The sequence below is a fragment of the Strongylocentrotus purpuratus genome, unplaced genomic scaffold, assembly GCF_000002235.5.
Source record: "Strongylocentrotus purpuratus isolate Spur 01 unplaced genomic scaffold, Spur_5.0 spur5_scaffold_11, whole genome shotgun sequence".
Classification (NCBI taxonomy): Eukaryota; Metazoa; Echinodermata; class Echinoidea; order Camarodonta; family Strongylocentrotidae; genus Strongylocentrotus; species Strongylocentrotus purpuratus.
This window is the reverse complement of record NW_022145596.1, coordinates 20,423,943-20,555,693: the sequence shown is the minus strand read 5'-3', so window position 1 is coordinate 20,555,693 and position 131,751 is coordinate 20,423,943. Positions and strand designations below refer to the sequence as shown.

General features: G+C 39.0%; 6 protein-coding genes across 7 annotated transcripts in view; 3 read left to right on the top strand and 3 right to left on the bottom strand.

Annotated features, from left to right (window-relative positions):
• LOC115922107 (neuropeptide FF receptor 2-like) overlaps window positions 1-4,499 on the bottom strand; it is a 10,526-nt gene extending 6,027 nt beyond the window's left edge. The window contains exon 1 of the mRNA XM_030980182.1: window positions 4,259-4,499. Coding sequence (XP_030836042.1) covers window positions 4,259-4,499 — 241 coding nt within the window. The remainder of the gene's footprint in view (window positions 1-4,258) is intronic.
• Window positions 4,500-13,435: 8,936 nt separating this feature from the next.
• LOC115922271 (UDP-glucuronosyltransferase 2C1-like) lies at window positions 13,436-35,685 on the top strand. Its single transcript, XM_030980877.1, has 4 exons — window positions 13,436-13,549; window positions 21,006-21,239; window positions 29,376-29,595; window positions 33,548-35,685. Exons 2-4 carry the CDS (start codon window positions 21,008-21,010, stop codon window positions 33,930-33,932), a joined length of 837 nt encoding a protein of 278 aa, XP_030836737.1. The 5' UTR covers window positions 13,436-13,549; window positions 21,006-21,007; the 3' UTR covers window positions 33,933-35,685.
• Window positions 35,686-39,986: 4,301 nt separating this feature from the next.
• On the top strand, window positions 39,987-79,308 carry LOC576511 (centrosomal protein of 135 kDa). Of its 2 annotated transcripts, XM_030980874.1 has the most exons (26): window positions 39,987-40,106; window positions 40,506-40,753; window positions 43,273-43,425; window positions 43,884-44,043; window positions 45,071-45,300; window positions 54,326-54,454; window positions 55,464-55,745; window positions 56,634-56,784; window positions 57,432-57,739; window positions 58,212-58,358; window positions 58,807-58,899; window positions 59,666-59,728; window positions 60,163-60,336; window positions 60,843-60,920; window positions 61,635-61,786; window positions 62,625-62,740; window positions 63,508-63,718; window positions 64,229-64,397; window positions 65,158-65,268; window positions 66,415-66,600; window positions 67,850-68,059; window positions 69,187-69,389; window positions 72,135-72,239; window positions 72,846-73,132; window positions 75,232-75,274; window positions 75,980-79,308. In XM_030980874.1, exons 2-25 carry the CDS (start codon window positions 40,595-40,597, stop codon window positions 75,234-75,236), a joined length of 3,882 nt encoding a protein of 1,293 aa, XP_030836734.1. In that variant the 5' UTR covers window positions 39,987-40,106; window positions 40,506-40,594; the 3' UTR covers window positions 75,237-75,274; window positions 75,980-79,308. The 2 variants fall into 2 exon arrangements, with proteins under 2 accessions (XP_030836734.1, XP_030836735.1); XM_030980875.1 differs by lacking the exons at window positions 39,987-40,106; window positions 40,506-40,753; window positions 43,273-43,425; window positions 43,884-44,043; window positions 45,071-45,300 and adding an exon at window positions 52,848-53,107.
• Window positions 47,840-51,105, bottom strand: LOC100891213. The gene is made up of 4 exons (XM_030980876.1): window positions 51,004-51,105; window positions 49,801-50,440; window positions 49,454-49,552; window positions 47,840-48,776 (listed from the first exon to the last, which is right to left on the bottom strand). The coding sequence occupies exons 2-4, from the start codon at window positions 50,425-50,427 to the stop codon at window positions 48,384-48,386; spliced, it is 1,119 nt and encodes a 372-aa protein (XP_030836736.1). The 5' UTR covers window positions 50,428-50,440; window positions 51,004-51,105; the 3' UTR covers window positions 47,840-48,383.
• Window positions 79,309-83,573: 4,265 nt separating the features above from the next.
• LOC105438988 lies at window positions 83,574-91,037 on the top strand. The gene is made up of 6 exons (XM_030980181.1): window positions 83,574-83,798; window positions 84,621-84,908; window positions 85,746-85,923; window positions 88,225-88,409; window positions 89,290-89,536; window positions 90,480-91,037. Exons 1-6 carry the CDS (start codon window positions 83,574-83,576, stop codon window positions 90,779-90,781), a joined length of 1,425 nt encoding a protein of 474 aa, XP_030836041.1. The 3' UTR covers window positions 90,782-91,037.
• Window positions 91,038-93,099: 2,062 nt separating this feature from the next.
• LOC100891919 (gamma-aminobutyric acid receptor subunit alpha-2) lies at window positions 93,100-126,805 on the bottom strand. The gene is made up of 9 exons (XM_030980180.1): window positions 126,759-126,805; window positions 126,233-126,441; window positions 109,708-109,775; window positions 106,462-106,685; window positions 104,982-105,064; window positions 101,519-101,671; window positions 99,650-99,802; window positions 94,219-94,442; window positions 93,100-93,637 (listed from the first exon to the last, which is right to left on the bottom strand). Exons 1-9 carry the CDS (start codon window positions 126,803-126,805, stop codon window positions 93,308-93,310), a joined length of 1,491 nt encoding a protein of 496 aa, XP_030836040.1. The 3' UTR covers window positions 93,100-93,307.
• Between the last annotated feature and the right edge of the window lie 4,946 nt (window positions 126,806-131,751).

The window sequence follows — 131,751 nt, the reverse complement described above, 5'->3', positions numbered from 1 at the left end:
GAAACAAATTAAGGATTTAGAAAGCGAAGTGGCAGTAAGACCAACTAAATATATAGCTGGTTGAATTGAGGAGAAAAGGGATAAATTAAATAAAGTGTATGATTCTTCTCGACAAGGCATTTAGATGAGATCTAGAGCTGCTTGGTTTGAAGATGGAGTAGAAAAAAAACGCAATGTTTTGAACAGTTGTTAAAATCGAATAAAAATGGGAAAGCTGGAATTACATTTTTTTTAAGTGGAAGTTGCTTAGTGTTAAATAAGATTTGTTTCCTCTCCACCGTGAGTTTGTTAAAGTGTAACTCCATTTTGCAGCCTGGTTAAATAACTTACTTATTTTGTATATTTTGCTTGAGTTGAGAATGTTAGCAGACATCCACTGAGTGAGTAGTGTGGGTGTGTGTCTGTGTGAGGAGGGGGGGGGGGGGGGGGCAGGGAGAATCACGATTTTGTACAAGTAACATAACCTCCATTTTTTTGTTTATATAAGTGAATAACTTGTACAATTGACTTATAAATTATGTTTATGTACTTTATTTTTACTTTGTTGCTCAGTTATGTATACTGCAGATGATTTTTTGTTTGATATGTTTATGTATAAGAAATTAATATTGAAGACGTTTATTCATTTTATTCAATTGTATATGTTGTTTTTGTTTGTATTACATTTGGAGGAATAAAACAAAATTACTATAAAACATTAAAAAGTGTGTGTGTGTGTGTGTGTGTGTTTGTTTGTGTTTCTTGCCTCTATCTCGACATCTATACAATGTCTTTGTGTGTGTGTGTGTGTGTAAGCTTGATGTGCCAAATATCATGTACATCCTCTATTTTTGTCTGTGATTTCTTGTTAATTCATATACAAAGCCATCAGATTAAAACAAAACTTTCACCTTTTTATGATGTGTACAATGACAGTATGATTGTCTATTCTTTGCTTGATTTCATCAGTGTTCTTAAAAGAATAACATTCTAGAGGGTTAGTTTTAAACCAATGTGTGACATTTTTCGCATGTTTTCGTATTTTTATGTCTATTACTGACATGTAAAAGGTACATGTTTGTTTTCTTTCTGATCGTCTTAACATCCTTTATCCAGTGGCGTACCTGGGGTACTCCGTCAGGGGGGGGGGGGCAAGCGATCGAAACAAAACAAAAAAGGCGATGCTAATTTTCACTTCTGGCGAGCGAGCGGGCAAAAAAATATATTTAAGTTACGTTTGGAATAGAAACCGGTATCGTTGCAAGTCTGGGGTGGGCACATTCATTTGTTAGCCACGTTAATTTTCATTTTTGCAAGCGAGCCTAGCGAGGAAGGAAAAAAATCCCTTCTTTTTTAATAGTTGCCACTTAAACTTGGTCCAATTGTCCCATGCCGGGTGCGGGAACAATATTGTGTTTAGGGTGATTTTATACCCATTTTAGCTAGCGAGCGAAAATACACCTTTCTCTTAATGAATTGCTATATAAAACTTGTTTCATTGTTGCAATTCGGGGCGGGCACAATCGTGTTTAAGGCAATTTCAATCCCATTTTGGTGGGCAGGCAACCCCCCCCCCCTACATTCCTCTTTTTAATGATATTGTATAGCAGGTCAGTGGTGGGCACATAATTCCAGGAGCTAACGAAAAAATCACTTCTCTATGGTGAGAACATGGTACATAAACTTGATTTCATTGATCCATGTCAGGGACGTAATTATTCAAAGCGATGTTATTTCTATTTAGGCGAGCGAGCGTAGCGAGCGAGCAAAATTTTTGTAATGATAGTTGGTTCATAAATTTCAGGTTTTTTTTGTTGCAGGACAGGGCTTACACAATCATGTCTAAGGTGATAATAATTACGCTTTGGCGAGCGAGCACACCAAAACTTCTTTGAATAATGTTTGGTACATAATATATTACCTAGTTGTTACAGGTTAGGGCGGGCACGTTAGCGATGTTAATTTCATTTTGGCGAGCAAGCGTAGCGAGCAAGAAAAAAAATCGCTTCTTTTTTTAATAATTACCAATTAATTTGGTTCGATTGTCCTCAATGAATTGGTACATAAACTTTATTTCATTGTTGCAGGTAGGGGGTGGGTACAATCGTGATTAAGCCAATGTCAATCCCATTTTGGTGGGCAGGCAAAACAAAATTAATTATGATTGGTGCATAATTTTCAGGTTTTTTGTTGCAGGTCGGGGCTTACACAATCATGTTTAAGGTGATGTTTATTCCATATTGGCGAGGGAGCGTAGCTAGCGAGCAAACCAAATTTTCCTTGATTAACGTCTGATACATAATTATCAACTGGTAATTTGTTGTAGGTTGGGGTGAGCATGTTATTTGTAAAGACAGCGTAGCAAGAGAGGGTAAAACAAAAAACAAATCAACTCATATATCAATCACTAAAATCATTCAATTCATCAATTCTGGCGAGCGAGGAAACAATATCTCTCAAAATAACGTTCGGTACTTATTTACTGGAATTTTTGTTGCAGGCAAGGGGGCGCACATATTTTATGGTGAGCGAGCATAGCGATGCAAAAAAAATCAATTCTCTTTTAATAGAAATTAATACATAAACTTGTTTTTATTGGTCCAGGTCGGGATGGGCGCAATCGCGTTTAACACGATATCAATTCCTTTCTGGCGAGAGGGCGAAATAACACTTTCATTTTTAATGATATTGTTGCAGGTCAAGGGTGGGCACAATTGTTTTCAAAGCGATGTCTATTTCATTTATTTGCGAACGAGCGTAGCGAGCGAGAAAAAATGAATTAGTCTCTTTTAGTAACATTTGGTACATAAATTGGGTGTTATGGTTGCCATGGTTGCAGGTTGGGGCCAGTCGGGGCAGACACAATTGTATTCTAGGCGATGCTAATCCTTTCCTTTTTTCAGGGGGACGAGCAAGTGAAAACAATTAATACAAAACAGGCTAGCAAGCAGCTAGCGCCAGCGAAGAGTGTCGAATTTGTTAAAATTATCACTTATATTTTCCTATTTTCATTTGTCTTTCACTTTGCCGTATGCTGAATATTTTTCTAATGGGGGAGGGGGAAAGATGCATGAAAAGTTTTTGAAGAAACTAAAAAGCAAAAGGAATGAAGGGAGTTCGAGCGACCGAACTGGTCATGAGGGTACTTTTGCATTTTCAAAAGTAGAATTGAAGGATGTGGTATAAGCCTTCACTACTTGCGAGCTTTGTTAAACATTTTCGGGAAAAAAATGGACGTTTTCAAAATATCTGGGGTCAACTGCCTTCCCCCCCCCCCCCCGGTGCGTACGGCCATGGTCTTTTAAAAAAATCCCCTTTTTTTTTTCTTTTATTTTCTTTTCCCTCTTTCTTCCTTTTCTCTTCTTCTTCCTTTTTTTCCCTTTTCCTTTTTTCTTTTTCTTTCCTTTCCCCTTCCCCCTTTTCCTTTTTTTCCCCTGGAGCCCGTAAGGGTGGGGCACTCTGCCCCCTTGCCCCCCCCCTCAGGTACGCCAGTGCCTTTATCTAATTTATATTGGACCTTTGGGAGCAATTAGTATGAAGTGATCATTACGTAATTTGATGGAAAATGAGCGTGAAAGGCCTGTATTTATGCTTATAATAGTTGGTCTTGTACGATGCATCTTAAATATAATGAAATTATTTACAGCATGCCTACCTTCTCATGAATATGAATGACTGAGGAAATGCCGAGGCCATTGGCATATGATTTTGATTGCCCATTTCTTAAACGGTATACTCCCAGTTTAAATGTAAAAGATTCGTTAAAAAAAATATTGCATGGATCATGAAGTCGAACGATGGAAAATTATTTCCATCGCCTTCTCATGCTTTTCATATAAATTCAATTGACTCACTAGAAGGTTATTTTCGGCACCGATACCAAATTCGAACAAGAGAAAATTAAATTGAATGACTATTCGGTAAATTGTATGATCCTTATTTAAATTTAAATGACTCAATTAAAGAGTTGGTTGCATGAATAACGAATTTGAACGAACGAAAATGCAATCGAATTAAAATTTGCCGAGGCGTTCAAAACATAAATGAACGAACAGACTGCTAAAATTGAGCGGGAAAACGTAAATTGTAACGTCCTTAGGAAGAACAGCTTTTATGCTTTTATGCTGATGAGGCTTCCATGGGTAAAAATAAATACTAATAATGATTATCATTATGGTAATGGTTATGATGATAATAATGATAATATCATTATCATAATTAATATTATTGTTATTATCATTATTATCATCATATCGTTATTATAAACAAATAAACTTACCCAAATCCCAGTTGCCCTGTGTGAAGGCACTCGCGATTATAAGCGGAACAGCTAATCCAACGTACAGGGAATCTGATATGGCCATGTTGCAAACGAGAGCGAAAGTGTAGTTGTGGCCCTTCAGGTAACGATCCTGGATGATAACGAGAATGACGATGATGTTGCCAACCAAAGCGAAGAAACTCATAATGGATACGAGCACAACCCATGGCAAGGCGATAGCGGTCGTCGTGGAAGTCATTGCCCAGTCGATCAGGCTGTGTTAACGATAAAATATGCGCTTTTAATTTACTCCACCGCCAGCCTCCGTTACACGTGTCGAGCTAGAATCGGGTAATGCATGATGTGATGAATCCGTAAAGCTTTTAAATTAGATAGACATAAGTACGAACAAACAGAGGCGGCGCTCAACGGGGGGAGGGGGGGGGGGGAACACTTTTTCAGCAACCACGAAAGTGTCGTTTTTCTTTGTAAGAACTCCCCCTTCCCTTTTTAATAAGTGCCTCTTTTTCTTTTGATAAGTGACCCCCCCCCCCCTCCCCCTTCATAAGACCCCCTTCACTTTCTCATAAATGTCCCTTTCCCTCTTTTCACCTCTGATAAATGCGCCTATTAAAATTTGATAAGTGCCACTTTTCTTTTGTGATAAGTGTCCCGTTTCCAATCCCATAAGTGTCCTTTTCATCTCGTGTAAGTGCCCCTTTTTAGGTACAAGAAGCAGCCTTTACCACCTCTGAGAAGTGCCTCCTTCACCTTTGATAATTATTGCCCCCATCCAAATCTGAAAGGTACACGTTTTACTTTGACAAGTGCCCCTTTTCGTTTGTGATAATTGCCCCCTTACTCTTCTGATAAGTGCGCCTTTTCTTCTGTGATGAGTGCCCCTGTTCACCTCTGATAAGTGCCCAGTTTATTTTGATACGTGCCCCTTTTCCTTTCTTAAAAATGCCCATTTTCCTTCTCATAAATGTCCCTTTTCCCTCTCATAAATGCCCCCTTTTCACCCCACTAATTACCACTATCAACATCTGATAGATGCCCCTTTTACTTTATAATAAGTGCCCCTTTTCCATTCTCATATTAAAGTGCCCATTTTCATATCTGATGAGTGCCTCTTCTCGGGTGCCCTGCAAGAAATTCCCCTTTTCACCTCTTAAGTTTTTGCCTTTTTTAAACTTTGATACGTGCCCCTTTTCCCTATTTATGAAGTGCACTTTTTCCTTCTGATAAGTGCCCTTTTTCCTTTGTAATATAGAACCCCTTCACTTTCTCTTAAATGCCACTTTTCACCCAGTTTAGCGCGCGCTGACCCAGTTAACCATGTCCATTCGTTTACGTGCAGTTGTCTAAAAGAAAACGTAGATGGCGTCAACCAGTATTTGCCATGATACACTCCCTTTAAGCAACATCTTGTACCGCGTAAAGGTAGAAACAAATATTGATGTTATCCATGTTATTAAAATCGCAATCCTGACGATGAAGGGTTATTTACCAATAGTGTATGTTCACTTTGAGGTTTCCCTTTGTAGGTGCTCCCCTACTTTGAAAGACGCTCCGCCGCCCACTCTAGCATACACGCCGATGTTATGAACACTCTTATACGGCTTCGAGGGTTAACAAGATAAAAAAAATAGATAAATCTCTAAATCTACAGGCAATCTTTTTTTTTTCTAAAGAGAAGAGAGAGGGAGAGAGAGAGAGAGAGACGAAATAAGATCCAATATGACCCAGTTAACCATGTCCATTCGTTTACGTGCAGTTGTCTAAAAGAAAACGTAGATGGCGTTAACCAGTATTTGCCATGATACACTCCCTTTAAGCAACATCTTGTACCGCGTAAAGGTAGAAACAAATATTGATGTTATCCATGTTATTAAAATCGCAATCCTGACGAAGTAGGGTTATTTACCAATAGTGTATGTTCACTTTGAGGTTTCCCTTTGTAGGTGCTCCCCTACTTTGAAAGACGCTCCGCCGCCCACTCTAGCATACACGCCGATGTTATGAACACTCTTATACGGCTTCGAGGGTTAACAAGATAAAAAAAAAAAATAGATAAATCTCTAAATCTACAGGCAATCTTTTTTTTTCTAAAGAGAAGAGAGAAAGATAGAGAGAGGGAGAGAGATAGAGAGAGAGATAGAGAGACGAAATAAGAGAGCAAAGAAAGAGAGAGAGAGAGAGAGAGAGAGAGAGCAAGAAAGAGAGAAACAAAAGAAGAGAATGATAGAAAGAGAGAGATGATAGAACATTAATGCAAACGAGAGAAGTGAGTGAGAACATGTGTTATTCGTATATAGAAATAGTCAATATCAAATGGTTTCGTATTTGTTATTAGTATTATTATTAATCATCATAAGCGTAAGGCACATGTTTGATGCTTCTTAGCAGATGAGAAAATTATCGACAAGGCAGCGCATATACATATATATTTCCTTTACTTTCGCCCATGAGTAGGCCTATGTCACGACAGATAGTGGCGCCACAATAGTACACCTCAATTAACTATATTACGTCACATTATCCGAGCTAGCGTCATCAACAGCCTCAAAACAAAGGAACTCCTAAAAAAAATATGGAAATGACTGCAAAAATATATATATCGCAGTCATTGATATCATTGATTATTATAACACTGATTATTATATGAAGAAAGAAGAGAGAAAGGGAAAAGAGATAAAATGGGATGGAACTGGAAAGGGGGGAAGGGGAGACGAGCATAATCAAATCTCCTTTTTACTCCAACGCCCCCCCCCCCCCCACCCGTGATCGGTAATTTTACTCCCACACACTTAATCAACTCCGTGAGGTCCGTCATTCCCAAGAACCCTTATCCCACTCTGACTGAGCCTACGCTACTCCGATGACAAAAAGAACAATGTCATAATCAAACAAGAACAGCATTAGCGCCTTAGATTTCTATTGAGAAAGATTGACAATTGTCTGCACAAGGCTACCTTCATTAGTTGGAGGTAGAAACATGCCTTATCAATGGATTATATATCATTCACAGGTTTTTTTTTTCATGCATTGATTCGTACGTAGTCCCGAATTACCGACAAAGAATGCTGTCCGTAGTTTTAACAATGAAATATTATTCGTAATTTCACAGATTACAAAGGGCTTATAATTCCCGACATGTAAGGTAAAACAACTTTTAGAACAGAAATTGCCTGCAGGGGCGTCGCCAAAGGGGGGGGGGGGTGCGACACCCCCCATCTATCAGGATATTGTCGGTAAAATTGCGCTGCCGTCGGGAAAAAGAGAAAAGGGGGAGGGAAAAAAAGAGAGGGAAAAAGAGAAAAGGGGAGGGACAAAAGAGAGGGAAAAAAGAGAGGGAAAAAAGGGAGGGAAAGGGAAAGAAAAGAAAAAAAGAAAAGGAAAAGAAAAGAAAGAAAGGAAAAGAAAGGAAAGAAAGGAAAAGAAAGGAAAGAAAGGAAAAGAAAGGAAAGAAAAGAGAAGAAAGAAAGAGAAAAAAGAAAAGAGGGAGGAGAGGAAAGAAATGAAAAGAACGAAAAGGAAAAAAGAAGAAAAAAGAGTGAAAGGGAAACAAAAGAAACGGGAGATGAAAAAGAGGAGAGAGAGGGGGTTGTTGGGTGGAGTCGTCTCGTCGAGGGAGCAAGAAGGACACGGGTAAATATGTTGCTGTGTCGGGTCAGCTGTGTAGGTATTCTTGCTCGATCCTCGTGTACTATATCAATGCAGAAGTTTGAAGTCGGTGAGATGTATTGTATATTGTCGGTCGGCCGACAAGTTTTTTTTCCCTACGAACTGTGACTTCTTATCCGCTGTGATGACTTCGAGAGTGACTACAACTACAATACTTGTATTTTCTCGAAGTTTCCTATAACATCAGCTACAGAAATCAGAGGTTTAAAACTTTCGGGGAAACTAAATTCAAACAAGGTTTAAGAGTCAACAACGGTACGACGAATCGTCTTCCTTTCTTTATATTGTGATGAAACGCCGAAAATTCCGCGATTCGCGCGAAAGGGGAAACTTCATTTAGACGAGTCGAGAACGGTAAAATGAATCGTCTTCTTTCTCTAATAATTTAAGGAAACGTCAAGGCTCCCGCGCTTTGCGCGAGAGGCGGAAAATGAGTTCAGACAAAATTAATAGGGCTTATTTAGAGTCGAAAACGGTACAACGAATCGTGTTCTTTCTCTAAAAATTTGAGGAAACGTCAAAGCTTTCGCGCTTCGCGCGAGAGGGGGAAACTGAATTCAGATGAATAGGGCTTTAATAAGATTCGAAAACGGTACGAGGAATCGTCTTCCTTTCTCTATATTGTGATAAAACACCCAAAATTCCGCGTTCTGCGCGGAAGGGGAAAACTTCATTTAGACGAGTCGAGAACAGTACAACAAATCGTCTTCTTTCTCTAATAATTTAAGGAAACGTCAAAGATTCCGCGCTTCGCGCGAGAGGGGGAAACTGAATTATGACAAAATTAATAGGGCTTATTGAGAATCGAAAACGATACGACGAATCGTCTTCTTTCTCTAACAATCTAATGAAACGTCAAAACTTCCGGGGGAAGCTTCATTTAGATAAGGATTAAGAGTCGAGAACAGTACACCGAATCGTCTGCTTTTTCTCATAATTTAATGAAACGTCAAAGCTTTCGCGCTTTGCGCGGGAGGGGGGGGGAACTTCATTCAGCCAATTACCAGTCGAAAACGGTACAATTAATCGTCTTATTTTCCTAATAATTTAAGGAAACGTCTAAGCTTCCGCGCTTCGCGCGGGAGGCCATTCACCCACACCCCCCTTATGAGCGCGCTTTTAAGTGATTCTCTTGCTCACTACCGCCCCTCCCTAAAATAAGATCCTAGCTCCGCCTCTGCATTAAGATATATAGCTATGATGCTGACTAAATTGAAGAAAGAATTCGTATATTTATGTCGTCGAGGAAAATGACTATTTTGCCCATATGCAAGTACATGTACTATAGATAGTCCATAGGAAAAACAATTTAGCCTTCGGCCCCAGGTTAATAGGGTTGAAATTGTAGATATTGGACATTTAATTTTGTTGGTAATTGGTGGCTAGTTTTGTCGGTAATCGTTGGCCTCTACACCCCCCCCCCCCCCCCCCCCACTGAAAAAGGTCTGGCGACGCCCCTGATTGCCTGTAATGTTTACCTTGGAGCTTTTACAAGGTGGTCAAATGTTTTGTTAATAATTGTAAGCGCCTTGTTTCCATCTTTGGTAATGGATGTATTCTTGGAATTCAAACTTTTACCGATTCTCCTGTTTCATGTCTACGGTTGTTTTCATATGGCCGTCTTAACCATTTTAACTATAAGGAAATAAAACGTGCTTTTTAGTCCATATCATCTTCCATTTAACAGACTTCAAAATACATGCTTTGAAAAAATGTCACCTCTTGAAAAACAACTGAAGGACAAGAACATGCATGCTATGAATATTTTACCTTAACATATTTTATTTTGCAATTTATTGTCATGGTAACGAAAAAGACAAGAAAACATGCGCTCTTAGTCGATATCATCTTGAACATAATGTAGTATATAACGGTGTTTCTTCAAATGTCCTATCGATCAAATGTGGTGTTCCACAAGGGTCACTGTTCGGTTTTTTCCTTTTTCTATTACACATTTTAAAGGTAATACAAAATTTTGGTATGGGGTCATGAAATTGGTTCAAATGAACATATTGGAAGCATATGCGATCCTACAATATTCAGTAATCGTTGACGCGGTTGAAATCGAGTCTTAAGTTATGAAATTGTAAATAATAAACTCTTTATGTTGTATAGCTCCCTCTCAAGGTCAAGATATTAATTAAGCCATAAAACATTTTTTCTTGACTAAAATCGACCGATTGGCTATTCCCGTTTGGAAATTTATACCACATCTACATATTCTGAAATGTTCATGGACACAGCTACTATTGTATGGCTGTAAGCGCTACTTGGAATTTATCAACATTTACCGGGAGCACCGGTAAATTTTTATATTCAATTTTCAAAATTCAAATCTTCTAGTGGTCATAGCACATCCACAGGGTCATCCAAATACATCAAAATTGTAAGGATTCCCTATCCAGCCATCTTTCAAATTTTCCCGAAACTTTGAATTACCTTTAAATGGAAAGTAAACCCTGATATTAATCTGGTTTTAATAGAAACAGAAAAACAAGAGGACATGACATAGAAAGTTCGATTAAAAATAAGAATGTTATAAATCTTTGTAGTTGCGAGCAATCAATCACAAATTGGCAACACTGTGAGGTTTCTTGCGAGTTCCTCTTCAATTGTCCTGCACAAAACAACAAAAAAAAAAAAAATATGCCCATGGCTGACCTAAAAAAGGTGACTTTACCCCCCCCCCCCCCAACGAAAACAAATGTCAAATTTCAAAATTTCGAGACCAAAAAAAAAGAGAAAAAAGTATCCTCTTACCCCCCCCCCCCCCCCCCCCATCCCCTCCCAAAAAACCCTCCCCAAATTAAAACACAACACAAAGACGAGGCCTAAACAAAACAAATTTTCAAAAATGTAGATCAATAAATGGGCGATATCATGTCGACCGATAGCAAGATCTACACTGATATTTTTACAATCTATGAGAAAAACTTTCAAAATATAACCTTGAGGAAAACATAAAATTAGTGTAATCTTTATAGAGTTTTACCAGCTTAGTTTCAGTTGGTCACAATTTTAACGTAATTTGTTTTTATGTCCTACTGAGCTGAGCAAAGCAATATTCGTCATATTGGGCCCAACTCGATTGAACCGGGATAGCCAAATCTCCCGGGCCCTCTTGCATACACAAGTTACGTTTCAAAAAGTTTAACACAACTTGATATTTAATCCAATCCAATCCAATCCAAAAGATATTTGATATAGCGCCTTTTCCTTGCAGTTACCAATCAGGATCGCGTATTTGGGACTTGCGTTTGATTTTTTTGAGTTGCGATTAAACTCAACTTTGTATGCAAGAAGGCCCTGATCAATGGCACTGTATGATAAGTTCACTCCAGCCCCCTCAACGGTGAGAAAAATATATATCCCGTTTCCTCTCATCTACGCGCGCTTTGCTAGAAGTTACAACGTTGTTTTAGCTAGGGATAATCATCATGCACGTCCTATTCAATAGGGTCTATAGCGCCATAACCGATAGGACCTCTGTTTTATTTTGTGTATTATAATAATCTTCTTTTTTTTTCTTCTCGATCTGGCGATTCATTTTGAAATGCAAGACGCTGTATGTGTGTTTGGGAATCTAGTGTTGGAGAACACATGCTTCGCTGATAATTAATCCATGGCCAATAAATCGAGTACAAAGAGTATTATAGAAGCTTTTTATATCTCTTATATGCTTTTTAGAGTACTTTTTAGGGGGTAACTTGATGCAGAAACGGTAAATCATTTTAAATGCTTACAAAAATGTATGTTATGATCCATATTTTTTTCTTCCCAAAACGTTTCCTTTTGTACGATATACTAAATAATCACATTGATCTATATATATATATAGTGTATGCATCAAAGGGATGTACAATCCCTGGGATATATGAGGGCGCGCAAGCATCGACTCTGTCAAAAGCGTTCGTAGCCGTCTCTTGGATTTATGGTGGCATTTATTGGGGAGAAATAAAAAACCGTTTCGCGGCCCTTCTACCCGGGCCTTGCTCTCGACAGTGGCGGATCCAAAGGGGGGGGGGGCCGGGCCACCCCTCCCCCCTTGAGAAAAAATCATGCAAAATCACGCGATTTTTACCTTTTTGGGGGGTTGGGCCCCCCCCCCCCCTGGCGCTCAAGGGGGGGGGGGGTGCAAATTTTAAAATGTCCGAGGACCCCCCAAAAAAAATGTGCTCACTACCCCTCCCCCCACTGAGCGACTTTTCGGCTGGCTCAGTCGTTGCGATTTTTTTTTGGACTCCAAAAAAAAAAAAAAAAGTGTCCGCTTACCCCCCCCCCCCCCCCCCTCCCCCCCCTCCCCCCTCCCCCCCCCCCCCCCCCCCCCCTCCCCCCCCCCCCCCCCCCCCCCCCCCCCCACTGAGCGACTTTTCGGCCGGCGCGATTTTCAAATTTTCGGGAGCAAAAAAAAAAAAGTTGGGCCCCCTCCCCTAAGAAATCCTGGATCCGCGCCTGGCTCTCGATCGTGCAAAAAATCAGACTTTGAAAAGATAAAAATAACATGATATATAAATACTCCAATAAAAATACACCCAATGAGATGCAAGTAAATTGCCCTTTGTTCACTTTCAGTATCAATATCACCCCGAATATAAAATATGGGAAATACAAAATTAGGCCCCGTATCCTATACAGACGATACTGTTGTCTCGTAAGACCCGCATGCAGTAAAGAACGCACTGAGTACACTAATTCAAATTTCCTCTGTCATCACGTTCGCCTTCTCTCATAGATCTTATATCCTCAGTAGCCAGACGAGAATTCGTCCTACAAACGAACATGCCTACCCGTTCTCTCGGCTTTTTTCTCCTCGCTTGTCTTTTACAATGTAGATTATCGTACGAAGCTCGTATCTTACTGACGACGGGAACAAACTTCGGCAGCCATTTCTCAGTTTTTTCGACTGTCGGGCATGCCCTGGTCGACCGAGGTCATACAGTCACAGCGTTCATTAGCGATGCCTATGCCGAGAAGGCAAACGACCCGCGCCTTGAACACCTCCAAATCGAAGCCTTTCACGATAGCAATGGAGAAGCCACTAGGAAATATTCGGACGCATTTACCAAGCATCTTATGGATAAAAAGTCATCTGGATTTACCCGATTTTTTAAATGGATGCCACCGAATCTCTATTCCTCCATCGAAAGTTGCAAGGACATGATCAATCATTTTGAAAACAAAGAGCACCACTTTGATCTGGTCTTGTTGGATGGACACAGTTCCTGTTCAGTCTTTCTTGCAAGTCGACTAGCAATTCCCTACGTTCTTCTCATTCCAAGTGGCATTAAACCTAGCCTAGCTCGACGTCATGGGATCCCGGACACCACCTCTTACTATCCCGAAATGTCGACGGGGTTGTCGTACCGCATGACTTTCTCGCAGCGTGTCTCCAACACCGTCAGCGGCCTCGTAGCCGACATCGCGATCTTCTTCGAGTACGACGCTCTTTCTTTTCTACTGAGCATGCGTTATAACATCACGAAGTCAGTTCGTAACCTCGTGTCAAATGCTCAACTCATTCTTATAAACTCTGATTTCTCGGTGGATTATCCATTTCCCTTATATCCCAATGTGGTTACAGTAGGGGGGCTTACTACTCGTCCAAAACAACCATTAAGCGAGGTAAGTGGTATGATCTTACACCGAATCTCATTTTCACGTGTCGTCTCTGAATGTCGGAATTGTCTATTGTCATTGTTTTTCTAAAAATTAGTTGTCCATTTGCTTTCCGTTAACTAAAAGCATTATCATTAATGTCAATATTATATTATCGCAATGATCTTTCGAGCAAATTAAATTTGATATTTTCAATCATCTCATCCATCACTTTTTGGAAATCATTGTGCGAAATGTACAATGAGTCAATGACATATTACGTAATGCTGACCTATAGGCAATAAAAGAGGGTATTGAATTTGGCCTGAAGTTGATTTCGTGACAGTTTTTATGATCATATATATTTCTTTCACATGGTGTGTATCAATCATCAATCCACAAAGATTTTTACCATCAACAAAGGCTGGACAAATGTTAATATTTCACAAACTCATAAAGAAGTTGCCATTCGTCTTTAGCACAATTTAAAAAGAAATGTCACAAAAATGCTCTTTTGGATTCGAATCGATCTCTTTTCGTGTTAAATATAAACAAAAACATTTTACGTATCAATTCAATTATTACATGTTAATGTTACATAATGTAGAATAAGTTCATAAATTTGTACATCAAACAAATATAAAAGTAATGAAAATGGATCAATTATTGACTAAAACGTATTCATAGTATTTACATTGAAATTATTCTGCACCGAATCGCCCCTCAAAAGTACCTCAAAAGGCAAGTGAAAATGACAACTTATCAACGATTACACTTACATGTACACTGTCGCTCATAACGTTGGAATATTTTTTCTTTTACCCCAATTTATGGAATTATTTTGATTATAGTAGCATACACATGCTTTAGCAGTCGCGCTAAACAAACACTGGCAAATTATCATTCAGTAAAATCTGAGAATGTATATTATTATCTAGATCTATTAGGAATAAATCATTATCAAAATAAATCTATAAATTTCCAACGTTATGAGTGACAGTGTATAATAAAGCTGATTGCGTAAAATCCGGTCGCAAAGATTTTCGAAAAATCAATCTAAGACAAATTCAATACCCTTGGCCACTTTTTATCTAAATGTGTGAACATTACAATTAACCAAAACAACATTTACCTTTCTTACAAAAACAACGCTTTCGGTTGTTTTATTCGAAAATGAGCTTACTTCAAACAATTTCGTTAAGAATAAATAAACATATTGATTTTATTGAAATTTGGGCTGCATCATCTACATCGAAAAACATAGTTTAAGGTGACTCGGTAACACTGTCGAAGGTTGATTTAAAAAAGATTGTATGAAATATTACTTATTATATTCCTTCTACTGTATTAACCCTCTAACATTCTAAAAAATCCTGAAAAAAATTTATCAAACTTCAAAGATATTTATGGTTTTCTTTGAAGGCGTCACAGTGCCACACCCTCTATTGACAGTAAATTCTCCCAGCCGTTTTTTAATGAAAATAAGACATATATAAGCTTTTAAAAATCTTCTACATTTAAATGTCTAGAATGATATAGAGCCAATTCATTGTTTCGTGACCATTTACATTCACCTAAAATGTAATTAAATTGTAATAATATATATATATATATATATATATAGTTGAGAGGATTAAGGAATCGATCAGATCAGTGTTCCCCAATTTTTATCATTGATAATGGTTTGTTTTCACTCAAACTATCAGATTATCTTTAATTGTACATCCAGCATTGAAGTCACTACCTTAGCACCCTTTTCTCTCATCTGAAAAATGTTACAAAATCCCTTTAAAGGAAACCTCCCATCTCCCTGCTCAGACCCGGAAATAAATGGAGCTATTTTGAGAGATTAAAAGTATTCTTGCCAAGTAATATAAACAATTCCCACCTAAACCGTATGTTAGAGGTTTTGAGCAAGAATAATGTACAGTTTCTCAGCACGACATGGCCATCGCCGTTTCTTGATAGCGTGATGGTTTTTAAAAGATAATTTATGATAGGCTAAGATCCCATTTACTGTTGATTTACTGGTCAGTAGTAGTGAAGACAGCTTTTGCGACCTTAGCAGTGATTTCCACAAACAGGATGGCAGTGAGAAGAAAGAATGAAAATGAAACTAAATACAGATTAAATTTATCTCATCCAGTTGATTTAATAAAATTACATTACTTTTTACACATATTATTTAGGGCTTAAACATTTTTATGGACTCTGAAGGCTTATTGCCAGTAACACGATTCTCGGCACCCATATATCTCTATTTTTTAATACAGATTATATTTTCCTCATCCAGTTGATTTAATCAAATTACATTACTTTTTACACCTATTATTTAGGGCTTAGACATTTTATGGACTCTGAAGACCTATTGTCCGTAATACGATTCTCGGCAGTCATGATATCTTTTTTTCTTCTTCGCCGGACGCCTGCAACTGATGGGGAGGGGTGCACGCCGGCTTGAATTTTGTACACTCCTGAAGATAGACAGGTTACCTAGACTGAGTGATATATTTCTTTTGAAAAAGAAAAAGATTTTAAATTGAATGTAGGCCCTCTGTGTATATTCATCAAACAAACGTGCGAACTAGAGAACAATTAAAAAGGAGCCAACTTCATCAAAATAAACTAATGCTTCCTTCCCAAATGTCCATGTCCGGTATACGGTTTTTTTTTTTTTTTTGCATAGCGACAGGAAATTTGAATCAAGAGCAGCCAACTTCTGATAAAAGTTAAACGAACTAATAATTTGTGACGTTTTTCACCCTTTTTATTCTTACATGGATCCAGGGTACCAATATCACATGGAGATAATTTCTCCTTTAATGTCCCCATATGTGTATATCAAAAGAATACAACTGGAATAGTTTTGCACTCAATTTTAAGACGTGGTCCCATATAAAATGTATTTACAACACCTGCCAATGTATACGTGTATCAACAAGACTGAGTAAATATGCCACCATTTTGATGATTCCCAAAATCATATAGTGAGTCGAAAATTATTTTAGTCCAAGCGCATGCGAATGTGAATTCGGCGTAGCTCCTTAAGTCGCAAATTCATGTGATAATGGACATAGTTTCTAAATATCATTTCAAAATTGAAAAATGCAGGTGACCGCCATTTTAAGCTACAGCTTCAACTTAATGGCCACAAGAAAGGAACCTGTTTGGGCGACCAAACTTATAATACATATAATCAGAAAGATATTAATCATAACAGCCACAAAGTATAGAAAATTATTTTGGTTTAAAGGCATGAAATGAAAAGCGTTAAGTTTAAATGTATATAGTTTAAGTGTAAGTCTTTGGGAGTATAATTGGCTTTCGTGAACACCACTGTTCTTGAACTTTGACGTGTATAATGTACATCAGCGGAATAGAATGCATCGGAAAACCGGAAATTGGTCCAATATAGGAAAAGAAAGTTCAAAGGTCAAAAGTATTATTCGTATATGGACCATAATGAAAGACCACATTCTTTGGAATAGCGCATATTACATTTTCCTGTATAGGCCTACATTTCGCTTTAAATTTGGACGTAAGTTCCTTGGCTTGACTTTTATTTTGCAGGTAATATAGAATGAAACTTTTATTGACATAATAACAATTGCAAAGTCCATGGTTTTAACTCAACTCCTGACATGATGCGTGTTCAGCACAAAAACATAGTCATAAAAAATATAGCCCATAATGAATCATGTCATTTTGAACTCAACGGAGAATGTCAACGAACTTTTGAACAGTAATGCGTACGTGCTTCTTCCTCTCTCTCTTAGTCATAACTCCCAGCGCTCTGCGTGCGCATTTAAGTACTGATGAATCGCTTCCGGTGTTACGATGGGTACTTATACTTCCATACAAAGAAACGGGTACCGTTATAATTTCCCTCCGAATATCGCATTATTACGATAGGTAAGAGCAGTTCGTTTGGTCTGCGCTCAACCCTCACAGATATCGTACTCACGTATACAAACGTGTATATTATGCAATATAGCCTCAACCTACGAAACAGTAAACTTTAATAGGCCTATATCGAAGATAATTATGAAAATAGAAATAATGCAACAGACTGACACAAGACAGTGTCATTATGTGTGAGCTTTCTGAAGAATTGTTACCTTTAAAATGATGGCTCTTTATTAAAATGCCCCCATGTTCGAAATGATAAGATGTAGCATGCGCATAGTCCCAAATTCCCTCATTTCGTATTTTGAATAGCGGTCCTTCACGTAAAGGGAGTTGCACGTTTTGAAAAGCGGTCCTTATGAATAGCGGCCCTTATGGCTAGAAAAGTTACCCCACAGCTACAGTCGGTGTAATACTATGATACTCGATCGCAGTAGAGTATATTCATATATAGTTGCTGTGCTATATAAATTGACCTCTCATTATTAGTATTCACAAACCTCATGGTAGGCCTATACACCAGTTGTTGATTATATTACATAATCAACCCTTTCCAATTACTTTCCGGCAGTTTCTTTAGGAATGTAATCGGATTACCTGGGCCCCGTCTTATATAAAGAGTTGATATCAATCGCAACTAATTCATAAGAGATAGGGGACTACAAACTTGCGATTGATTTGGATTAATCACAACTCACTATAAGACGGGGCCAGAACTCAACATAGAGTATCAGACGATCGGTCAAGATTTGTAAGGTCAAGTGGTAAGGCGAGATGCGTCAGGACTTAGGACCATTTTTGAAGTATTTTTTCTTACACTTACGGTTTATAATTAAGGTCGATAGTCTATGACATGGGTGCTGGTCAATTACCAAATGGTTGATGTATGATTAAAAAGTCTTCATTTTCTATAACTTCTCGAAAGAGTTACATAAATAAAACAGAATTACATGGTATGGCTTAAAGGACTCCATGAAAATAACCGAAATGCAATTAAGTCAAGTAAAGTCGTGGAATATTACGGCGTATCCAGACGTTGGCCTCAGAAGGGGCGAACCCTTAGCGCAGTAAGACATCACTTTTTCTTGAGAGCCATGGGCCCCGTCTCATGAAGAGCTACGATGGAAACTTGATATTGATAACAATTTCAAGATTTATACGACGAGGCCATGGATTGAGTTAGAGGATCGAGGAGGGTTTTTTTTTTTTGGGGGGGGGGGAGGGGGGTGGGGGTTGGAAATCTTTCATGAGGGGCTCCCCCCCCCCCTCCTGACCTCCTACAAATACGTCCTTAGCTCGCTGTATAACAGTGTACAGTTATAATTTAAATATAATCCCCCATTTATTGTCATATTTGATTGTCTTGTCAGAAAACTTAAATAAAATCATTCCCCGAGAAAACAGGTATTCATCCTTGTCTCGATTACGGTGTTTCTTAATACAGAATTTGTCCCGAAAAATGAAAAAATGGCCTCTTTTGAAACTTTGTTTGGTCCATGCAGTCTTGAATGTAGGAAATGTCCACGGAACAATAGTCTCCGGAGTATCTCATCCCGACCTCGTCACGTAGGAGAAAAAAGAAGATTTTTTTTAATTTTTTTTTATATAATTTGTGATTTGTATCATTATTTGTATGTCAGTTTTGATTTTTAAAAAGCTTTAGAAATGTCTCATGAAAGGGATCATTGTCAAACTTCGACAACAAATAGCAGAAATGTTTGAACCAAACATTTGTTTACGGTGTAGTCCTGTATAAACGATGTGTGTGTGCAGAGCATGTGGTCTTCAGCATGAGTGAAAATCGTTTCATTTTTAGAATTCCAAAACTTAACAGTGCATGTCAGTAATCATGTACTAGAATCAACCTTCCCTATCACGCCTAGATCCCTATATAATTCAATAATTCCTGCTACTTAATTTCAATTTAATTTACCTGCTTTACATAATAGCGTCTCTTTACATGTAGATAGAATCCACTTTGCACACATTAATTGGTGCTATGTCTGGCAAAACTCTGCCAAAACGTTTAGATGTTAGAAGAAACCTATCTTCAAGAAGTATGATCCAGACAGTTTCATTCACAATGCAATGTTATATGAGCGGCATGCAGTATACTGGATTTTGTCTTTGATTGTGTATATGTCATTAGATCTCATATTATAGAACTCGATCTCGCTTCAACTGATACTAAACACCCTAAATAATTATCCTGATGTTGCCTTGTTCTTGCAAAGATCATATAATTGTTATGGGCAGAGGAAAAGAAACTTCTCTCATATACACAGTTAACAGCTGAATTACCAGGTTTTGTAATTTTTAAGTGTGTGAAAATTGATGTTTCCTGAGAACAAAGGCCCTAATTCAACTCGTCCCTCCCTTATTCTTCAGTTACGAAAAAAACACACACACACACAAAAACAAAAACAAAGTTACAAGGGGTATGAATAACTTAGTTGTTAACTGAAGGAAGGAGGCGAGTTGGCTCAGTCGGTAAAGCGTCTGCCTGTCGAACCAAAGATCCCGGGTTCCGGACTCCCATCCAGGCGGATGACTGAAGTCTGCGCTGTGTGTTAACGTGCCCCTTCCCTTGTTCATAGACGCAGGTTATGTCAAGTGGAAAACACTCCGTCCCCGTGTACAGGAGAGTCACCACCCTTGCACGTTAAGAACCCATTGCACTATTCGTATAAGAGAAGGGGGAAACCCCGGTGTAATGGTCCACCTGCACACCCCAATCAGGCCGAGTATACGGCATCTGCAAGAATCTTCAGTATTGAATGAGGCAGATTATCTTGAAGAAGAAAAACTGCATTTACATGTGCCTGAGTAACTTCACATGTACAAATTGTGTGCTTAAAATGTACTAAGTAAGCCACTACACAAATCTATCACAAAATTGGTTTTGTCTGCCAAACTTATTTATTTATTTCTTGGCGATAATCCAAGGATCACTCATCACTCAGGTGAGATATTTCCTGGATTGTCAAATTGGCAATCGGCAAACGGTTAAATAATTAGTCTACAGGTGGATGGGGGATCAGGTTCGAGCCCCCCTTCCATCACCCCTTTAATACTACTGGCATCATTTGATTACATTTTGATTACATTTTGATCACACGTTTCTTGTTGGAAACGGACACAAAGTAGCTTAAAGCTAAGTGAATGAGCAGCAATATGAAGAAACTTGAAGAAACAAAACTGGTTCGAACGATTCAGAGCTGTATGAAAGGACTAGTGTAGGCCTATGTAGAAATATTTTTGAAGGATAGTAAATTTTAATTTGATGAATTATTTTGTATTAAAAATGATTGGTTTGATTGAGTCCTCAATTTTTCTTAAAATGTCAAATCAACATTATACAAGGGCTGAGGATTACCATCTTTTTCATAATGAGAGATGAACACTTATAAAAGACTGGATTCACCTTTCCACTGTTACATCCAGAATGTTAATTTACCACATTGATAATGTCGTTATTCTTCGGCTCTGTTAAGTGTTGACATAACGGTAAGTTGTTTTTTATCATCTAGAATGAAACTCTATTTCGTTGTGTTTTATCTTTTTTGTTTATGTACAGACATGGGAGGAATTTATGGCTTCCTCTGGACAACATGGTGTGGTCCTATTTACACTGGGGACCTATGCTGGTTCTGCTGCAACGCTACCATTGTGCGAGATGGAGAAATTGTCTCGGGCATTCAGTCTCGTACCCCAGCGCGTGGTCTGGCAAATGAAGGGAGAGCCACCCCGTCCTTACAGGTCGGCGAGAACACGCGAATCGTTCCATGGATGCCCCAAAATGACCTGCTAGGTAAGTGGGCTTTGTTGGCACTGCATGCATCCTAGGCTTCCGCTCCCCGACAGCCCTGCGACAAAGAAGCTGGCTAGGTTGAATGAGCCATATCCCTTCATGCTCAAGAAAGGAGTGTACTACTTGTTGCCCGGCGAGATCGGGCTGTAATGTTGCCTCCTACACTTTTACTGGCAGGGGAGATTCTATGACTAGGGCCCCGTTTTATAAAGAGTTGATATTAATCGCAACTATGTACAAACGCGATGCAAACTTGCGATTGATTGGAGGACCTACGATTGATTTTGATCGATTGCAACTTTTTGTAAGACAGGGCCCAGGCATAAAAAAAAATATTCCAAAATGAATGCTCAACCTATCTGCATCAGCAGGTGAAAGGAACACTGTAATGATTTGCTGCTCAAGTCTACCCTCATATTAATTTGTTTTTTATAGAAAATGAGAGAAACAGGTGAGTGAAAGTTTGAGCAAATTTTGATTAAAAATATTTAAGTTATTGATGACGGGATGGATTTCTTTCATACAGGGGTTTTATATAAAACAACATATTTGCAACGATTTTATTTCGGGTTATTGTATGACTGAAAATTTTCTTTATGGCAAAAATATATTTGTTCTGAATTTGTAGTACCTAGCAAGTAGGAGGGGAGCTCGAAAGATAATAACTTTCTTATTTGTAATTAAATTTTGCTCAAACTTTCACTTACCTATTCCTCTCATTTTCTACTTTTATTTATAAAAAAAAATCCTATTAGGGTGAACTTTCCCTTTAATACTTCTAAATCATCTCGGTCACCTTTTCACTATCTTCACCTGATTGACAAAACAAGAGAAGGGGTCATATCTTTCATAGGTGAAACGGGATAACTATTTCGACAAAAGTGATCATGTCCAAAATAACGTACAGTGTATTATATACTTTATTCACAACTATGCCAAAGCCTTTCATTTCGTCGATAATTTCTTGCATGAGACAGGAACAGCTCTTTCAAACAGGTCACTATTGATATCAGGGGCGTAAATCCGTACCGAGGGGTGGGGGGATGATCGGCGATAGCCATCACATACTAGCACGAGCACACGCGCGCCCACACTAATTTACGCAAGCGCGCGCAATCGCGCACGCACAAACACACAACACACACACACACACAAACGAACTCAGTTTCTCGCGCGAAGCGCGGAAGCCTTGACGTTTCCTTTAGTTATTAGAGAAAGCAGACGATTAGGTGTACTGTTCTCGACTCTTGATTCTCGTCTGAATTGAGTTTCCCATTCCCGCGCGAAGCGCGAAAAGCTTAGACGTTTGATTTAATTATTATAGAAAGAAGACGATTCGTTGCACCGTTTTCGACTCTTAATAAGCCCTATTTATCTGAATTCAGTTTCCCCCTCTCGCGCTAAGCGCGGAAGTCTTGACGTTTCCTTAAATTATTAGGAAAAGCAGACGATTAGGTGTACTGTTCTCGACTCTTAATTTTAGTCTGAATTCAGTTTCCCCTCCCCGCGCGAAGCGCGGAAGTTTTGACGTTTCATTAAATTATTAGAGAAAGCAGACGATTCGCTGTTCCGTTCTCGACTCTTAATAAGCCCTATTTATCTGAAATCAGTTTCCCCCTCTCGCGCGAAGCGCGGAAGCCTTGACGTTTCCTTAATATATTAGAGAAAGCAGACGATTGGGTGTACTGTTCTCGACTCTTAATTTTAGTTTGAATTTAGTTTCCCCTTCCCGCGCGAAGCGCGAAAAGCTCAGACGATTGATTTAATTATTATATATAGAAAGAAGACGATTCGTTGCACCGTTTTCGACTCTTAATAAGCCCTATTTATCTGAATTCAGTTTCCCCCTCGATCGAAGCGCGGAAGCCTTAACATTTCCTTAAATTATTAGAGAAAGCAGACGATTGGGTGTACTGTTCTCGACTCTTAATTCTCGTCTGAATTCAGTTTCCCCTTCCCGCGCGAAAAGCTTAGACGTTTGATTTAATTATTATAGAAAGAAGACGATTCGTTGCACCGTTTTCGACTCTTAATCCCTATTTATCTGAATTCAGTTTCCCCCTCTCGCGCGAAGCGCGGAAGCCTTGACGTTTCCTTAAATTATTAGAGAAAGCAGACGATTGGGTGTACTGTTCTCGACTCTTAATTCTCGTCTGAATTCAGTTTCCCCTTCCCGCGCGAAAAGCTTAGACGTTTGATTTAACTATTATAGAAAGAAGACGATTCGTTGCACCGTTTTCGACTCTTATTAAGCCCTTTTTATCTGAATTTAATTCAATTCATTCAATATAAACAACAAATTAATTCATTCATAGACCTACACAAACATCACATGCATTGCAGCCCTTAAATATCATCCCCTTGTCCCTTAAGTTTTAGGTGCGAACAAATGACAACCACCGAGTAGGACTTGGGCAATGAAACAGTTACCGTATTATTTATCACTCTCAATCAGATGCGTTCACAGTTTTCACACCTCTTAAAAAATGTTTCTGGAATTCATATAATGATACATGTACTGTGTTTATTATTTAAATCTAATGAATTCTTTAATTTCCTCAGCTAAATCCTGTTTCAAATATAAAAATAATAAGAATGTGTACAGGCTTACCTTGAAATAACCGAAGAGACAAGCGGCCACTGTAAGTCTTGAACACGCCAGGTCTGGAACTTCAGTCTTCATCTACCCCCACCCCCCCCCCACACACTCCGGGGTCGGAGGGACCGCATGCGTGTTCCTAAAATCTCCAGGAAAGGGATATTTTTTCGCGCGACATAATCCGGCCCGAGAATTGTAAAAAACAAGGGGGTGTATTTGACTTTTCACCCGGAGATGTCTTTAAAAAAAGGGGGTGGGTTTTTCTCTCTCTCTCTCTTTGGACTCCTGAGAAATGTAAAAAGGGTGTTATAAAATATCTTGAATATCATAGAAAAATTGATCGAATCCCGGGATCAAATTCATGAAACTCCTGCTAGCTTTGAAAGCTCATTCAGGATTATTTCATTTTGAAAAGTAAAAACATTGGCCCCCAGCCCCCCAGTCCCCCTCGATCGACTAGAGCTTACCTGAAATGGGGGGGGGGGGGTGGTACACTTAGCAGTGTTCCGGATTTGGGGGGGGGGGGTCTCCAAGGCAGGAAAAGCCAGCGAAAAGCCGGCGAAAGGGGGATTCAGAAATGTTGGCAGTCCTGGGGGGGGGGATAGATAGGGGGTGCTTTCAAAGCAGGGAACGATGCAGCCCCCCCCCCCATCCCCCCCGGGATTTACGCCCCTGATAGACAGTGGTACGGACACACACTACAGTTTGAGTCAAACAAAAGTTTACACCTAGAAAATTGCTAATTATTAAAAATATCAGCACTCTTACATAAGATGTATAACAATTTACTGTTCATAGATGATTTTTGAAATAATTTTCTAGATGTAAACTTTTTTTGACTCACACGGTATAACCCCATTGATCTCCATGGGCTTTGCTGGCTTGAACAAATTATTGTTGTTCTTTAATATTGGGAATTATATAAGTCTATAGATCTGTGTCGGAGTCAAGCCTATACACAAGTGCATGTGTAATGGTAAATCAGACCTAGACAAAAAATGAGAGAACCAACGTTGCTGGATGAAAGGAGTTGCGGCGGGAAAAGATTCTCCAAAACCTTAATTTGGGGGAACTTTTTTCGGTGTAGATTTTAAACTTGGCGGTTGAAATGAACCACGATAATTTCGATCGCTCACTTGCTCAAACAAAAAATTAAGTTTGGTCAGTCTACTTTTATTATAAACTAACCTTTTGGTATATCTGGGTGACATAGCTTTATATTTATTTGATCTACAATACAGGCACGTAGCCACGGGGGGGGGGGGAGGGGCACGTGCCCCCCTAACTTTTCAAGATCGGTTGAACTTTTTAGACCCCTTTTTTTTACCGCGATCGATTACATTTGTGGTGCCCCCCCCCCCCCCCAAACATCAAACTCTGGCTACGTGCCTGCTACAATATCACCACTGCAACAGAAAAGGGGAGGGGGAGTGGACGGAGGAAGGAGTATTTTGAGAGATGGATCACTGCAATATGTGGCCAGCAATGTAAATGCATAAAAGAGACTGTATATGCTAATGTTTGAGGTAAAGAATTAACGAAGAACTCCTGTCGTATACAATCTGCATGTAAATTCATTTTGTCGGGTGTGTTTTGGAGGGAGGGGTGGGAAAAACTGCAATAGCAATGACAAAAAACATCAACATTTGAATCAATAATTACTTTAAGGTTCTGTATCCAGGCGCGTACGCAGGATTTTTTGAAGGGGGGGGGGGGGGGGTTAACATTTTTAATTCGGGCCGAAAATTTCGCACTTTTTTGTGTGAAAAATTTGACATTTTGCTCCGTTAGGGGGGGGGGGTAAGGTCAACTTTTTAGGTCAGCCATTGGTATAATTGTTTTGTTATAATTAAACAAAAATTAAACAATTAAAAAAATCAAGGGGGGGTTTCATCCAATATACACACATTAAAAATACCAAGGGGGGGGGGGTTCAACCCCCCCCCCCTGCGTACGCGCCTGTCTGTATCATTCACCATTATTTTGATTATTGCATACCGATTTCGCCCGTCAAAGTTAGCGCATTCAACTTCATTTTACTTCCACAACATTAACCGTTACATGAACCCTTACAGGTCTCATGTTTTTATGGGTTTATTTTCATAATAAAAAAAAAAAGGATTTCTTCTTTAAAATAGCAGAAATTTATGCAGTTAAATCTGGAGTACGTGTCATTAATCGTTCTTCAAATACGACCACATGATAATAATTGATAAATTCAAGGCCCTGGTCAAGGTTATTACAATCCACTTCAGACTATGCCCTTTTGGTATCTATATTTTAACAATAATAGTTACATGAACCCTTACACATCAAATGTTTTTTATGGGTTTATTTTCATAAATTTATTATTTTTCGTTTTAGTATAGCAGGAATTTATACCATAAAATCTGGAGTAGGCCTACGTGTCATTAATCGTTATTAAAATGCGACCACATGATACTCAATAGCTAATCAAGTATTTTGAGAAAGAAAAAACACAGGAGGAATTAACGTAGAAAAGTATCTTGCGAAAGGAACTTTTAAGAGAAATCGGAAGGGAGAAATGAAGAGAAGAGGAAAACAGATAATGATATATATATAGAGAAGGAAACATCTCTATGTATTCAAGAAAGAAATGAAGACGGGAGGGGAGGAAGAAGTTAGCCACAGTATAATAGTAGAAGTAGTAGTAGTATTAGTAGTAGTAGTAGTAGCAGCAGTAGTAGTAGTAGTAGTAGTAGTAGTAGCAGCAGCAGTATAGTAGTAGTAGTAGTAGAAGTAGTAGTAGTAGTAGTAGTAGTAGTAATCAGGCGCGTACGCAGGGGGGGGGGTGGGGGTTGAACCCCCCCTTCAACTTTGTTTATGTGTGTGTTTTGGAGGACCCCCCCCCCCTTCAACTTTTTTTTTTAATCACAAAAACAAAAATATCGATCGGCCAATTTTTCAAATTTTGGGACACACACACACACACACACTCGTAACCCCCCCCCCCCACTTATTCAGCGGTTGGCTGAGTCGTTGCGAAATTTTTGGGACCAACAAAATATAAATATATGATTTGGGGGGGGGGGGGTCTCCAAGGCAGGAAAAGCCAGCGAAAAGCCGGCGAAAGGGGGATTCAGAAATGTTGGCAGTCCTGGGGGGGGGGGGGGATAGATAGGGGGTGCTTTCAAAGGGAGGGAACGAGCATACTCGTACCCTAAATAACACTGAGTGGGGGGGGGGGGGGAGCCGGGCATATACTGTACATGATTGCACTTTTTAAGCGCTCGCGCGCTAGCGCACTTTACGTCTAGGCTATAATAATACCTTGCAAAATAACGAAAAATTATTCTGAAGTTTATGAAGTGCTTGTTCGCGCACGTCGCGTTACTACTCTTAATGATCGTGACATACTGTATATGTGTAGGCTATACAGTTATACATACATTTTAAAAAAAAATTGTACAGGCCATCCCCCCTACTTCAAGCCAGGGGGGGGGGGGGAATGCAGCCCCCATCCCCCGGGATTTACGCCCCTGATTGATATCCTCTTTTGAAAAGACAAACTTTCCAACCACCGACATTTCGTTTGGCGTGATAACTGCTAGATCATGTGAGGAGCTTAAAGGCCTGGCTTGGTGCCCTATACGGTTATACGTGTATCTCTAAACGCATGTGTGTTACGTCACTAATATAGGATTTCCCGGCCAAATTCGCGAGTTTGTCATTCGAATTAATTGTCTTGCGTTCAAATTCGACGGTTTTAGTGCAGTCAGGTATATCTCGGGCTTATATTCCCTTTTCTAGTTTTCAAATCTATGGAATTTTCGTTAGAATCTACGTATGTTTCATTCAAATTAACGAACATCGCTATTTGGTCATTCAATTTGGCGCAACACGATTTTCTGACAACGCGACGATGTACTTCTAGCATTCTAATTCATTTGTAGCATTCAAATTAGCACTTTGTGCACTTAAATTGATGGTCATTATACATTTCTCGTTTATTACACACTTTTTATAGCTCATTCTTTTTCTTTCAAGATTGTTTTTTCATGTGTATTTCATCATATTTCATTTTCTTGCATCTATACACTTATACTTATTAGATCTATCTGATATTCATCAGCATTTAAGTTTGATTATTAAGAAGAAAAAAACGACTTGTATCTACGGACCTGATGGTCTCGGTATATTTGTAAACGTTTATGTAAGGAAGTTGTTTGTCTTATGTTTCATCATAAATTGATCATAATTTCATCATAATTTCATTATGGAAGAAGGGTACAATATTGTGACTGGTGTGGGGACTAGAGTCAACAATTTGAAAATGATTCATTATTTAGCCATGTCTTTAGCCATCGATCTGCTGGTGGGCAAGTAAACTATGAAACTCTTTAAGAAAAACAGAGGGGTGTGCTGGGTATAAGAGACGATGTGAATTACTTTTGTAAAATTCCGAGTCTTTAGTAAAAGGGGGCGATTGAGGGTACCCCCACCTTTCCCGGGTATATGAACATGTCCGTGCAGAAATGCCATATCCCTTAATTTCGCCCCTTCTTTACTTTATGTCTGATTACATCCATCTGCATTGTCCTGAAAATAAATAAATGGATTAAGAGCTTAGAACCCAATGACAAATCATGCATTTTAACTGCATTATTTAAAAACTGTAAAAGTTTTTTGCAATTCTTCCCCCTAACATTCCTAACTTGAATAAAAAATATTACGACTACGAATGACAGGTGTTAATTTGAATGATAAAAATTACGCTTCGACAAGTGAATATTAATTTGAATGCTTGTTAAGCAGTTTCTAAATTGAATGACAAATCTATGAAACCCTTCGGCCAAAATCCTAAATTAAATACAAAAGCTGGAAAATTGAGTGATAATTGGCATGGCAAAGCCAATCTGCGCTAACTTAAATGCAAAGTAAATGAATTCGAATGACAAACACGCGAATTTGGCCGGGAAATCCTATACATAGTTTCACTTTAAATATTAAATGTAGCTTGCAACACAGTATATAGAGATACGACTGCCATGAGAGGCCTGGCTGTTTTATAGGCTCAAGGGGACGTGCACATCTTCAAGAGCCAACAGCCAGGCCTCGAATATGAAAGCAGTCGATGTTTTATTTATATACCGAATGGACACAAAAACGTACCAAGAATTCTTACCTTATCCTTTTCTTTAGTAAAGATTGGTTAAAACATCACGGAAAATCTGAGACACTGTCTGTCAATCTTCGCTAGAAAGATGACTGAATATTACCGAATCATTTCGGAATCGCAGACAAAAAGCACTGTAAGGCATCCGCGCTAGCACAGATAATTTTAACACGTAAACCAATAGGGATCGCAGCAAAATTTAACTATTTTCCCGGTACCCGGAATCTTGCGGGAATCTCATTCATGAACTATTGACCATTACTGGCATTGTTCTTTTCTTTACGAGAATGGCTAAAATCACTGTAGACCAATCAGATGGCTAGATTTCTAAAGAGAGGTAAGCCTATATAACATATTTATTTTGTGTTTGAATCTCTCCGTGACCGCCTCACAACCACAGGTGACCCCAGACTAAAGGCACTGGTCTTCCACGGCGGTAACAACGGCATGTACGAGGCCCTCTACCACGGGGTACCTATGGTGGTCTTGCCGCTCATCTTCGACCATCCCGACGTCGCCGTCCGGATCGTCGACCGCGGGATGGGCATCGCAGTCAACTTCTTCTCGTTCACCAGCGAAGAGTTAACGAAAGCCATCAACGATGTCATCAATAATTCGAGGTTAGAGAGGAGAGACTTATACGATGATAGTGATAATAATTATAGTAAAATAATAGTATTAATGATAGTAATAGTAATAATGATAGTAATAATATTAACGACATGAATATATTAAAATGATGATAATAACCATAATAATAATAATACTATCACAAGAATAGTTATAATATTAATAGTAATAATGATAATAACGATAGATAATGTTCAAGCTTGTTTTTAATTTTTTCCATATATTTTTTTCTTCTTTCAATTAATTATAGTATCCAACTATTTCTTTTCTTATACATCATTCGTTCATTAACTAAAACAATAATAATAATTTGTCCAGATAATAACACCATGATAATAATTAAGCATACAAGTCGATTACAACAAGGGACATATTAATTTATTTCATAATTCTTTGTATGAAGTATACTGGAACATGTACACCTAAGTGAAAAGTGGCATTTGTCGAATCATGTCTTGCCAAAAGGCCGTGAGTCACGAGCTGGGAAGTTAAGCGAATAACACATTATACCACAACCCCTCTAAAAAGCTAGCCGGATTCAATGCAGAATCTGAGTTGTTACTTTATTACCGCTATCATTCACCACAGTCATGACATTGGCAGAGCGTGGCTCAAGCCGCATAGAGGGTGAGGGGGCACTTGGCACCATGGGGATGGGGGTTGCGGCCTTACTTGGTGGATGAACTATGCATTTACAAGTCACCGATCACAGTAGGATGACCTACACACCTTTTCTCTACGTTCCTTTGTCCCCCCCCCTTTTTTTTAAAATATAAATTAAAACACAACCAATCATTGAATATGGAATAAGAAATCATGCCATTTCATATAAAATAATACATAGTTACAACTTGAAAGAGATTGTTCAGGTTTGGTTCTGGATGAGCTCCAATAAATATAAATGGAAATTGTCCACATTTGTTAACAAAAGAAAGCGTTTAGTCGAGAGAGCTTCCCAAGTATTTATTTTGTCGTGTTTGTTTCGCTATTTATTTCTCTATTTGTTTCGCTATTTGATCTGAAGAGGGGGCATACCCTTGTACCCCTGTAGCTAGTAGCTACGTCAATGATTCACCTCTCTCAACCATTAGCTGATTTATTGAAGTTGTTTCTCGTAACTCCCACTACTTATGCCTATACGTATCTTCACGAGCGAAGTACAGTAAATCAACCCGCAACATAGGACAAATAGAAAAAACAGCTCTAGTAGATCATTTACATTTACCTTCGTTCTCCTCTTCCCCTGAGGAAATAAACATGGGAAGAGGCCTCTCCCCCATCTTCTTTTATAACCCGTTTGTATACTCTCGCAAAAGATATTTCTTCAAGTACATCTCCGAAATGGTGTCGTTAAAGCCTGGCCAGAGAATGTGGAAGTGTACGCGAGGAAAGGCTCGATTACAAGTTTCGTGTGACTACGATATCGAATATAATGCTGTTCCAGCAATTGTTTATTTTACACATGAGTTACAATCCTTTTATATTTTCGTTATTATTTTCAGATCTATTCTTTTTAAAATAATTTTGAATGTTATCATTACTATTCAGGGGGCACAGGGGGCACGTGCCCCCCCCCCCCCCGTAACAAGGGGGAAGGGGGAAGGGGGAAGAGGAAAAGGAGAAAAAGGAGAAAAGGGGGGGGGGGAGTAAGAAAAGAAAAGAGAGAAAGAAGCAGAAAAGAGGGAAGAGAGAAAAGGGGAGAGGAGAAAAGGGATGAAGAAAGGGGAAGAGAGAGGAGAGAAAAGGGGGAAAAGGAAGAAAGGGGGAAAGACGTAGGAGAGAAAAGGAGGAAAAGGAGAATAATGAAAAAGGAAAAGAAAGAAAGGGGGATGATATTATAAGAAGGTGTTTTTTAACCGGGAAAGGGGCGGGGGCACGCAATTTTGTAGTGTGCATAATATGGGGTCCCTCTTGCCAGGCGTGTAGCCCTCCCCCCCCCCAAAAAAAGGCACAATAAGAACAACAAAAACAGAGATGGAAAAAGGGGGAGGGAAGAGAGAATTTTTGTAAGTTAAAGGAGAAAGGAAAACAAATGAAAAATAAATTAAACAACGATAGAAGAGAAGTGCGAGAGCAAGAGGAATTGCATTTCTTTATAAAATAATAATGAGATAACAACCAGGGGTGTCCCTAAAAGGGGGTTGTGGGGTGCGACACCCCCCCCCCACCTGTCAGGATATTGGTTGTAAAATTGCGCTGCTGTCGAGGAAAATGAGAAAAGGGGGAGGAGAAAATTAAGAGGAAAAGGAAAATAAAATTTTAAAAAGAAAAGGAAAAGAAAGGAAAGAAAGGAAATAGAAGAGAAGAAATAAAAGGAGAAAAGGAAAACAAAAAAGAGAAAGGGGAAACAAAAGAAACGGAGGATGGAAGAGAGGAGAGAGAGAAGGGGATAAGAGCCTGAGAGAAGAGGGAAAATATTTTTCCTACGAACTGTGACTTTTTATCGGACAAAAAGACATTTCTGATAATTCAGACATGATTAAGAATCCGAACAACGAATCGTCTTCTTTCTCTAATAATTTAATAAAAAGTCAAAGCTTCCGCGCTTCGCGTGGGAGAGGGAAACTGAATTCAGACAAGGATTAAGAGTCGAAAACAGTAAAACAAGTCGTCTTCTTTCTCTAATAATTAAATGAAACGTCGAAACTGAATTCAGACAAGAATTATTAAAGAGTAGAAAACAGTATGACGAGTCGTCTTCTTTATCCAATAATTGAATGAAACGTCAAAGATTAAAAAGACAACAGAACCGGTCACCAATGGAAGTACACGCCGTGAAACAGAATAACTAGAGAGAGAGAGAGTGTGTGTGTGTGTGTGTGTGTCAGACCCGTAGCCACGGGGGGGGGGTTGCAGGGGGGTTGCCCCCCAAATAATTCCAAGATCGGTTGAAATTTTGTAGACCCCTCGATCAATTACATTTCATTTTCGTTTCATTTCGTTTATTTCCATTTCCAACATGCATGAGCCCCCAAACAGCAAACTCTGGCTACGGCCCTGGTGTGTGTAGCAACATAACCCCCCCCCCCCCTGAATCTGGTCTGCAAGCACAGACACTAATTTGACACTTTATCAACAAATCATTGTGCCTTGAGAGAAGCCTAGCCCAGCTAAGTACATGGCCTATGGTAGTCGTATAGTGCAGACTCACATTTACGACTGACCAGGGTTTGTGCTTGCAGACTACCCTGAATCCGCCACTGATAACGTGGTATAACTTTGAAAGTAAATGTTAAGGTGACGCCCCTTGCCCAGACCTACCCCCGCTCCCCCGCCGCTGACGCCTTGCTCCATCGTTTTTCATATATTTCACCCCATGCGATTTTGTGCCCCCCCCCCCCCCCCCCCGGAGAAATTCCTGGATCTGCCACTGATTAGTAACAGCAATTTTCCGGGAGGGGGGAGGGATCAATTCGTCCCTTTTTTTCACGAAGTGACGGTAATGAGGAAAATTGCATATAATTTCAGTTTTTTTGTTGTTGGACATCATTCACTAACATCTTAAACCTCACAACATTTCGAATCACAATAATTTCTTATTATGTCACTATGACGATGACGTAAACAAGAAAATACCTAGTAAAAGGATTTCCTGTTTTCACGAAGTGACGGCTAAGTACGGCTAACTTTCTTTTAATTGCGCGCTCATCCGGCACTTCGTGAAAATAGGGACGAATTATCGTTTTGTTGACAAGAACAAAGAATTCTGTAGGATTTATCCTTTCACCACTTTGTAGGTGACTAAACTATTTTATCTGTAGTTACAACGAACAACACAAATGGTAATTTATATCGACGTGTAATATTCAAACCATCAGTTCATGTATCAAATGAAAAGCATCGGACAGGGATGACTACCCGGGCAAGGATGCATCCTTTATAAGGCTTGACGAATCAAGATTTAATCACTATGTTTTTGATCTATCTAATATTGTTCTACAGCTACAAGGAGAACGTACTTCGATGGTCGTCCATCTTCAAGGCCAATCCGCAGCTTCCCATGGAGAGAGCTGTATTCTGGATCGAGCACGTCCTCAAGTACGGCGGCGACTACCTCCGCACATCTCGGACTGAGCTCTACTTCTGGCAGGTCTGGTCCCTCGACGTCTACGCCTTTCTCCTCCTCATAGTCTATCTATGCTACCGGGTTCTCAAGTTCATGTATATCCGGCAGTATCATCGCATTCTATCGAGCGGTTGCTGTCTCATCGTCGGTTATCCGCTCCGGAAGCTTTGTCCCGGTCTCAGATTCCGACTCAACATGAGCGGTAATGTGGGGATGCGTTTCTGGGGAACACGCGGGCCTCGGAACAACGGAAAAGTTTGATATTTAAATAGCTTCTCTTTCTCTTTCTCCCCTCTCTCTTTCTCTCTCTCTCTCTCTCTCTCTCTCTCTCCCTCTCTCTCTCCCTCCCCCCCCCCATCTCTTTCTCTTTGGGCGTCTTTCGAAAATCAAAGAAACACCAAAGTTATGCTCTTATGGATTATTACCGTGCTTGATGTATTTTTTCTAAGGTAGTTGTACACCAATACTTAATATGACTTCCAAGCGTTACTAGTTCAATGATGACGAGTCTACTACACCTGTTTTGGGGTGGACGTTATTGTTCAAGAACATCACGCAGTGATGAAACATTGCCTACTTGATCCTCATATAAATAACCTAAAGTCATGAAAATAAAGCTTTTTAACCGCTGTCTATGACGTTTGCACAAAATTGAGACCTCCAGTATAGAATGATGTTAATATATGCACAGAAATATCGATGAATGTATAATAAAAATGATAAATATAAACAGGGGCGGACTGGTCGTGTGAAGTATAAAGAGCTGCTCAGTATCACACTTAAAATTGGACCCCAATTTTTAGGGGCATCTCAATTTGAATATTGGTATGGTAATACAAAATTGTTAACAAAATTTGGTTCATAGGTTAGATGGGGGTAGAATCGACTTAACTTGTTTCTGTTTCGGGGGGGGGGGGGGCTCTAGGGGCTATATCCGACGGCTATGCTTTGGCTGATAACTCGGGTCACATCCTGTGTGCTCGGATGGCTTGTTTGACTATTTCGATACAGGCTCTCAAGACTATTTGAAGACTACCCCCCCCCCCCCTCCCCCTCTCCCCAGCGCTCCCAGGCTTAGCATATTATATATGGGCATGTGAATAATTTCGAAACGCTGGTATTTTAGGTCGATTCGACCGGCCTCTCGGACATTCCGGGGTCGAACTTTAGTTCCAGTCCGCCCCTGATTATGTATGCAAGTCTCGTATTGATGTTCAACATGTAAAAACAAACTGCACTAGATTCGGTGCATGATTGATTTTGAGTTGTATTCTTAGCTCATGGGCCGGATGTTCTAAATGTCATTACCAGAGTATGTGATGTCATCTCTCTTCCAGAACGAACACTTAAACTGAAATAAAATGTTTGTTTTTTAATTTAAGGAAATAACACGTACTTATGACATATGCCAATGAATTCGATTGATACAAAATATCGTTGAAGGTGTGTTGAAGTACAGGAATAACAGAATTACGGTTGTATGTGGATGTTGGAGTAAGTGAAGGTGTTATTACATTTACTTATTTTAATATTATGTATTTGTTATTGTTTGATTTTGTGTTGTATCTGTTTATTCATAATGCATTCCATCTTGTATTAGGATATTTCATGTTACTAGCTAAAAATTAAAATTATCATTTTATGTCGAGCAGACCTCGGCAAGGTAAGAACGAACGTGATTTCTGTATGTTAATTTGCTTTTGCTTGGTTGTTTTTTCGCCTATTCAAACGTGCGCCACATTTTGTGTACTAGTAATATATAATTATGTTACACTGTCACGCATTATGACATTGACTTTGTTTTTAATAATGCACCAATACTGAATTGTTTCCAAGACATGCTCTGAGTTAAGAAAGGGATGAAGTGCTATTCAATGAGCAACATTAAACTTAAAGCACAGGATTTTATCGAATCCTGTGAACATAGTGCTTTTTTTATTGATTGATGCCTTCAAAAGAGCAGATACACAGAATGTTAAGACTGTTATTAAAGCCGAGTCTTTTCAAACAGAAATACGGAAAGCTGTCGTTCTTTTCTTAATTGTCGTTTAAATATGTGAAATGAGTTTGACAAAACGGATAAAGGAATAAGAACCTGTTCTCCGATTCTGCTTACCGAAACGATTAAGCTCTTTTCTTTGTAATGCAATATAACGTATAATTAATTTCCCCGTTTCTGCGTGGCTGGTTGGAATGAGTCGTGGCAAAGTGTGGTTAGCCGTGGTAAATTGTAGTGAGCTGTGGCGAGTTGTGGTGAGTTGTGGTAAAGTATGGTAAGTCATGGTGAATTCTGGTGAGTTGTGGTATATTTTGTAGAAACGAGGTGAATTGTTGTGGGTTGTTATGAATTATGATGAGTTGTTAGTATAGTGGTGAGTCAGGCGCGGATCCAGGATTTCTCAGGGGAGGGGGCCCATTTTTTTTATTTTTTTTTTTGCTCCCGAAAATTTGAAAATCGCGCCGGCCGAAAAGTCGCTCAGTGGGGGGGGGGGGGGGGGGGGGGGGGGGGTAGTGAGCACTATTTTTGTTTTGGCCCTCGAAAATTTGCACCCCCCCCCCCATCCCCCAAAAGCTAAAAATCACGTTTTTTCCCAGGGGGAGGGGGCGGGGGGGGGCGGATCCGCCACTGTGGTGAGTCGTGGTGGCCTGTGGTCGGTTCTGACCAATTTAGAGCTGTGGTGGGTCGTGGTAAGTTGTGAATTAGATGTTTCTGATGACTTGTGATGACTTGTGTTTAATTGTGGTGAGTTGTGTTGGAATCGTGGTAAATTGTGATTTATGTTCAATGGTTGGCTGTGGTTGGTCGTGATGAGTTGTGGTGAAGTATGTTGATTTGCAGTGGTGAGTGACTTGTGGTGCATCATGGTGAGTACCGTAATTAAAACGAGATGATTTTGCATTTTCGAAGATGACATCGTTCCGCTAAAGGAAGCGTATAGAAGCAAAACTCAACCTAAATCAATAATCTTGGTGTCATTTTCTTCAGTATGAAATACATTTCCCGATAGTACCTTCTTTTTAGGGGAAGGTTTATAATTCCTACATGAAGCATGAGGTAATGCATTTGTTTTAAGGGACTGAATAGGGGGAATGGCCCCTTTGCCACCCCTCCTGGCTACGCCAGTGCAAGCGGGATCAAACCGTCTCTTGCCCGTCGCTATGGTACGTTCGACACCATCGCCTACATGTATATCCAAGAGATGACTTCCGGTTTGCCTTACGAGATGGGATTCCTCCAGCGTTTCTCAAATGCGGTAGCAGCCATCTCGGAGGACTTGTCCATTTTCTTTACCTACGATGTCTGCTACTTCATGTTTTCCTTCCAATTCTCATTCTCGGCTGGGATATCGCATATGTTCTCTACGATGCGCAGTTGATTTCGATCAACTTTGACTTCGCAGTGGATATTCCTTTCCCTCTCCAACCTAATGTCATTTCTGTAGGAGGATTGACTTCCCAACTAGTAAAATACCTAAACAAGGTATGACATTTTATTTGTACAATCAAATACTTTACTGCCATCATTATTCTTGTATACCTTTGTTATTTGCAGGCAAAGTCCATTTAGCACTGATCACCAATTATTATTCAAAAAGGATTTGTTGCCCTCATTTATAAGCAGACTACTTTAATAAAGAAGAGAGGTCTTGAAGCTGTGTCTGTCATAATCCTTTCAGTGCCAGCAAGATTTTGAAAAATGGTCACGAAAGGCCTTGCATTAAAATTTTACTTAAAATACACGTTTTAATGTTGGATTGGGCATATAAAATATCCCGTGCGAGTAAACTGTAACATGAACCTATAATTTTTCTCTTTTCAGGAAGAAAAGCGTAGCCATTCTTTGCCAAAACACGTGGTCAAACACTTTTATTAGTGGGCGGGATTTTCCGCCAACGGCAAATAAATGATTGAAAGAATAACCACACTTCATGGGGTTAGGTGTTTAGAATAGAACTAATAGATCTTATTTAACATCAATCCTAACTTGTCTTGTCATAATTGCTTCATATATGTCAAGTCAAGTGAATTAAACCCGGGAATTAAAGTGGATATGATGTCCCTTGTTAAATGTGCTTGATTTCATGCAAGGAAGGTCTCCCTAAATTCTGATGTCGGATATTGACGTTGTTTATGTTGTGTGGAAAAGCATGTAATAATAATAATAGCTCGTTCTTATATAGCGCTTTACAGATAAGTATATTATTACCCCGGTCATTGGATTCAGGCTTACCCGCACACAATGTATGCACATTCTCCACTCCCTGGGGAGCATTCCAACCAGGCGTCATTTTTACATGCGCACACTAACCTTGCTAATCCAACCACATTAGCTTTCGCATCCTACCGGGTACCCATTTAACACCTGGGTGGAGAGTGGCAAATGTAGATCAATGTCTTGCCAAAGGACATTAGTGCTGCGGCGGGACTTGAACCACGGACCTTGTGATCCACAGTCCGGCGATTTATCCACTCGTCCACAACACCTCTACATGTATATACACATCGCCACTTCTTGTCCTGTGTGGTAAAACTATTTTTAGATGTTATTCATAAATGAAACCTGGTGCAGATCTCAACAAGTAATGTGAAGTGTACTATCAACAAATAGAAATACCGTTTTGGAATTAACTAATTGAGGATATGAAATTCAAGCCTTGAATTAAGTAGTATGAGGATATAAAATTCAAGCCAGCAAATTGATTGATTCTTGAGAGAGAAACAAAATATGGCCTTGAATGTATCTGTTATAGTCGGAATGTGATTCCGGTTTAAAGGTAATACAAAGTTTTGGTACATTTTGAAAATTGGGTGGATAGTGATTCTTTACAATTTTGATATATTTGGATTCCCCTGTGGATGTATTATAAGCACACAAATTTTTAGCCACTAAAACACTTCTGCTTTCGAGAAAAATGGAATATAAAAATTTACCGGTGCTTCCGGTAAATTTTAATAAATTTCAAATAGCGCCTATACGGCCGTACAACGGTAGCTGCGACCATGCACATCTCAGAATATGTAGTTGTGATATATAATTTCCAAACGGGAATAGCTAATCGGTCGATTTCAGTCAAGAAATATTGCTTTATAGCTTAATTAATATACTGACATTGAGAGGGAGCTTTTCAACATAAAGAGTTTATTATTGACATTTTCATAACTTTAGACTCGATTTCAACCGCGACAACAATCATTGAATATTTACGGATCGCATATGCTTCCAATATGTTCTTTTGAACCAAATTCATGACCCCATACCAAAACTTTGTATTACCTTTAAGTGCACGTGCCTACCTGCAAAATTAATACAAACAATTAAGTCAATTATGCTGGCACGAATCATCTCCTGATGACCATGGTATTTCCTGATCACTCTCCCGAAGACGATCAGATCATATTTATTCCTGATCAAAAAGTCGAGAACCATCTTAGCGGAACTCACAAGCTGCAGGGCTCTTATTTCTTTGAGAAAATAATTACATGGTGTTTTCCCGAAAACCTACAATTTTTAATGATAGATTTTGTCAATATTTATCTTATCATGTTTTTTCGTCTCCATAATAAACTTTTTTTCTCCATATAGCCCCGAGTCTGGAATGTGAGAGCGAGCAAAACAGCTTTAAAAAATTCGTTATACGTGATAATATAAAGTTATGACTCACAATATTGCTTACAGCCTTTCTGCACTAGTTTGGCCAGGATGGATTGGACCTCCCTACATGGTCACTGACAGGTGGTTATCTCATCAAATCAGCTCTCAACATTAAAAAAAGGGGATCATTGGGGACCAACGAGTACCGTTTAGGAATTGTTTGATATATAGAGGGCGCCAGACGCGTACGCGGGGGGGGGGGGGGGGAGGGGGGGGGGGGGGGGGGGGGGGGGGGGGGGGGGGGGGGGGGGGGGGGGTTAGGGTTACCCCCCCCCCCCCCCCAATTGAGGTTTTTTTTATGTGTATGTTTTGTGTATGTTTTTTTGGAACCCCCCCCCCCTTTTTTTATTTTTTTTTATTTAATTTAAAAAAAATTTTATGCCATAGCTAACCTAATAAAGGTGACCTTACCCCCCCCCCCCCCTAACGGAACAACGGAACAAAATGTCAAATTTTCAAATTTCGAGACCAAAAAAAAAAGTGTTTGAACAACCCCCTCCTGATCGATGATGATGGTGGTGGTGGTGGTGATGATTTTGATTATAGTTGATTTTTCTTCTTCTCTTTTCATTTTTGTTGCATACATGTAATTATTTCCCATGAGATTTGTGTTGGTTTTTGCAGATCATTGGGGCCGTCGACAGCTAGTTCCCTAGCCTGCTTTTAGTCTTACCGATAGATGGCGCTTATATTCTATTTTTTTGTGCTAATCCTTCCGGCGGACAATTTGAAGCTCATTATTTTGTCGAGGAAATTGCGGGAGATTTTAGTCAATTTGATAGGTGAGTTTATCTATAATCCAAGTTGCTTATTACGCTTGATGATGTTGATACTATAATGTGTGAAAATGTTTCAATCTTTGTCAGTAACACTTGTTTATTCGGCAGTTTGTTTATGGTCGAAGTCACGCAGCTTAGCGGGCTTTCAATGTTCGGGCTCCCCGGAACTCCCGGCCTGGAACGTTGTAGATTGTATGTAGCATAGCGTTGGAGGGATCGGGAAGAGGGAATAAATTAAAACTGCAAAAGTTACGCACTAACTTAGAGTCTACTTTGCTTTGAAAGATAACAAGGCCTTGTCCTTGTTTTACCTTGGGCAGAGTTATTAATTTAAATTAGTTCTGTATAATCTGAAATAATATCATCCTCATTTAATTTAATTGACAATTCATTCGTTTTCAGGAATTTTTCTTGACCAGCGATGTGGCTGATCTGATAGCTGGTCTATGCCTTTTGAAATTTGAGAGCTGACCAAGACAATTATCTACACAATGACGACTGCGCCAGAGAGAAAGTACACAGCGCTACGTAAGAGGCTTGATCAACTTGGGTACCGACAGGCTCTGGGTATAGAGTCTGTGCCGCTTGTTGAGAAACTATTCAGTGATCTCATTCATACCACAGAAAGTCTGAAGAATGCCAAATTACAGGTGAACATTCTAGTTTTATATGCGAATTGGAGCCTTTTAGTAAGGATGAGAGATTAGCAGTGTAGATCTACATTCCAAAATCTAGATAATTTTATTTGTTCATTTTAGAAATGAAATTCAACTAGAGTCTAGAATCATTTACAACCATAGGCGCCGGAAGTGGGGGGGCAGGGGGGCAGTTGCCCCCCCAGTCAAAAAAGTGGGGGGGCAAAACGCATTTTTGCCCCCCCAAAACGCCCCCCCCCCCCTCCAAAAAAAAAAAAAAAGCAGTAAAGGAACAAACATGGATTGTATTTTAACCCAAAAGAACATAACAATAATAAAAACCTGAATTAAATCACATATACCATTCCATTCAAAGAAAAGAAAAGTTCACAGGGATTAAATTTCATAAACATTGTGCATGCTACCTATACGGTTTATGATAGCGATACGCGCATATCGTGGACATATTGTGCGAGAATGGGAAAGCGTGTCTGTTTTTTGTTTTGTTATAGGGGTGAGAAGACATGAGCCCCTGAACGCTGGCGTACTGATGGGGGGGGGGGGGGGGGGGTATCTATACGATACCAGTGATTTACAAATGTTGCTGTTATGACATGATTTTCCGGTATTTTTTCTCCATTTTTTTTGTAAGTCATACCTTTTTATGCGTTTGTTGGAAAATAGCAAATTCCCAAATTACAGTCGGGCGAAAAATACGCTGATTTAGAAGCCTTTATGTAAAGGTCTGCAAAGTGGCTGGGCTCGAGCCCCCCCCCCCCCCCCCCCCCACTTTTTGAAAAAGTATGTTAAAGACAAAAAAAAAAGAAAGACGGAGAGAAAAAATAAGTGACCTGCCAATGTCACAAATAAGGTATAAAAAATGCTCATCTGACCGTAATTAAATGCCTAAAACCCCAGAGCTTACGGGTGCTGCGCACCCGGTCCCCAACAAGGGCCCTAAGGCGGTCCCCTGGATGCTCATCTGACCGTAATTAAATACCTAAAAGCCCTGAGCTTCCGGGGGCTCTGCCCCCTGGACCCCACTAAGGGCCTTATAAGGCTGGCCCCTGGATGCTCATTTGACCATCATTAAATACCTAAAACCCCTGAGCTTCCGGGGGCTCTGCCCCCTGGATACTCATCTGACCGTTATTAAATACCTAAAACCCCTGAGCTTCCGGGGGCCGTGCCCCCTGGACCCCACTAAGGGCCCTAGGGCGGCCCCTGGATGCTCATCGGACCGTAATTAAATACCTAAAACCCCTGGATGCTCATCTGACCGTAATTAAATACCTAAAAACCCCGAGCTTCCGAGGGTTATGCCCCCTGGACCCCACCAAGGGCCCTAAGGCGGGCCCCTGGATAATCATCTGACCGTAATTAAATACCTAAAACCCCTGAGCTTCCGGGGCTCTGCCCCCTGGACCCCACCAAGGGCTAGAAGGCGGGACCCTGGATGCTCATCTGAGTGTAATTAAATACCTAAAACCCCTGAACTTGCGGGTGCTCTGCCCCCCTGGACCCCACCAAGGGCTCTAAGGCGGGCCCCTGGATGCTCATCTGACCATAAGTAAATACCAAAAACCTCTGAGCTTCCGGGGGCTCTGCCCCCTGGATGCTCATCTGACCGTTATTAAATACCTAAAACCCCTGAGCTTCGAGGGGGCCCTGCCCCCTGGACCCCACCAAGGGCCCTAGGGCGGCCCCTGGATGCTCATCTAACCGTAATTAAATACCTCAAATCCCTGAGCTTCCGGGGGCTCAGCCCGTTGACCCCCTGCCGAGGCTGGACCCCACGCCAATTTACACTCTACCTGATCGTTAATACTCCATTTTGAAAAACGTTCCGCGGGACCTGCATGTAACGTGTAAGACTGGTGGTGATGCAGATTTTTTTTCGTCTGCCCCCCCCCCTTCCGAACGTTTTTTCTCATTACGTCACTGCCCCTGGAAGGTGAGCCCCCTAGAATGTTTGCCCCCCCAATCCCAAACTGCTTTCGGCGCGCCTGTTTACAACACTCAGCAGTAAATAAAGGAAACTCTAGCCTTAATGTTAATGGTAAACTAGGGAGTAGGGTCTAGAGGTCTGCATGTAAATGTTCTCTTATTTCTCTAAATAAAACCAAACAAATCAGAGAAGCAAACTGGTGAAAGTTTGTACAAAATCAGATTTTTTTTAAATATAAAGTTTTGATGTTTTTCTTCTTCTTCTTCCAGTTAAATACAAATTGCCGTTGACGTATGATCGTACTTGATAATGTTATATTTTTATAATCTCTATATATGAGTACTCCAATTGGAGTAGAAATGAAACTTACAATTACACTTACAACAAGATTCACTTTGATGCTAATGTACTTTTTTTCCCCATCAGTATCTAGTAGAAGCCATTACAGGTATTTTTAAACACATGCGAAGGGTTGAAAATTTGAAATAAATATTAGGAAGAATATTTTATGATTTTCTAATAGACCCATCTGATCTCCATGAAAGCTATCAGCAATGTCTTTCATATTATTATTCATCAATTTCAGGCAAATAAGACCGTAAGAGAAAAGGGCAACTGGGAGGACCAGCTTGAACCCTATCGCAGTGAGAACACAAAGCTAATCAGGGAAAACAACGAGCTTCACACACAGCATATCCGTCTCAAAGATGAGCTTGACGCTACATCCAAAGACCTCAAGGTAAGCATTATCAGTCAAGATGCTGTACAGAATCAAAATGGAAAAAATATGCCTCCTGTTTTACCTTCCATGTATTTTTAGTTCCTGTAATATTTTATGTTTTGGGAAACTTTGGGCATTTTAACTAATTTTTGATGAATCAAGAAATAAAAGGTAATTAAATTGCACAAGACTCGATGTCAGGCAAAGTTCTAGGATAATAAGTTATGGGGGCTGTGCATGGCTTGAGGGAAGAGGGCTTGGAGTACTTGCTTCTTTTCTTTATATGTACATGTTTCTCAGTTAAATATATTTATAATCAAGAACAACTGGGGGAGAAGGCTTGAAGAAAAAAGGGCCCGAGTCCCCAAGCCCCCCCCCCCCCTCTTTATATTTGTATCAAATGGTATTTTATAGTGTGTAGCCCTAATCTGAATTTCAGGTTTGAACAAGTGTTATCTTATTCCTTCAATTTTCAGAGTACGATAAGGAAGCTTGAGCATGAGAATGCGGACCTGCGCTTCCTGAACTCGCAATACGTCCACAAAGTCCGAGCCCTGGAGAAGGAATGCAAGTCCAGGAATGATCGTATCAGTGACCTCCAGGAAAAGAACTTTCACGCCGTAGTCCAAACTCCAGGTATGGTCATTTTGCTTTTTAAAGACTCCAAACTCTGTTTAGTTTGCAGGCACAAACCCATGTCAGTCGTTGCGCAACAGTGTCTGCGCTATGAGATTACAATAGGCTCTGTACTTAAAGTGCTCCTGACATGGCCAGAGACTGATATATCTAGGCTCTGCTCAAGGCTTTAGGAATTATGGTAAAGTGTCAATTTAGAGTGCCGTATGTGCTCGCAGACATAACGCTGTAAACCACATATCTGTCTTAACAAGATAGGTAAAACAAAAATCATGCTGCTTATAAGTATCGGCTTGCATGGTGATGTAGATATACAGTAGGCTTGCACTATGTGAGAGAGAGGAAGTATTGGCTCCTGACGACGGATAGTCAACCTGTTTGAAACGTCGAGCCACTCCGGCCACCTAGTTCTGCTTAAAACTATAAGCTAAGAATAACCAAGTCTTTTTCAGGACTACACCACCAGTCCTTTTCAGGACTACACACACTCAAGAAAGAAAGATTATCGAGAGTTCTTTTCAGGACTTCCGAATCCTACCTCTCTCTCACATGGTGCAACCGCAAGCCTACTGTATAAAAAATAATTTAGTAAAATAGTTAGTATTCATATATATACTAGTGCATGAATTAGATTTAAATGATATTTGTATGATAAATATTTATCACGATTACAGCTGACCATGATCAAGTGGAGGAAAATAGGATGCTGTGTAGTCCTAGCAAGGAGTATAAAGTTTGGTTCAGTATTGCTGAAGCCTCAAGTTGTTGCACATAAATGTATAAAGGTTAACATTACTTGGCAAAACTGAATAAGAGCAGCATTGATATTTACTGGTATTCAGTTGTAATTTTATATTTGCAGAGACCACAAAGTGCTTTTTCTAAGTACTTTCCTGGGTAAGCAAAAGCATACTATTGACTTGTAGAGGTACTGTACTTGAAAAAAAAGAAAGAAAGAGCTCACAAGGGTTTTCAAAGACCTCATAAGAACATTGATTAAAGATATCCTTACATTTTATTGATACAGGTGGACGCAAGAAGAACATTCCTTTCAGACGTCAGCGTATGGATATTGATTGCTCTGTCCCTCCGCCCAAGTTTTACTCCACCACCCCTCCACCCGGAGTGGACGACCCCTACGTTGCAGACCTGATTCACGTTGCCGATGAGAAACTTGATAACATGCAGAGGGAAGTGGATGATGTGAGGGACCAACATGAAGCAGACCAGAGGGCCATCAAGAGCCTTCGGAAACAGGTAAGCAACGTTCCCTCTTACTGACTTACTGTAAAACCAAAAGTGTTTCAATTTAACTTTCAGATTTGTAAAGGAGACGATTTTGACGACAAGAAACTTTCATCCATAGCAAAAAGTAATTGTTGATTCAGTTAAGTCAGTGGCATGAAATTTTTGTGAACCTGAACTACAAGTGTGAGAAATTTTGCAAATATTCCATTCACACAAAAGTTTACTTTTTCAGTAGATTGTATCATAATTTGTATGAGTGTATGATACCCAACATAACTCCTGTCAACAACCGTTGAATTGTCTTTGGGTCACCTTGTCTTATGCTCGAGTCACACCTTTGCGTATTTGGCTTGCATATTGCTGTGTATTTATGGCAAGCCATTTTAACATTTAATCCTATTTCTTGATATCAAGAAATAAGAATAAATGTTAAAGGTAAAGACCAGTTTTGGAACCCCCCCCCCCTCTCAAAATATGAAATGGAAGCTCTTATTACCAACCATGTGAAAGAATATGTTTTGACTAATACGTGATACAAATTTTGCCGAGAAACTGCTGATCAACCTTTTCTGATCGATTCCACAACGTTTCTTTCACAATGCAATTGCTTGAGCATAACTGTTCTTTATCTTTAAAACGGCTTGCCATAAATTCGCAGCAATACGCAAACCAAATATGCAAAGGTGTGACTCGGGCATTAGGGTCTATTGCCATGTAATTATTTGTCCAAGGAAAGTGCTTTGACATAAAACTTCTTTGTCCTGTTTAGTGTTTACCCTCCTCCTATAATATTATCTGTACATCCTTTGGTTTGAGAAGTGTTCCAAATCCAGCAAATAGATAACTAATTAAGAAAAATATTGGCGTTTATGACAGCTTATCACTTTAAAGGTAAAGACCAGTTTTGGAACCCCCCCCCCCCCCTCTAAAAAAATGAAATGGAAGCTCTTATTACCAATCATGTGAAAGAATATGGTTTTACTAAATACGTGATGATACAAATTTTGCCGGGAAACCGCCTACTAATTGATATATTTGGTAAATTATCATATCGATCCGGCCTGGATAGATATCGCGAATGCACTTCGACATTGAACATTTAGGCATTTATTTCTGCCTATTTGCAATTTAGGTTGAAGAATTGCCATCTTAACCGCTGAAGGCAATATTTGAACAATATTGAATGGATATTTTGCACCCAAAACCCTTGAACGGCAATTTTACCACTACCGGTCTATATGTATATCTTGAATCAATCTCCCTTTATTGTAACTATCTTGTTTTTATCTTTGTCTCTCAACTGGGGTTTTCGGGATGTGAGCTACTGTCATAAAGGACTTTATTTTAAACTCTAGATGTTTCAAGTTAAAAAAAGGAGAGAAAATACACTTTTTTAAAGCATGTTTTTGGGGTGAGAGGCCGTGATCCATTTCATGTATGGACTGTTTTGTATAGAGTAATGTCCTTGTTAAAGACAACAAAACCAAGGTATTGGCTTTTTATCAGAATTGTTATTGCTGCTATTCATGGGAAATAGTGAGTGGATTGGAATTACTGTACGGATGACTAACCAATAATTGCTAAATGCATTTAAAGTATGTGTGGATGACAGATAGATAGATAGAGAGAGAGAGAGAGAGAAAGAGGGGGGAAGGAGGAGGCAGATAGAGAGAAAAAGGCATGAACAATAAACAACATGCACAATTTTGTGTACAAAAATTCACCTTAGAATTCTAATTATTCTTAATGTTATCAAACATTGACTTCCCCACTTAAAGTAGTCACCCCCCAAAAAAACTAATGACAACTGATAATTATGGACAAGTTATATAGATGGAAACATTTTCTCTTGAAATTGAAAAACACTAAGAAATAGCTGAAAATCATGTACATGTAGATATCATGGAAAGGCGTAAAATGCAATTTTGTGACTTCATGTAGCTGTGTCTCACGTGTGACATAACGAATCTTGACACTCTACGGAAGACCGCTGTAGGCAGAAAATCGGATCTCAAAATTAACATTTTTGTGAGATGATTACTGCGGGCCCCAAACATATAAATATGCAAAAAGTGAGAGTAGGGAAACTACCTGTAGGTCAAACTGTTTCATGCAATCCTGAAATAAAATTGGATAGACTTGGTATTATTGTTGTACATTAAGTTCCATGTTTATTCTTTCCAAAAACAATTCAAGTTAACAATATCAATAAACAACCAATGTAAAAATGGTCAAGCATAAAACTGGCAAAACATTGGCAAGTAATAAATTAGTACAATAATTCAGTGTATAAACCAGAAGTAATAGAGTACTTGTTACATAAGCCCCATAACCCGACAAATTGCTCACACATGCAGCAAGCTCATTACAAACTTACAAACACATTGGCATTAATCTGTCAGATTAATACCTGTACTGTGTGAGTCGAAAAAAGTTAACAACTTGATTATTATTTTGATAATCATCTATTAACAGTAAATTATTATACATCTTATGAAAAAGTGTTTTATCCCAAATCATTTGGTATCATTTTTGTGTGGTACCATGCTTGGATAAACAGGAGACATTGTTTAAGAGAGTGCAAAAATCAACTTGCGCCAAAGTAATACATGTGATGTTTGAATAAAACAATTGGGATTTGGGTATTGATTCGGTCTTTGCATATCCAAATAACATCTCTAACAAAATTAATCATCAGCCACAAATATCAAATATCAAAGAACATTTGCGTGCACGTGTTTGTGACTTTATTTCTGCAAAAAGCAAATGCAATGCATCTCATTTGATTTTGATACATTCAATTCATTCTCTCACTCTGATACTTTTGTGCAAGTCGATTTTTGCACTCTCGGAAACAATGCCTCATGTTCATCCAAGTGTGAACACATACATGTACATGTACCACAAAAAAGGATGCCAAACGATTCAGGATATAACACTCTTTCAAAACATGTATGATAACCTTTTGTTCATAGCTGACTTTTAAAATAAATGACAATTATCTGAGAGAAAACTTTTTTTTGACCCACACAGTATTTCCAGCCAGGTTCAAGGATCTATTTCTTTGTGTTCTGTGAGTTTTGAGATGCTGATCAAGTTACATCTTTGCGCCTTGACTTGACAAATCTCTTCGTTGTTCCTGCTGGCACATCATATGTCTTTTCCAACATTTCCAGCCCCTGTTCTGTCAAATAATTCTTCTTCTTCAGTGTCTTCAGTACTTCCTGCAGAGAATCAACCTTTTTCTTCAGTCTCTGTGCTTTAGCCTGAGATGTCTCGAGTTGTCTTCTCACGGAGAACAGCTGATCATTTGCCTTTTCTAGTTTCCGCTTCATGCTCCTTGGACTTTCTTGGATGGAGTTTGTATGATCATGATTTGCACAACAATCTGCTCCCTCCCAACATGAACACTCTTCAGAGCAAAAGTCAGAGTCATCTTCGTGTTCAGGCTCAGGTGGTAATGGAGGCTTGCACTGTTTGACAGTCTAAAATGAGGAGAAAGAAAAGAGAGAGATGGAATTTTATCCTCAAATGTTAAATAATAGCAGCTTTAAATGTGAACTGTATTTAGGGAAATTCTTGTCAATTTTCAGATGGCGTATGTTGTAATCTCAATGCAAATTACGGTAAAACGGGGAAAAGGAGATTGAAAAGACATACAAAACTGCAAGACCATTGCCACAAAAATACAGTCAGTTTTATATTTAAAGATGATCAAGCTTGGGTATATAGTGGGCAGCATACAGACGTGCGATACCTATACCATCTTGCACATGGGAGAGTACATGTAATACCTGTTGGCTCAGTGTTATGTAGTAATCGCCAACTTGCCTACTTCACAAACGACCGAGATTATTCGTGCCGCGCCTGATTTATCACAAATTTCGATTGACAGTTTGTAATTTTCTTTTAAAATATCAATGTGATTAATTGAAAACATCTAAAAATGCACATTAGTTTTTTACATGATATTTCACTTTGTATGCACTAGGGCTGCGACGAGTAGTCGAAAAAACTAACATGTAAGTGATGTAACATACATGTAGTAAAGTGGAATAAATACAGGTGGACAGGGACAAGTCACAGTATCCATTCTTGTTATAAATATACATTCATTTGAACTTTACAAAAAAATGATATGAATTGATACACCTGTACTTACTCTAACCGCACACTGCACTCCTTTTGAGCATTCAAGAATGTCTTGGGCTCGCTCTTCATCCGCATGTCTGACATAGTCAATATATAGTGCATCGACATCCTGCAGAAGGAAAGAGATCAAATTGATTATGTATAATTTGGATTCTTAGGACGGGAAAAAAGGGGGAGGAAAAATAATCGTCCCCTTTGGTCATAGCTTATTTAAAATGTTGATACAATCAAGTTTAGCTGGGATGTTCACCAACATTTCATAAATGCTCAATGCCAACTTCACATCATGATCACTAGAATCTACTGGTACAATACACTAACACTAAGTAACAGTCTCATTAAAAATCAAATTCTTACTCTTTTTCTGATGTATATGGATTCCTTGCGGCTTCGCTTTGGTATGTCAGGCTCATGCGATGTATAAAGAGGACTGGGGGAATCACTTGAAGGAGGTAGATGTTCGTGTAAGGCAGGTGTAGGTACTGTACAGCTGGTACTGGTTGTGGTAGAGCATGTACCTGTAGGTGATGATGATGATGATGATGGAGATGACAAAGAGAATAGAGAAGTTGGGGAAGTCAAGAACCAGTCTGATGGGAACGGCTGTTCGGCAGTGTTCAAAGAAGGCAAGGAACACTTCTTCAGGGAAGGGGGCCGGGTCCTGAGTCCTCTTCTGTACATCTCGACTTGACTTTGCTCATAGTCCTCACGCACAAAGTGGCCACTGCAGACAAATATCTTGGAATAAGTGTTTGCATCCTTCGCTTCAAATTTTCGTTTTTTGCCGATGAAAGTTATCCACTGCTTTTGAACGTTGTCGAAATGTTCCTGCCCAACTGGCATCTTTCCTGGCATTAGGTGCATGATGAAACCCTTATACAAGGTATTGTCACAGCCATATGCAATGCAGCGGGAACCAGTTTTCCTCTTCTTCCTAATGAATTCCTTTGGCTTGTCTTGGTCTCCATCTTCTGTCAAATCCATCTCCAATGCTTGACTGTGAAGACAAAGAAAAGGAAAAAAATAAAAACAAAAGAGAGTCAATAGGGCTACTATGGAAAAAATTCATTGGTTGATTTAAAGTACTGTGTCAGTATTGGTGTTGAGTATAGAAAGACAATTTAGATCATGTTATCGATAGCACAGTGAGTGACATAACGTCTAATCAATCATCTTAAAATTCCACGCAAAGGCTTGTTGATGAGAAATGGTATTTAAATTTCATCATGTTGACAAATGAAAATCAATCGGCATTGAAAAAATATCATCACTCCTTAAAACTATATACTTTGACTGCATGATTCCCGACGATTTGCAGTCATCTTAACTGAAAGTAATTTGTCAGTATTACTCTAGTCTGTAGTGTTATTGTCATGAATTTTAGCTAGCCCGTCCGACCAGGCCAGGCGAATCGCTCGCGACAGGTCTGAGTTAGTTACTAGTTAGTTAGTGCTATATTTCGATCTATTCATATATATTTTTAAAAGTTACATGAGTATGACATGTTAAACATTTTGAACATTATTTCATCATAACAGTTGCAATTTGTAACATGTTTACCTTGATTCTAATGTTGACTGGCTGAGGCGATGCGCTGGCCGCCGCTGCACCTTGGAGTGTAGTCAACGAAACGTGCAACATCAGCTCCCCGGAGCGACTCCGGAACTGGAACCGGAACTGAGCTACAGTCACAGGCCCCGCTATAACTGGAGTCGTCAAACACGCAAATCTATTCTACTAGTCTGAACCACGTTTATAGCCTATAATTCCGTCATAAAGAGTAAGATAATACCACAAATGTTTTCTATAACGTTTCAAGATGACACACTCCTGAATAAATTGTAAACTAATGCGAAAGAACGACAAAATTAGTAACGAGCAAATTGCCGTAGATATATATATAGGTGAACAATCTAGCTGGCCATCGTGTCCAGTATGTGACGTCACAATTCCGAGCTCGCCAGCTCGTGTGTTAGGCTTATGTTCCGGGGTTTAGGGGTCCGAGATTTAGGGGTCCGAGAAGAGTCTTGGCAAAACTGCATTTTACGCCTTTCCATGATATCTATATGATTTCTCAGCAAGTTATTCGTGTTTTTCATGAGATAATCTTTCCATCCATATGTTATTTGTTCTAATAATCAGTTGTAATGGATTTTTCTTGGTGTGATTCCTTTAAGAGCTATAGAGTCAGTAAGTATAATAGTCTGATTTTCAGACCATTGTACCGAATAGTACGTTTTATGCTGCGCAAAGATTCATTCAGTTTAATTTTGGCCATCACAAGAAGTGGGTTATTGATGTAGACAAATACCCATGAACCCTTTACAGCTCAGTCACTCAATAGTGTCTGACAATGAAGTCTAGCAAGTAAACGGGTTTCCTTGCATAATTTGAAGATAAGGACACTGCTAACGTTTCAATTTTACAGATAGGACATACATAATTATAATTCCTGCAAAGTTCTACAGAATTTGATGTTGGCTGCAAAAGGGACATATATATCTTTCATAAAAAAGATACATGTAATAGTGATCTGACAAATATTTCTTGAGACGATCTATTCTAGAATCGTATAATCATATGCAGCATTAATTCCCAGTCACACGACATCAAATCGATTCGCAGATTATATCACCCTGGATAAAATGAGTCGGTCAGTTTGAAATCGTCGCGGAGTTGGGTTGGCGGTGAGACTAGTAGTAGTAGTAATACAATATAATTTACAAGGATATTAAGGGGCCGTACTCGCCTCAAAATTGTGTGTGGGTATAACCAGGGATTTGTAATATAACCATGGACCTAGTAGGTCCATGTGGTCGTACGTAGAGCGACTATGTGCCATTGTAATACATGTACTAGTATTTCGTGACCCACCCCCTCCCCTTTGCGCAAATGTTGTACTTAGCCGCAAATAGGGACTTTTAGATTTGCACGAAGACAATGTGGATTGCTACGGTCGACGTCCTTTTAATGCACTGCCTTGAATGGACGTCACACGTATCAGGCTACGCAAATCTAAAAGTCCCTAATATTTACAGTTACAGTACATGTATTTACTTAGCGTCACGTAATCCCCCTATAGATTAATGGATCAACCCACTGATAAAGTTGCTAGGCAGGAGTATACATTTTATGTACTGCATGGCGAAGTGTTGCCGCGCTGTGTTTCATTGATGGGAAATATTACTATTAGCCATTTTTTTTCAACGTCCACCTCTTTTACTTTGCTCATTTACATAATATATGACAATATGGCTAGGGTAATAAATCATTCTTTTCTTGTTGGGGATCGTTGAAGCGCGCGGTGTCCTTGGCAAGCATTGGTCATCAGCTGGGAATGAATGAAGAGAACGAGAGAGAGAGAAAAAAAAATCGATGGATCTCTGTTTACATTTTACAATAGGGAGGGGTCAAAAGGTACACCGCGATCGTTGAATGCGGTGAAAAATTCAGTTAGGATTTGAATGCAAATACAAATACTACTAGTACTACTACAAGAACAGCTGGTGCTTGTGACTGTGTGTGGACTGTACAGCCGAGTGCACTGTCGGCTGCTAGTACAGCTCTATTTTATACTACAATTTCCTTTGCATGGATTTAATTTTGAGCTCTCAAAATGTCAGAACGACAGAGGAGCGGAAGAAAATCAAAATCGAGGACTAGGGTGAGATAAAATGTTGTTTTTATAAGCTAATTTGTAGGATGGTAGTCTAAGAGAAATTGATTTCATGTGTGCTGCAGTACCGCGGAGCGGAGACCGTTGATGTGCGCTGTACTCGGTACGTTCACAGTTTGATGGCAGGTGTTTTTCTGCTTGGCTATAGCTATTCAATTCAATTTGAGGCACGGCGTCTACTGCACTGTATACATTTATCTTGGTATTGTAGAGTAATATGTTAAACCAAAATGATGAACGAAAATTCCAAGTTTCTTGGCAGGGCCTTTTTCCAGTTCCCCTTTATTAGTTCTAGTTCAAGTTGAGGCAAAAATTTATACTTTATAGGCATGTGAAGTAGGGTTATTTCTATTTTATACTTGATATTTCCACCAACATTATAAATAATGCTTGTATGGTTATAGTATAATCAATAGGTCCATACGGTGTCAATGAAGAAAAAACTCCAAATAATTATTCTTCCCCCCCCCCCATTTTTTTTTTTGGGGGGGGGGGGTAGATCTATTTTAGATGGTCTTTTACATTGGGAATTTAATGTGGAGTGTTTTTGACAATGGATATAACAATTACTAATACAGTCTGTAGTCATAAGACGATTCTCTAGACATGGCATATGAATGGTACAGTGGAACCTCAGTATAAAGAGCTCTGACATAATAATGAGGTATCTGTTGTGACAAGGTGATTTTGTTGTTGGTCCCAGCTGTTTATATATATATATTTTTTAAAACCTGATATAACAAGGTAATTTCCTCGTTCCCAAGGACCTCGTTATAATGAGTTTCCACTTTATAGGTGGCTTTCTTATCGAATCTGATACGGTTTTAACAATACTATAGTGATATCAGTATGATATAACCGACTTATAAAAAAAAGTTATATAGCTTGATATCAACTACAAAATTATATAGTCAAATTAAAGAGCTTTTTTCTCTCCTCTTTGAGATAATGATACTTATAATTATGATAATGGTAAATTGGCATAATTGTATTCTGCTGAAGTACTTTTTTGTTCGTTTGCAAAGTCAACCTCTTCACAAGAGTCTTGTGTTTATGCACAGAAAAAATTGAGACATTATTTTCTCTTTGATTTTTAGCTTTTCTGGAGCGTAATCATTCTTTATTTCAGTTCATTTTTACACTTTCTGTCTGTTAAATTTTGAGTTGATCACTGCCTCTTTCTTTTGCTCATCCATCCGTTTCTAGGTTGACAACCGGGATCAAGAGATATCCCGGCTGAGCCGTCAGCTAGAGGGCGGTAGACCTCTTGATGTGATGTCAACGGAAGCCAAGTACCGCAGCAATGAAAGGCTTGTTTCCCATCTCAATATCCAGGTACATTTAAATCCTTTCAAAGTAGTTACTTATTTTTTATTCATTATTATTCATTTGACAAATCTTCTTCTTCTTGAATCACAAAGTAACAATGTTCACTCTTGATTATATTTTCCTAATCCAGTGTTGAATGCATTGCATTGCTCAGGGGGTCGATGCTTTAGGGCCCTGTTTCATAAAACTTGATATCAATAACTAGTTACAAGCTACTGTTATAAGCTACTGAAATCATGGCATCTGATTGTTGAGAGCAAATTTGACATAGAAATTTAGCAGTTGTTATAGATAGCAAGTTTTATGAAACAGGCCCCAGATCTTCTAGGGTGCAAGGGTCTGGTAGATGTGGGCAGGCTAGGAGATGTTGTATACAATGTGGCATACAGGATAAAACAATACATTCATAAACAAATTAGAAAATGAGTGATTGAAAACACTGAGTGTAAACTATCTTGGTTGCCTGGGTATTGAAAGAGCTTCGTTCATAACCATGACTTTGCTCAGGTCTCCCCCCCCCCCCCGACTTAATCCTGACCAAGCTAGCACAAAAAGGGTAGAAGTATACCATCTGAATGTGATCTGATTTTGGGGCAAATAATGCAATGTCATGAGATTCATTGATGTAAACATGGAAAAAATTACTGATTAAGGTTCCTAATAATAATATAAATAGCTGGGCCCTTTCTCGTGAAAGAGAGCTGAGATTGATCCAGTTTGATCATTATTTGTCCAATTAATTGTAAAACTTAAACACTCTGAACTCTTTAATAGAGAGTTACACTTGATATCGAGGTGTTAATTTAATCATAGTTTTGGATCATTTGCAACAGAACAGATGAGGTTTTGCTTCTAAATTGTGGGTTGTTCATTTTTGTATATATTGAAAACTTCTTTCCTTACATCTTTGTATGCCACAAAATGATTTCCCAGACTACCAGTTGTTTATTAACGTCAACTTTAACCTGTCCGTTAAATGTTCTCAAAGTCAAGTTGTATTTCTTGTGTGGAATAGATCGAGTACCTTCAGCAAGCAAACCGTGAGCTCGACCGCGAGTTAAAAGACACACGCCTGGCACGTGAGTCGGCCATCGAGGAGAACATCGTGCTCACGGGTCGCAATGACGAGCTTGCGGGAGAGCTCCGTGATGTGGACAGGCTCGCCAAACGGCTGCAGGCGGACAAGAACAGCGTCGTGACCCTTGCGGATAAGGATCTGTTTGAGGCTAAGGCGGAGATCAGAGGATCAACGCGGGAGATCAAAGACCTAGAGGTGGAAGTAGAGCAACTGAGACAGGTAATCTTCAATATAAACAGGGGACCATGGGGGTGTTTCACAAAGATCCTAAGTTGAACTTATCTCTAAGTTGGACTTCACAATTATTGAAAGATGTTGACTTCTATGAAAATATTTTGTAAAAGTTATTTTAAAAGGTATAAAATGTTGATTCACATCTTTCATATTTTCTATTATCAAGGAGATTTCATGTTCTTGATGTGGAATTTATGAAAAGTCTAAAACACTTCAAATTTAGCTTTTGAAAATATTTAATTTTAAGGCTACAAATGGCTCTCCATAATGTTTAGGTCTAACTTAGAGTTAGGTTTGACTTCGGATCTTTGTGAAACAACCCCCAGGGGGCCAGTATGCACATACCCCGGCCTCACTATAGCTCCAGACCACAATATATCACATTTTTCAACAGGCACCTACTGTGCCGGACCCCCAATATTTTGCTCCTGACCGCCAGGAAAAAATGGTTTGTGAAGAGCAAAGCATAAGATCATCGTTGCTATGAACTTAAGTGTAGACAAAGTTGCATTTGTATACCCATCGTTCCAACATGACAATGTACACATTTGACAGTCCATTCCTTTGCCAATCACAAGACTACACTAGTCCAGTTCAAAATTCATTTGAATGTCAGTTAATTTATTGATCAAACAAAGAAAAAAATACTCCAACTTGATTGCACATGTATATGCAACAAAATATGGACAGCTACATGAATGATACTTCTTCATTGCTTTACATGATTAATGACACGACTCTTAATTCCTAAATTGTTTTATTCCGTATAAATATAATTAATGGCATCATAATCAAGCCAAAAGGAAGCTGTACCAAGTACTTATTGATTGACTCTATCTCTAATCCATTCTATTTCGTATGATTGTGTATCAGGAGAGGAAGAATCTTCTGGATGATATTGATTCACTGAGGACAGACGGTGCTGTCAAACACCAGGACCTCAAGAGGCTTCAGAATCTGACGGACAAGATCCAGGAAGACAAGAGGAAACTTAGCCATCAGGTCAACAAACTCACCTCAAATGGTAAAAAACATAGAGTCCGCTTTGACATAAATTTTAAACAAGGCGGATGGTCCTTTGGTCCATCCTTCTAACAGGGAGGTTGAACGCCGCTTCCGACAGTTGCTTTGGCTTCAATTTTGAACACTTATCAAACTTTAATCCCACACCCAACTTTAATCTAGCTCTAATCATTAAATTGCAACCAAAGCTTAACTTTCATTGAAAACACACAGCCTCAATCTCTTGTATCACTGATCTTACTTGTGTTAAGAATTATGTCTAAATTGAGAGGATGGTCCCTTGTTTTGTATTCAAACTGTATTTTCGTTTGATGCCCTTTCTTTCAACAGGGTATTGATAAAGTGTTTTAACATGAGATGTGGGTCACAAAATATTACAAGGGCATAGTAGGTCTGTAACCATGGGTTACCGGTAAACATTATTTCAAGCTCATATACAGGCGGCGATTGCGGCCCCTTATCTTTGTAAATCATACCGTAGTCACACAACCAACCTGACTTCACGCCGATTCCAAACCGACCGACTCCTTTCCATTCAGATTTATTATGTAATCCTCTGTTCGGGTTGATGTCGTTGTTGGTACATTCCTTATCATATACTTCATATTTTATTTCGTCATATTATTTTCTTGTTGTTGCATCGTTCAGAGCGGGAGTTGGTTCTCGAGCTGGAGAGGATGCGCAAGAAGGTCGGAGGAGGAGGGGGCAAATCCAAGAAGGGCGTAGCCCCTTCCTCCAAGGTGGAGAACTACATGAAGGCCTTGGAGGAGGAGAGAGACTACTACAAGGGGGAAGTGGAGGTGCTGAACAGGATCATACGGAACAAAGGGTTACCCTCCCCCACCCTGTCATCGAGCAGGGGTAGGAGCCCCAAGAGGAGCGGGAGCCCTGGGAAGGGGAGCAGGACTGGGAGCCCAAGCAGGTCATCAATGGCAGCTCAGGATGCAAAGAATAAGGTACAGGAAAGTCGATCACAGTCAATCTTATTACAGTCAAACCTGCTTTAGTAACCACCTGTTTACTAAGACCACCTGTCTGCAAAGACCACATTTAGTGTTTCCCTTGAAAATGGTTTCTCATTGAAACATATATTAAAGGAAGCTGTCTACAAAGACCACCTGTCTCCAAAGGCCACTTTTTGTTTTTCCCTTGGGTGGTCTTTATAAACAGGTTTCACTGTATATATATATATATACTTATTGATTATTATGATTATTATTCCGAAATCAAGAAACGGCGAATTCAAAACAGCAGCAAGATTTTATAAAGTGAGTCACATGAAAGCAGGGAAAACATATGCTACTTGTAGCATTCAGGAAATAAGCCAGTGAATTTGTGATAAGTAAACAATTAATAGGCATGTCAGTATTAAAGATAGCATGATATAGATTTAACTTTAGACTTTGTAATCAATTGGTCTCTCAACAGAGTGTCACCCACTATGAGGCTATCATCAGGGTGCTGGAAGATGAGAAGAGCTTTTACAAGAGGGAATACGAAACCCTCAAGGTGCTACGAGTAGCTCAGCAGGCCAGCCCTGCTAAGAAAGATGTCACTTCTTCGTTTAGAGACTTGGTAAGTTATGCGACAATGCACTTTGACCTCTGGCATGGGGTGGTAACAGTTATCTCTCTGGAATATGGGAGAGAACTACATGATTCTTCAAAGATTTATATTTGACTTAAAACCTATCAGTACCTGCACTAGTTTGGCCAGGAGGGATTAGACCTCCCTGCATGGTCACCGACAGATGGTTATCTCATCAAATCAGCTCTCAATTAACGTAAGAAAAAGGGGATCATGAGGGACCAACAGGTACTGCTTAGGCATTGTTTGCTATATAGAGGGTGCAAGTACCTACAAGTAGTGCAGTCCCGCTTTATTATACCTACAATTGCTAACACTAACTCTTCTCTGTAGAAGAGGCGTGATATTCATTAGGAATTATTCAAGGGCAATCCAACGCAATTGAACAAAACCTTTGTGCAATAACACTTCATGCATTTCCATGTCCTGTGTATAGAGCATTGCTGACGAAGCTGAGATGGTGAATCTGAAGAGAGAAAGGAACGAGCTTCAATCGCTCGTGGACAAGTTTGAGAGACACATGTCTGAGGTAAGAGTTTGAATGTGCATCATTGAGGCTAATGTCCTTTGAGTTGAGAGTCCTGCTGGTGTGTCCGAGGCGGAAATTCCTGGATGACTCTCGAAACTTGTAGGTGCTTCAGGTGATTTGTAACTGTTTTACAGCTATCAATATAGCTCCTTTAGGACCTCGAGTAGGCCCACCACAAAACAACATATTGTTACAAATCTTAATTATTGTCGATTATATTCATAGTCATGATTATGTAAATTTATGCGCATGGGCATTCAATGATTTGGTGAATGGGAGATCAAACTAACCACCACAGTCATTGGTAAATCTTATTTGTTTTTCGTGAATATTTTGCTGTTTTGAGTAGACGTGTGTTGTGTGAGGTGAGAGGGATAATAAGTCAAGAATGTAGAACCTTCTCGTCGTAATAATTTCTATGAATTTTCTTTCGATTTCATATATTGGCAATTTTTTCGGTATTAGTATGTGCTGTCCTCAACTATTTGCCAACTTTGGGGCTTTTGAAAAAAATTCGAATTTCAATATGAAATACTTATGTACTTTGACAACTTTGACAAATCTTCAATTGTGTTCCTTTTTTATGTCCATTTTTTGATGAACATTTTTTCAGTAAACATTGTACAGCAGTCTTTTGAACATCACTTTGTATACATATATTTTAATAGACCAAATTGCATTGAATTGAATTGATATTTAGTGTGATGCCTGTGATATTGTGTTTAATAAGCATTTTTCACTTGAAAATGTCCTTTTCTGATCACAGATTCAAACCAATGTCAAGGTCCTGACTTCAGAGAGAGATAAAGTCAACTTGTTATATCAACAGGTAAATATGATTGTAGATTTACATGAAAAACATAAAAGATAATCATTCAAACAACAAAGATTTTTTTTTAAAGGCCCCTGTTTACAATGTAGTGGGTAAAGAAATGACTTCAGAGAGAGATAAATTCAACTTGTTATATCAACAGGTAAATATGATTGTAGATTTAGATGAAAAACAATTTAGATGAAAGACGATCATTCAAACAACAGCAATTTGAGAAAAGCCCTTGTGTACAATGTTACAATATATAATATATATATTGATCTTTGATGGTGATCTCAATTTGCAACTTTATTTCAAGAAACAAAACAATCCACCAAATATATTTATTTTGTTTTGAACATTGCTCATACACGTACACGTTTCTTATTGTTACCGTTGCCTTAAAAAAAATCATTAGTGTTGATCAAATCATACTTCAATATGTTATTCAGGCTAACGATGAGCTGCAAAGATTGCGGCAAGAAGTTCTCAAAACCCCACAGTCCTCCCGAGCATCCCTAGCGGCCCAGTCCATCCTGAGGAGGGTGGAGAACGAGAGGGACGATGCCGTAGCTGATTTACGTCGCATAACAACAGAGAGAGATAGCCTGAGAGAAAGACTGAAGGTAAGGGAATTAGTATTCCATGCAACCTTCACTTTGTTTTGAATTGTCAAGCCCTTTTGTATAAATCATTTTGTGAGAATATCCCACCAGTATTATACACAAAGGAAATATTATAAATATCTTTTTTATCATATCATATTCATATTACAAGTATACAAATATTTCTTGTCAATAAGTTTTTACACTTTTTATAAGTTTTGACAACCTATCTAAAGTAATTAAATTGTTATTCTGTATAGAATTTAAGATGTCATAGGTAATCATGCACATAGACAAAGATTGAAGTGATGGGTTAAATTATATTTCCAACGGCTAAGTTAACTGAATCAGTGAAATTGTATGTGGAAAAGTAGTCATGTGTTGCTCCTTGAAATTTTGCAGATTTTGCCACAAGCATGGTTCACTTTACTTGATCTTAATTTCTTGTGAGTTTGGACAGTACTGTTTTCTAGTGCTTGTTCAGACCTGTCCTCAGGGTTTCAAAGTGTAACTCTCTTTAATCACAGATATCAACAGATACTAACCTGAGTGACAAGGCAAGGCTAGAGCAGAGGGTGGAGGATCTAGAACACCTCTTGTTAGGGGTAAGTAAGAAGCTTCCGCCTATACTCCATTTGCCTTCTCAAGATATGTTCCAAATAATAATAATTATAATAATATGTCTTGTTCATCGGTATTAGTACTGTTCCGTCTGAAGGCTCTGTAATCTTATCATTATTCCGGCTTTAGGCGAGCTACCATGAAAAGTCACTCAAGCATTCAGGGAATTTCTTCCTACCTGGTACCCGTTTACCTCACCTGGGTGGAGTGTGGCAAATGCAGATTAATGTCTTGCCAATGATAGTGTGATTCCAGAGTGGTAGGGCAGTGATCTTGTGACTGGACGGTCTTGTGTTCTACTCCAAGTTGTTGCGCTGGTACCATGTTCAGGAATGAATGATTCAGGGTGACAGATTTCTGGGTCTCAGGAGATACTATTTACTCTCTTAGCGTCCTGAATAACATTAAAACAATACATAATATAATTACAAATTTGTATGCATTCAGGAGGCAGCGTGAGAGAAGAATGGTGAGCATTTTAGGGTGTAGTCCTTGCTGACCATTAACAGTATCCTAGAGAAATAGGTCTGCACGAAGGTCTTTAGGATAGAGGAGGCTACCTAATGAATTCATCCCTACATATCTTAATGATCTATTCCCTCTAATAGGATCATAAACTGTAGGTCCCCTGGGTGCTAAAGATCAAGCATTCAGTCAAAGTATCGAAACGTTGATTGTTTCTCATTCCAATTTGGCAGGCGGAGCAGGAGCGGAACAGCAGTCAGTCCAGGGTGTCGTCCATGCAGGCTATGATTGTCACTCTAGAGGAGCAAGTCCGCATCCAGGTGTTCAAGATAGAGGAGGCCAAGGAAGATGCATCAGCAAGCAAGGCTCAAGCTTCCAAGCTCAGGTTAGATGCAGTCTCTTGTTGTTTAGTCTGCTTGATTGTCCAATGCATTTTTCACAATCAGTCACAGATACCTGGGCCCCATTTCACAAAACTTGTCATCAGTGACAAATGACTGTATTTGTTATAAGATGGTGAAATTCTTGATTCTGATTGGTTATCAGCAGATTTGTCACAGATTTTGTCATTTGTCATTGAAAAAAGGCTTTGTTAAACAGGTCCCTGGTATGTTGGTAGCTACCTTTTTGTACAAATGTTTAGAAATAATCCAGTCGGTTCCGCAAGTTCCTACCCATAGAGATTAGTCTCTAAATCACTTTTACATAAACTTGCATTTAATTAGATATTGAATTCAGTTATATTTGAATTGCTTTAATGGTTGTCAAGTTCCTGTAGTAACCAAGGAAGCATGCACAGGCAGACAAGTAATCTGAAGACATGCTTCCAGCAACAAAGTAAAAGATTCCAGGAAGAAAGTAGCCGAAGCACAAGGTGCAGCAGAAATAATGTTTGAAGATTCTTGTTTTCGGGGTATCTTCAGCATATTCCATCTGACAGAGAAGCTTTATCGAATGAAGTGGGAAATTAAGCCAAGGATGTCTGCACATAGCAGGGAGCAAGCTAAATCTCTGCCAAATTTTATGACAACCGGTTGACTACTAAATGTTCTCATTTCCATAGGATTAATACAGAAATGGGTTAAAACCCCCTGGTTTCAGTAGATATTAAATAAGAATCCATCTTTCAATTCAAGAACTAACTTCTTTTTTCAATGTTCATTTTTAAAAGCATCATTTTGAATATTCATAACATTGTAATGTTGTCACTGGTTTAATCGCAGATTGATCACAGATCAAACAGAACATTCGGTAGAGGAATACCAGCGGAGGCTTCACATAAATTCAAACAATTTACAGAGTGCGGAGGAGAGGATTGTGAGACTAGAGGAGCGAATAAGTAAGTACAGTAGGAACACTTGGTTTGGAAACTATGTTGTCTCTTTATTCCTAAACCACTATTTTATTGCTCATCTTAGAAATGAGTATAGCATGAGCAAGCCGTTGATTCCATTATAGCATCCATATGGTAAAGGCGCTGGTAGACTCTAGCAAGATCCTATGTTAAATTTTTACCACAAAAACAAAACAAAAATTATGCAGGCTATACATGTACAGCTACTTTAGATCGAACACTTGAATGGGAAACCTACATGGTCTCCTAATTTCTCAACAGCCTTTTTATTAGAAGTCTTTGCAGTTGCTTGTATTAGTAAGAACAGGATGCAGAAATCATTGCTGCCAGTTTAGTGTCAATATGTTACAGGATCTGTTACACCCTTGCAAGACCCTAATATACATTTTTTTTTTTTTTGAAGGGTTATGCAGTTTATGCAGCAAATACACCTTGATCATTATATTGGAATCTTGTTTAGCGCTCATATCTGCCAGACTTGACACTCAAAGCGCTCCCGATTATTAATCTGGCTTTAGCATGGTTGCCGTTACGACGCTCTAGCATTTCAAGGAATTAATTTCTGCCAGTTACCCATTTACATCACCTGGGTTGAGTGTGGCCAATGTAGATCAATGTCTTGCCAAAGGACATTAGTGCCGCGGCGAACTCGAACCGCAAACCTTGTGATCGACAGTCCGGCCACGTAACCACTCGACCAAGACACCTCTACGTGAAGTAAATATATTTCTATTACGTCTCGCACGAAACAGCTGACATGAATGCCAACAACGCTCTCCTGCGGGAGGAAATCAACGAGCTTCGAGGGACAGTATCCGCCATCGACAGGGAGAAGGATGGCATACAGATGGCAGTGGACGAGAAGACAGAGAGGACCTTGGACCTTGAGAGGGAACTCATGGACCGAGGTCGGACCATCGCTGACCTCAGGGCAACGGTCAGCGACCTTGAGGCAAGATTAGAGTAAGTTAGACATGTGACCTTTTTAGTTCTAGACTGTAACAATTTATACTTCTTTTGTTAAGATAAGCATATTGTGTGTCTAGAGCCAGAAGGGAGGACACAGCCTGGCGCCAAGAGGAGGGTAAGTTCTTCTCTCCAAAACCACCACCACCACCACCACCACCACAAAACAAGACAGAGAGATTTATGGAGTGATAAGGAGAACAGAATTTGTTCCCCTTCCTCAGTCTGAAATAGTAACTTACTTATGTTATGTAATCAGTGTATTTTTAGTAGCTAAAATAATTTGTGGAAGATCCCAAAATAGCACCATCATTGAATAGCACCACCATAAGAAAAAGAGAAAAATACCAAAAACAGGCTCGCAACAACCCTGGTCCAACTTATTTCGGCAGTAGTGTTTTGATGTTCAAAGTGTAGCATACTGCGAAGTGTGAACATTTCTCATAGTTAGAATATTTATTAAAGTATAGATTAACTAGGGAATTTTTATTTTCCACAATTCGGTAGGCAAGCAATTAACGATCTCGGCAGCAAAGATCGTGAGATCCGCAGCCTGCGGCGTCAGCTGGACTCGACGAGAGACGAGCTGACCGATGCCTCCAGAGGGCGGGATGTCACCATACGGGAGAATCGCAGACTGCAGGAAGATCTAGCAACCATGACCAGAGAAAACCAGGTCAGTGTCATGATACAGTCAAGTCATTCTTAGCAGCCACCTCCCTATAAAGGCCACCTGTCTATTGTGGCCATGTATTTTGTCACCCTTGAGAACCAATGCGTGTTGTAAAACCTGTCTACAGTGGCCACTTTGTCTGTTTCCCTTGGGTGGTCTTAATAGACAGGTTTCACTGTATTGGTAAAGTAGCAATGTGTACTGTTGAAGGTATCTTCTTCCACTATACCACTGTGTAATGATATTTATGGTATTTTTAATGAAAATTAATTAATATTTGTTTTTCTGTTTTCAAACACAAGTGTGTCATTACAATTCATATTTACAACATTTCTACAAAGAAGAATTTCACACGATTGATTTAGATTTTGTAGAAAGATCCCTAAATGATGCTGTAATCATCCAGTAAGAAAATTAGGGAGGAAAGATAAAATGTCAATAACCTTCAACCATTTGAATTTCTCTGTCTCAAGAACACCCATCTCTGTGATGCGATCTTGTCTATTTGCTAAGGTCTAACTTTGAATAACATTGTCTCACACATGGAATTATGGTTTCTGAAAATTGTTAATTCCAGTGTAGAAGAACATCATTATGTAGCAATATGACTGTTCTGGAAATGCTCTTGTATTTCTGTCATTTCTAGAATTACTTTATTTGTTAGACCAACTGATGTCTATTTGTGCAATCCCATACATGTATGTCCATAGGTTGAAAATAAAAGACATTGTAAATGACTTCCCTATTGTTTGTTTGGACACAGACTGTAAACCAGGAGTTGGAAAGTATATTGGAAGAGAAGGTAACACTCAAGACTCAAGTTCAGGACTACATCGCAGAAGTAGCTCGTATTGAAGACATGCTTGCAGGAAAGGTACACTATATTTAGAAGAAAATTATTTTTGTTTTCCTCGTGAAGGCTATGATATTTGCTTTATTGATTAAATTATGAATAGGAAGATTAATTGACCATCTCTTGGGTAGTTGCTCTTAAAGTGACTCGGTGACATTGTCTCAGATTCTGAAACAATATCCTGACTTTAACTCATGCTCCAATCATAATTATAAACCTTTAGGTCAGTCAGGAATCCCATGACTTTTACAAGTCTGTATCGCCTATCTGATTATCAAGATATTTATGATTGGAAATCGAAATTTCAAAAACTGTTTTCCCAACGGTTTTTATAAAACTACAGTCTATTGGCAAAAATGAGTATGGTAAAACCGGTCACTCTATTTTTTTCTACTTTTTTGGGACACTTCTTGGTCATTTTGAAGCACAATTTTTTAAGGGCTTCAAAATGACACCATATCACAGACACTGATAACACGTAGGGCCATGCATCTCAGATTTAACATTGTTAAACGATGCCTTGAAGAGGCAGAGAATGAGAACAATTTAGATGTAAATTGGTTTAACGTTATACAACAATTGTTCATGGTTTGCGTCAGGATTGATGTCGTTAAGATGTTTTCAGCCAACTTCTGTAGCTGGGACCAACAATATGTAAGCTGGATTAATAGTTTATGGTTCACGGTATGTGTGCAGATGGAGAGAGTAACATTTTGTATTGAACCTATGGTGTATTTAACATTGCTACCATCAAACAGGAAAATAAAATAAAATTAAAGGCCAGGACTGAGAACAGAATCACCACTACCAATAAAAAGGTTCAAAATCAAGGGTTAACAAACAATTAGTTTTAAAGATTTGATTTGTAATTAAAGTCAAACGAGGTTTGAGATGGAGGAGCAAACATGATATGTTGAACCTATGAACCTATTGAACAGATGCTCTGACTTTTTCCAGGACAACACTTGCTCTGGGCTTTATTTTATCATAGATATAGGGCTAGGTTAGAGTTACAAGAATAGGTTGGTTCGGTTTAGGATTAGGTGTAGGGATGGATTCAAGGTTGAAGTCCAAAATGTGAACGATATTGACCGCAGAGCAATCGTTGCGGAATATGCGTCTTGCAATTGTCAAACATCGGTTCCCATTGCTCCATTTCTGTTGTAGGATCGAGAGAACCGGGGTCTACTTGACAACTATCGAACCGCATCCGCTGAGGCACAGCGCTGGGAGACGGAGGCTACGGAGAGGACCAGCGAAAGTTCCAACATGAGGCTTGAACTGATGGCCAAGGAGACGGAGATGAAGAGACTACGAGAGAGGATGGACGAGACGGAGAGAGATGTCCATGAGGTAAGCCTCAAATTCGTGGATGAGCAATGTTTGGCGGCTTAAAGATTGTTTATCACTTTTGCAGACCTAAAAACCTGAAGTTCCATGAATCCAGTGGTATATTGAAAAAATTTAATATTAGGAATCTCCCGCAAATGTAAGAAACGGAAGCTGGCTTTCACCAAATATCTTTTGAATGTTTAATAACAAAGATTTATTATCTAAACTCGAAAAAGAGTTGTACGCAATGCAAAATTAATTAGACTGTTATATCTGTTGATTTGAGAATCGCTCCCTCTGCGGCAACTTCAAAACAGCGTTAGATTTTTATTTCTTATAAAGAAGTTTCAGAACTAATGACCGTAAAATTTTGCATGTGATATCTGAATGTTATATTTTAAACACTCACCAGGTTACCTGAACATTGTGTTCAGGTAAGCCTGAATCCAATGACCGGGTATATCTGTAAAGCGCTTTGAGAGGCCCTTCGGTCCTGAAAAGCGCTGTATAAGAACTAGCTATTATTATTACATAAAGCAGTAGTATAAATACATGTCATTGAGGAATAAATGGGCAGTGAAATATTATTCCAACCCATGCCATCCACTGTTAACCCTATTTTGTCATGGCATTTCTGAGTTACCAATGAAAAAGATAACCACATGACTTTTAGAAGAAGGAAGTGTCCATAAATATTATTGATTTTCAAATCATATGTCTGTTTTTTTCTTCATTCTTTTGGTATTCTACTGTGGAAACCTTCAGTTTTTACGCTAATCAAACATCCTAGTCACACACATAACATTTTCTGCCTTGGCAGCTGTCCACCAGACAGACCTAAGAGATGCAGGGTTAACCCATTAGCAACTAGAGATTTTGTAAAAATTGCCTATTACTCACTGGAAGAACTTGCAATATTTCTCTCTTTTTGACATTTTTCTGAAGAATATGAAACGTGCGCTATTTTTCTATGCTGATTCCTACTGTAGACATCGTAAGGATTACGCACGTATAACATTATAACGGTAGACCCTAGAACGGATACTATAGCGCGTTGAAAACCGACGAAAACGGACGGGCGATTTCGGGCGGTTCAGTGAGTAAAAGGAAGGGCGGTTTCGGGCGGTTTAGTTGCCATTGTGTTAAGCACGATAATCCACTTTGCATGATGAAGCAGTAGTGCACCTTCAATTTTGCCACCTAATCAGACATCCTATTCACACACATTACATTTACTGTCTTTATTCTATCTCTACTTTTCTGCCACCAGCACCTGTCCACCCAGCAGACGTACGAGATGCAGATCTCCAACCTGACCCGCTCCCTCTCCAACATGGAGGGCAACGTGCGCCAGCTCCAGGACGAGAAGGACTCCGTGGTGCAGGATCTAGCCGCCGTGAGGGAGCTGTGCGTCAAGCTTGACTCCACCAAAGAGTCACTCTCCAGGCAGCTGACTACCAAGAATATCGACTATGAACAGGTAGGCATCCAACAAAACACAGAATGGGTTGTATTCTCGAAAGCTAACTAACTTTAGTCCATGGTTTAATACACCGACTAAGTATGGAATGCCAAGTGTCCATACAAATACATTTTTGAATAATTTGATTTTAATGATATTTCCCTAAATTATCTTGATAAAATAATTATATCATAGTTGTATTGTTGTTTATTAATTATTTGATTACATTTCATTCTAATTTAGTGACCGATAAAATTATTCAAAAACATATTCTTGGCACTTGGCATTCCATACTTAGTCTGTGGATTTAAACCATGGAATACAGTTAGTCCGCTTTTGAGAATACAACCCAATGATTTTCTTTTCAAACTTAGATATAGTCAAAAATGTCTAATAAGACCACCCGAGGAAAACAGAAAAAGTCGCCACTGTAGAGAGGTGGCCTTTGTAGACAGGTTCTCCACACACATTTGTTTCTCGAGTGAGACAAAATACATGGCAACTATAGACAGGTGGCCGCTAAGACAGGTTTGATCATATGTTAAAGATATGGATGCTATTTAAATGTCTTTGAAAGTACGATTGTAATGATAAATAATAGTGATTCTATTGAAAATGTTCACCAAGGAATCATTTTACAGACAACAAACAACCTCAATGAATTTTGAGTTAAAACATTCGTACTAGGTTTTAAATAGCCCACACATTTAGTTAAAAAATATAACTACCTGTATATAAATACTGATCAATCTATCTTTATGCTGCTGCTTTTTATTGGAACATTGGTTTTGGGATAATTAATACATTTACTACCGATTAAGATTTCATTGTTGAATTGTACCATGCCTTAGATAGTGAAAGGTTCACTTTTTCATTGATTTAACAACCCATAACACACCATTCCAGCAATTCATGACACTCCTTGTAGTTACTTGCCTCACCCACCATCCCAGTATAGCTTTCTGAGTGAGCTGCCAAAGGGATTACCCAACTTAGTACCAAGTACATGTACCTCTGTAAGATTTGTTATGGCATTCAAAGTTGTGTTTGATGATAGATGCACAGCATAGATATTAGGAGTAAAAACATATCATTCTTAAGAGGTCTTATCTTTCTATTTATTTATTTCCTACCATTCCTCAAAGGCCGAAGCGAGAACCGAAGACCTGAAGAGAGAAGTGGAGATGCTGCGAAGCCAGGTGGGCACCGAACGCACGACCGTCAGGAACCTGGAGATGCTGATTGCAGGCAACAGGGAGAAGGAGTTCCAGGTGCAACTGGACAATCAGGAACAGAGGTCCGAGCTCCAGCTGATCAAAGACCGCTTAGCTCTAGCAGATAGCAAGATGTGAGTGCTTTGGAGTTTGGCGTTATGGCTTTTGATCATGTGAATGATTGCAAGCATAAATTTACCTGCATGTTTTACTCACTTTTTTCTATGATAATGATGGCCATGTAATGTTTATAAATTGTTTGTTGTTTATTTCATTAATTTGTTGCTTTCTGTGAATCTAGGAACATGTAAATATAAAGATGCACATCATTTTAAATTTGTTCATTCTTTTTATGCCTCCGTTACGAAGTATCCGGAGGCATTATGTTTCCGGGTTGTCCGTCCGTCCTTACGTCTGTGATCGCATTATTTCAAGAACCGATTGATGGATTACAGCCAAACTCAGGTCATGTATGTATCTTGCAGAGCCCATAAGCTGATTAGATTTTGGGGACACGAGGTTGAAGGTCAAAGGTCACAGGGCTCATTATAGATGCAAAAATAGCTTGTGATCACATTATCTCAAGAACTCTGCTTTGCTTCTGCATGGTCAAGCTCATCTTTAGAACTTGGCTTTGCTTCTGCATGGTCAAGCTCATCTCCAGAACTCTGCTTTGCTTCTGCATGGTCAAGCTGGTCTCCAGAACTCTGCTTTGCTTCTGCATGGTCAAGCTCATCTCCAGAACTTGGCTTTGCTTCTGCATGGTCAGACCCATCTCCAGAACTTGGCTTTGCTTCTGCATGGTCAAGCTCATTTCTAGAACTTGGCTTTGCTTCAGCATGGTCAAGCTGGTCTCCAGAACTCTGCTTTGCTTCTGCATGGTCAAGCTCATCTCCAGAACTCTGCTTTGCTTCTGCATGGTCAAGCTCATCTCCAGAACTTGGCTTTGCTTCTGCATGGTCAATCTGGTCTCCAGAACTCTGCTTTGCTTCTGCATGGTCAAGCTCATCTCTAGAACTTTGCTTTGCTTCTGCATGGTCAGGCTCATCTCCAGAACTTGGCTTTGCTTTTGGGTGGTCAGACCCATGTCCAGAACTCTGCTTTGCTTCTGCATGGTCAGGCCCATCTCCAGAACTCTGCTTTACTTCTGCGTGGTCTGGCTCATCTCCAGAACTTGGCTTTGCTTCTGCATGGTCAAGCAGGTCTTCAGAACTCTGCTTTGCTTCTGCATGGTCAAGCTCATCTCTAGAACTTTGCTTTGCTTCTGCATGGTCAAGCTCATCTCCAGAACTTGGCTTTGCTTCTGCATGGTCAGACCCATCTCCAGAACTTGGCCTTGCTTCTACATGGTCAGGCCCATCTCCAGAACTTGGCTTTGCTTCAACATAGTCAAGCTCATCTCCAGAACTTGGCCTTGCTTCAACATAGTCAAGCTCATCTCCAGAACTTTGCTTTGCTTGTGCATGGTCAAGCTCATCTCTAGAAATTGGCCTTTCTTCTATCTCACATCCCTTCTTAACTATGAAAAAGCCCACGTCTAATCACCTGACTGTGTTAACCAAATGTTCCTAATGTGTTTCACAGAGGAATACGAAAATTTATGATTAAGAATTAAGATCATTCAGTTGCTAAGCTACAGCCTCTCCTAGCAACCAATGCACTGTCTGTAAAAAAAAATGTTTTAATTTGAGCATTAGGCTAAAGTCAATGAGAGAAGTGACTGTATCTGTTCTCTATTAAAGAACTGTTTGATGTCGGAAGAAAGATAATTATTTTTAGGCACGTAATTTTGTATGAAAAGCTTCTGCCTGCCTACTACTCCTTCGATTTTAACAAGCATATTTATTTCATAAATTCATTTCATTTCATTTCATTTCAAAACGATTTATCAAACATACTTTGTCTTTCATTGTGGCAAAGATGAATTAAGAAGTTTACAAGACATTTCAAAAACACAATGACAATAGATTAAAAAATTATATAATAAATCAGCAGTATAAACACATTAAATATAGCTCATATTAACATAACATAAAAAAGACATATCAGAATCATAACAAATTAAAAACTGATAACATATTTCTTTTTCTATAATTGTGACAATTGAAACTGTACACAATCACCATGGAACTGAACTTAAATACTGTGGATAATTTTACCAATTAAATGACACTATCACAACAACTGTAACTAAAGTGACATGTTCCTAACAAGCAAACAAACCGTCAATCGTATTGATAGACAAAGAAAAAAACAATTCTACGTCAAGAAGCTGACCAATCACATTTGGTGGAAGTAAAAGGACAAATCAGACCAAAGAACATTGAAAAATATCATTTGCATCTCTAATGCTGAGCAATGAGAGATCATTGAATAAATGAATACATCTGTATTAAATTAGTAAAGTATGTGTCTACTTGATTTTGAAAGATTGGTTCTGTTTTGGTTTGTGAAATCGCTCTATGGCGGAGGCATCATTTTCGACTAGTTTATTTCTTTCTCTCTCTCTCTCTCTCTCTCTCCCTCTTCCTATATATTGGAGTGAATTAAAGAAATTTGTAAAATTTGGTTGTGTTGTAAATTAGCCTTTTTTAACACTAAATCTTTACACATAGCATTTCAAGTAATGTTTATATTTCCTGATTCTTCTTGACACTTCTTATATCCATTGTCAGTATCAGTTATATCAGTTATGAATTATGAAAATTGTCCAAGTGTGAAATGAGTTGTCTCATATCAACAGGCTCATTATAAAGACAGTGCAAATATATCAGACTAATAACAATCACTGCTTTGCAGTTCAAATTCAGTCAACCAGTTTAACTGGCGTGTTTACTGTGGCTTTTACATGATTTTGATTTCCCTGTCACCATACTCAGACAAACTCAATCTCGAGAGATCCAGACGCTAAGATCAAGGTCATCCCAACAAGAGTCTGAACTAGAGAGGGCCCGCAGACAGTTGACAAGTGAAAGATTTGAAAAGTAAGTTACTAGCGACCAAGAGTCGGTTCCGTATGACCGTAGCTTTAGGACTGGCATTCCCCACTCCCTTCCATATCCTCACCATCATGATCTCCTCCTCTCCTTCAAAGTGCATTTCATATTGTGGCATTTAAAAAAAAAGATTCCAGTATGATGGTATGTGCACCAACTGATAGAGTATCTGTTATGCTTTATGGTAAATCAGTGATAGTTTTCTTATTTGTGTGTTGGGGCTTCAAATGCACATGAAATCGTGTAGATACTAATTTTTTCAGCTAGATTATTCAAACTGAAATGTATCATGTATTTTGGTTAAGAAAGTGATTCTGTTGGAAATCAGCGACATTCTGTTTTTGTGTTGGGGCCTTAAATGGGCATGATAGATGTACAGATACTTGTCCTTCCCTGCTAGATAAATTTGAATGGAATGTATTGTGTATTTTGGTTAAGAAAGCGATTCTGTTGGAAATGTGTGACTTTCTTTTTACTGGTGCTTTTGTTGGGAAAAAAGCTTTCCTAAATATTGAGGGCTCTTTAATTGAAACAGCAGATATTCCCCACATGATGCTAAACTCTTATGCCTTTGGCAAAATATTTACCTTACAGAGAGCGGCTCGGGCAGGAGATTCGTCGCAGCACATCCCACTCCATGTCTACCTCCAACGCCAGCGCGGCCAACGTGAGCTTCGAGAACCAGAGATCATCCACCCTCAGGACCACCACCCTAAGCTCCTCCACCTCCAGACGCACCTCCAGCAGCCCCCAGCAGCACGGCGGGGGGCGCTCCACCACCCCCATTAGCCAGATCATCTCCCCCGAGCGCTCCCAGAGGAAGTCGCCGGAAAGGTCCATCCTGAAGGGTTCGTCGTATCGGTCCCGGTCACCAGAGAGAAGTATGTCCAGGCTGCGTTTCAGTAGTAGTAGTTACAGTAACAGTGATGTAGTTGATAACGATTGGTTGTCTGATACTAGTTTAACAGGTAGGCATGCGGACGATAATGGACGGGACATCTTTAGGCCTCTCAGGGCTTCGTCTAGATTGGTGAGTTGTAGGAATGCATTTCTTTCCAGAAGCATCTCTGCAGATAAAAGTTCCTGTTCACCCAAAGCAGTCAAAATTTCAGTCTGCTGCCAAAGCCTGTTTACATCAAGTCACAGCAGTTACTCATTATCTAGTGCACCATGGGCAATATGAAAATTGTATTGTGCTGGATTCATGAAGAAAATACTCTGTGTTACCATGATGCTTATTGTTTTGTGTTCCATTGAAACGAGTCGAAATGTAACTTGTCTTCATCCTATTTACGTGGTTTTCATGCGTTTCCTCTGCATATTTTGAATTTGAAAAGATAAGAAGTTCCATCAGGCAATAAATTGTTAATCAGTCATTATTTTTGTTGTGTCATTAAGATATAATTGCCTCATCTAGATTTTCAAGAAATAAAGGAAAAGTAACAATAATGACTGCTTTATTACACCTAACTTATGTAGACAGTCTAGAATGTGCAGGTAGAAGAGCACTATATAAACATAAATGCAATGGTTTCTCTTTTTTCTGAAATAGTCCATGACCTCTTGTGATTAAAATCAATGTCTAGACTCTAGACATAACTCACTGATTGAATTCATATTTGTTCCATGGGAATACATGTATCGTTCATCAAACAAATTAAAACAAAATATTCATTAAATATTGCTCCAGAGGGGTGTTTCATAAAGCTGTTTGTAAAGTTACGCCTGACTTTACGAACGACTTGTATATGAAAAGCCAAATGGGACGCTCAATCATTAACTGCATCAACTAAAGTTGAATTGCGCAGATGTAGATTTTAACATTCTTATTATAACAGTATAAAAGTATATTTTTTGCCATAATTTAATTGAGCTTATTGGAAATATCAGAAAAATTGGGGGGCATCCTATCTGGCACTTCATATACAAGTCGTTCGTAAAGCCATGCATAACTTTACGAATAGCTTTATGAAACACCCCCCTGGTGCAATTTCGGCATGCTATTACCTACATGTTTCTTCAGTGCGCTTAACCAGAATCTTCCTCTAAGTCATGTTTCAAGATATTTTTCTTCCCACTTACTGTTTTATTTTATTCAATTATTAATGTGTTATAATTTTTTTCCTGGGGGAGGGGGGGGGGGGGGGAATAGTGAAGTATACAATCTTTGCTCTTTGTTAAAAGCTAATGCTCTACATCGTCACTGTCATCACATCTGTAAACATGTCCATACTATGTATGTGGTACTTTGTTAATGTTAAGTCATGTTAGTATAAAAAATGTATCATTTACTATCAGATATCATGTACAAACAGAGGAATAGGACAATGTTTGCAAAGAATCATTTGCATCATTGTTTGAAATTGCAAACACTTAATTTCACAAGAGGAAGGGAAGGCATTATGCAAAATTGTCATGAAGTTTATATCATAGTTTATGTCCATTGCTGCAGGGAAATAAAGGAAAACAAAAAGAAGAGAAAAAAGAAAAGAAAACACAGATGCAAAAAGCTGTAGTGTTTACCTGCTGACATACAAAACAAAAACAAGAAACAAAAATAAAACATAGAAAAGAAGAAGAAGAAAAAAATGGCTTGTGTTGTGACTGTATGTCATGATTAAACAATGAGTAAGGCCAGGCAAACACAGTGTACCACGCCTAGCTCATTAAAGGGGAAGTCCACCCTGATATTAAGTTGATTTTGATAAAAGCAGAAAAATGAGAAGTTTGTGTTTCACTGATGACAATTTCCAAAATTCATTACTTTCCTATTTTTAATCGGATATTGTTCAAACTTTCACTCATTTGTTTCTCTAATTTTTTTTTATTTTTTATTAAAACCAACTTAATATCAGGGTGGATTCAATGTATTCCCCTGTGATGCATTAATTACTATATTCTAATACCATTGCCGGTATTGAGTTCATATCTGGTATTTGCCAGCATCCTTTTATTTTCTCCTATGTTTCTTGTCCTACAGGATGACAGAAGATGACAGAATGAAGAGGCTTCTTCCGGATATGGTGAGTAATAGATGGGCGGGCTTCTCTTCATTGTTTATATTTGGTCAACATTCAGTTAAAGAGAGATGGTAGTCTTTTGACTGGTGTACAAGTCCCACACATACAGCAAACCCATGGTCCCATCAAGAAATACCCTTTTAGTCTCTCATAGAGTCTTCAGGTGAGGGAAATGTATGATGATGAATGGTTTGGGAGAGAGCCATAAAAAGGTTTTCATGTAATATCTCCATCACTTTGACATCTACAATGCTTAAAGTCAGACTACTCCATGTTTAAACTATTTGCGGATATCTTGAGGGTTATTTCTACATGCGCTGTCTCTGAACTGGTCTATTGTGGCCATAATCAATATTGGTCGACCAAACGGGTAAGAAATTGAGAATTAAAAAAAAGCATAAAGAATTCAATTCAAATTTTCAATTCAAAGTTTATTCAACACTCTTCATAAAAACATTTAAAACATACAAATACAAAACAGAGTTATAAAAAAAACAAGAAAGTGATAACAAATAAAATGGCAATTTATAAGAGCTTACGCTTTTTAGCTACACTGTACATGCATAAGCAATCATCATAATGCTTTAGACTTTCAATTTTTATAAGCAATCATTGTCATTTTCACTTTTTAAATGTCCACTACTCTATTCGTTGAAGCCTGTGACATATTAAATTCAAACACTTTATTCTTTTTTATTTGCCTAACAGGAGTATACGCCAGAAGATCGTCACCTTTGCTGCTTTAGAAGTTGGGCCACTTTTTACCAGTACACCATCTTGCCATTCATACCTTGATGTCGTTCAAATTTCAAATCGTTTCCATTCCGTATCAGGTTGAATTTCATGTGCTCTTGGCACAATTCTTATTATTTTAATATTTGGTAAATGTAAATTCTATTTAATTTATTGATTCTTAAAGGAGCTATTGTTGTGGTGTATTGTTTTGACTATCGGTTCCAGGATGCCAAATAAGAATTGATTTGAAAAGGCTCAGTATGACATCATGAATTGAATGTCCAGTGTATTTGTATTTATTTTGGTTAAAGTTCATGGATGAATATTTACTTTTTTTTTTATAGATTTGTCACAGTGAACTGAATACAATGCACAATGTATAGTCATCCTTGTAGAATTGTTCAACACATTTTGGTGATAAAAATGTTTCAGATGATGTCTCAACATAATAATAAAAAATCAAAAAATGATAATAAGGATAACAAAAACGGTGCTTATAAAGCGCTCACCACCAAAGTCTCTAATGTGAGCACAATCTTGTCTCCTAGAATTTACCCCCCCCCCCCGACATTCTACCACCAACTTTCAGCAAGGGCAAATAATGTGGTGCTTACTTATGGTATTTGGGGGAGATGAAAAGTTCTAGTCTTTTTTCTTTTTCTTTCTCTCTCTTTATTAAAAAAAAAATCCTCTTGGGATAACAAGTTCCTTAAAAAAATGAAACGGGTATATTCTGAAGGGTTTATACTCCACCTGCGATGTTGAAAAGTGATATACATTTTAAGAGCACATATCACTTTTTCAGTCATCTCGACACATTCGTAGTTTCTCCAGTAGGGGGACAGTAGGAGAGATACATGAGGAGATAAACATGTATTTGTATACTTGACATGTACCATTACCTTGTACATTGAAACCTGTCTATAAAGACCAGCCAAGGGAGACAAGAAAAGTGGTCTTGATAGGCAGGTGGTCTTTATGTACAGGTTTCTCTAGTACATGTTTCAATGAGAAACCATTTCCAAGGGAAACAACAGATGTGGTCTTTTGTAGACAAGTGGTCATTCTATACAGGTGGTCATTGAAGCAGGTTTGACTGAACAATGCTATGGTTTCAAGGATGGAATATAAACCCTCTGCCAAGGAAACCTGGGGGTGTTTCACAAAACTTGTCATCAGTGAAAAATGACGTTTTTTTTTTTACAAGCTACCGAAATCCTTGCTTCTGATTGGTTATTAGCAGATTTGTCACTGTTTTTTGTCATTTGTCATTGCAAAAAAGGCTTTATGAATCTGGTCCCAGGTTACTCTGCTATCAAACTTGAGATTCCTGAAACGATCAGTGTGTGAATACTGTACCTCTTGTGTGTGTGTTACTTTCAAACATGAAGTGCATTTTCTTGTTTGTTAACCCAAAAAACAAGCATGAAACAGAGAATCTACCAGTGGTGTTTCATTGTGGTGTGAATATAAATTATCAATATTCTGGCATGAATCATATTTCCAACTGTGATTTTGGAAAATATTGTTTGGACTGTCAATTCTGCATTATTTACATTTCCTAACAGTTTTCTCTCTGTTATGCTTAGTAAGAGGCTAAAATAATAAAAATGTATGTGCTCCCCGTCCAGTATTACACACAAGACCCATTTGCATTGGGTAAATTCCATGCATTAGGGAATGGCAATTTTAGACAATTTTTGTGTTTGACAAAAAAATATACAAATTGATGATATCATATATCAATTTATATGAGATGCTTTCACAACAATTGAGTTTCCTACCAAAGAGTTTCAAATAGCTTCGTTTACGGAATAACCAAAAAGTGACCTGTGTCGTTCTGTAATAAACGTTTATAAACTTCAATATTTCATCAACTTGGTGAATCGTTGATAGCCAACCCAAATTGTTTTGGAAGTACCTTATATCAGGTAATACAGTCAAACCTGTCTATAGTGAGTTAGCAACTGCCCAAGGGAAACACAAGAGTGGTCTTTGTAGACAGGTGCTCACTAAAGCAGGTTTGACTGTACATCATTTAATTATATTCTTTATTCAAAATAGAAAGATTTCCTGGGACTGTAATTCCAGAACACTTTGAATTGACCATAATTGTCAATTCAGTTTTCCAATTAGACTACATGTATCGCTTGTGAAGAATGTACATGTATATGTATTTGATTGTTTTTTGCTGTTATAAAAGTCTATCATGTCTCATCAGTATTTAATGTTGCTACTTGCCCTCAAGAAAAGTATTTCTCAAGCATTGGGAAGCAATACAACAGACCAGTAGCCTTTTTTGGACTAGTAAGTTGTACATGTAATAGAGAATAGTATTTTAGGATATGGAGACTTTAACACAGGGTATACAGTACTATTGACCAAACAGTCTTTGTTCTATTTCTGTGCCTTGTAGCGTATTTCTTGTGTGTGTGTTACTCTGGAAATGATTTTGGTGATAGGAATATCAGAGTTAGGCTAGGGAGCGAGTTTGTGTTGATTTAATTGAATTGGATAATTTGAGAAGTAATTGGTGGAATACTATTAACTGGTAATGTACAAAGTAAATCGGTTATACAATCTTTGTTTCCAGCTTTCCAAGAATACAGGACAACTATCGCCCCCAATTCCCATTCAGACACCCCCCCCCCCCCCTTGTCATCTACCCCAGGTAGAAAGATAACCCCTGTACAAATACTTGAGAAGGTGACTTTGGGGTTAAATTTGTCAAGTTCACATACCAAGTATGTTCAAATTTATCACAATCGAACCATATCTACTCGTCTACAAACAAATTAATAGAAATGCAATTCTGTATTCATTGGAGGTCATGTGCTAGGCAGTGTCCAGATATCCACACCTTCCATATTTCTATTCTGAAGATTTAGGTGCAGGCATTAATGATCAATATACTTTATCAAGGAATAGATATTTTAAAAGAAAATTCTGGAGTTAAATGTATTTCAATGGAATTGTCACTGTGTGATAAAATATAGAATGCTTTGATTAAGTCCTTTTGGAAAAGTGTTTTAGAATGTTGAATAGATAGTGAGTGCCCAACAATAAATACTTGGATGTGTTTATTAACCTTTGTATATACTGAACATGTCAGCCTTTTTCATATGTATTATTTTCTTTTTATAATTCTAGTCTGTAAATATCAGATTCATACAATGCCAACAAAATTGTACAAAGATGTATTTATGTTTATTTGTATAAAAGTTGTTTGTCATGCCAATATACATGTATATTGTAATGTAAGTTGATCAATAAATTGCAGTGAATTTTATTACTACACTAAATTTGATAGCATTGTCATTTTGCATATTGTTCCTTCAATTATTTCCATCTCCTGCCAATAACTGATAAATACATGTAATGATAAATTGAAAGAAAAACAATTACAAAGGAAAGAAATAAATGTACTTAAGCAGTTAGTTATGAAGATTTCACTGGACATGTAATTACAGAAAGAGGACAAAACATCACACCACCCTCTTTCTCTCCGATTCCCTCTCTACCTCTCTTTCTGTCATATTCCTTCCACCTCGCCCTCTCTTGTTCTGTCTGTCTGTCTCTTTCTATCTCTCTCTCTTTCTTTTTCTACCATTCCTTTCTTACAATGAAAGTAGCCTAACTACTCAACTCGTGTATTTTCACTACCAGTACATGGAAATCTTAAAGAGTTGACAAGAATGCAGAAATGGCCTTCATTACAATATTATTACAAATTGCTACAGAACAAAAGAACTTGTATATTTGCAGAATTTTTAATTATATATCTAATACAGAGAAAATACCATTTAATGCTCTATATTGGAAAACAAACTAATTCCTTCAAATCGTTGACATTGGCATTATCTGACTGGCATCACTTCCTAGTATGGGTCAAATTAAAAGGCGCCCAAGGCATTCAGAAATACATGTATCAGAGTTAAGAGATTTCAATTTCTATTAAAAATATTAAAAAGTTATCATAGAATATCATAGAATATCGGTTGTTTCACTTCCTCAGATACACAACAATACAATACATGTATTCTAAAATCCCCCAAAATCTCTGACATTTTGAAACCAAATACACGTAAATGTCACATACATGTATAGAAACCATTTCCTAGATGGATCATGGGGGTAAAAACTAAAGAAATGCATGGACACAGCTTTATGATTAAAGGATGATTAGACATTTTGTTTCCCCAATTCACCTGCATAAGACTTGTTTTTAAACAAACTTGATCAAATCTAATGCAATCAAATCAAATTACAAGGGAATAATAGGACTATTCTTCCTGAAATAACTAAATGTCTAAAACTCTAAATCCATGAATGCATCTAAACCTTGAAATATCCTCATCTTTTTTGTTCATGTGAGAGGGGAGGGAGGAGGGAGGGGGGGGGGGGACGGGGGAGGGGCAGTTTACTAAAACTTCTATTCTCTACAAAATATCACTGGCTGTACTAGAAACTTGTCCAATGTAAAGATCCGTCATCAATTCTAGAGTTCACATCGAGTTCCAATAACAGATTATACAAAGTCCAATGTCTTCAAGTCTCTATAATGATGATGTCCATGATTATTATTGCTGTCCACACAAGTACTGGCAGCACTGCAAACATCAAGACCAACTGCATGATTCATCTTCTCCAGTTTGAAAACATCTTTTGCAGTTATGATTCCAACTAGTCCTCTTCCTCCAAAATGTGAGTACCTGTGGTAAATATGAATGACAAAGGAATACACTGAAATGCATCAATATCACAGACAGTCTTAGGCCTTCCCTGCCTAGCTAGCTCAGTTGTGCTAACAAAAGTCCTAGCTATTCTAGATTTGAATGAAATTTCATGTTGACGTTGAGAATTTAAAAAAGAAAATTGAACTGTTGAATAATATTGTAGGATACCTACAAGTCCCCCACCCCTCTCCCTCGTTAATGCTGCCATAGGCATGGTTTTGTAATACTTAAAGTTGAATTTATAGAAGAAACCCAAGTCCCGAAGTCCCGAGTCAAAGTCTTGAACCGGCTGATTTTCCGGTATTAAATCTACAAACAAAATACGCAATAGGTGGGGCAACGTTTTAATCAACCTCTGAAGAGCTTAGAGGCTAGACACTTACCGGCCCCAGCAAAGTTGATTAATGGCCTCCTTGTCTTTGATGCATAGTCTGGAAACGATTGGCGATGTTTAATGTGGTATCTATGAACCTCTCCACACAATTTACAAGACAAGTTTCAGTTCTGCTGTCCAATTTTGAACCAGGTTTATCGACGCATTTGTCCCAGCATTGGTCTGTGAAATTGTGAACTTGCTGTTGAAACTTCGCCTTTTGTGTCTCCATCGCTATAAATTGTTTCAGTTCAGCATCCACTCCTTCTCCTCCAGAAGGCATAGGGGGTCCTCCGTCACTGAAATTCATCGTGCAAAAGTAATCAAAGATTAAAATTAACAGGCAGAATGAGATTAGAGTCAGACACTAAACAGACTTGTACTTCAAGTTAATGATTCATTCACGTACACATGTGTATATGTTGGAGTCTGGGACATCTCGTCCTAACAAAAGCATGTCATACTTAGCGCTTCGACCCAATCCCCTCAAGAGAAATAGAGACATAAAAAGTTCTATACGATTGGAAAGCTGATAGATAAAATACAAAAATACTTCGAAAAATAAATAGTCATGTACATGTTGTATCCCAGCCCCAAAAAATATTAAAACATCAATAAACTTGATGTATCGGTTTCGAATTTGGGGGGGGGGGGCGAAAATATAGCATTTTGAATTTTGTACATGTCGGGTTGCCCAGGTTCTCGAGATCTTGGTTTTACATCATTCAGTGTCATCATGTCATCAGTATTTTCTTAGCGAAGGGGTGGGGGCAGTGCGCGGAGCGTGGGCGACACGCCCCTCTAGTATTAATGATTTGTTGTTGTTGTTGTTTTAGTTTTAAGGGCGTGTGTCATTCAATTATGAATATTTACGCCGATGACATATAGAAAGTTATAGCCGTTGTCAATAAAAGGTAATACAAAGTTTTGGGAAATTTTAAAAATTGGCTGCATAGTGATTCTTGACAATTTTGATATTTTTGTTTTGGATGACCCTGTGGATGTTTTATAAGCACTAGAAAATTTAGCCCCGAAAACTCTTCTGCTTTCGAGAAAACTTGTATATAAAAATTTACCGGTGCTCCCGCGGTAAATTTTGGCAAAATTCAAATAGCGCTGACGGCCATACAATAGTCGCTGCGACCATGAAAATCTCAGAATATGTAGTTGTGATATATAATTTCTAAACAGGAATAGCCAATTGGTCGATTTTAGTCAAAAACATTGTTTTATGGCATAATCAATATTTTGACCTTGAGAGGGAGCTATACAACATAACGAGTTACAATTTCATAACTTTAGACTTGATTTCAACCGCGCCAACGATCACCGAATATTGTAGGATCACATTTGCTTCCAATATTTTCATTTGAACCAAATTCATGATCCCATACCAAAACGTTGTGTTATCTTTAACCATTGGCCTATGGGCTATTATGGGCAGCAGGGTCCCAGCCGAATAGCCAGTCAAAAAAAAAAAGGAGGGAGGGGAAGAAAAAGAGAGAAATACAGCGGGATGGGAAACGGGATGAAAAAAAACTTCTTGCAGATATTCATATTTTTCTCTTTTTTCCGTTTAATTCCTCTGAGAAAATGGTGCTTATTGCAATCGATTTTGTTTATTCTGTTCGTCGTATATCTTTCTGAGAAAAAAATAAATAACATATGGGTAGGCGTAAATAAACTCGTACACTATGACCCTATAGCTGTAGGCCATATGTGCTACAGTTTCAGTGGGTGTTGTGAATTGCAACATAAGACTTATCGTAGCTTATTGGTGATTTTTAAAGAAAAATGAAAGAGAAAATATAATTCTAAAAATGATTCACTGACATATGACTTTTGGCTACCAAAAATGTTAAATTAAAAAATGAAGAAAAAAAGAAAGGGGGGGGGGAAGCGTTCTTTGAGTTATTGTCCATTTTGATACTATTTTATATCTCCTTTTACTCGTCTACAAGGTATTCATAACGTTATGCATGGAAGACTCGAACGAAAAACCCAGGGGATGTTTGATCAATTTAGTAACTTGATTTTAGTTGGTGAAACACTCGTACTCCAGCAGTGAACATTAATCATGCGCTCATCCAGGCCAGAAATAGAGCTGCGCACTTATACGCGCAAGTCCATTGTTACGTAATGCGTAACGACAAAGTCTATGTTTTTGTTTCCCAAACATGAATCAATGATGCATCAGATATAGAAGCTAAGCTAGACGCATAATTCATACAGGGCATATCTCTCAAATAATATAGGATACTGCCATCATTGGAGAAAAAATATTCTGGCTCACATCTTTGCAACACCGTAAACTTCTTGGAATGCTCGTAACCAGATCCCTAAACTTACAATTCAGAGGTCAGCATTAATTTGGTCATTCAGGCTTATAAAAGAAAAGAAAAAAGTTTTCCCAGTGACAATTAAATATTTTAGAAGGAAAGGAAGCCACGTAGTCAACATGTACGGCGACACATTCCAGGACGAGGAGCTTGAAGACCTCAACACCGAGGACATGATGATGATCATGAATCCCGATATGAGGAGGAGGAGGGGTGGTGCGACGACGCAGACGCTGGAAGAAGCGAGTGCTCTCATCCAGGCTCTAGTCGAAAGGTCACCCCCTGAAGGGCTAGGGATTGAGAAAGTCTCTGACGCTGATGACAAGGACGCAGAGAATAATCAAGTAAAACTTTTCTTCTTTTTTAAAATTCAGTTTTCTTGGGGGGGGGGGGGGCGGGGAGGGGGTGACGTAATTTGTTTTACTGTATGTTAAAATGATTTATAATCAATTTAATGTAGTCAGGTCCTAAGCGAGAAAAGTGAAGTGTATTGGATCATGGCAGAAATGACCGGAAAATGATATTCTTTAAATCAATTGCTATGGCACGTATACGATACGAGCAATGGCAGGTATACGATACGAGCAATAACAAAAATTTAATAAATGAATACATAACATTTCATGTTTTATCTAGTTTTAATTGCCCGAAATAATATTTTTTTTCTGTTCTGTTTTGGTTGCGTCGGTAATATACTCAGGAATAACTGTACGTCACCAACGTTAGAATGAGATGATAATTATATTCATACACTTCTCCATTTTTTACTCTTATACTTTTTCTCCAAACATTACTTTTTAATAATTCATATAAAGTAAAAGATCCCCACTTTCTGTCCCTCGACTTTCTTTTCTTCTTTTTCCCCTATCTCTAGTTTATTCTCTCTCCTACTTTATCATTCCTTTTTTTTTAAACATCACTTTATGTCTTCCTTCCTCCTTTTTCTTTCTTACTACCTTTTTTTCTTAATATGTTCTTTTTTTCTTACTTTCTTTCTTTCATGTTTCTTATGCCTCTCGCTTTCTTACCTCAATGAATTCATTTCCCCCCCCCCCCCATTTCATCTTCTCATTTCACGCTTTTCTACATCCCAATCTGTGCATTATTTTAACATAATGTGCAGACATATCCCATAAACTTAACATCATACTTCTGTCTTTCGAAAGCCGGAAAAACATCGGACGCCCCTGCAGAAGTTCCGGGCCATCGCCAACAAGGTCAAGCACAACCTCAGGTGGTCCAAGCTCCTGCCCACCGAAGAAGACTCGAAATCGTTCACGGTCCGTCAGGCCGACGGCGCGGAGGAGAACGTCCTCACCTTCGACGTCAGTGCCTTCAAATCGAACGTCCAGTCGGTGAGCACGCTGCCCCCACGGGCCAAGAAGATCATGAGGAAGGAAACGTGGGAGAGGACCAAAGAAGAGCTCCACTATCTCTACGGTTTTGTTGATAGGGTAATTTCAAAATGCTCAGTTTGGCTTTTGAAAATAATTATCGAAGTCTTCCCTCTGCGTCCTCTCTCTCTCTCTCTCTCTCTCTCTCTCTCTCTCTCTCTCTTTTCTGATCATTTATTCTTTATGATTAATACCACATCTTTTAATAATAATAATAATAGCCTAATAGTCCACTCCAAATTTTATTAAACCGAAACGGAAATTCTTTTTGCCCAATTGATCGTGAGCCCGGCAGCCACTGAGCAGCGCCAGATCGACGTTGCTCTATCCCTTATTGTTGAACGCCAAACAAGGTAGCAACAACTCCCATCTTTTAACGTCTTTTGGTATGACGCGGCCGGGGTTCGAACCCACGACCTCCCGGTTGTGAGGCGGACGCTGTACTGACTGAGCTAACACTCCGGTATAATATTTGGCCATACTCTATATGTAAATTGTCTTCGTATGATATTTCATATTCAGTAGTCGGTACTCACGTTCTGTATATCAAGATGTTGATGTATAATTAATGTCAATGAACTTAATTTGGTATATAGATCCATAATGACCTTACAAGTCATGTCTTCATGAACGATCACACTTACACTATTTGATTGCATGAAGTTGTATTTTTTTCTTAATATTTCCTCTTACCTCCTTTTGCATTCATCCTAGACAACATTTAATAAAAGTTCAATCCCTATCTTTTTCGAGAAATCGTTCATGTGTCAACTCAAATTACTGTATAAAATAAAACTTGATAGTCATATTATTTTATGTACCAACAAATTCTGCTATCAAAGATTCTTGAATTTTCATATTCAGATATGAATTTCAATGTCTCTTTGCTCGTTTCAGCTAAAAAGTTTCAACCGCTACTCGAAGACCATCCGACATGAACTGGCGGGCGTTTTATACTTCGATTCCTTCGAGGCCGGGCGGTTGATCGTCAAGCAGGGCCACCCCGGGCTCGCTTTCTATTTCATCCTCTCAGGCTCGGTCGTCTTTGAAGTCAACGAGACGGATACACGGACAGGTAAGGTATTCAGTTGTGGTGATGGTAGGGGGGGGGGGTAGTATTTTGGGTGTATACAGTGTTTCCGCAGCTACTTCATTACGTATTTTCATTATTTGTATTTTCACCCTTTCCCGAGCAAAACAAAAAATATATATAAAATATAGTTCGATATTTTGATGAACAGAAACACCCTCTTCCAAAAGTGAAGCTTAAAGTTCAAGGAATACCGCTGGAAAGATACGACTTAGGTTTTTTTTAAGTTTCTTTTTCTTCTTTCCTTTTTATGATAGACTGTACTTTTAAAAGTTTCGGTGGAATCAATTATTTGTTTGTGTGAAAATATAATTATTGACACCCGATATGTGCTTGTTTTCAGTCCGGCAAGCATAAATCAGTGTTTATTATCATAACAAAACCGTCTCATAGCTAGATGTAAAATCTTTAAAACCTAAAATGCTTAGAATTATATATTCATGCAGGCTCATAGGCCTTCCAGAGTACTAAATAATAATAATAATAATAATGGGTTCTTGTATAGCGCACATATCAGTCAGATTTGACCCTCCTGGCGCTCCCGATTATTACCCTGGCTTTAGCACGGCTGCCATACGGCGCTCTAGCATTTCAAGGAATAAATTCCTACTCTATTAATGTAAAGGGGCTAATTTCCGCTCGTCAAGGAGTGTGATTAGGGACCACTCCTTTTGGAGTGAAATTTGGACGGAATTCACCCTCAAAAGATGTAAAGTTAGCTCTTAAAGGCCCACTGCACTACTTGTAGCTACTTGCGCCCTCTATATAACAAACCATGCCTAATCGGTGACCATTGGTCCCCCATGATCCTCTTTTTCTTATGTTAACTGAGAGCTGAGTTGATGAGATAACCACCTGTCCAGTGACCTTGCAGGGCAGTCTTATCCCTCCTGTAAACTATGGCAGATACGCTTTAAAAGACGATAAATTCAGTCTTTTAGAAAAAAATCTGTCTTTTTGGAGTGAACTTTACATCTTTTGAGGGTGAATTCCGTCCAAATTTCACTCCAAAAGGAGTGGTCCCTAATCACACTCCTCGACGAGCGGAAATTAGCTCCTTTACATTAACAGAGTACCAGGTACCCATTTACTTCACCTGGGTGGAGTGTGGCAAATGTAGATCAATGACTTGCCAAAGGACTTTTTTAGTGCGGCGGCGGGACTCGAACCGCAATGTAATAATGATAAAATGTTAATCCTATTTTTCTTATGATTCTGATTGAAATTAAATTGCTCTTCTTAAGTATAGGCCTTATGTTATGATTCATTTACATTTACCGAAATGTTCGCCATTGGCGGTGTTTTAAAAGAGATTACAGAATGATTCCATCTTATCGCAATGATTTTTAATATCATTTTTACAGGAGAATCAAACATAAGACAGATGGGAGAAACTTATGCAGGGGCGAGTTTTGGGGAACTTGCCCTTCTACACGGCACAAAGCGTGCGGCTTCCATTAGGTGTAAAGGTAAAAATCGACATCTTATTTTAGCTGGCACGCACTGACAGAAACCATGGAAATTGGAATCATCAACGACACAACATAATAAAAGAGAGGAAAAAATGGACACTATTTCTAATTATAGTTTCAAATAAATGTTCACTACAGACTTATTTTTTTCGCAGATTAAATAAATTAAGCCTCTTTGAGATGTTTAGATACTCTTTAGAGTATACCGAGGCGTGACGTCATACTGACCAAGCTGTCGAGGTTGCTGGTTCCAAACAATTTTGAGCTTAACAATGGTACGGTGATGATCACACCGACCCGAAACATTGGATTTTTCCCTGCACTAGCACGTTGCTTGAATGATTTCGCGGTGAACCTCATGCACATGCTCTGTTGTTTAGAACCAGTAACCTGGTAGACGAGAAAATATGACGTGAGCACTTCGGTAAATATATTTAGTCTTCAAAATAGTCTTATTATAACTATGAAAGTTAACTACAACAAATGATTAAAAAAATCCTCGAACATTATGGAGTCGTTAATATCCAAGCATTGTGGCGTACGTGCGCCTGTAATTCAGCTAAAAGTGGAAGCTACAAACTGATACAGCCGAGGACGCAGGTTCGAAACTGAGTCACGTCTTTCGGATGGTGACGTTTAAAGGTCGGTCCCCAGACGTAAATAATTATATCTGATTAACACACGTCTGTAAAAACCCAATACACACACACACCAAAGACCATGGCAGGCAATGGTAGACACAAATTTGAGACGATACAAAAAGTCATGTATTATGTTAATAAATATAACATATTGATTTATATTTTTATTGCAGTTGATTCTGAATTCCTTCGTGTGGACAAACCTGATTTTGACATGGTCCTGCGTCGCAGTTACCAACAGGAATGGGATAACCGATTCCAGACACTCAGTTCACTATCAACGTTTAGTGAATGGATAACTGATGAGGTGGTAGCAACCACTGACAGAGCGAAGATCATTGAATATCCGCCTAACACCGTAAGTTATTCATTTATTCCTTTTATTTAAATTTCTTGTTTATTGATCTGTTTATATTTCGAAGGGGGCGATTGGGGCCCTCTATATATTCAACAGGGAAACAATATAAAGAGTAAGAGAGAGAGAGAGAGAGAGAGAGAGAGAGAGAAAGAGAGATGGCGGAGGGGGGGGGGAAGTGGGATGGAGAGGGGGAACTAAGAGAGGAAAGATAAAGGGTAAAGAAGCGTATAGGCTTACTACAACAAGACGTGTTCCAATGTTTCGATTTTATGAATATTTCTCTCCAGAACATCCGGTTACTTTTTATTCACCTGCTATGCCTGCTATAGGTATTATTATTGTTGTTCACAAATGTACTTTCATAAATACTGATACAAATTATTTCGACGTATAATATAATCGAGTGAGGGAAGTATGTACCTGTAGGACGAAATTCCTCGAATGCTTCAACACCCTTCAGAGGCAGTTCTCTCTCGGCCAATTGCTGAATTTGTGATAATTATGCTCTTCAAGAACGAAATGCTATCATTGTCATTACTAAATCACTTCTATAAGGGAGTTTACAGATAGCACATGGTACAAATGACCCCAAATATCCACAGATCTTTTACACATGGAGGAGTTCCACTTTGAGCATATTAGAATAATAACTGCCAAGTCCTAGATGTGCTTCATGAATACCTTTTGTTTTCCCTCTTGAAAAGAATACTTCCACCTGCGTATCAAGTACCGTTGGTGCATAAATGAATAATGTTACATAACTTTCATGAGCGCATATCCAGTATTCATCTCTGTGGGTTTTACCTTTTTGGTACAAATGACCTTTATCTGCCCATGCGCAGATTGTATCTATGAACTGGCTTATTGTTTTTTCATACAGGTCATTCTGAGTGACATCCATGGCGCACCCGACGATGTCTACTTCATCATGTCTGGCGACGTCAAGATCGTTCGCGAAGTCGTTCTCCTTCAGAATCGCCTGCCCTTCGGGAGGATCAAGCTCACCCCGCCACCGATGCGTGACGACCACGGGGTGTCGCCCGACTTCAAACCCGAGAAATACCAGAAGCTGGTTAGCAAACTCCTAAATATTGCGACCATCGGGAAGGGGGACTTCTTCGGAGTTGGTACGTGATTTTTCTTTTAAATTGAGGTTTAATTTTTTATCGGCAGGATTAGTCTAATACAATTTTGTATCAATATGAATTTTTTATGACAAATATCAAAACCTTGCTATGCACTCGGTACAGGGTTCGAGGGGATGGAGAAAACAAATTATCATGTAAATCAGTGGCTTATCCAGCCCCGGTTGACACCCCCTCCCACTGATTGAAGGGAATATAAAACGTGACGGAATCGTTGTCACGTGGGGCTGCCCCGAAATATTTCGCTCACCTTCCTCATGAATGAAAGGCGATGTGACATCTGCTCCCAAGAAAAAAATACTCTGTCGAATAAATTAAACTTTGGTTAGCATGTGGGAAAATTGCAGGAAATGATCTATTGAGGGGGGTTCAGGGTTACTTGGGAACATCGACGATCTGTTGGAAAATTCGAAAATACAGTTTCTGACGAAATTATTCCCGCTTGTTGGAAAATGTGAAAGAAAATAACACTCTATAGAAGAAACAAAACACACAAAAAAGGGCAAATTTTGGCTTGATACTTTCTACGCCCGACTCGAAGTGGTCTAGCGAAGCTCATGATATGGCCTAAAAAAAAAAGATGTTGTGTAGCCCTTTAGGTGCCAAAGCAATGGGTCGGTCGGTCGGAAATCTTTTTTTTTGTTTTGATTTTTTTCTTCTTGTTTCTTTCTCTTTGGGCTGACATTTCTCAGTTTACATATTTTGTTATTCATTAAACATTACATTTATTCTTCTAAAAAACAGTAAAAACAAAAACTTTTTTAAAAAGCCGACCGTAGATTTTGGGGGTCGGCAATACAACATCTTTTTGTGTTACCCCTAAAACAGTGGATCGTCTTGTTCAAAGCTTTAGAAAAGTTTTATATAACGAGTTTTAATATTATTTTGTGATCCTTCTTCCTGCCCGTTTCTCTAACTTTGACAGGTGAAGATCTACGCAAGACGCACTTGATCTCGATCCACAAGGTCGAGTGCATGCTCGTCTCACGGGTGGCCTTCCAGCGCCACGACCGCGGCAAGTGCTTGGTGCCCATGAAGGAAGCGGTCGAGGAAAACTATCCGACCTACGACGAGACCTTCGCTGGCTACCTCGTCGACAAGAGATGGCGCGCGTACAAGCACAATTTGGTAAAGGAGGTGGCTAGCAAACGACATTATCCACATCAAACGACCATCGACGATGTGCCCCTTATTCTTCGGCGGGAAAACTCACTGTCAACGAAATAAGGGATCACTCGGTGTAATGAGTAGTTATGAATTTAAGTGTTTCAAAGAGCTCGCTTGAGGGGATGGAACAAATCTAGTGTTGTTTTTGTCCTTCTATCCGTTGCCGTTGTTAACCAAAGTGTCATCACAGTCATGAATGGCCATGATTTAGGATTTACAAACTGCAATATAATGAATGGATTTTATGTGGAGATGTAACATAAAGAAGGAGAAGGGGGTAAGACTTAAGGAAAATGTCTTAAAGATGCAGATGGTATTCTAAACAAAACAATTTAAGCTAAATTATTGCAATATTGAAAAACAACAGTCTTATTCTTTATTTCAAATGTCTTGGCGATTCTCTTTCAAACAATCATTGGTTATATACATGTAATTCTCACTTTCCGGTTTCATACAAACTTTGATATATTTACTTTCCTATTGCGTAATTAGCTTCATTTTGACCATCTGCAAATGTAATCATTATTTATTGCATGTAAGTTTATATGTGATTACTATTAGTCAGAAAGATGAAATATTTTGAATGTAAGCATCACGAGTCTCGCCTCTCTCGATTTATTATTTTGTCATCAATACTGTTCCAACTAAAATAATATCAAACAGTGATTACAAAGAGAAATTTCTTCAAAATTATAATGCTGTTCCTTTTGGTATTTTATAACACTGTAGTCTGTACTAACATTGCTATGCGAAGTGGATATTTTACAACAACAATGGCATGTTTGTGTTTTAATTGCTATTTTTTTGTCACACTGACCAAAAATGCTATCATCTAACTGCATGAATAATTATTTGATTCAAAAGTAGTTGTCATCCTCATTCTCAAGTTAAATCTTCGTTGGATATTTGCATCCCACTCGGCATAGTCAACAAAGTCGGTTCGAGTGAATTTCAATTCAATGCTCGTAAGGAATAAACCGATTTACTAACATATTCATATTCTAAGCATACATATTTTTTTGTTTAAGGTTGTTCTTGACAACCTAAAAGCTCGCCCGAGGATTTTCCGACATAGCGATAGGTAATGCATGTAGACTGGATTCCAAGTAGGTCTATTGTAGTTTATTTATTAAGAACAGGTTGATGGAACCACTCGTCTCTAGGTCCCCAGGAAAGAAACATCCATATATTCGTATAACCGGTCAAAAACACCACGAAAAAGTAAACGTAAGAGTATTGAGTGGCGGGTGAAGTGTGACGTCATCATAAATCTATTTTTGGAAGTTCTCAATTTTTTCTTCATTTTCCGAAAGAGCACCAAAAATAATCGCCAAATGTCGAAAATCAATTGAATATGTTAAGTATTGGCTGAGATATGACCATCTGACTAAATAGATTTCCTATAGGAACTCAGTGTTATATTGCTCTGGCTCGTAATGTTATTTTTGATGCTCTTTCGGAAAATGAAGACAAAATTGAGAGATTCCAAAAATAGATTTTTATAATGTCATAGCTTCGGTACTAGTTCACTTGTTGTTGTTTTTTCTTTGTATTTTCCTAATTTCGACATGTATCAAGTCATCTTTAACAAATAGTCAAACTGTGTCTTTGTATGTTTTTTAAATGTTGACTACACTAGAGATGGTCTATGTCGGCATTAGCTAAATCAGTACACACGTGATAGTATTGCTTTTTTAAATAGAAAACTATGAAAATAATGCCTCTGTATGCCTCTAAAATGAAAGTTTATGCTAACTACAGGTAACATAAATTAAAATCCAACATTTTTTTCTTCAATACCATTTAACCCGGCCATTATTGTTTATACATCAGTATTTTTATAGACGACTGGCGACTATGTTTGGCACACGTCAAATATTACATGCTATTTACACGCTCTTCAAATTATATACGATATACAATTGGGAAGGTATCTAACATAGGGTAAAAATTTAAATATCTGAAATATATGTACTATTATGTAGAACATAAGCCTAATCGCAAGTATCGACAGCTTATTGAAATAACAAATTATTTCAAAGACTAATGCAAAAATCATGAATTTCAGAGACATATGAAATAATCGCAAGAGAAAAAATCGTTCTTTTAATATGAATTTAGCGGTGTTGCGGGACACTGGTATAACAATATTCTTTATAAGATGATGACGCAGATCCTAATCAAATGATTAGTTGAGACGGTCGTTACTAAATAATAATGACCGGTTATTAGTAAAACATCATTTTAACAAATAATACCCCTCATTTTTTCGAGCATTACCCACACTCGGTAGCTTCGAAACAGTCCAAACACCTTCGGCTATCGCCTCAGGTTTGTGAGACTGTTCCAAAGGTACCTTGTGTGGGTAATTCTTACTAATGCCCTCACTCCTGTGTATTATTTGTACAATAATCATGATGAATTATAAGTTATGAGAGTGAACTTTTGAAGTATAATGTTAAAATAACAATTTGGTAAAGCTGCCACAAAGGTTTGACCTAATGTCCAGTCGCAAATTCAAATACATAGAATTTATCCACCTCTCTTTAATCATTATTAATCTAAATTATATCCTGTATAAATATTTTAATAATCAAGTATGAAAATACACCAATATAGAACATTCATGAGAAAAAAACCTAGCGGGAAACCAATTCTAGCCAACTCATCAATTTTACTGACGCTGTTGAACGGTTTCTGGTCTTTGCTTCGCCGGAGCCTACTCTCCCTGTACTCGGCATTTCCCGTGATGCAGTTGAGTATATCCGAACACAGGCTGTTGTTGTGATCCGAAAATCTCCGCTCTTCGTCCGAAGGCGTCCGAGATACAGACTTTCCTTGGTACCTCGTGAATCCCCGGATGAGGGAAAAGCGTTTCTTCTTTCTTCGCATCAACGAGGCTTCGACCTTCTCCACCTATTGGGTGGAAAACGGGAACAATCATTTGTTTAAAAAAAGTATGGCACAAGTGAATTTTTCATTAAAAAGAAGTAAATTAGCTTGTTAGTCTAGTGCTATATCAAGTCCGGGCACTGCATAGTGTATGTACATGCAGCCTAATTATTTACAGAAATGTATACATGCCACCTCTTTTTTCAATCTCAATCTATGGTTGGGATTCACATCCTGTCCAGTACTTACGTTATTATGTCTTTAGACAAGGCATTCTATATACTAGTTTGCCTATCTTGTCCCAGATGTAGTAAAATGTAATGTTTAACTGGTGGGAATGACCGTACATCGACTTGAGGTTCCCCATCCAGAATCTCAAAGTCTTTCTTGATATGGGTGTCGTACAAAAAATAATTTGTCCTATCATTTAAAATTAGTATAGGCTGACATAACAAATAACCAGAAACCCTCTTCGTGTTCATCAACATTTCAGATTGTGCTACATAATGTGACACCACACATTTAGTCGACGAAGCTATTCTAAGAACTTTATGATAAGAAGCACTGAATGAAAGACAATATGGGAAAACAGCGTCATCGTTTACCTCGGCCTGGGCGATGTCGTCCTCCTCGTCATCGGCCATCCCAGGTAGCATGCCCGTCCTCCGCTTCGTGAAATAATTCACCGTGGCGAACTCGATGACGGCGCCGAGGACGAAGGCGAAGCAGAGCATGATGAACCAGTCGATGGCCTTCGGGTAGCCCACCTTGGGAAGCACTGCTCTAGCACTCCACCCTAGGGTGGTGATTGTGAGGGTCGTCATCGTCCCTGTGAGTTAAAGATAGGAAGAGGGAATGGAATGAGTTAATTTTATATTAATGTGCACTATTGGCCATTGTTTTGTTGTTTCAGCAAAACTATCATCCCGGAAAATATTTTGGCGCCAAAACAGTGCCGATATTAGACCCAAAGGCAGGTATCGTCTGCATCTTTCTAACTGCGTGACGTATCGATTCATTGAAAGCCCAACATTAATTATACCAGTCCACCGAAAATGCATTTCGCCATGATGCGTTTGAATAGGTCTTCGTTTTGTCGTTGTGAAATTTCATATTTCTTTACCGGAAAATCGGGGGTTTGTGGAAGGGGGGGGGGGAATATTTTTTTTAAATTGTGTTATTTTTTATCTCTGCGGTATTGGAAACTATAAACGTGATACAGCTTCCTCTCCTAAAATCACCGAGGCGCCTAACTTTCCCGAGGAGAAAACAAATATCCATACACCCGACCCCACCCCCCCCCCCCTGCTCCAGTCGAGTGATACATAAAGTACGCTATTTATCCTATTCTACTCGAGTAACTCGACTCACTTTAGTAATCTTATTTCGTTTTGGAAGAGGCGTTAATCCGTATTACTGGGAAATATTCTAAGAATGGTCGACCAAGTGAGAGAAAACGTATATACACAAGAAATGATTGCACAAAAGATCTGTATTGCCATATATAATATATAAGTTATGAAGTCGTAGCCCCTTCCCCCCCCCCCCCTCCATTAGAAAATCACTTTTCAAAAGAATTGGCGTAGATGAATACATATTTCAATCAATCCCATACGTGACGATAAATACAAGGCTCATATATTTTTGAAGGAGTTAAGTAAACACATGCAAGTAATCGTGAAAGAAATATGGACTCCTGCATATAAAATAGCTACTAGGCTTTATAATCTATAACAGGAAAGAATATTTACATAAATTTAATCCATCTGCCATCGGAGGCAGTGTGTGGGCAGGTTTTGGGCGCGTAGGGTCGATTCCCCCAAAGTGGCAAGATATTAGGAATAATTTTTATGATCATCAATTCGGATTAAAAACATCATCCGTAAATGATTTCTTAGACATGTTAAATGCATCAAAGCTAATCAATTCTTCACTGTGACTGCTGGCTAAGTAATGGACACCGTTTTCCACGTTCTATTTTTCGTATAAATTATATGTTTTCTATCTTCATAAGATGACATTTTTCTAGATGGGTAATATCAGTCTTGGAATTCTTAAGGACACACAATTTTCTATACCCAAACCATTTTGTTTACACAAAAGAGAGCACTAAAACTGTTGATTTCATTGGGAAAAATATAGCCCGGTATATCTTCATGTACTGAAGACGAACGATACAACAACATAAAAAAGTTTAAAGTTCAACGCGAAGAAAAAGAAAGAATCTGTAAAAAGAGTATTTCAAATTTTATCATCTGCCTTTTCTACTTTGAGATTCATTTTTTTGTTTTTTTGTTAATCATTTGATTCCAATTTAATAAAAGTTTTGGTTTGTGGTTTGCTTCGTGCCCCTCCTCTCTCATCTTCTGGCCTCCAAACATTACTTTTCAATTAAGCTGTACATTAGAAGCTAAATTAAAAATACTAACCAAAAAAAACAAACAGTAGGACACCTGAAATACCATTCTCTCTTTCAGTGGCGTACCTGGGGTACTCCGTCAGGGGGGGGGGGGGGGCAAGCGACCGAAACAAACAAAAAAGGCGATGCTAATTTTCACTTCTGGCGAGCGAGCGAGCAAAAAAAAATCTTTAAGTAACGTTTGGTATATAAACTGGTATTGTTGCAAGTTGGGGGTGGAAACATTCACTTGTTAGCGACGTTAATATCATTTTTTTGCAAACGAGTGTAGCGAGCAAGAAAAAAATCACTTCTTTTTTAATAATTGCCACTTAAACTTGGTTCAATTGTCCCATGCAGGGCGCGGGAACAATATTGTGTTTAGGGTGATTTTATACCCATTTTAGCTAGCGAGCGAAAATACATCTTTCTCTCAATGAATTGCTATATAAAATTTGTTTCATTGTTGCAGGTAGGGGGCGGGCACAATCGTGTTTAAGGCAATGTCAATCCCATTTTGGCGGGCAGGCAACCCCCTACATTTCTCTTTTTAATGATATTGTAGCAGGTTAGTGGTGGGCACATAATTCCACGAGCTAGCGAGCGTAGCGAGCGAAAAAAAAATCACTTCTCTTTTATAGGGAAAATATGGTACATAAAACTTGGGTTCATTGTTTCATGTCAGGGATGCAAAAGAAGCGGTGTTATTTCTATTTTGACGAGCGAGCAAAATAAATCACTTCTCTTTTATAGGGAAAGTATGGTATATAAACTTGGGTTCATTGTTCCATGTCAGGGACGTGATTATTAAAAGCGGTGTTATTTCTATTTTGACGAGCGAGCGTAGCGAGCGAGCAAAATTTTTGTAATGATGATTGGTTCATAAATTTCAGATTTTTTTGTTGCAGGGCAGGGCTTACACAATCATGTCTAAGGTGATGTTAATTCCGTTTTGGCTAGCACGAGCACACCAAAACTTCTTTGAATAACGTTTGGTACATAATTATTAACTGGTTGTTGCAGGTTGGGGCGGGCACGTTAGCGGTGTCAATTCCATTTTGGCGAGCGAGCATAGCGAGCAAGCAAAAAAAATAAATTCTCTTTTAATAGAAATTAATAAATAAACTTGTTTTTATTGGTGCAGGTCAGGATGGACGCAATCGCGTTTAACGCGATTCAATTCCTCTTTGGCGAGAGGGCGAAAAAACTCTTCCATTTTTAATGATATTGTTGCAGGTCAAGGGTGGGCACAATTGTTTCCAAAGCAATGTCTATTCATTTTATTCGCGAGCGAGTAAAATGAATTAGTCTCTTTTAGTAATATTTGGTACATATATTGTGTGTTATTGTTGCCATGGTTGCAGGTCGGGGCCCGTCGGGGCAGGCACAATTGTATTCTAGGCAATACTAATCCTTTTCTTTTTTCAGGGGGACGAGCAAGTGAAAACATTTAATACAAAATAGGCTAGCAAGCAGTTCGCGCCAGCGAAGACTTTCGAATTTGTTATAGACCCTATCACTTATATTTTCCTATTTTCATTTGTTTTAATTTTTCAGGGCCGTATGCGGAATATTTTTCTGGTGGGGGAGGGGGAAAGATGCGTTAAAAGTTTTCGAAGAATCTCAAAAGCAAAAGGAGTGAAGGGAGTTCGAGCGACCGAACTGGTCATGAGGGTACTTTTAAATATCTGGGGTCAACTGCCCCCCCCCCCCCTGGTGCGTACGGCCATGGTCTTTTTTTTATAATTTCCCCATTTTTATTCCTTTCCTTTTTTTTTCCCTTTTTCTTCCTTTTCTCTTCTTCTTCCTTTTTTCTTTCCTTTTTTCCTTTTTTCTCTTTCTTTCCTTTTTTCTTCCCTTTTCCTTTTTTCTTTTTCTTTCCTTTCCTTTCTTTTCTTTTCTTTCCCCTTTTTCTTTTTTTCCCCTGGAGCCCGTCAGGGGGGCACTCTGCCCCCTGCCCCCCCATAGGTACGCCAGTGCTCTCTTTGAAAAATATGTGTTTAGAAAAAAACGATAGGTTAAATAAACTATAAAAGGTAATAATAATTTAAAGCTTTTCTTTCTTTATCTTTCTCGGAGAGTGTCGCATCTTTCTTTTGCTACAAAAAAAAAATCAATTCTAATCAAGACATTTTTTTCTTCTTTGCGTTCCCCGAAACCGCCCCTCCAGGAAACCCCATCGACTCTCGACGACAAGAGGAAAATCTATAACTGCGCTTCTAGAATCAATTCTTATTAACTTTGCCGCGAACCATTTGATTCGCCGCGTATCACTTATTTGCGATCCACTTGGAACAAGTAGCGACACCAGAAGTCAAAACAGTTGTGGCAAGGCTTGCCGAAGGGAAGATCATTGATTAAACTTCCGATTACACCGTCAGAGAAGCGCTTGAAAAAACAGATTCTTTTTACGGTTTACGGGGGTTGCAGGAAAGATGACTTCTTTATCCAGACCATAGTCTGTGGCTGGGAGGTGTATGTAATTCCATTAAAAACTTACAAAAGGAAAAGTTGCATGGTACGAGGCTAAAATGGCGACGAATCAGTGGTAGGTGATTTTTGAAACTGTCAATAAAAAGAGCTTGGGGAGTTTGGAAACAATCTAATGACATTCATACAGAAGGAACAAAACAGATTTTAAACTGGTTTCTTCAAGATAATCGACAAGTCTGATAACAAGCGTGGTGCCCCTTCTCAGATTGATTATTCAACATGACCGCCCTACATCTTCTGTAGATCTAAGTAAACCAAAGAAACTGAATTATACTTGTAGAGTCTGAAAATATTACATATTGCTATGATTCTGATGATAATAATAACCGAGGCAAATTAGTGAAACATATATCGTTTCAATATCTCGAAAACTAAATTGTATTTTGTTGTAAAAAACGGAAATGATAATGTATTAAGTTTTTATGATTTCGTAATAAAAATAAATAATTAAAGAGGCCGCAAATTCCAAAAAGAAAATAATAAGCACCCCAAAAAAGAATTTTCACTTTTGTTGGTACTAAATTTCTCCAAAAATATGAACTTGGGTCTTCGGCAGCCCCTCCCCTCTCAGTAACTACGCCTCAAATTCTGATGGCAATTTGGGTTTAAAGGGATTGGGTATCTTTGTCTCAGATTCTAAAACAAAATCCTGGATCTAGCTCATGCTGCAATGATAATTATAAACCTTAAGGTCAGTCAGGAACCCCGTTACTTTTACAAGCCGATCGCCCGTGTGATTATCAAGATATTTATGGAAATCGAAATTTTTAAATTCGTTTTCCTAACGGTTTTTATAACACTACAGCCTATCAGTGAAAATGGGTATGGTAAAACATTTTTAAATTTGACATTTTGCTCCGTTTGGGGGGGGGGGGGGGGGTAAGGTCATCTTTTTAGGTCAGCCATTGGCATATTTTTTTTTTGTTTAATAATTTTGTTATTAAATTTATTTTTGCCGGGGGGGGGCACGCCCTTGTTTTTCAGTACAATTTGGGCGAATTTAGGGCTGGTTTTAACATATTTTTGGGGGCCGGGGAGGGGGGGGGGGGACGTGCCCCCTGTGCCCCCTGGATCCGCCACTGGGCTATGCATCTTGAATTTAATATTGTTAAACGATGCCTTTAAACATCTACACCTGTACCTACCGAGGGCTACTCTTGCGGGCGTGGCCTCTCGGTTGAGCCAGAAGGAGACCCAAGACAGGGCCACGATCATGACGCACGGGAAGTACGTCTGGATGAGGAAAAATCCAATATGGCGCTCCAAGCTGAACTCCACGGTCAGCACGGTCCGGTTACCTGGAGAGAGGAAATTGATAGTATTTCATTTCACAACCAGATAAATAACATCAGAGAATTATAGAGCACTTCAAAGAGAGAAGGCGATGAGGAACCTGGATACATATAGCTCCGTTTAGTCTCATTTGACAACGCCCCCTATCGTCAGAGTCAGCAGCCTAACATGTTAGCCTATGGAATTTTACCCCCAAAATCGTTAAAAATGCATTTTTTGTTTAAACGAAAAGCACATCCACCCCGACGTACGTTATCACTAGCTCTTTCATTGGAACCCTCATGTCCCATTGACTTTTGAAAGTTCACCCACCGTAATTTGATAAAAATAGGTTGCAAGCTCGCCATTGCTTACATAACACATGTGAAACAAGTCGAACTTAGGACTCATTTTGCCAAGTGGTTGTAAGGTTTTAGGTCAAGCACACGAAGGATAAGAAACATGAATCATAATAGATCAGTTCTGATCGGTTCATTATGTCCATTTCATCCAACCCCCCCCCCCCCCCATCGTAATTTTTCCATTGAAGATAAGCAAACATTTTGCCGAGGTAAGCAAAAACATGAATATTCATGATCACCATGGACTATTCGATTATTTACAGAGGGGTGCAGTTGTGCACCACACCATGCACCACATCAAACTCCCCTACTTTAAGTCAAGTATTTCATTGTATTATGTAGTTTGGTAGGTTTATTATAATAACTGTTTAATTATCAGATATCAATGATAATTTAAAGATATGGAAAATGTTCTTGTATTTTATATTTAGCAAAGCAATCTCACATACAAATTCACTACCAAGTGTCGTCTAATCCTAATGAAAATGGGTATGGTAAAACATTTTTAAATTTGACATTTTGCTCCGTTTGGGGGGGGGGGGGGGTAAGGTCATCTTTTTAGGTCAGCCATTGGCATATTTTTTTTTTAAAATAATTTTGTTATTAAATATATTTTTGCCGGGGGGGGGGGCACGCCCTTGTTTTTCAGTACATTTTGGGCGAATTTAGGGCTGGTTTTAACATCGTCTAATCCGCCGATTGTCGTTTGCTATAAACGTCCAGCGAGCAAAAATGAGACAACCGGAGCAATATGCGTCCAGTGGGGTAGCCATATGGGGGCTGTGGATCATGCCACCCCGCCATTGTATGGGGGAAAGGAATAAGAGTCTGAATCAGATATGGAGAGGTTAGTGAAAGTTCAGAAGAACATAACACGCCCCCTTCGACACCCTCCCTCTCGCGATATTTATTTTTGCATTTCAGCCTTGAAATTGCCCCCCCCCCCTTCCGACAGCAGTCACTTGAGCCCCTCAAAATTTGATCTCACACTATGCCGCGAGACGCGTCGTTCTGTGATCAACTTCTCTTATATAGGCTTCATGAAGCAGGTATAAAGGAAATCCCATAAAATGAGGCACCACAATATCCGTGAAGGGGTTGGATTACTAGTAGCCATTATAACTGTATCTTCTAATAATTCGCCACAAACTATGAAGGTTCATTGGGCTGTTTATGTGTTTCCAAAGAGGGCGGGATCATGGTTAGGATAGAAGGACAGAGACAGGATCAATGCACATTAATTATATAGGCACTAAATCAGTTTCAGTTTCAGCAGTTCCGTTCAGTTATTTCACATTTCACATCATTTACCCACGTCAAACATTGTCCTTTTGTTTGGCGCCGTACAGAAAGAAAACAAAAAACAAAAACATTTCTTACCAATTCTATTGGATACTTTGACGTGACTCCTTCCCTCCCAGCCTAAGAGATTGAACTGGTTCAACATAAGATCATCTGCAGCGTCAATGGCCGACGATTCATTGGGGAAGGGGTATTTCCACGCGTAGATCACATCCTCCTCCGAGTAGCTATCTGAAAGAGAGACAGAGAGGCAGAGAGAGAGAGAAGGGAGAGAGGGGGAGAAGAAGGGATGGAGAGAAAGAGAGAGAGAGAGAAAGAGAGAGAGAGAGAGGGGAGAGAGAGGGAGGGGGAGACAAAGAGAAACAGACAGAAAAGAAAGATAAGGAGCAAGTTTATTTAAAAGTCGTGGTTAATTACAGATTAAATCCTTTGGATATGACTTAATGCCATACATGCAGATGTATACATGTTGCTTTATAGATCATTATGCCCCTCAGAATAGCTATAAATTATTGTAAGGAAGAGAAAGACAAACATTAATTAGATATAATGTCAATTCACCCTGTCCCTCGGATAGGACTTACTATTTACTGAGTACTACATAGGTCATCCCTTCCCAAGAATATCTTTCTCTAAGAGAGAGAGAAAAGATTTTCGTTACGTTTAAACCTAATGTTCATTTACCAAGTCCCTCCCATAGAACATATAACCTTGCATGTAGGAATAACGATTGAAATGACACTGATTTCTGAAAAGTGAGGTAAAACAAAATCAAAACAAATATGTTCAGGCCAATTTATTTATGAAAAAGCCTTTTCTAAAGATGTATAAAGGGATTCATTAATGAAATTTTATTGTGGCTTGCAATTTTTTCTAAATTAAATTGTAAAAAGGACAATAATAAAAAGGGACGTTATTTCAACGATTCACTCTTTGATATAAAAGAAAAGAAATCAGATATGTTTCAAGAGGAAATTATTGAGTAAATAAAGAGACGTTTTGAGTCTTGCTCTTTCTCTCTCTCTCTCTCGGGAGGTGAACATACAAAATAAGAGAGGATATTGATTGTATGAACGTATATCTGAGGGTTGGAACGAGGAGGGGTGTAATAGTATATACCGTCTATCGCAATGAAATAAACTCGACGATACCCAATGGCATTGTGAATAACATGCTTCTCGGACTCGGTGACAGTGTGTATATACCCTGGAGCTTTATAGAGAATCACGAAAACAAACAAAAATGGGAGGAAATGAAATCGAAAAATTATCAAGCTGCTCCCTGCAGGCTAGGGGGGAACATCAAGAAAACAATCAGCGGGATTTTTCCCGTCTTTTGATGCACCCTTGTTGATAGAAAAGGGAGAGGCTTTTATCGGAAATCAATCGAAATGACATGTTGATTGATTTTTAAGGAACGTTGAAGAGGGAGAATAGAAAGAGGGGATGATATGGGATGAGAAGAGAATGATGCCCCCCCCTTCCCCAGACTCCAGAGTCTTGGCCTTACAGAGCGCCTTGGGTTTCACTTAATTTGTACGATAATGCATTTGCACTTCACCTCTTTCAGCAGAGGCAGAGCACGTGACAGACGATTTTGAGCGTTTTATTTGAACATGTGTACTTTCTTGTTGTCATTTGCTTTCAACAGTTACACGCTTCTTACTCCTACTCTTTGATAAGCATTTCTTACGTCTTTAAAAGTGATGCGATATAACATTTAAACGATGTTGAAGTAGTAATCGAAAAACGTGTAATATATTATGCTGACTAATTCACACAATGATTACTTAGATGACTAAATCACGTTTTGAAGTATTTCTTAGGTACATGTATAAATGATTGCAAAGGTGTCATGTACATGGCATCTTATTTTTTGTTTAAAGACATCAATAAAAAGATCAGAATATTACCACGTCTCGGAAAGATACATATTTTTTAATCTATATTATAAAAAGAGAAGACATAGAAAAAGGGGATGAATGGATGATGTAATGTTTATATATTTTTTAAAGCTTATCTGCCATAGTTTACAGGAGGGATTAGACCGCCCTACAAGGTCACTGGACAGGTGGTTATCTCATCAATTCAGCTCTCAGTTAACATAAGAAAAAGAGGATCATGGGGGACCAATGGTCACCGATTAGGCATTGTTTGTTATATAGAGTGCGCAAGTAGCTACAAGTAGTGCAGTGGGCCTTTAAATAAAAGGAGAAAGGCAACAACATAGGAAGAATAGAAGAAGGGAGGAAAAAAGAAAAACACTCACCAGACATAGACATAGACATGGACGTGATGGGAATCATTGCATTGTCGGTGGAGTGCGATAGCCTTGTCAAATAAATAAGACTTTTGTGGGGTAAACCTTTTAGAAGTCATTTGCACTTTCTGTATCTTTGTATATTATTTGTCGGTACGTTGTACGTTGTCTGTCTTTACCTTTGCCGACCCCGCCCCACCCTCTTCTCTCTACCTCCTCCTCCTCTCTCCCTCTCTCCCTCTCCTCTTTCTCTCTTTCTCTCTCCCTCTTTTTCATTGTTTGTCTTCCCCTCTCTGTTTTCCTAACTAAACGTGCCCTCTCACAATCTTTCTCTCACACCTGTTCACCCCCTCCCCTCTCTCTGTCTCCCTCGTCTCTCTCTCTCTCTCTCTCTCTCTCTCTCTCTCTCTCTCTCTCTCCGTCTCTCTATCTCTTCGTCTCTGCCCCTCTCTCCCCCTCCCTCCCCATTTCCCTCCATCCTCATTTCCCCTCTCCATGATAGCTGCAATATACTCTTACCTTATTGTATCCGTTCGATAGAGCCACCATCTATACATCACAATCCTTTTTCATCAGTTGCCATCATCTTCAATAATAAACTTACCTTTCTAGGAGCCAGCGTAATCCATATTATATACTTCTTGTTTCTACTCAGAAGAGTATTCAATCTTTAATCATTTTTTCTCTCTCTCCCTCTCTCTATTCGTCTCTCTATTCGTCTCTCTATTTGTCTCTATCTTTGTCTCTTTCTTTCTCTCTCTCTCATCTCCCTCCCTCCCTTCGTCTACCTCTCTCTCTCTCTCTTTCACCCTCTCTCTCTCTCTCTCTCTCTCTTTTTCTTTCTGCCATCCGTCCTAAAGCTCTAAAGCTTTTTTTCCCCATTTTCAACAATCCACTCTTAATGTTCAATGAAACTATTAAATCTATAACACTCTAATGCCCAATGCTAGAGCAACTCTATTTTTATTATCATTATTTTAACGTAATATTAGAATGAAAATAAGCTATTTAAGATAAAGATATCAATATTGTTTCTACAATGGATCTGGTTCGTTATAAATGGGTTTTCATTCTATGGGTACAATTTGTCCGTGATTAAATTCGTGGTATTGGTAGGCCTATTGAAACCAGGCTGCCTCGATAAATTTCAAAACAAATATTAAACATGATGAATAATTGATACTTCAAGAATGATCACTTTTGACAAAGGGAGGAAAATGGGTTAAAACACGCCCCTCTCTCCCTTCTTTTTTCTTTCAATCCCAACCCTCATCATACTCACTGCTTCCGAAAGAGAGCGGGCAAACTTGGGTGTCCATCGGGTATTTCCGTAGGTCCATCATGCATGCCGCCACCACCGTCAGCCTGTGAGCGACGAAAACATGATGGAATCATTTTTAATTCGTCACAGGATCTGAAATGTGACGTCACAATATAAATATCCAAGTGTGACGTAAACATGCAATGCAACAGCCGTCAACCAGCCGTCGCTCGGCTCTGTCGGCTCTATGCCTATTCGTTGTGTCGTTATTTGGAGCTCAGATTGTTCCATTGATTGTTACTTCTCTATATTTTATTCATTCACGACCACCGCGAATACTATTATTATCTTCTTTTTTTTAAATAAGATGTATAATTTATTTCCTCCTTGCCCATAACTTCCGCACACTAGATCTGTGATATTCATTAACATGTTAGTTAAACGTGTTTGCTACCATTGACGTCACGTTGCAGTGGTAGGGCTTCGGGGGGGGGGGGGGGGGGTAGATAATAGGGACTTTTAGATTGAGTGGACGAGAACACGACGAACGCCGACTGATCATGCGTGTCAACGTACTTAACTGCCCATGTGGACTACAGTTAGAAATCTATTAGATTGCACATGCAGGAAGTATTACTATGAACATCACGGACAAAGAAAGAGGACAAAATATACAGTTCCTCATTCTACCCTCAACAAAAGAACATCCCTTCACTGCCATTATGTAAAAATGTGTAGAACAGGTGAGTTTGCATGTGACACCTGTTCTACACATTTTTACATATCAGGGATGGGATGTTCCTTTGTCTACCTGAGGAAATGTATATTTTATGCGCACGCGGCATACTAGTACCTTGAGCATGTAAAGGCGCTATATAAATTTCAATATGTATGTAATTTTGTACTAGATTTAGGAAAATCAAGGTTGACGCATTCTCAATCGCCGACTGAGACGACGTAACGCATGCGCAGTGCCTTAAAATGACGTCACACGTTGCAGTCAGTCAAAGCTGTCGACGTGCAAATCTAAAAGTCCCTACTATTGAATAAAAGGAAGCGGAGCTGCTCGACCCAGGAAGGGGAAATCCGGAAAGAAGTAGCCCCCCCCCCACTCCCCTCGATTGTCAATGGTTATCGGATTATCTTCAATTCATTTTATAATGTTCACCCCTCCATTTATTTCAAATCTTTCTTTCTTCATTCTGTAATGTTCATTGATAGGGGGGGGGGGGTGAGTGGCAAGTGTCCATAACCATAATCCCATCGTAGTCACGTAAATGTATATATTATACCAACAATACAGGGTCCAGCTCCGAAATCATTTTTACATAATTATTTTTTCATTCTCCACTTAGCCCCTGTATCCATTATGTCCTACTCTTAAAGGCATTGTTTAACAATGCCAAATCTGAGATGCATGGCCCTGCGTGTTATCAGCGTCTGTGATATGGTGTAATATTGAAACTCCTAAAAAGATAAATAAGCAGTTACATAATCTCACCTAGATGTGTATAATATATTTCCCTCAGGTGATATTCTGAACATCCTATTGGGCGTGGTTACACTGTGTTTGATGGCCTCTTTGCCGTTATAGAAGTACGTGTCGGGATACCAGATCGTCTCCAGCATGACCGTGTTCAGACGCAGCTCGTCGAAGGTCGTGACATTGAACTTTAACCTGGGGTCATTCCACCTCTGACGGAAGAACATATCGACCTGAAACTCCTGGAACGAGAGAGATAAATAGATGGAGAGAGAGAGAGAGAGAGAGAGAGAATTAGATAATAACAAACAAAAAATGACAACTGATTCGAAGATTGACTTATCATCGGTTCATTTTCCACCTCTGACAGAAGAACATGTCGATTTGGAATTCCTGGAATAATGAGAAAGGTTGGATATGGTCATGTCAATAGTTTGGAATCAAAATGACTACTGATTCAAACATACATGTAAATACATGACAAAGACATAGCGCCATTTCAAAAGAGTCATTATACCCATTGCAGACGGGGTATATCATGTCGATTGCGTCATTACATGCGCTATTAAATCAAGTCTGTGAAGGCAATTAGCGCTTGCGCCAATGTTTCAACGCAATGATCACAATGTTCATCTTGCATTCCGATTCAATCGATGTACTTGATCTCACTCAAAGACAGCAATTGTCAATGACGCTTTCATCCGTCAGCTAATAAAATGACGCCTTATGTTAATAATAATAATAATAATTATTATTTTTTCGCAATGGGCATTAGTATGATTCGATAAGCCTTTAAGAATGTATCAAGTACCAGAAACGGCGAAATGAAAGGGGCCCCACTGGTATAAGTTTAAACACCTTCAATGGTTCTCATTATGTGCTTGTAACCCAGTACTAGCAACCATGTCCTTGTTAGTTCCATGTGCAAGGCAGGGGCGGATCTAGGATTTCCCCAAAATCGCGCCGTTTTACTTTTGTCTTCTTCTTTTTTTCTTCTCCCCCCCCCTTTTCCTTCCCCTTTTTTCTTCTCCTTTCCCTCCTTTTTCTCTTCACTTGGCCGCCCAAGGGGGGGGGGGGGTGGGGTTAAATCGCCGAAACCCCCCTAGATCCGCCCCTGCAAGAAGTATAACACGTTCGATATACTGCAGGATGTATTCATCTATATTGAAGGTGACATTGTACAGAGGTTTATGTATCATTCAATTTTCGATTAACGTAGAGAACAGAAAATAAATATATTGCAAGTTTACCAAAAATCTGTAGTGCAATGAACCAATATTTCTTTTAGGATATTCATTAAAACCGTTGAATTCGGGGAACCTTCGTAAAACCATGCTATTAATATTGATTAAATTTTAAGTATTAAACCTGAAAATGTTTGTTTCTATCTGCAGACTCAATGATTTATGTTCTCTTAGCAAGGTAGCCGATGTTAGTATGATCATTGACCTTTAAGAAAGGAAAGTATGGTTACTCTATACGATCGTTTTTCTAAATCTAAGCTTATACAAACGTGACATGTAATCACATCGTATATGTCCACAATAAAATCTAAAACTTCTAAATGTTTTCTGCTATAATTAAGTAGTACAAGACATGCTTTCTTATGGAGCTCATAGAGTCACAGTAACTAGTAGACCCTTTGCACACCGCTGCGCCTATCTCCCCCATCTCACCAGGAATGTTTTTCTATACTTACTTCTAACTCTATCTCCAACCTTTTTCGTTAACATAATCCTATATCCTTACCCTAATCCTAATGTACTAAGATTTCGCCATAGACTGGACACAACATCAATGTATCCTGTCTTCTATAGGAAGGAGGTGGGCGAAGGGGAGGGGGGGGGGGGGTAGGGAAATATGACTGTTTGGAGGGGCAGGGGAAGTATGGCCTATTTAAACCCGCCTCTCTGTCTGCGCTCACGACAGAAAGAGAGCAAGTTTATCTGATCTCTCTGAATGAAACATGACAAGGAAAATTTATATCATTTTATATCCCCAGAATATAGGTCATAGGCTAGTCTCAATTAAATTCGAGACAATTGCCGACGTATAAATAACGAACGATAGCGTCTTAACGCAAGGGGAAATTAAGCATAACACTTAACAAAATTGGATATGCGTTTGCTCTTTTTAGGGTATGTAACCCAGCCCAGCTACAGAATTTTCGAAACGATCAGAGACAACGTAACACCATTATTATGTGTTTCTCAAACTCCATCAAGCATAGCAAAAAGTGAGTTTTGGAATACATTTCACTCGCCATATCGCCAACTATCAGATGCAATTTCTGATAGCAAAATTACTGTTTGATTCCGTAGATTGTCACTTTAATATTTAAGTTTGCTTTGGAAAAGGGCGCTTAATTACGTTTATAAAAACAAAAAATCAGCGGATTTTATGTTCGTAATGTTTGTCGTTGTTTCAGAGAAAAAGGAGGGAGAATATCGCGTATGATATCTAGACAAGAACAAATAAGTGTTGCGCCTCGGACAAGGCTGCAATGCGGGCGCTGAGTGGAAGTCGGTCATGTTCTATTTGTTCCTGATAGAAAAATCCAATCTAAATGCTTATTTGATTGTTTGGCAAAAAGGTTTGCGATAGGATGAGCTTTGTCGTAGAAAGAGCCTGCAACATCGGAAGAATTTCATATACAAATAAACATGACAGAATAATGTAGATAAGAAAAAAAAATACTCGTTCGAAAATGGGATTATTTGTTATGATTTTCTTGTTATAATATTTGTATCACTTTGATATTTCTTGAAATGACTATTGCCGCTTTGTTTCACAGTGCTTAAAAGGATCACGTTTTCATGTTTAATTCACTTGGTATGCATAAGACTGCGATCATTAATTTTCACAAGGTGACTGTAACATTTCGAATGAAAAAGTCTGAATACTTAAGTCGATCTCTAAAAGCTTGTATCGAAACAAAAATAATGCTGTGGAGGGGGGGGGGGGGGGGGGGTAATGGTCAGATTTCTTAACATGAGTTATACATTTTTTTATTTTAGAGAAAAATTATTTAACATTTCGTCGCTGTTTTCACGAAGTGACGGTAGTGAAAAAAAATTGCATTCACTTTGCGTTACGATTTTCCTCACTACCGTCACTTCGTGAAAACAAGGACGATTTCTGGAGCTCCTTCAGTGTTTTCATCCCACTTACAATCTCTATGGCATATGACCTCTGAAAAAGCGTCACTTCCGGTAGCGTAACTAGGTGTTTCCTCCTAGCTATTGTTTGTTACATTACACTTACCATGTTAATTTCAATCACAGGTCCGATACTCAGCACAAAGATATCAGATCTCACGATGACGGGTGGACCTGCATGAAAATATAATTTAAGAACAAAATCTTCAAAGAAATTACGTTTTCAGCAAGTAACAACACAATCGCAAGACGATCGGGAAATCGAAAGGGCAATTTTAATGCCCTCATCTAGATCCCAGAAGCATGCTCAAAATCATGTTCAAATTACGTAACACGTCAAGGATATATTTGGCTACTTCAGAAGGTGACCCAAAATGCTGTTGAAATCACCCTAGGTTTGACCAACTAAACATATTAATAGAGAAGCATAAGAGAAAAAGAGAGAGAATGGAATTTAGCAGGTGCTTGATATAGTTTTCTATATCCTCCTCTCTCCGGCTCCCCCTCCCTTCCTCCCTCCCTCTCTCTCCCCCTCCCTTCGAAAGAGAGAGAGAGAGAGAGAGAGAGAGAGAGAAAGAGAGGGGAGAGGGGAGGGGAAGAGACATTTGGAGAGACAGGGGAAATTTACAGACAGATAGAAAGAGGGTGGGAGGAGGCAGGGAGGAGGAGAGAAAGAAGTAGGGAGAAAGGGAGGGGGAGAGAGAGGGAGAATATATAAAACTATACCAAGCACCTGCTAAATTCTATTTTTAAACTCTCCTCTCCCAGGCATCAAGGCATAAACAGGTCGTTGCTTGAAAAGCACTTGAATGGTATACTTTTGTCAGCTATGTTCGCTTTACATTCGTTAAATCATGTGAATCTAAGCAGAAAACGATCGGAAAGATTTTTTAAAGGCATCTTATGGCAAGTCAATGGGCGTGTTTGTCACCCTTCCAAATGTGAGAACAATTACATTGAAATTGTCATGTTATAACGCAACCCCGAACATTATTTCTATTTTAAAAAACACGCCCAAAAATTGCTCTTGTTCTTTTTTGTGTAGATCGTCTTAATGGTGTTGCAGAAACAATGATCCCCAGTTTTCGATAATCATAATAAGTTAGCAACGCACCTATTACCAGTTCAAGAGACGTAAAGAACAACCTTAAAGAACTCTGGCAGTTTGTTTATTGTGTAAAGGGCAAAGGCACGGAGGTTGTCTTTTGCCAGACCATTCCATGTTGTACTCAGAGACGATTGAAAAGACTTTCAAATGTAACCTAACATGCCTAAGGCAATTTTAATACTATGATACGTCACAATCACTTTTTGAAATTTGTGAAAACTACCATGACATATTGCGCAAATCGAATATAATCTCTATACACAACACACTGTATATTCGTGGAGGGGGGGGGGGGGGTGATCATCTTAGAGTCAATTATCTTTAGGGTTATGGGAGTTGATGAACTTCGCTTCAGGGATGCGAGCCTGAGGGGTACTGGGCAACGTCTGTTGAATTGGTAATATGCACGTTAATATGAAGGAGATGAGATGAAGAGAAGGAGGAGGGGGAGAGAAAGAGAGAGTGTGGGGAGGGGAGGCGGTGGGGGGGGGGGAGTTACCATGTTTACGTTATCCAGACTTTTATCTCCACAAACACGCAAATTCGTCGAAAACGTGATTACAGGATAGCCAATTTTATTGTATTCATCCTTCTCTATCTCCTGTCGGACTCCGTTTCTAATTATCTGCATTTACGCTATGTTATATCGATTGAATTCGGTTCTCTACAGATATACATGATATAAATAAACTGTCACTGTGCGGTTGGTAGACTGCCATGCTGATCTGACCGAACCTGTCTTCCTTGATAAACTAGTTCGATCCGTCCCTCCCTCTCCCCCTCCTCCTCCTCCTCCTCCTCCTCCTCCTCATCATCATCTAGACCATTTGAGGGCACAGGGTCTCGCCGTTCAATAACACCAGGTCAATCAAAACTACATGGGAGCTTGAAGAGCGGAGTCAGGGAGCGTTTGCCCATCCATTGACAACAAACGAGGCATGAAAATGAGATATAATGTGACGAGATGGCCTGCAGGCAACACCGATATTCGATGCACAGAACGCACTCGACTGGGTCAAGCACCTATCCAATTCTGGGGAGTGAAGATCAAAATGTGGGGTAGATTGCTTCGTTAATGAAAGTTCCCCCCGTTGGAACCTTGGAGGTCGGAAAGTGGCTCTACGATACCCGCTCCGGCGACTATTGCTCCGCGCCCATGCAGTTTCTTGAACATTTCAAACACTCCTTCTCTAATCCCAGCCCTAAAACCAAATCCAACCCATCCTCAAGCCCATTTGCAACCATAAACATGCTTACAATTTCCCTTACTCTAACCTTAACCCTAACCATACTATTTTTTGTCTTTGCTGGAATAAAGCCTGTATTAAAATGTCGCCGGAACATGTAGCGGATGTGGGTGTTTTCAAACTTATGCTGAACAAAATTTGAACCCTAAACCCGTAAGACGTCCTTATAGCAGGACATTAAGAGTACATATGCCCCCCCCCCCAACACTTTAGTACTGACGTTCGTAGTCCAGTATGTGTGTTTAATAATTATGTATGATGGAAAATAGTTCTCAAGAAAAATCACTTGCGTATTATTATCTATAAGAGAGTAACATTGTTGTTATTAAACCTCTAAAATGCTTCTTGGTCATTGCAAGGGTTCATAATGAGCATAATTTGACATCTTGGTCAATATTCCCCTTCTTTGATGCTTGTTTTCTACTATCAAAGTGTAGACAGATAATTAAGTTGTATACGGCACTACCGTAATGACAGGAAGGAGGAAAAGGAGGGGGAGTGGAGGTTAACTTCACATCTTCATAAGATTACAACAGGAAACAATGAATGCGTAACGGTTTGACCCCCCCCCTCCCAAAAGAGAATAAGGAAACAAAATTGTCACTGAAAGATGCACCAAACTGCAGAATTTTAGAATGTTTACTGCCCCATACCCCATATCAATTTTATTTTTAATACGAATTTGCAATGGACCCCCTTTTGCGATTAACGGCAAAGTCTACAAAATCGACCCCATTTTCCTCGAAACAACGAGTTTCATGCTCAAGGATTGTTTTAAACGAGACACGCTTCTTTTATTCATGATGTGGCCAGTCCATATATTCACTATTCACTGTCAAAACCAGGCATGTCATGGGTGTTAACCTCCCAGATGAATAATTCAAAATTAACCTTTAAAAGAGGCTATAATTTACACCATTTGTCTTCTTAGCGGAATATAATTGCCCGGTCTGGTGTCCCTCTTTCTCTTCTCACAGTCGTTTTTTTTTCTCTCTCTCTCTCTCTGTCTTTCTCTCTCCCTCTTTCACTCTCGCTCTCTCTCTCTATCTCTCTCTCTCTGTCTCTTTGTCTGTCTGTCTCTCTCTCTCCACCTATCTATAGCTATCTTTTCAACAACAAAAATCTGCCTCTCTCTCGCTTTCTCTCTCTCTCTTTTTCCCCCTCTCTCTCTCCCCCGTCCCCTCTCTGTAATTATTTGTTTTTGTATCTTCCCTCGATCTATATATTATCTATCTGTTTTTCCATCAATCCATCCAGCCATCTACCTATCAATCTAAAATAGACTAAAAACACTAAAAATAAATGTCTCCGTTGACACGTGTACAGGGGAAACAATTATCTTCTATGATCCATCTATTTAAATCTATCTATCTATTCATCTATCTATTTTTAATATATATCTTTATAACATGTCTTTCTAGCTATCTATCCATCCATCTACCTAATGTATATATCTCCTTCTTATACTCATCTTTTGATATCTCTCATCCTCTTGCCGTTCTTAAAATTCTTCCTAGTGTAGTTATATTTAAAACTGTCTTGTCTACGTGTACAGCCCCCTCCCGGTGACAGAGGCTACCCTTCAATAGTGTCTGGATGACGTCATAAAGGAAATAATGTCCTTCAGAGCTTCGTACATTTACATTTTTACCCCGCGGCCAATGGTTGCAGAAATATTCAAGGAATGATTACATAATTATTCCCTCATTACCGAACGCGTGTTACCATAAATGTACATGGCCTTTAAGCTGTATCCTGATTTTCTTGGATCTCTTTGATTGAATTTTTGTTAACGTTCATCTAGCAGATGCATGCTTGGTATCAAAACAAGAATGACCGACATTATCTTCCAGTTTTATTATTTAGAGGAGAATTTGACTGGTTAATTTCGCGTTAATATTTCTTCTGTCTGAAGCAGATCTTGCAGCTGTTGATAGGTTGATACTGTTCGGCTTGCAATGTATATGGTTTTTCTTTCATTTGACGGCAACTCACATCCATTTAGTAAGACATTTATTACAGTTTCCAATACCATTTTGAAATGAGCCTGTTTATAAAGCGGTCTGCAATCGTCACTGAATGCAAAGGTTATTGCTTTCTCAACATTGTGTATCAAAATAAACTAATTGGAGATCTGATTCATTATTGCTGGCGGTTAAGCTTATATTTTGGCGGCCATCTTTTTTTCTTCTTATCCGGTCGTAGTTGACACTGCCTTTAAGCCTGAAGTCAAGGACCGAGCTCTGTTAACACCGGGAGGGCTGCATTGCCTACCACCGTCCCCTCCTCTCCTTCTCATTTTATTTTGTTATACCCTCTCGGTTTTCCTTTTCCCTTTCTCTGTAGTTTCAAACAAATAGATGTGACTGTGGAATGATCTAGTTGGGCAGGTGCTTCGTGAGCTCATGTTTTTCATTCATTTCCGATATTATCCCGACCGCCTATCCTGTATTATGCTTTCGTTCTTTTTTTTAAGGGGATGGGGGAGGGGGTTGGGGCGGCAGTGGCGTATGACATGAGGAAAGGCAACAAGGCCGATCTCGTAGCCCGTCTTATTTTTCAGCGATACAAATTGAGAAAGTGGAAGAAAGAGAGGGGAAGAGAGAGAGAGAGAGAGAGAGAGAGAGGATAGAGAGAGAGAGAGAGAGAAAGAGGGAGAGGGGTAAGGAGGGGAAAGACAAATACTTAGAAACAATCAAGAATAAAGAGGAATAACAAAAGCAAAGAAGAAGGAAAAAAAGAAAAAGAAGAAAAGAAGAAGAAACGAAGAAAAAGAAGAAGAAAAAGAAGGAGGAGAAGAAGAAGAAGAAGAAGAAGAAGAAGAAAGAGAGGAAGAGAGAAAGAGAGAGAGAGAGAGAGAGAGAGAGAGAGAGAGAGTGGGGGGGGGGGTCGGATGGAAAGACTCGTGCATATTCACAAATCAAGTAAGTACGATGCTGAAGTATCTGGCTTTACAGTATATCACATGCAAGGAAAAAATGTATTTTGAACATAGTATGACATATCATCATGTTCAGAGCCAGAAGGGCATTACCTCTGTGTCAGAGTATTGAAATGAGTTAATACCCATTCTGGCTCCAAACGGACGATATGACGTGCTCTAGCGACAAATGCGCCATGGTGAAACTTACATAATTTATCAAAATACATGTAGGGGAAGACATTAAATAAGTAGTTCATGCATAAAGATACGTGTAATTTGTGTCAGACCAATGTTATATTAACCTACTTCGGGGGAAGGGACTACAGTCACTTTAGTGCAGTATGAAAAAATTGTCCTCCTAAGACTTCAAGCAATAAAGCGACGACAAAATGGGGTACGGATCACTAGACCATGTAAATTAGATATTAACCTTTGGTTTAAACTGACCCCTATGTTACAATTCACGTACCCACTATAGGCTTGATCATCTCAATATTGTCATAGGAGTTTTATTTAAAGAACCATTTAAAATATTATCCGCACTCGACTAATGTTGCTTATGATTATGATGATTGTGGTGATAATGAAAATGATTAGGCTGCTTATGTTAATGATGGTGACATTGACGATGATGATGATAAAGATGGTGGTGATGATGATGATGATGGTGGTGATGATGATGATGATGGTGGTGATGATGATGATGATGGTGACAATGACGATGATGATGTTGTTGATGATGATGATGGTTATGATGATGATGATGATGATGATGATGATGATGTTAACAATGATGATGACGATGATAATGACGATGATGATGATGATGATGATGATGATGGTGACGATGATGATGATGATGATGATGGTGATAATGATGATGGTAATGATGGTTTCTTGTATAGCGAAGAAATCAACACCTGCTGGGGCTCAACGCATGGATCGACTCATTCTCTTTCTCCTTTTGGAAAAACTGAGAAAAGAATTTGCAATTCTTATTTTCATGTCATTGTTTTCCCTTTTTTTTTAAAGTGAAAACTTCTTGATCCTCTTAATGCTTGTGATCAGCTTCTGAAACATTTTCGTGGAAGGAACAAAATCCCAAAACCTTTTTATATACACTTACCATATATTGAGCTTGCGATCATGCGTTATTCTACACCAATGTAAGCCTCGTCTGTTTCATCAATAGCTAGCTATAATTTCAAGCGATACTAACCCAGTTTCGATTCGGTATCCGGTTTTTAAAGAGGTGATGAAATGAGGAACGCATATCAATGCTCCGTTTTCTCGTAAATGGGAACACCGGGGGGCGTACGTATGCGTAATGTCGCAAGTTGTGGGAAGGGAGCGAGAGTGTTCATTGCTATACAGAAACGATAGACGTCGTCTCTTACAAGAAAATAATATTTGTAGCAACAAAACATTTTCCTACTAATTGAAAATAACCACGGTATAGTGAATTGTAAAATTTTTAAGATATAGAGATACGAAATAAAGATTTTAAAAATACAACGTAAAACACTACGAATATTTTAGATATTAATCATGCTAATAAAAAGAAATATATTGGAAACTAATTAAATAACCCCTTCGCAACAATATGTTCTGGTGAAAAGGGAGAGAGGTAGACAATGAGAAATAGAGGGGGAGAGAGAAAAACAGAAAGAGAGAGAGATAAAGAGGGGTGAGGTAGGCGAGAGAGATAGAAGGGGATACAGTATTGGAGGGGGCATAGTCTAGCCCCAGCCATCCCTTTTCTCGTCATTTAATACCCAATCTAATTTCATGAGTCAGGAGCGTCATTGACATAGATCTGCGTGCCCATTTTATCTAAGATAAAGCTGTCACATCCACTTTACCCGAAGTGTTGGATACAAATTGTACGGAATTGCCATCCGGGATCTCACTTAATCCGCAGAATAGCCGGATGAGCCGTTAAACAGTGTGAAAGTAAATACGGACAGCTTCGTGTTCCGTCAATTGTGTTCAATCAGAAAGTGATGTACCATTAGGTCGAGAATGTGGAGCGCATATAGGGAAAATTTGTTAAGGGGAGGGGGAGGGGGAGGGGCGTTGCGTTGGCAGCCCCCTTACATTTAATACTTGTGCGAATGATACAACAGATTTGTGTTCCGTCACTTGTGTTGAATAAAAAAACGATGTACCGAGAGAACTATAGATGGAACGCGTTACGACTGTAGGTGGCGTTTTGGGGACCATTTTGATGAGGGGTTTGGGGGGGGGGAGATTTGACATCCCTCTCATCATGCTAGAATATGCAAACTGGTATGGATGTTGATAAGAAAGTAATGTGTTCTACCAATAGCGTTCAATCAATAAGTGATGTACCATTAGGACTAAAATGTGTGGCGTAGGCAGGGGTGTCGTGGGATTATTATTTTTTGATTGGAGGGGTGTCGGCTTATTTTTATTTCTTTTCAGTTGGGATGATCCAAGTTTCCCCTTTTCCCGGAGGTCGCACTGATACAAGTATAGAGGTAAAGTTTTACAAAAATATATATATATATTTTGTTGTTGAAAAGTCAAATTGACGGTTTGAAGGCTCATTATGATGACCATGATAACCAGTTTTATATAATGATAACAAGGTTTCCTTATATAATTTATAAAATATACATTCCCTAAAAACTCCCTGCGGCTACTACTGTTGAACAAGTTTGCTACAAAATAAAGGTCCTTACCGATTAGGAGACCTGAAGCATGTAACGATTGCAAGAAAATGTCTCATGCACCGGAATTCGGTGATAATTTGGAAGTCAGATTTTTGTATTAAATGGAGTGTTAACATGAGATACATGCATCAGTGTGATAAGATGGCGGTCACAAACATTCATTTAAATAACACTTCAACGCGGCAATCATGCGGGGTATTCATGGGCTTTCTATAAAGGCAAAACGGCGCCAAAACCATTCTCTCTAGACACCAATCGTCTGTATTATTATACTAAACGAAGCCGTCTCGATTTCCTCTCCCTCTCTCTATCTCTCTCTCTCTCTCTCTCCCTCTCTCTCTCTCTCTCCCGAAACCCCCTCTCTGCTGTCAGCCGAATGTTTTAATTCTCATAACATCACCACTTTACACAAAAAGCAAACAATCACATTAGTGATATTTACAAATTCAACAATGGCTGAGGGGATGAGGAAGTGGGAGAAAGATGGAGAGAGATATCCATTTCCAAAGCGACGCACGATCCCTCAGGTTTGCATGATCAATAACATCACATGTCCCGGCGAGCATCAGAGAGTGAGAGAGAGAGAGAGAGAGAGAGAGGAAGAAATAAAGAGAAGGAAAGAGGAGAGAGAGACACACACACACACACACACACACACACACACACAGAGAAAGAAATAAAGAGAGAGAGAGAGAGAGAGAGAACGAGAGAGAACGAGAGAGAACGAGCAAATGAAAGACGGAAAGAGAATGATAGAACCAAATATGAGTGAGAGAATGAGGAATATTATGGACACAATAGAGTGAGAGATAGAATAAGGAGACAAAAGGGAAAGTACTAAAGACACAGCAATATTTTTAGACAAACATTATGAAGAGAGAGAGAGAGAAGGAGAGAGAGTGAGAGAGAGAGAGAGAGAAAGGGAGAGCGAGAAAGAAAAGAGGAGTGGAAGGGGGGGGGGGTAAAAATTGCATATTTCTCCTCTTCTCGGGCCATTATAGAAACGAAACATGAGGATAAAGATATTTGATAAAGCCAAATGAATCGCAGCGGGTGTTCAGACAGTGGTGTTTAACTCGTTTCTCATCCCGATCAAACTGGTCCCTACATGCTCGCACATTTTTTTTTTTAGCACGAATAGCATATTAATCAATATTTTACCAATATGTTGTCATTTACGGGTTGATGGATGCTCGAGCGTTCCAGCCGAACAGGTAGGATATTCAAAACACAGTATGCCTCGCCTTATGTAATGACAATGTCATCGCTCATGCCAGGTCGGTGCGGGAAATAGAAGAAGCTTTGTTCTGATCTTATCCAGGTTTAACCAAAGCCAATAGGGAGGTCACGCGACCTTTCGTAGATTTGCCGTAGAGTTTTCACAAAAGTATTGGGTTAATTGGACCAGTCCATTAATAGATGAGAGGGGTTTATTTTACAAAATTAACCCCGACATTTTGTGAATTGCTGATGTTGTAACAAAAGGTCTGGTAACGCGACCACCCGACCCGACCTTACTCGATGACCCGATGATTCGTAGTAAGCGCATTATGGGCCTACTCGGTTCACGCCGAAATTACCTTTTTTCATGAAACTCTGTTAACAAAAAACACAAAAAACAAAAACAAAACATTAATCCCGATATTATCTACGGATGCCTTAAGTGTGCGTCCACATCAATTGTTACGAGCTTTATATCATCAAAGATAAGAGACTTAGGATTGAGTTCCGATTGGGTTTTCGCTTAGCTTTAGGGTTAGAGTTAGGTATAGTGTTTGGCTCAGGGTAGAAGTCTAGAATTATGTAAGCTTAGGAACATTTTCTGTGGAATAATTTTTGCTTGAGCATGACTTTGCATTTTGCTTGGTCTCTACGAATAAACTTTCTTTTTTACTAGGTTCATATCTTATTAAGATAATGGGAAGACGGGAAATGTAAAATGGTGGCGTCTGACTTCAGGATGACACTGTTAACAGAATATCCAGGTCGGTGAAGTAATCAAGTCAGAATGTTGAAGCTTAAAGGTAAAGACCAGTATTGGAAACGCCCCAATTTCAAAAAATGAAATGGAAGCTCTTATTACCAATCATGTGAAAGAATATGTTTTTACTAATACATGATGATAACAATTTTGCCGGGACAACGCCTACTAATTGATATATTTCGTAAATTAGTTTATCTGTTGGTGTGTGAGAGATATAACGCACGTGTCGCGCACGTGTGCGTAGTCCCATATACATCTTTCTGTGTACAGTGCTTGTAACTTTACGAAGACAGGGCCAAATTTCTTATCATTTTGCTGATTCCAGAACCTTGCAGTACACACCAATACTTATTTGCTAGATGGTCAACCTTTACTGATCGATTTCACAACGTTTCTTTCACAATGTAATCGCATGACCATAACTGGTCTTTATCTTTAACAACATTCCTTCACTCTGTATTAGCAACACGACTCCCGTGAGCTTACCCTGAACTTTATTCATGATTTGAATTGATATGTTTTATTTATAATTTCAAGTGAAAACGCAAACAGCTTCCATTATCGGGTTTCGATCATGTCCCCTAAAAATGAGGACACTGATATAGAGAGATGAACGAGGGACAGCGTAGGGAGAAAGGCATCGTTTTACACTAATCTGCTGATTGCCTTATCTAAATGTATTCAATCATTCTGTTTAAAGGCGTTGTCTGCTCTAACATACATTGACAAAAAGGAAACAAATGTCGAATTGCACAAGTTTAACATATTTCCTGTTTAAAAAGAGAAGCTTTACCGAGTCCTCAGTCGTCCTTACTACGTAAAAAATAGATATGCGTTTCTGAGTAAATACTCCATAATTATAATCTTTGGGTTAAACATTGTTCTGATGTTACGTGTAGGTGTTTATGCCTTCAGTTTTGGACAAATTTCAGATGACAGTCTCTTAGTCTCTTCTTTGTGTCAAATATTGCTGTGCACTACACGATTAAATCTTGGTTACTAATCTTTAGCTTTGTGCTCCGACATATTGCTCGGGCGACATTCATTCTAGACTTTATTACGTCATGGGGCTAGGTTTATAGTTGTGATTTGGTTTTTAGACTACGTTGAGGGTTTGTGGTTAGGGTTAGGAATAATTTTTTGAACCAGTGATGAAATTAAGTATCTGGTTATAGTACAGGAGGTGACTTTTTTTTGTGACTGCGGGTAATTGTCGCCGTTGGGGCATGTGTCGACGTACAAGCCTTTCGCAGCTGACCTCTCGCGGTTTAAAAGTTAAGGGCAGCAGTCTAAAGGCATGTCCCCGACTATTTGTACTCCTCTGCATGAGTGTGTGTCAGGTGGTGTGTACCGCTTCCGGTCCTCACCAGAAAAGAACGACGTTTTCTGACGACCGTAGGCTGATTAAATAGACGCTTGTTTGCACTGCAATTTGCCTCTCAAAAGACAGCGATCGAAGATCCATCTTTCTTCTCACCTCTCGTCATCTTCTCTCTCTCCCATGTTTTTAAAGCCATCATCTCTTTAAATCTCTTCGAAAGATCACTCAACATGACTTAATGTGCATCTTAATGTCCACAGTTATTGACGCATGTATAAAATGAGATTTAAAAAAAAGACAATTGGACATGATGAGGTGCTTTCGGAGCTACAGGATTTGTTTCCCACTTTCTCGCTTTGTTTCTAGGTACGTGTTTTCCCCTTCCACCCTCTAGTACCCCCTTTCTGTTTCTGTTTCTCTCTGTGTGTCTGTCTCTGTCTCTGTCTCTCTCTATGTCTTTATGTCTCTCTCTGTCTCCCTCTCTCTCTTTCTGTTTGTCTGTCTCTCTGTGTGTGCATTTTTGTCTGTCTTGATAATTATGTATGTCTGTCTCTGCCTGTCTGTCTACATCTCTCTCTCTCTCTCTATGTATCTATATTTCTATTATCTCTCTATTTGTCTATCTATTTGTCGCCACACCACTGGCTATGGATCTACTGTCTAACGTTGTCTAAGTTCCATATTCTATATCTCTTCTATCACTCTGTCATAGCCAGCCTGCCTGTCTGTCAATTTTTTAAATAACCTTTCTTCCTTTCCCAGCTCTCTTTTCAGTCCTTTGCAGGGCATTCCTCCGCAGTATCATCGTATAATGTATTCACCGACTAAGAATAATGTAAGTGATGTGTTTTGATCTCACAAGCATTATGTGTCCTTCGGGGAGAGTGAGTAAGAGAGAGAGAGAGAGAGGGGGGGGTGAGAGAAATCGAGAAAGAGAGACAGAGAGAGAGAGAGGAAGAGAGAGAGGGAGAGAGACAGACAGGCAGATTGAAATTTTACCCCGTTCCTTTCTCTCACCCAGGCATCTCTTCGTGTCTCCTAAAAGTGCTTTTAACTTGATTAAAAGCATACAATTGTCTCTGTCTTATCCATCACGGAGAATGCCTGCGGGAAATATGTTGTGCAAATATGACATGACGACATGTATTCGCGTCCATTCTTCACCACGCAACAAAGGAAATATAAATAGAACATATAATTTAATCAAACATGCGATGTCCCGGGACACGTTTTAAGCTCTTCTTGAATGCTTGAACTAGATGTGGATAATCCAACAGATACTGCATCAATTTTGTATCCGGAAATCAATTTCTGGGAAAAAGGCGAATGCTAGCAAGCAACAATTTGGGATGATGATAATTAAAAAATTGGATTAATCTGTTATTCTACAGTGTTAATGTGTTTGATAGAAGATCCGAAATTGGATTATTGAATACCTCTATTTCAAAGATGCTTAATCTGGCTATGCAAAAATATTTCAGGTATTTTTCTACCCCGTTCTACACTTGCTACGTGAGCTGCACTGCATGAAATATTAAGATATTTAAATTATACAAATGAAATCCAAGTATCGGAAACAAAGGGAAACCGACCAGAACAAACAAAATTATTGAAATATAACCTGTGCAAACAATTGCTTCTATGTGTTTTTGCACAGCCGTCATAACCGGGATAACTGTGTTGCAAACTTCGTTAATAGTTCTGGATAATTCGACCGCACTATCATTTCTGTGGTGTTTAAAGTACAATACTCCTGTAAACATGTTGTCCTAATGTGAAACTCATTGTACTCTACAAAAAAGTACCTCGGTGATATTATGTACATATACCATGTTATTAATGTCTTGTCCTTAAGAGGGTATACAAGATGTTTATCGGGTAATGTTTGCAGCTCTTAATGTATTTTCTCCATTATTATTTTGACATGCAAGGACTCTGCTGCATGCGTTGACGGGTGTTCAGCAACGAGGACAGTACACTCAGTGGCGTCGCTAAAGAGAAGTGTGTGGCGTTTGATCCCCCCCCCCCCTCAATGATAATCGTCGGCTATCTAGTAAATAAGGAGAATAACCTGCTTTTTATCATGTTTATGTCCCTATCCGAAAGGTAAAATTACTATTCTACCCTCTTATCTTTTATCATTTTGCCAATTCTGTATGAAAATTTTGCCCCACAGTCCCATTAAAATACAACACCGTGACTAGACACGCCATGACTAGGCTATTACGTGATGAATGCACACAGTATTCAAGGCGACAATCATAACCTGCTTCTCCTATAATGATACATTTCCAATTCGGAGGCGCTGCTGGCGAAATTATACTTCACAGTATACGCCCCGGGGCTCTTATACCGTACCCTACATTTCCAAATTGGAACGGCAATCAATAATTCTTTAACTTTGGTTCATTGAGGCTAACTGACAAAATATTAGATGCTCGAGACAGGGAGGGCCAGTTGCATGAACGAAAACAATAGGGGATCGATGTCCCTGCTACCCAATATGTGGTTCTTATATCCAAGGTAAATAACCCGGGCTTTGCTTGGGCACTGGGTTGGAAGATCGGGGGCAGGGTCTTCGGGTAACCGTGAGAAATGCTGCTGTATTGTGTAATTAAAATGTGATTATTGCCAAGTTTATTCTTTGCCCCTGTTCAGCCACAGATTTAGTGGTGTAGGTATGGGGACAGATCTGTATGGGGAGGTGACATGGAACATGTGCCCCTTCAATCGTAAAGCGATAAGAGAAAAGAGCAAAGAAACGACAGGACCCTCTAAACACCCCCCCCTCCCCGTCCACCATTGCCTTGTATGTTCTCATTTCATCCGTCACGTAAAAACGGTGACCCCCCCCTTCCCACATGACCCCAACGCCCCCATTTAATGCCTTGTCTAACAATGCGCCACTGCACCGATTATGCCATATTATCCATGTCTCCCACGGACCCATCTTTGCCGTCTGTAAAATGGTTGCATGCAACTTTACTCATATGGGACTCTAATATGAATTCATCTTGTTTTGAATAAAAACATGGAAATGCCGAAACGAGTTAATGAAATCAATAAAAGAGCTTGTCACGCGATTAGGTTAGAAAACAAAATTCCTCGCTATTATCCAGAGTCAGAGAGCCCAGCAGTCTAAAGTGAATGAAATTGGACTGATGATTCTAAATCCTGTGAGATTCAAATTACCAAATTGACTAAATCTGTTTTACCGGATTTCTGACTAATTTCGAGAAGTACTTTCCGGATCGCCCCGTAAGCTATGGATAAATAGTGCGAAGCTTTTGGTGTGTGATGCTGTCGACTAGTAAAGAAATAAAGTTGTTTGGTTTAGACTAATAATACTTAATTGTCATATTATCTTTGTACCTATAAAACATACACAAATATTTTTGTTTGTTTGTTCTTTGTAGGTACCCTAAAGTCACCAAAAAAGCTCTTTATCCATGGAAACCAGCTAATCCAGGTTGGAGGCGCTTCGACTTTTGTTACATGCAGCGCAAACGACTGCAGTGTTGCAATTTGCAAATTTCTTGCCACCGACACCTAAAGAAAAACAGCACGTGCATTAAAAACATCGTTGCCACTTGCACTAGAAAAAAGGGGGTCAATGTATATACCATTATGCGCCTTCTTGAAAGATACACTCTGTCACTCTGTTTGTGATTGTATGTGCGACGATGATCAGATTGACGGAATGAGGAAGAGGAGGAAGAAAAGGGGAAAGAGAGAGAGAGAGAGAGAGAGAGAGAGAGAGAGAGAGAGAGAGGGGGGCGGGGTGGGGGAGAAAGAGGTAAAGAGGTAATGTAGGGAGGAAGGGAAATCGGAAGGGGGAGAGAGAAAAAGAGAGCGAGAAAACGAGAGAGAGGGAGAGAGGGATAAAATGAGACAAAAATATGATATACTCAGAGAAATAGAGAATAAGGATGGAGAAACAAAAGGGAGAGCAGAGATTTAAGAAAAGAAGACAAGAGAAAGGCAAATAAACAAGAGTGAAAATGTGAGAGAGATAGAGATAGCAAGATGAAGATAGAGAGAGGGAGAGAGACAGAGAGATCATAAGAAGGGGAACGAGAAAGAAAGAAAAAATTGGAGAAGGGTGAGAGAAATAAAAATAAAGATACAAAATATATTGGAGAGGGTAGGAAGAAAAACAGTGATCGAGATAGATAGAGCGAAAGAGAGAGAGGGGGGGGGGGAGATAGAGACAGGGAGAGGGAGACAGAGAGACAGAGAGAGACAGAGAGAGAGACAGAGAGAGAGAGAGAGAGAACAAAAAACGAGAAAAGGAGGGATAATAAAACACTCTCTTCAAAAGAGCGGGAATATTATCTAGATACGATTACGCACTCGAGATGGGCCAGCAGGAAAGCGGGAAACACGAACTTGGAAACCCAAAGCTTAAGGTATGCAGAGAGCCTCCACCGAGCGCTAAACGACGGATCGGTGTAACTTTCACTGATCGAGATCCAAGTGTGCTTTTGAATCAAACGGTCTACTTTCCCGCCACCAATTCCCAATTGGCGCAGGGAGAGACATGGATGCCGAAACATCATAGGCTCTGATTTTAGAGTGCTTACCCGTATCGCGCACCATCATCGGGGATACGTCGTTATAACGATACACTTCCGCTGTGCACATACGGCGATCAATAATATTATGACATCATGGTTTTACGAGAGACACACTGCATGATTGTACTCTGAATTGTGTCTATTAAAACGATTATTGTAAGTGGTTGTGAAGGTGTTGATGGAAGTAGTGAAAAGGTGACGGGAAGGGAGAAGAGGGGGAAGGGTGGGGGGTCTGCCATTTAGTTGAAGAGTGCATGCTCATCTGTCCTCATGTTAATAAGTGAGTACCCGATACACAAAAAATAGAAAATTGAAAGTTGTTTTGAGTTGGCATGTCGTGTATGCGCGCGCTTGTATATGGGTGACGAGCTTGAATATCAAACGCTGAGCTCGCACTTGTAATTAGAAAAGAACCCTTTGATACCCTTTTTATAATATAAATATTTATAAATATCTTATCGTCAGATTACCTGTGTGCGAAATCGGGAAGCTAAAGATAATAATTATAACCATAATGAATATAGCGGCTCTTGTATAGCACTCATGTCTGTCTGACATGACGCTCCTGGCGTTCCACATTTATTACGCCGGCTTCAGCACTGCTGACATTACGGCGCTCTAGCATTTCAAGGAATTAATTCCTGCCAGGTACCCATTTACCTCACCTAGGTCGAGTGCGGCAAATATAGATCAATGCCTTTCCCAAGGACATTAGTGCCGCGACGGGACTCGAACCACGAACCATGTGATCCACAGTCTTACCACAGTGACTTACCTCGTATGTTCGGTCGCAGGTTCCTGTCGTATCCATCTATGAGTTCGTTTAGGATCCTCGAGATGTTCGCCCGAGCCTGTTCCTCCTTCTCCAACTCGGCGTCCATCTCGCTCCTCAGGTCTACGTCGTAGCCGAGGTCGCCCACGGTGAAACCATCCTCGTTGCCGACGCCATATTCGTCTGGTACTGTCTGGGCCAGGCAGAAGTTTCTGTAATTGAAAAAAGGATATCGTCTTTATTCATCGAGAGTTCTACGATATAATGCTTATACGAATTTGATACTTCCATGGAACTATATTAACGAAGTCAGAAAGGGTGGAGCTGTTAACCAGATGTTCTGCACATGTGACTTATATGATTGGAATCATGATTGGAATCACGATAGAATGATTTTGGGCTTTTTCAAGAATGCACTCATATCCATCTCAAGAGATTGTTTAATTATGAGTCTATAAACTACTATTCTTTACCCTATAGCAGAGCTGTAGGTATCCGAGGAATTTCTTCCTACCAATTACTCGTTTACCTGGGTGGAGAGTGGCAAATGCAAACTAATGTCTCGACAAAAGACATGTAGTTAGTCTAGTGGCTGAGACTCGAGCCACGGCCAATTTGATCAAAAGTCCGATATTATTGCCCATTAAAAGTACACCCTTTACACTTTTTACGTAATAAAGTGCGAATTGCGCGGAAATGGTTGCCTCAATACTCATTAAATACCAATTACTATTCAAATACATTTCCTATTGATCCTCCTTACACAGCTCATGTCTGTTACTATTTCTGGGCATTTTTCTTTCGATGAATGCTTTACATGACAATATTGGACAGTTTGCAAGGTCAGGATTTCCGCAAGTCATGCTTCATATTCACTATATCAAGGGGACAACCCTGTACTAATCAACGCTTCCAGATGACCGCCTCTGAAGCTCAAAGGAAAGCCGGAAGACGTCTAAAGAAAAACCCGATCTCGACTTGACACTAGAACGCAATCGATAAAGCAGCGAGAGAAACGCCGGCACCATTAGTTATATTGAAAAACTGATTTATGATGAATCGGAATTAAACCTACCCATATATCAAGGGAAACCAATAAAACAGATGTTGCAACTTTAGCCAGAGCATTACATGAAAGGCTCGCGCATAAATCAGGTTTCTCCAAATGGCTACGGTGACATTTCGAAAGGCGAGCGTCCCTGGTCGCGGTACCTTAGCATTTCTGACATAACAATCATAGTCCTACGGGTGTATTTAAATGATTTATTTATTTTCTAGATATTAATGTGAATATTGTATGCATTAATGAAACATCAATTTTTTTACACCATGTAGTGCCGATGAAATTCTACTTTAACGCAGAGGTAAATATTATATACATATACATGTATATCAGTAAATATCAACGACAGCGACCTAGTTTGTGGATGAGCTTATCTGCGTGTGTATTCCCCCCAAGTCATAATCCTGCGTATACATTTTTGAAGTGAAAGAGAAAATGAATGAGTTGTCAGGCAGCGATCTCCACCTGAATGCAAAAGTATGGCATTACTGATGTACGTGATTTTATCGATGCCCCAATCATGCCTACAGCAGTATTCACCCCCACGACAAGGCTCATCAGTCTGATGATGAGATAAGAACGTCATTCACATCTTTCCTCTTCAACTCGTTATTCAAAATAGAACATAACAAAACAAACAAAACGAAATTAAACTAAACAAATATATTATTACTAAAAACAAATTTAAAAAAGAAAGAAGGAAAATCGCCATTTTATCTCTGCATGGTGTAAGAGCTAGTCATAATTATCCTCAATAGGGCGTTTAAGCCTTCGGTGTTGCTTACCATGCAATTTATTCTACCGAGCCTTTTTTCTTCTTTCTCAAATCCAATACCTTTTCTAATTAGACCGATTTCATAGCTACAGTTATCCTCTTTGTTATCTGGGATATCCCTTAACAGTATTGACAAAAAATGCCCCCCCCCCCCCCACACCGATAGTACCTACGTCCCTTCCATATTAACCCGGTCACGGGGACATCACGCAGACAACTGGCAGAAACAAAAGTCGATACCTCAATGGCCAGAAATCGTTATGTTTGGAATCGTTTTAGCGGTGTGACAAAGTACGACGCCTTTGTGCTATATCGTCTGCATCCAAATAGTGCGCCTCGCCTGATTTTCGAATGTTATGCCCCCGTCACACCAACTAGATCGACACGATACCGAACGCAGAATCACATTACTCCGAATAGAAAAGCACCGCTCGGTTTTGAATCGGCGTAAAGTCTGTTAGCCTTGTGACGGAGGTATGAATTAATTTGCTTTAGTGTCTCATTGACAAAGGTACACCTCCATGACTTTAGGAATGTAATACCCTAGTCACCGGGACTAGTCACACCAACGAGACCGACACCAGTCCGACAACATAACGAACGCCTAATGGTATTACCCCAAATAGAAAAGCTCTGCTCGGTTTTGTATCGGTGTAAAGTCGGGTAGACGGTGTGACCGAGGTATATGAATATAAAGTGCCGTATCGTCTCGTCCAAAAAGTGCGCCTCGCTCGTCTTCGGAAAGGAAAGTATATCCAAATATAGCCAGCTGCTGAAAGGCCATTGGGCGTTTTGTCACCTAAACAGATGAGGATTGTAATGATGGCATGATTGCGGGAATGGTGAACGATTGACGTAACCTCAATCCAGTCCCATATATTGATATTTGAGTTGGTTGGCGCCATGATTCATATTACGAATATCAAGACGAGGGAAATTTATTGCAACAGTGACATGTTCGATAGCCAGTTATCCATTGTCCCATTGTCTGATTGCGGGCTGTACTCTACAAAGCAAGCGTGGTTATATTTGCTCTACGCTCGCTCATGAAGCTCGAACACATCGTATTGGTTTTCAAGTTATTGTAAATAATTTATTTTAAAATGGTATCTACCCCAACATGGATCACCAGGCTCTGCAAGATCGCCAGTGACAATTATTGTTGAAACAACTACTAGTAATGCAGTTAAAAAGAGAAAATTGAGTTTTGGGGAGAGGTGAACAATATTTTGTGAGCGTTATCATTGTTATCATGCAAGTGTGGAAGAATATCAGAGTAAAAATGTTCCCTAAAAAGTATGGCTCTTCAAGTGCCTTCATATTCTAAATAGGCCTATGACAAGTAACAGCTTAAAAATGAGGCCCGATTTTTATGCCACATATTTGTGTAGTCCCATATACACCTTTAAGTGTACATTGCTTGTTACTTTACCAAGCCAATACCAATACCATTTTGTGAAAACTTTCAGTCTAAAGTCTGAGTTAAGGCTACAGAAGAAAGGTACGAAGAAAGGTACTAACTACTAGTACTAAGAGAGAGAGAGAGAGAGAGAGAGATAGAGGGGTGGTGGAAACTAAATGATCACGTGATACGTGGCCTAAGGCCAATAGGAAACAGCGACCTCCCTTGTACTTTACGAAGCGTTTCTTTTCTTCATGAGATCGCTTTATCGAGTAGATTCTCGTATTGCAAAGTCTCATGCAATACCCTTTTGACTATTCGTCCGACTGTATCTGTGTATGATACGAACATTGTGTAAATGGATAATGTGGGTGGGTGGGTTGGAAATTAAATGGAAGACTTTTGCATTGAATCTTGTGAAATGGAACGAATATGTAATATTTCTATTAAACAAGGGAATGGTTCTTTATCTCCCGACAAATTTTCGGCGTCTTTAATAGCTTGATTACTGCTTTGTGGGTTACTTTTGAATATATTCTAGAGGCTTTGTAATAGAAGATTAACATGATTCTGGAATTTCCTAAAAACATGATGTGACACGTTTTTAGATCCAGCATGTTTTGCAAAATTTATGCGTACCCACATTTTTATTTTGTATATTTTATTTTTATTCTCAGTTTTTTACCTTTTCTATTAAGTTTTTTTTTTTACAGACATAAAAAAAATGTACGTTCATGAAAAAAGTACTAAACATCACCTTTAAACTCAAAGGATCAATTGACTATTACATTGCATAAGGACAGTATTAAAAGTTACTCCACGAAATAGAGATACTTATTATTCATTGATACTGGCGAAGTTCATTGATTATTCCTCGAACGAAGGTTGAATCCTTTGCAACGAACTGCAATTAATCGCCCTAATACCCAGAACTCCTTCGCCTCAGCATGGCGACTTGTGCAGAAAACGTTATTCCGATATTTCGTCCGTTCGCCCTTTCACCCATCACGCACTTGGCTGAATATCGATCAATACCGTTTAAACTCGATCGTGTTAATTAGAGTAATGCGAGCACGTGTATCTTTCGCATGGACTGGTTTGTGTATTCTCGCCATGCCCATGTGTGCGCCGTGCACTTTTAAGCATGCAATACTTTACAGAAAATGTCAATTCACAATGGTTAAAGGGAGATAGTGGTCAGTTTCCAAGTGCAGGAGGTCATATAGTTCGCTGACACCAGACTTGGTGTAATACCATTAATGAGTGTACAAGTCTCGCACACAGCGAACCCGTAGTCCCATCGAGTCTCTCGGAGAGTCTTTGGGTGAGGGATGCAAGATGTACTGACTTTTCCATAATGGGGGATTGGCGGAATACATTAGGCCTTTTGGCCATAAAACTTGAGGCTAGTCCTGGTGATTGACGCCCCTTTTATTGGATAAACACCCGAGTGGTGTCGAATTCCCCATGAGAGCCCGCTACTATGCGTCTTTAAGGTATTATCACATGAATTATATGGACGAATTAATATAAAATCGAAACCTAAAATTCGCCTTTAAAGATTAAGGAATATAAAAACTATGGAATATGAGAAATGGATAGTTCACTGTCTTATCTTACCATATAGTTTGAATTAGAAAAAAGAGCAAGCGCTAATTTCCCCGAGGCAACTGACTGGGTAAGTTATGTCTGTGTTAAACACATGCATAACCAATGATGACTTCAAAACCCATGCCTACTATCATAACCATTATTGATGCCACTCCATTTCCACGCCAAAATTGTATTTTAATTATTACTTGGTGCTAACACGATATCAACTACTTTAAAAAAAAAATCAACCTTGGGCATTTTCAATAGCCTCGTGCGTCATCGATTAAAATGTGCGAACATAGCAATGAGGTATTACATAATCCGAACATAGGGTATTGAAATTGAATTTTCGAAAATAGTTGCGATCGTATTTGGTCTTCTCTGACCCTCGTGACATCTTTTAATTTCTGTATTTCTAAAGAATGACTTTACATACTAATCCGTGCCATGACCTAAGTAAATTATATTAATTGTGTTCAAAGATTCGTATGTAAATAGAAAGTATCTCATTGGATTAACCAAACATGCATTTTTAATAAGGAAAATTGAAATGCTCTGTGAATTTTTCTCAGCGAATGAATTGCGTTGATTTCAATGTGTATGCTAGTTATATGATATAAATAGAAAATTATATTATAATGAAAGTATACCATGCTTATAGTGCATAGCAAAAATATGTCCCTATAATG

Excerpts from the sequence above, each read along its gene's own strand:
- LOC115922271 (XM_030980877.1), top strand. The coding sequence starts at position 21,008 with ATGGGAGGAATTTATGGCTTCCTCTGGACAACATGGTGTGGTCCTATT. Across the intron at positions 21,240-29,375 it reads GCCCCAAAATGACCTGCTAG|GTGACCCCAGACTAAAGGCA; the intron begins GTAAGTGGGCTT and ends TCACAACCACAG. Across the intron at positions 29,596-33,547 it reads GATGTCATCAATAATTCGAG|CTACAAGGAGAACGTACTTC; the intron begins GTTAGAGAGGAG and ends ATTGTTCTACAG.
- LOC576511 (XM_030980874.1), top strand. The coding sequence starts at position 40,595 with ATGACGACTGCGCCAGAGAGAAAGTACACAGCGCTACGTAAGAGGCTT. Across the intron at positions 55,746-56,633 it reads AAGTAGAGCAACTGAGACAG|GAGAGGAAGAATCTTCTGGA; the intron begins GTAATCTTCAAT and ends ATTGTGTATCAG. Across the intron at positions 63,719-64,228 it reads GACCTTGAGGCAAGATTAGA|GCAAGCAATTAACGATCTCG; the intron begins GTAAGTTAGACA and ends ACAATTCGGTAG.
- LOC100891213 (XM_030980876.1), bottom strand. The coding sequence starts at position 50,427 with ATGGATTTGACAGAAGATGGAGACCAAGACAAGCCAAAGGAATTCATT. Across the intron at positions 49,553-49,800 it reads CCATATACATCAGAAAAAGA|GATGTCGATGCACTATATAT; the intron begins GTAAGAATTTGA and ends TTCCTTCTGCAG. Across the intron at positions 48,777-49,453 it reads GAGTGCAGTGTGCGGTTAGA|ACTGTCAAACAGTGCAAGCC; the intron begins GTAAGTACAGGT and ends TCCTCATTTTAG.
- LOC105438988 (XM_030980181.1), top strand. The coding sequence starts at position 83,574 with ATGTACGGCGACACATTCCAGGACGAGGAGCTTGAAGACCTCAACACC. Across the intron at positions 84,909-85,745 it reads TCTACGGTTTTGTTGATAGG|CTAAAAAGTTTCAACCGCTA; the intron begins GTAATTTCAAAA and ends TGCTCGTTTCAG. Across the intron at positions 89,537-90,479 it reads GGGGGACTTCTTCGGAGTTG|GTGAAGATCTACGCAAGACG; the intron begins GTACGTGATTTT and ends TAACTTTGACAG.
- LOC100891919 (XM_030980180.1), bottom strand. The coding sequence starts at position 126,805 with ATGTCTTTTGTCGAGACATTAGTTTGCATTTGCCACTCTCCACCCAG. Across the intron at positions 106,686-109,707 it reads CTGTGATTGAAATTAACATG|GAGTTTCAGGTCGATATGTT; the intron begins GTAAGTGTAATG and ends CTCTCGTTCCAG. Across the intron at positions 94,443-99,649 it reads GCCCGCAAGAGTAGCCCTCG|GGACGATGACGACCCTCACA; the intron begins GTAGGTACAGGT and ends TTTAACTCACAG.